The 144,179-nt window shown below is 42.8% G+C and overlaps 4 protein-coding genes and 4 long non-coding RNA genes across 11 annotated transcripts; 5 read left to right on the top strand and 3 right to left on the bottom strand.

The window, feature by feature from the left end:
- Positions 1-40,112: 40,112 nt before the first annotated feature.
- Positions 40,113-43,370, bottom strand: LOC144270313 (uncharacterized). Of its 2 annotated transcripts, none has more exons than XR_013347140.1 (2): positions 41,059-43,370; positions 40,113-40,567 (listed from the first exon to the last, which is right to left on the bottom strand). It is a non-coding gene; the product is annotated as an uncharacterized LOC144270313 (long non-coding RNA). The 2 variants fall into 2 exon arrangements; XR_013347141.1 differs by having other exon boundaries at positions 41,710-43,370.
- Positions 43,371-44,271: 901 nt separating this feature from the next.
- Positions 44,272-48,609, top strand: BRS3 (bombesin receptor subtype 3). Its single transcript, XM_077826742.1, has 3 exons — positions 44,272-44,705; positions 47,203-47,554; positions 48,214-48,609. Exons 1-3 carry the CDS (start codon positions 44,272-44,274, stop codon positions 48,607-48,609), a joined length of 1,182 nt encoding a protein of 393 aa, XP_077682868.1.
- Positions 48,610-54,724: 6,115 nt separating this feature from the next.
- On the bottom strand, positions 54,725-60,542 carry LOC144270310 (uncharacterized). 2 transcript variants are annotated; one of them, XR_013347138.1, is made up of 4 exons: positions 60,449-60,542; positions 59,197-59,444; positions 57,344-57,599; positions 54,725-56,700 (listed from the first exon to the last, which is right to left on the bottom strand). It is a non-coding gene; the product is annotated as an uncharacterized LOC144270310 (long non-coding RNA). The 2 variants fall into 2 exon arrangements; XR_013347137.1 differs by having other exon boundaries at positions 55,581-56,700; positions 59,197-60,455.
- A 1-nt stretch (position 60,543) lies between these two features.
- On the top strand, positions 60,544-79,756 carry HTATSF1 (HIV-1 Tat specific factor 1). Its single transcript, XM_077826687.1, has 9 exons — positions 60,544-60,865; positions 64,244-64,442; positions 64,788-64,835; positions 66,473-66,627; positions 67,703-67,866; positions 69,626-69,725; positions 76,527-76,616; positions 77,247-77,384; positions 77,867-79,756. The coding sequence occupies exons 1-9, from the start codon at positions 60,695-60,697 to the stop codon at positions 78,146-78,148; spliced, it is 1,347 nt and encodes a 448-aa protein (XP_077682813.1). The 5' UTR covers positions 60,544-60,694; the 3' UTR covers positions 78,149-79,756.
- Positions 79,757-79,976: 220 nt separating this feature from the next.
- VGLL1 (vestigial like family member 1) lies at positions 79,977-95,245 on the top strand. Of its 2 annotated transcripts, none has more exons than XM_077826688.1 (5): positions 79,977-83,909; positions 88,705-88,934; positions 89,698-90,114; positions 93,840-93,899; positions 95,003-95,245. In XM_077826688.1, the coding sequence occupies exons 2-5, from the start codon at positions 88,724-88,726 to the stop codon at positions 95,041-95,043; spliced, it is 729 nt and encodes a 242-aa protein (XP_077682814.1). In that variant the 5' UTR covers positions 79,977-83,909; positions 88,705-88,723; the 3' UTR covers positions 95,044-95,245. The 2 variants fall into 2 exon arrangements, with proteins under 2 accessions (XP_077682814.1, XP_077682815.1); XM_077826689.1 differs by having other exon boundaries at positions 79,977-86,010.
- A 4,179-nt stretch (positions 95,246-99,424) lies between these two features.
- Positions 99,425-106,814, bottom strand: LOC144270309 (uncharacterized). Its single transcript, XR_013347136.1, has 3 exons — positions 106,701-106,814; positions 100,635-101,224; positions 99,425-100,075 (listed from the first exon to the last, which is right to left on the bottom strand). It is a non-coding gene; the product is annotated as an uncharacterized LOC144270309 (long non-coding RNA).
- On the top strand, positions 103,806-113,939 carry LOC144270312 (uncharacterized). Its single transcript, XR_013347139.1, has 3 exons — positions 103,806-104,058; positions 112,060-112,246; positions 113,817-113,939. It is a non-coding gene; the product is annotated as an uncharacterized LOC144270312 (long non-coding RNA).
- Positions 113,940-120,894: 6,955 nt separating this feature from the next.
- On the top strand, positions 120,895-126,649 carry LOC144270349 (melanopsin-like). Its single transcript, XM_077826750.1, has 2 exons — positions 120,895-121,307; positions 124,567-126,649. Exons 1-2 carry the CDS (start codon positions 120,926-120,928, stop codon positions 124,899-124,901), a joined length of 717 nt encoding a protein of 238 aa, XP_077682876.1. The 5' UTR covers positions 120,895-120,925; the 3' UTR covers positions 124,902-126,649.
- The last annotated feature ends 17,530 nt before the right edge of the window (positions 126,650-144,179 follow it).

The following is a 144,179-nucleotide window of genomic DNA, read 5'->3' as shown; positions in this document are numbered from 1 at the left end:
TGCAGACTGTTCTGTTACTTTTTGGAATTTTGTTGCACTCCAGATACTATAAAGATGGGTACACTAGAAAGCCTGGATATTATTTCAATTTATATTATGGTAGCACTCAGTGTACAAAGTGTTGCTTCTGCACATACAAGAAGGCATTGTCTCTGGCTTGAAGGGTTCTCAATCTTTTGGGCTTCATGCCTAACATTTTAAGTGATATGCCACAGACTACCTTGTTGTAGGGAAATGGTTGTGAAACTCTTCTGGTCCAGTCAATATGGTTGCAGCTATGTTTCACTTTAGCTAATTAGAAGAGAGTTTGTCTCTGAATTTCCCACTAACTACATTTCCTAAATAAATAGCGGGAATCTGAATTAAATCAGGTATTCCCAGGTGTCCTCTCATTGATTCTAATAAACACAGTTTTCAAACAAATCAGACAGCAAACAGTTGGAATCCTAGTAGCCTGAATAACCTGAACTCTTATTTTCTGTACATTTCCATTACAGGATAGCAGTCGCAGGAATGAAGTGTTGAACACCGATGTTGTGAGTGCCAGCATTGAAAATGTATCAATTCACAACCTCAGTGAGCCAGTGAATATTCTTCTACAGCATATAAAACCAAATAAAGTATAGCATTTTTATTTAATCACAAGCCTTTTCAATTAAATTCAATTTAATCTCTGTTCATCCTTAAAATAGGATTTCCTGTCTTGTTGTCCACTTGAAACATTCCTCCTACTGAACTAATCTTTGCATGCTGCAGGGAAACAGCAAGATGAACAGTTCAAATGGATTTCAGGCGGTCTGTCTAATTCACACAAGTTACCTAAGCATGCATTCCCTTACCAAATCTCTAGCTGGCAGTAAGGGGCACTCACTCTTTTCCCTTGATCTCAGGGAAACCAACACAAGTTGATTTCTCCCCCCCGCCTATTAATTAAGATTAAGAAACTATAATTCAGCACTTAGTGCAAAGAGACAGCAACATAAACACAAAAATGCTACACCCAGTCTGGGTGCTGGCATGCAGAAATATGACTTGATCTGCAGAAGTGGCCCACGGTATACTGACTGCACTTTTCAATCAGTAGGCCCTTGGCTAAAATTTAGTTGTGTCCTTTTGTTACAAAGAGTACATGAAAACATACAGAGTTTCAGAGAGGAGCCTGCTTTTTATTGCAGATCGTATTAATCAGAAACAACTTTTTGGAGTATTGTAAGGGCAGAAAGGCAGAGGAAAGCACTTTGTTTCTTCTTACAGCCTTCAGGTGCTACCTAGAAATACTGCATATTAACATTTAGGGTGAAATTCACCCCCTCCTCCTGCACAAAGCTTTGGTAATATTATGTAATACTTATATTGCGCTTTCCATTCATACCTCTCCATGGACTTCCCTAGGGTGGGTGGGTATCATCCTCCTCACTTGACAGATGGGAAGCTGAGACACAGAATAGCTAGGTGACTTGCCTAAAAGGTTTCACAGCAAATGTGTGACCAAGATGGTCTACTGGTCCAGGTGCTGTTGTGCCGCTGTAAGGTCCATAGTGTAGACATAGCCCAACTCTTACGGAATAAGATAAACATACTGATAGGAGGTTGGGATGATCTAGGAAAGTGGTAATGGGAAAACCACTGATCTCTAGGATGCCCCTTCTAATCTAGCCCAGGTAGGCAGTAAAAGTTGTTACCACCTGAGAGCTTTTTGATGGCACATGTGAGATTGCTGGTATTCTTAAGTCCAGCTCTCAGTGGACAGGAGTGCACATCCCAAAAACCACCAGCACATTTGGGAACCTTGCTTATGGTCTCAGCAGAGACCCAGGTGTGAATGAGAACAGACTGAACTCCACTTTTATTTTTAGATGGGCTACTTAGGTCAGACTTGAGACACATTGAGAGGGCAACATGGCGGAAGCTTGTACTCCAACTGGCCATGTAGCTGTTTTTGAACCAAACAACCTCTGCAGAAGTCTTTGCCAAACCCAGTTTTTGCCCCTCAGAGTGGAAAACAAATTAGGATTGATCACTTCTCATACAGTCAGAGTTAAAGAGCAGACATTAAAGGGAGTGTGCAGCAATGTCACAGCACTCACTTTCCTTTCTTTCAGAACAATGCTACAATGCACTGTGTGTTTTGGGACTTTACAAAGAACAGTAAGTACTATTTACAAGGTTGCCATATTTTAGCCTTCACCATCCTGATGATGCCCTTGGCTACCTAATGTGCCGTTACAAACACTGATGTCTGTAGTTCAGGTCAAGTGCATCCAGGATAGGTGCTTCTTACTGAAGTCTACACCAGTGTGCACATGCCATCCCAAGTCTCCCCCGCACGGCCTGGGGTGGCCCACAGGCACCCTGCCTCAGTTTCTCTGAGTGCCCCAAGAATAATTCAGTCACAGCCAAGCTCTTTGAAACAATAGTTCCTCCTCTTCTAGGGTCTAACTTATTCAGTATAATTTAGCATCCACAAACATTCATTTCTGCTCACCCCTCAGGGTGAGGGTTGCACAGTCCACCTTCCTGGGACTGTGGCTTTATGTTCGGGGCCTCCCCAATCCATAACTCACCACTCAAATCTAGGATGTCACAGTCCTTCTTCCTGGGACTGTGGCTCATAGACTTCTTTTCCCCAGCAGCTTCTTTCAGTAACTCCCTTCCCTAGGGACTGTGACAGGCATCTGCCTTTTCTGGACTCTTTTTATTCAATCCTCTCCTTTATCAGTTACCAATTTTCTGCACCTGGGGAGGCAGGTTATGCTTGTCACAGATGGGCTGGGTTCCATCTTTCCTCAAAGGGCCAGCCATTCTATGACAAACAATATAGTCAGTGTTATTTCTGAGGGATGGTCATCTAGCAGTACTTGTAATGAGGCATCAACACAAAGGTGAAGAGTAAAACTAAGCTAAAAGCAGAGTAAAAGTAAATCTAAAACTGAATTTACTTAAGAGTAACACTGATTTGATTAATTTAAGTTTCAACTGTTTAATAAGTAGGTCTGATTAGCAGATATGAATAATAAACCCCCTATAATAAACCCCCTATGGGCAGGCTAGGCACAAGATTGGGAGTCAGGATATAGATATGATAGTAATCACTGTATTATAAATGCATAAGACCAACAGACCTGGGTTTTCTGTTCCTGATTCTGACACTCATCCACTTGTAAATGGAGATAACAATTTCCTCCCTCACAGTGGTGTTGTGAGACAGTATTTATTAATGGTTGTTAAGGAGCAATAAGATATTCGGCTAGAAAGTGCTTTAGACACACAGAGTATTATTATAATCATCTTCACCTGGATATGCAACTGAACAGGACTAATTCAGTGGAGTATGGTTAGCATAAGGAGGTGCTGTTCATATCTCTAGCTCATTAACAGGAATGGGGTTGGACAAGTTATCCTTATTGAAAATGCTACCTGAAGGTTGCTGAGTATGCAGGTTGGGGCTAATTCTGCACTCGTTTACACTGGTGCAAATCAGTAGTAACTCCATTGACTGCAACGTAGCTACACAGGTATAGTACTAGGGTCAGTGGAGAATCAGAGCTGGGGTGGGCTCAAATTTGGATTGGGATTCTGAATTTGCAGGAGTGTCTGGATCCAAGGTTTTGGTTTGGCCCATTATAAATAAAGGGGCCAGTCATTGAATTTGGATCAGGATTCAAATCTGAAAGTTCTCAGAATTTATGGGTGACAGGATCCAGGAATTGGGGTTGGCCCATCTCATTTGTGTTCTGCTTTTAATGTGGACTAGCAGAATAACTAACACTTTCTGGTAAGATAAAACAGTTCCCAGTAACAAAAGTACTTCCCTCCCCAAAACAATGAAATGCTCACAGGAAGGGCTAGCTGATCTCCTGGTTAGAAATGGCAGAAAATCACTGTCAATGCTCTTAAATCTACTGAGTGTGTAGGATGGATTTAACAAAAAATTAGAGTTAGGCTATGTCTAGGGTGACCAGCTGTCCCATTTTTAAAGAGACAGTTCCATTTTTGCAGACTTTCTTATATAAGCACCTTTTACCCCCCCCACCCCTGTCCCGTTTTTTCACAGTTGCTATCTGGTCACCCTAGGTACGTCAACACTACGGACCTGTGCCACTGTAAGGTCTCTTACGTAGCTGGCTATGCCGGCAGGAGAGAACTTTCCTCCCAACGAGTGGCTGTAGGTGCTCTCCCTCCGTTGTTCACACTGGCCCTTTTGTCAGTGAATATTTTGTCAGTCAGGGGGTGGGTTTTTTTCACACCCCTGGCCAACAAAAGTTACCAACAAAAGTGCTAGTGTAGATATAACGTTGGACTACAAACAATACTAAAAGAGCTCCAAAACGCTTCAGAAGGGGGAGGGGTTGCTTTATGTCAGTTCTCCAGTGAGCCCCTTTAGCCATTCATCTCTATCTGGAAGGGTAGGCTGGTCCAAAATAAAGCCTTTGAAGGGGGGCGGGGAAATAAAGCGGAGATTGGGAGTTCCTGGGAGATCACTTCTTTCTCCCTAAAATACATGATTCAAGCTTTACATATCATGGTTTTGCAATGAAAGATTAACATTCTTCTCAGAGTTACTCCATTAAGTTAATGGTGTCATTCTAGTGTAGCTGAGCGTGGAATTTGGCCCAAACTTTCTGCAGATTCAGGAAGACAACAGTGTACTAATTTACAATCAGCTCACGTTTGGAAGGTTTTCTGTGCACTCACCAATGATAGAAATTTCTTCTTCTTTTAACTGAGAGTTTAGATTCTGCAGAATCTGAATATGTGATACCAGCCACATAAATAGGTTATAAATAAGTCACACCAGGAGAGATCTGGTCTCCAAGCAGAATGTTTGACTCCCCTGACCTAAACTGTTCCTCCCCACCTTTCAAATATTTACCATGTCCCCACCTCCTTAGATGTAATCTAGCCAACCTCTCTCTCTCTATATATATAAATATGTAGTACTAGAAATATTTCTTCATTCCCCAAGTTTCATCTGTACAAGTTTAGAGATTCTAATCTCTGACAGTAATTCAAAACGTGTTCTTGTGTGAAATCTCACCCATGTGAGCTGTTAGCTGACCCTGCTATCTGTACTACCTTGAGCTCATAATCACACCTCTTTCATTTTTCAGAGCTATAAATTACTGGATATGACTAACTGGTTAAAAATTCCTTTCTGTATTGTACAGATGGACTCGGTGGTTGGAATACATCAGGGTGTGAAGTGAAACACAGAGATATGAATTACACAATCTGTTATTGTAACCATCTTACCCATTTTGGAGTGTTGCTGGTAAGTACTCCATGAATCATCTCCAGAAGACATTGACGGCACTACACCAAGTCATCACTGGACTTGTGGGAGACCTCTTAGTTCCAAATTAGCTTTTAGAGAGCAAATTGTATTTTGCTGGAAGTCATACTAATAAAGAAAGCAAATAAAAGTAAGTTTTAAGTTAAAAAAGAAACTGAAGTCCAACTGCACACTCAGTACAAATTCATTTTACAGCAATTGTCATTGCCTCTTAGCTTTCATTGCATCTTTACAATTCTCCCTAATGAATATTACTGCATTAGCTGTTGTATTGGGTTGTATGGTAATGTTAGTTACCTGCCAACAGCAACTAATGTTGTTCAATTTCCCTGAAAGTGTCACTAATTAAACTCTCTTAATCTAAAAATGTACCAGCATTATCATCTATTATTTACATAACACCAAAAGTGTGTTAAGTACTTTAACAAAGTTCCTGGCCCAAAAACCTTTATCAAAACAGACAGTGTACAAATGAAGGATTGAAAATGGTTGCAACAAAAAGCAAAGTGATTGGGGAATTCTGAATAAACTATGTAGCAGACACTAGCAGAATTTCCTCACCCTGCCATAGGAGAACCTGCCTGGGGGAAACACGTGGTCCATTTCCCTTTGGTATGTGCAATATAAACACAAATACACACCTGGATTAAACTAACTGGTCCCTAGAGGTCATCATTACTCACCTCAAATATAGATGCAAGAGCCCTCCCTGGTAGTAAAAATGTTACTTCTATAAGAAGGAAATTTGGATGTTGTAGATTTCATGCAGCTTGTCCTATTTCTAAATAAAACAAGTCAGACTGAACCAAATTGTAAACTCACTATTCTCCATTGCCATTCCGGTTACATACACTGTAGGAACTGTTTTGACTGCATGATGTCTACAATTCTCAGTACAAAAGGAAACAAATTACTCTTGCTTGGTTCAAAAGTCACATATAAAGCATATAGCAGCAGGTTATGGCAGGCAACAAGATTCATGTCATGAACGTCATTGGGAAGGAATCTATGGGAGTGAGGCCCATTTCACGGAGTGTTTTTCACAGCCTGGCTCTTGAAAGTACTTTTGACTTGGTGAATCCTCCCACACTTTGAAGCATCTGGCATGTGTCTCCATCCCCCACTTTCAGCAACTCCCATTTTAACAAATGAGAGTTTCTTCTACAAAATGAATGTCCATTCAATATTTTTGCTGTATTACTTTAAAAGCCGCATGGAAGTCTGAAGTGCAATGAGAATGATGCTTTTGCAACTTCTTGGCAATTAAATACTGGATATTTTCACTGTCTCTGGTATTTCACTACATTCTAAAATGAGTGGTTTGTAAAAATAATACGAACATTTAGAAAAAAAAAAAGGACTAGAAACTGCTCTTTCCCTAATGTGAAAATGTAGGAAGCAATTGGATTTTTTCTGCATGACATAGGCCAGTTATGAGTAATGACCAGAACTCTTTATATTTTGACCTAGGACTTAACCCGGACAGTGATAGATGGTGTGACTCATCGCATATTAACTCTGATAACCTATGCAGGATGTGGTGCCTCTGCCCTTTGCTTGGGGGTAGTGCTGGTGATGCACCTAACTCTTGAGTAAGTTGAATCCTTTCTTTTATTTTTTCCCCCATGAAAAAGCAATAAATGACCCCTGCAGTCACTGCAGGAGTTTTCAGTAACATTGATGCTACATCAGACACAAGATGATGATGGAAGGATGATCTGAATATAATACAGTGGAATAGTGGTGATATAACACTTCATGCTTCAGGGCATAAGACAACCTCCAACTAATGGAGATTAGGAAGTGATTTCCCCTGTGAACATGTTATTCCAAAACTGCCTACTGCAGTGTTTCTTTCACCTTGCTCTGGAACATCTGGTACTGGCCACTCTTGGAGATATGGTATGGGCTGTATTCAACCACTGGTTTGAACCAGTTTGGCAGCTCTTGTGTTCCTGATATGGTGTCATGGCAAGAGGATGGAATATCCTGTACGTTCAATGGTTTGGGTCCCAATCTCTATATGCAGTGTTAAAGGAGGCAGAAAATAAAAGATTGTTCCTATTAAACACAGCCTTGAAATGTAGATCTCCTCTGGAAAGTGACAGGAAAAATGACACCTGTTATTTAGAGTCATATCTTCTTACTTGAGTGACAAAACATAAGTTTTTCCTACTTGTAACCCTTGTTTGCACTGTAACGCCAATACAAATAAAAGAGAGTAAGTGGGTTGTTCTTCACTTTGTGAAATATCCACAGAATTGTTTGCTAAATTCTAGTCACGGGTGACTCTACCAATTTTGCTGCCCCAAGCAGTTGCCGCCGAATTGCCGCCGGGGGACATGGACTGCTGCCCCATTCTGAATGTTGCCCCAAGCACCTGCTTGCAAAGCTGGTGCCTGGAGCTGGCCCTGATTCCAGTGAGTTGCTCAGATTTTACAGATGGCATAATCTGAAGACAACAGGGTTGCATAGATTAACCAAGGATCTAATTTGGCCTGCTGGTTATGGTGCATGACATGGAAAAAATATAGCATTTGCCAGAATCCAGAAGAGTTTGCAGGGCTTGCAGCTAGAAAAGCCTCTTTTTTTATTTTTAAACTAAACACATATCCAGTATTTGGAAATCACTGAGATACAATAATCATGGAATCCTACAACGATATTTTTAGAGACACTTTTCAGAGTAGAAGCTCACATTTACTCCCAAGTAAGATAGAAATCCACTTCTTTTTGTAGTAAGCACCTACAGCCCGACATAGGCACTGACAAATCTGAATAAAAGAAATAATTTTGCTTGATCAATATAGATTTTTAAGTGTATGGGAAAAGTCTCCAATAATATCGGGCCTTATGTTATCCTGAAAAAGTGGTAAGCACAGATTATGAGAACATAAGAATGGCTATACTGGGTCAGACAATGGTCCATTTAGCACTGTATCTGGTCTTCCGACAGTGGCCAGTGCCAGATGCTTCAAAAGGAATTAACAAAACAGGGCAATCATCAAGTGATCCATCCGCTGTCTTCCAATCCCAGCATCTGGCAGTCAGAGGCCTAAGGAAATCCAGAGCATGGGGTTCCATGCCTGATCATCTTGGTAATAGCCACTGATGAACCTATCCTCTATGAGGTGTCTGAGAGATTTACTATGAGACCTTATTCTCAAAGGGCAATATAAAAGGCTCTTAGTGTAAATGTGCATCAGGTCTACCAGGAAGGTGGATCACTCTGCCATTGATGTGTCTTAGAGTGCTGAAAAGATATTCAATGTGGTGGAATAGAAATACTCATTACATGTTTTGTGTATTTTGATGAACTAATATACCAACTGAATGATGATGAAGCAAAGTTATGGAGAACTATAGGCGGATCTTTTGGAAAGAAGTGTTTGTCTACATGAGGACTTACAGGGAAGTTACTGTGAAATAGCTTCTGTGTAACTTTAAAGCATAATAGCTATTCCCCACTAAAACTAGAGAGCTAGTGCAGAATAGCTCTTCAGCAATAGTTATTCCAGGCTCTTTCCACATGTAGAAAGCCACAAGAATTAATTTAGATTGAAGAGAAGCTCATAATTGTATAGTAGCATTGTAGATTTTAGACCTCTATTTCTTCTTGCTTTTTCATTATTTTTTATTTGCCTTTCTAAGTTAAAAGTCTGTTTGTCTGCAATCCTTTCAGTTTTAAGGAGTTCCTTTTCCATGTATGGATTTTTCTCTTCCCTATGTTTTTGCTGTTTTAGTCTCCTTGATGTACAAACAAAAGGTGAGCTGACACTTCTGGACTAGACACTATGGGCCAAATTACCAGAAAAGTGCACATGCAGTTGTAGTTACTATAACTACTTGCAAACTAGGTGGTTTTGTGCACAGAGGTACTCATTTAAGCATCTAAACAACTATCCTTTGCTTGGCATTTGCAAATATTCTTTTTGGTGTGCATAGTCACAGCAACAGAGCATGCATTTTTGTGGGCACTTTAATGTACAGACACACCTGAAAATCTGGTCTTAATGTCTTACCTGCTCACAGTTATAAGGAATAAAGTAGCATGCAATGCAGGACATACTTAATATTTGATGGATAGTAAGAGGTGGTAACGCCTCATAACCACCTAAATGGGTTCATTTTCTTTCCCCATAGAAAGATTTTTTATTTTCATTATTTAATTTAAATTAAATTTAAATTTGCAAAGAGGAAGGATGGTGTTGTGTTTAAGACACTGGAATAGGACTCAGGAGACCTGGACACAATAGGGAGCTCAGGGCAAGTCACTAAATCTCTCTGTGGCTTAGTTCCCCATCTGTACAATAGAGATATTTATACATTCCTTCTCCTATTCTTTGTCTGTCTTGTGTTTAGATTATAAATTCTTTGAGGCAAGGCATGTCTTTTACTCTGTGTTTCTATAGTGTCCAGTGCAATGTGGCTCTAATCTCAGGAGGGGTCTTTAGGTGCTGTCATAATACAAATAATATTGTATTAAGTAAAACATGGGCTATGGCTGTAAGACAATGAAGTTTTGTCTTTTCCACTCACTGCTGTCATGCCAATTCTAGAATGCTCCTCCGAACATGGATAATATCTACTCCTAGCCTTTGCAGCACGGAACCAGCAGGGAACTGAATTCTGTCTGTTATTTAAGAAGTTAGTGTGTAGGGTGTGCCCTGATGTTGGATACTAGGGGAGTGTTTTTAATTAAAAACAAGTTTTTATGAAGCTTAGTTTTAAGTCACTTAGGCTATTGAATACACATTTTTATTACCTCCTGCTAGAGAACAAATGTGATAACCTTTCATTAATTGGCAACAAGTGCAACTGCACAATGACAATATTGGAAACTCTCATTTCTTTTCACTTTTATTTTAGCAAGCTTCGCAGAGATTATCCTTCAAAAATCCTGGTAAATCTCTGCACTGCACTGCTGATGCTAAACCTGTTATTCCTGGTCAATCCCTGGCTGTCATCATTTAACAACCAGGGCCTGTATATCACAGTGGCTGTGTTCCTTCATTACTTCCTGCTTGTAGCCTTCTCATGGATGGGCCTGGAATCGGTTCACATGTACTTTGCTCTCAAAGTCTTCAGAATATACATTCCAAACTACATACTGAAATTCTGCATTGCTGGGTGGGGTAAGTAAGCAGCTTATCTCTCTTGATATCTGTGCTTGGTATACTGCTCTAATGTAGGCATTCCTCACATGAAAATGCACTTCACCACTACAAGTAGGATTCCTTAGCCCAGACAGGTCCTGCTGACAGCTACTCCTGGACATGGGAGTGTAGCAGATAGTCCTTGCTGCTCCTCTTCTGCACAGGAATACAGGCATGTGGATTGTACTGTGCCTGCAAGGAGTATCTATACTCAAAGGCTTCATGGGTCAGCATCACCCAGCCCCGCTCTGCTGGAGCAAGACTGTTATTGGCCCCTTCCATGGATATGCAAAGAGAGAGGGGACTTAATGAGCTTCTTTCCCAACCTCTCGTGCCCCTGCACAGGGATCAATCACAATCCTAGTGATCCTGTGCATACCAGCTGCCTGAATGAAGGCAGCATGGGGGAAGAACCATGGCCTGTCTCCATTCTGTGGCCATGTAGAGGGGGATCACGCCCTCCATTTCTAAGGACAGTGTCCTGTAGCTGCCACTCCAACATGCACTTCCAGGGAGCCCTCTGAGTGAACTCTGGCTCCAATCAGAATATTTTTGGGGGACTCCAGCAGTAGCATGGCCCCATCCACTCTCCCGCCAAACAACAGGGCACCAAAGGCATCATCTATCCATTAGCAGGGAAGACTGGCAAAAAGGGGCTAACAAGCAGGTTTGCATTAAAAAAGGGCAGAATTTGACGCAGTGATTATAGTTCTGTTGAGTTGCCTGGATAGTTGCTAAACTCAGTGACTATTTTTAAATTCCACACGTACATCACCATCTATGTCATTAGATTTTGCACACAACTATGCTGATTATTAGCCTTACAAGAACTCTGTTTAGGCACAGCTCTTAACAGTGATGATGTCTGTAACAATCATTCTGGCAAACAAAAACAGGAGCTGAAAGGAACATGGTAAACAGGAAAGGAGTGGCACTGAAGATTTGTGGACAAGTACTATTTGAAAAATGTCAACCTCATTAGATTGTTACACAGAGTGCTACTACCAATTTGTCTTTTGCCATTCTAAGATTTTTCTTATGATTAGTAGGGGTTGTGTTTGAGCTATTATTTTAGTAGAGTGGATCCCTTCTGAAGATGTTTGAGAACTCGAACATTTTGCAAATGAAGATATTTTATGCCTACTCATCTGCAGTTTACATAGACAATTCTGCTCTGATGCACGTGATTTCAGCAGAGCCTTCAGGCGTGTTACTGAGATGAGACCTTGACCTACACATCTGTATCACTGCTGTAATTATTAATCATGGACTGTCACATCCAGGAGACTAGATGTCTCCCACTTCCAGATTTCCTTTTTTTGTTTTTTGTTTAAAATCTCTCTTTTCTCCCATGCTATTAGGAATACCAGCTGTTGTAGTTGTTATTCTCCTCATTATAAATACAGACTTTTATGGCAATGGATCATTTTCTAAAAACCAGAACTCATTCATTTTTTTGTAAGTATATTTGAAGGAATTGGCCCAACATCTTGTCTCCTTTTATTTCTTCTAGTTCATGCTAATCTCCTTCTCTTTACTTTGCCACTTTGAGTGTCAATTCCTCTTTCTTTTTGAAGAATCTCTTTGCTTCTGGAACATATTAACATAATCTCATAGACTCTTAAGGTCAGAAAAGACCATTATGATCATGTAGTCTGACCTCCTGCACATTGCACGCTGAGGTCACAGAACCTCACCCACCCATTCCTGTAACAGAGGACACAACTTTTGGCTGAATTACCGAAGTCCTCAAAGCATGATTTAAAGACTTCAAGTTACAGACAATCCACCATTTACACTAGTTGAAATCTGGAAATTACCCTTGCCCCATGCTGCAGAGGAAGGCAAAATAACCCCATGATCTCTGCCAATCTGACCCAGAGAAAAATTCCTTCCCAACCCAAAATATGGCGATCAGTTGGATTTTGAATATGTTGGCATGACCCAACAGCCAGACACTTGGGAAAGAATTCTCTGTAGTAACTCAGAGTCCTCCCCATCTGGTGTCCCATCACCTGCCATTAGGGATCTTTGCTACTAGCAGTCGCAGATTGCCTGCAATGGCATGTAGGCAGTCTCATCATACCATCTCCTCTATAAAAACTTATCAAGATCAGTCTTGAAGCCAATTAGGTTTTTTGTCCCCACTTGTCCCCTTGGAAGGTTGATTGTAAATCAAGACAAACCTATTCCATGCGTTCAGTGGAGTCTCTATAAAAATAATTTGGTCCAGTGTTCCACATGCTTATGTTAATTCCCCAGGGTTTTTGAACTTCTCATTCCTGTATCTCCTTTGTCCTTATCAAATCTCTCGTAATCTTGAATTCTTCAGTTAGATCACATCAACCTTTCTTCTTTTCCAGTGAGACTAAGCTACTCCTTTATCCTTTCTTCTGAAATAATGTTTACGTCAGGAATACTCCAACTTGCTTTTTGCCATGCTCTAGCTAAGATGGTACTATGCCCGTAATAACAGATTGTGCATTTACAATCGGACTGGCCAGGGGGCAGAACATCGCTATGGCATCTCATGAGCAAAACAGGGAAGGAATTATGTATCAGAGGCACTATTACTGCCACACTGGAGCAAGGGGGGAAGCAGGAATCTGCTACTGAAACATCATCTGAGGAAATTCTAACCAATGCCCATCCATGTGCTGTATTGATAACAGAATAGCTCCCTAATTAGTTATTTTCAGCTTTCTATGTTCTTCCCCTTTCCTGTAGTTGCTGGATTCAAGATGATATTGTCTTTTACACCTCCATTGTGGCCTATTTCTGCGTAATATTTCTGATTAACATAGTGATGTTCATCAATGTTCTTCTTCAAATTCATATCATGAAATCAAAGCAGCAAATAAAATCCAAGAACTGGAAGCAGGACTTTCTCCATGATCTGCGAAGCATGGTCAGCCTGACATTCTTAATCGGCTTAACCTGGGGCTTTGCCCTTTTTGCCTGGGGATCAGCAAGGATTTTTTTCTTGTATGTCTTCACCATTTGTAACACACTGCAAGGTAACTTCTGTATGAGATGCTGATAGCAATATGGTGTATTTCTATCAGTTTATGGGTGTGATATATAAATACATCCAAAATGTCATCTTACCTACCCAAATTGGGGTGGTTGAGTAGCTTTGTTTGTATCATTTGGAAGTTTGGATAGTTTAATAATAAAAATCCTTTTGAGTAAGTGAGATGATATCCTGAACTTTATACGGTATTTCACTGTCACAATTCAATACTAGTATGTAAGGACTTGCAGTAATGCCTTTGAAATTCAGGTCCCAATCTATGCCCTTTTCAGGGACACAGACACAATCCATTTCATCTGGGCATAGAAATGCATGCTTGGATTTTGCAGTGACTAGCAGACTGCCAAGAATGTCTGCCCTAATATCAAATCTGCAGAGGACTCTTTTAGTCATCTGTTAACTCATGTGCATTAAGGAAGAGAAGAATAGCCCTCAGAGTTCTGTGCTAATATAATATAGGCTGTGGATCTGCCTCTCTCAGAGACTCAGACTTTAAGGCCAGAAGGGACCATCATGATCATCTAGTCTGACCTGCAAATTGCAGGCCAGAGAACCTCACACATCCACTTCTGCAATAGGCCCATAACCTCTGGCTGACTTATTAAGTCCTCAAATCTTGATTTAAAAACTTCAAGTTACAGAGAATCCACCATTTACTCTAGTTCAAACTAGCAAGTGCCTCATGCTGCAGAGGGTCTCTGCCAGTCTGACTGGGGGGAAAATTCCTTCCTGACCCCAAATATGGAGATCAGTTAGACCTTGAACATGTAGGTAAGACCCACCAGTCAAATACTGAGCTGTATGATATGTCTGTGATTGAAGAGAACATGAAAGCTTCAGAAATGAGGCAGGAAGCTAGGGAATCAATATGAAAAATACTGATTTTGTCTTCCTTCTTCCTTTAGGGCTCTTTATCTTTGTATATCATTGCCTAATGAAAGAGACGGTGAGGAAGCAGTGCCGAGTGCACTTTTGCTGGGGGAGGTTTCGGCTCAGTAATTATTCTGGTAAGACACTTAAGTTTATTGTTTTGCTTGACTCATTTTTAAGCTATTAATGGCATAAGAATTAAAATGGAAATGCTTTTGTGTCACAAAAGTACTGCTCCTATTCTGGCATTTAAGATTGAGTAAGTTACAGTGAAGGATCAATTGCAGTATATTTTTATCTAATAACTTTTTTCCTAAAATATCTGAATTGACTTGAATATGGAAGTGCTTAGTGTTGCTCTCTTTATATACTGCACTTCTGTGGCACTTGCAATCCAAGGTTCTCAAAATGCTTTACAAATCCACCCCTTACAAGGCCTGCCACTGATGTCACATCCATTCTTCACCAGAAAGGTGGGGTGTCCCAATGTACAGGTTTTCCACAGTTCCCCCACTACAGTGGAAAAATGTTAGGTCTTAACGTTCCTCCATGAATTCTTCATAGATTAGCTATTGAATCTATTAATCAAGGTCCAATGTGGTAAGGGGGTAACAGCATATAGATACAGGACAGATTTTCAAAACAGCTTCAGCCTCACCTCTAAAACTGCAGCTGTAATAGTTTATTGCATGTACAGATGGTATTTTTATACAGAATTCCAATCATTATAGCAAATACAGTTTGCTTATACAAATCTGAAATTCTGAGCACGCAAAAATCTTGGGCATAATTTTAGAGACTGTGTAATGGGGTCAGCACCCACCTCTCACAAGTGCCCCCCTGGTCAAGTGCGTGAGCTTGCAGTTTCTCGGTTTGTGATAATGGGCTGGTACCCACCTCTCGCAAGTTCTCCCCTTAGTTGATGGTTTCTTTGGCAGGTCTTCAAGTGTCTCAGCCTTCCAGAGAAGTCACACACACTGTCTGTAAGTGGAACAGAACAAACCTCTTCCAGGGGCACTGTTTTCCTGCAGCCCTCTCTGGGCTCCATCCCAGCAGCCAACCAGGAGCTCCTTCTTAGTTCTCCTGGACCCTGCCCAGACTGAACTGTCTGTGGTACTACTGCTCTTTCAGCCAGCCAGGAATCCCGGTCTCTCTCTTCCAGCTCCAGGCAGCAACTGACTGATTCTGTCGCTGCTGCTCCTTTTTACATGGCCCTCCTGGCCACTCCTGCAGCCACTCTAAGCCGCTGGGAGGACTTCTCTCTGCTTCTCTCCGGGACGGGGTGTGGTGAGACCCGGAGGCCTCCAGCAGGGGGCCTCTGGGCCTAGTCCATCCTGACACAAGCTGTTAAAAAATTTGGAATAAAATTAATAAAGTGTGGAACCCCTGGTTACTTCAGTAGCTCTTCTGATTTGACAGCTCAAGAAAGAGCAATCCATGCACTGCCATATAAATATTAATGTGTGTATATAATATATAATAAAATAATACTATATGTAATCCATATACTATGCATCAGATTGTGCTTTTAAGGTGCAGGCCTGTGTTGTGGGTGGTGCAGCTCTCCACCACCCCAAGTGATCACAGGGGAAATGTACCACCTCTAAAATGTGTGTAGCACTGTGGCAGGGTCCTGCTGGAGAAGCCCTTAATCAGCTCCTGCCATTCCAGCCCCAATCAGGGAGAATGGATTGGGGCTGGGTGAATCGCCCTATGTTTGCCTAGTAACTGACCACACCTGCCAGCCTCATTAGCAGGCGCTATAAGGCTGGAAGGAAGTGGGAGGAAGAGTGTGTGTGAGTGTGGAGACTAAGAGCAGGAGGTCAGGCTCAGAGGGAATAGGAACCCCCTAGTCTGTTGCGGGCCAAGTCTGTGGTAGGCCAAGCAGTTGTAATGCCTGTATATAGTTGGAAATTGGTGGTGGGAAACTGATCATGAATAAAGAACATGGGTATTGCACCAGTCTGAAGTGTCCCTGATTCATGGAAGAGAGGGGCCAAGGGGCCGAATCCAGAGGGGTGCTGTGGGTACCCCATTACAAGCATGTTCTCTCCTGAACATCTGGCCAACCCAACTGGCTGGTTATAGAGAGTGGGAGGCTATGACCCTACCTCCTTTCCATCCATCCCATCAACTTTGGAATGGCTAGCTAGGAAAGACAACAATTGTACTTAGTTCCTTTTGTGGGGAGGCAGAGGCTCCTTGTATCCATCACCTCTTGCACAGGCATGTTAGAGCTAATATAAGAATTGCCAGCATGGATTAGAACCAAGGTCCATCTAGTTCAGTATTCTGTCACCAGCACCAGATGCTTCAGAGGAAGGTGCAAGAACTCCACAGAGGGCAGATGTGCTTTCCCTGCCCTAAGTCTCATCCTGGTCTCTAATAGTTGGAGATTGGCATGAGCCCTGAAACAAAGTTTAATATCCTTCCAAACTCTTTGTCATTAATTATGATAACTCTGGGTATTTTTGTTATCCCTATAAATGTCCAGTTCCATTCTGAAACCTGTTAAGTTCTTGGCCTTAGTGACTTCATATGGCAATGAGTTCCACAGTTTAAGCACATTTTGTGAAAAAAAGTATTTCCTTTTACTGCTTTGAATTTCCCACCTTTTAATTGCATTAACTGTATCTTTGTTCTTGTATTATGAGTCGCGGAGAAGGGAAGCTCCCAATCTCCCTTCCCTAGAGCACTCAGTATTTTATAAACTTTTATCATGCCCCCTCTTATTCATTTCATTAGGTAAACTATCTCCGTCTTTTCAATATCACATCACATGAGATTTTTTCCCAGGCCCTTAATCATTCTCATTACCCTTCTCTGAACCCTCACCAGTTCTGCAATATCCTTTTTGAGATGGAGTGACAGTATAGGACAGTATAACCAGTATATCCAGATAAGGCTGCACCACTGATATATATATAATATTCTGCATATTGTTCTCGGTCTCATTCCTTATGCATCCTACCATCTTGTTAGCTTTTCTGACTAGAGCTGCTCATTGAGCAGAGGATTTCATTGATCTGTCCACAATGACAACATACCAGAGTTGATACAGTTAATTTAGAACCTTGTAAGGCATATCAGTAGTTTGAATTAAATCCAATGCTTAAATTATTGATTAAAGGATTAGAAAATGTACCTTATAATGATAGACTCAAGGAGTTCAATCTATTCAGTTTAACAAATAGAAGGTTAAGAGGTGGCTTGATTAGTCTGTAAGTACCAATGTGGGGAACAAGTATTTAAAAATGGGCTTTTCAATTTAGCAGAGTAAGGTATAACACGATCCAGTGGCTGAAAGTTGACACTAGAAAATTCAGATTTGATATAAAGCAGAATTTTTTAACAGTGAGAGAGTAATTAACCATTGGAACAATTTACCAAATGTCATTGTGGATTCTTCATCACAGACAATTTTTAAATCAAGATTGGCTGTTTTTTCTAAAAGGATCTGTTCCAGGAAGTATTTTGGGAAAGTTCTCTGGCCTGTTATACAGGAGGTCAGACTAGATGAGCACAATGGTTCCTTCTGATCTTTCAATCTATGAAATTTTATTTCTCATTTTACTGAAACCTCCCTTTCTAAAGATTAATGTCACTGTGTCTTTTTTTTTTTTTTTTGGTTTGGCTAGACACAATGTAGCCTTGGGTGTGTGATTATATATTAACACTCAGAACATAGACAGATGCAATAGACATATTTGCAGATTTACAACAGGAGGGCTAACACACCGAAAGGAATAAAGGCAGAAGAGAAAAGTGTGTTGCAAATGTTCTCACATGCATCATAGTATATTATAAATAGTGATTAAAAAGAACACAGAGAGGGACTTTTATTTTATAGTTATGCAAATAATTCACCAAAGAGACAGTCTATGGAGGAGCTTCTAATGAAATAAACCTAGAAGAACACGAGAAAGCAATGGGACAATTACATCTTTTGAGTTGCTTACACTTCAAAATCTGGTTTATCAAAGCAAGATCATTTCCATCTGCAATAAACGCCAACAAAGCTCCAGCCCAGAATGACCAAACTGTAATATATGTCTCCACCAGAGACCCACGCAGGAGAATTAGTATATATGTTATATAGTACTGGAAACATTTCCCCAATGTACAGGATTGATTCCTGTCTAGTGTAGTTGTGAGTGTATTACACAGTACCTATTTCCAAACTCTGCTACCTCAGGAAACCACTCAGAGTGCCATGGAGTAATCAGCTGCATCTCATGATATAGTGACCTAACTAACTGCACCCAAAATATTACCTCTTATATGTCCTTTTATTCCCAAACTCACCACTCTATAATTTCAGATTGGAGCAGGGCAGAAACATCTGTTGGATATAGACCAAGGAATTTGGAGCATAAACTATCATTTTGAAATCAACGAAGTCTCTGAAGTCTAATGCAACAAGCTCAACTTCCAATGGTTCAGACTCCTTACCGGAAACTTCTTTGGATATAGACTTGAGAGCAGGTAAAAGGAAAGTAAAGTGCACTGATTTTTATAAATTCAGAATGTAACAAACCAACACCTGTGGCATAGGTGCCGACCCCGTGGGTGCTCCAAGACTGGAGCACCCACAGGGAAAAATTGCACCCACCGGCAGCCAAGCTCCCCACCCAACCCCATCTCACCTCCGCCTCCTTCCCTGAGCACATCACGTCCCCACTTCTCCTCCCAGCGCTTGACGCCACAAAACAGCTGTTTCATGTCGTAACAAGCTCTGTGAGGGAGGGGGGAGGAGCAGGAACACAGCGCGCTCAGGGGAGGAGGCGGGGCCAAGGTGGGGATCTGGGGAAGGGGTTGGAATAGGGGCAGGGAGGGGGCGGAGTTGGGGCAGGGACTTTGGGGAAGGGTTGGAATGGGGGCATGGCAGGGGCGGGACCAGAGGCAGAGGGGGGTCAAGCACCCACCGGTGCCAGCAGAAGTCGGCACCTATGACCTGTGGTAGTCAAAGCCCAAGCTGTAGAAATAGAAAAAAAATTGCTACCATGTCTATGTCAGACCCAGACTTCAGGCTAGGGTTTCTGTTACAGCCAGCATCTGCTAGGCACAGCAGAAATGGAAGGTTACCAAGGAGCTGGCTCTGGCTACCTGATTCTCTGCTCAGACTTACCGCTAAGTACAGATGGGGGCTACTCTAATTTATGCCATCTGACAAGAGTCGTCAAGGAACTGCTGAAGTGCATTCTACTCTGGGTTTGCCCCCTTCCATTCCCAACATGTTACATACCTGGGGGTTGCACAGGAGTGGCACAGGAGTCAGCTTTGCCAGCTCTATGCCAATTAGGGGCATCTTCACCCCCAAAAGAATCCCAGCAGGAGAGTTACACCTTAAAAGGGGTCTGATTTTCAGAAAGTGCTGAGCACTCACACTCCGAAAAAGGAGTCTGAAGCTTAGCATGCAAAATCGTTCATCATTTTTGAAACACGCCTACTTTCTTTCTCTCCCAAGGAAGTTAAAGCATAGTGATATTCTGTTCTCCCTCTTATTTGGAAAGATTTGTTGTAATGAGAACATTACATAGAAATCTGTATTTCTAAACATGTAAACAAGGGAATCAAACCATGCTTACTGAAAACGATCCTTCATTCATTTTGCCTAGCTGAGGTGCAGTACACCCTGGGCTCTGTAACTCCATCTGCTTAACAGGGAAAACATCCTCGGGCAAGAAGAATATCACCTGTGGATATATAACTGCACAGTACGCAGAAAACTAAGTTTGTGCAGTGATACCCAACCTGTTTTTTTTCTGCTTAGCTGAAGACTGTCCTATTTTGTGGCCTGTACAAATAAATGTTTATCCAAGTATTTATTCATTTATTTTTAATTATAAAATAAGCATTCTGAAGATTGTTATAGGGCTAAAGTCCTGCTCATGCAACCCTTTTGGCTTCACTGGAGTTGCATTGCTGCACATGTGGGGAGAATTTGGCCCTCGTGTGTGTGGTGGTTGCAGTAGCAGGCCCCTGATGTTAAGTCTTGACTTGATAATGGAATGCTGCTGAATGATGACGTATGTGATACAAAGATCCATTAATTATTTTTGTAACTGTCTGATTTAATTGTTAATTAGCATCAGCATATCAAACCATGTTCAGATCCAAAAGCTACACTTAACTTACAATTAATAAAATGTAAAACTGGTAAAAAACAGGCTTGGAGTTTCCCAGTCAGAAAAACATGAAACAATAACTCTGGATGTGTAAAAATGTCTCATTTTTTAGGGAGTGGCAAACTTTATGGATTGTGAGGCTATGTCTACACTATACACTTTGGTCAACGTAAGTTACATCAATGTAAAGCCGCTGCAGTTAGTATATTGCTCATGCGCATGCATGGCTGGCTGCTTGCATCGGTGCTGCACATATTCACCAGGAGTGTTTGTGCTGATACACAGTGCAGTGCACCATGCATAGGTAATCCAGTGTGCCACTTGCTACCACCTCGTGCACCATCTTTTGGGAAATTTTCACAATATATTGTGAGACAGAAATGAGTTGTGCAGGGGTGACTAGGAGCAAGGGGTCAAGTTCCATCATGCAAATTTCTCATCCCATAATGCCATCCATAGCCTATACTTGTGCGTCATCTTTTTAAAAAATACCACAAACTTGTGGCACTTTTTGCTATCCACTATCTCTGACAGAAGCATGGAGGCTGCAGAGCTCTGCACTATTGTCATTAACATTGCAAACATAGGATGAACAATCCTCTGATATGTGCAAAGCTGCAGGAAGTACCACAACGATGGGGGACATGACAGTTTCTTCAAGGATGGATTGCTGAGGGGGACAGCCAAATCCAATTCAATGTTGTTGGTGGCATTCATGGAACAGCTGAAGATAGTGGAGAGCTGCTTCTGGGCCTGAGAAAAAAGTACTGACTGGTGAGATTACATTGTAATGTAGGTTTGGAACACTGAGCTGAAGAACTTTCAGCTACAAAAAACGAAATGCATGGATCTCTCTGCCAAGTTTGTCCCAGCTCTCCAGCACAGGGACACCAAAATGAGAGCTGCCCTGATAACCGAGACGCAAGTGGCAACTGCACTCTGGAAGCTTGCAATGCCAGTTTGCTGCCGGTCAGTGGAAAATCATTTTGGAATTGGAAAATCCATTGAGGGCTGTTGCCATGCAAGTGTGCAGGGCCATTAATCATTTCCTGTTATGCAGAAATGTCTTGGCAATATCCATGGATGGACTTGGAGCTATGGGGTTTCTGACAACCAGCACGCACATCCCTATTTTGGCACCAGTCCACGTTGCCGTAGCGTACATCAACAGAAAGGGCTATTTTGATAATAGTTATGCGAGTGATAGTGGATCATGGGAGATGCTTCACTGATATCACGTGGGCTGTTAAGGGAAGGTGTATGACACTCGCATCTTTAAGACCACAGGACTGTGCAGAAGCTTGCAAGCAGGGACATTCTTTCCTGAACGATGGATTACTGTTGGCAATGGTGAAATGCGAGTAGTGATTCTGGCTGGACCCAGCTTACCCCTTACTCATGAAAATGTACACCAGCAACCTTGACAGAATCAAGAAAAGATTCAACTACGGCTCTGCAGGTGCAGAATGAAAGCTGAACGTGCTTTTGGTAGGTTGTAGGGATGCTTGCATTGTTTACTCACAAGACTGGATCTCAGAGAAAAAAAATATCCCAATAGTTACAGCTGCCTTCTGTGTCCTGCATAATATCTGTGGGACAAAGGTAGAAAAGTTTCTGCTGGGGTGAAGGTGGAGCAGCTGTTTGGTGAGTTTGAACAGCCAGACACAGTGGACATTATGCGGCTGAGGGTGGCCTAGAGAAGCACCTTAACCAGCAGCCACAGTAATGTGGTATGGTAGAGTGTGCTCTGCCTGGCCCTGCAGTTTTGAGGGTGGTTAGGAACAGTGGAGTGCTTGGTGTACATGTAAGAGTACCACACTATCTTTTAATGCACCTATGAATTCTGTGGTGCTTGCTGTACATTATAATTATTACACTGTGTTTTTCACTGAACCTATGAATTCTGTGGTCCTGTACAATTACAAGGAGTAGGTGCTTTGAGTAGCACTAGGCACAGTGAAGTAATAAAGATAAATTAATTTCCCCAAAATAGACATGTATTGTGTACCAAAAACAGTGTAAAAGAAGAACGTGCAATTAAAACACAAACTTCTAAAATAAATTAACGGAACTTTAAAATGGGAAAGGTAGAAAACTTTCCTCTCCATTTCAGTCCATTTTGGCCTCACATACCCTATGAGAGCCACTGTAGGTGTATGAGATGCTGTTCTTACTGTCCTCTGGTGTGAAGAGGTAGGGGTTTAGGGATGTAACCCCTGATACCACATGGAATGTTGAGAGAGGGGTGTAGGGAGGTGCTAAAATGGAGTTCTTCATGGATTTCAAAGAGAAGTGAGTCTATGATTGTTGGACCTGTAGGTCAAAAAGAATCTGCAGCATTTGTGTTTTCTGCCTGAGAAGCCTCATTATAACCTGGTGCAGCTCCCTCTCCTTTTCCTGCTGGGATTTGCTCCAGCCTGCTCTTTCCTCCTCCAGGCTGTCTGCCATATTCACCCTCCAGGCCCCCTGTTCCAATGCACCACTGGCTTGCAAGATCTCACTGAACATATCCTCCCTAGTTCTATTCTTTCTCAACATCAGTGTCAGGTGTTCTGTGGGTGTGGAGGGGGCACCTCTCAAGACCACAACGGCAACAGCCACAGATAAAACAGAAAAATGTATCATAATATTTATGGTCACAATGAAAAGCAAAAGATAAGTTTCAGAATGCCTTTCCCTTATCCATATAAAAGTTTAAAATACGACACGTTTATTGACAGGTTTCAGAGTAACAGCCGTGTTAGTCTGTATTCGCAAATGCTCAAATAAATTGGTTCGTCTCTAAGGTGCCACAAGCCCTCCTGTTCTTCCTGACACATTTATTGACACTTCTACTTTGGAGTGCCTGCACAGCACGGCTCTCCAATCCCAGCCATGGTGAGTGTGGCCTCCCAAGAGCAGGAGGCCTGGGAGAGGGAATGGGGAGGGAATTTTCAGTTACATGACACAATAAAATTTCAGCCCGTTTCCATGAGTACAAGTACAGGGCACTTACGGCAGCCAGAGACAAATCTGAATGTATACACATGAGCAAATAGGTCAACACAAGGCAACTTATGTCAAACAAACTTTGTAACACAGACCAAGCTTCGAGTTTTATGGGCTCAGCAAACTATTGTTTTGCTTCAAAGTGTAAGCAATATACTACATAGCACCTATCTCTATACATTTAAACCCTTCTTTAAAAAGTTTCTCTATTTAAAGGGAAGCCTATGCTAACTTTTAGGGACTGTAGAACACCCCTAAAAGTAAGGCTGAGACTAGAAAGTGGACTCTATATAGCATATCATATATATTTTTCATTGGGAATGTTCTTTTCACCATCCTCTCTTTTTGTGTTCTATTTTGCCTGCCCTCTGTTCCATTTTTCACCCAATGAGTTTGACAGAAATTTTTTTTCAGTCTTTCCTACGAGGAACATGTACACAACAATGTTCAGTTTGCAGCCAAACTTTTGAGCCACTTGGCCAATGTTTTTAAAGATGGGCATCTAGTGTTGAGCATTTAAGTCAGTATTTATGCTCCTACATCAGTGTCCTTTCTGAGAGCTTTGAGTGTTCCTTGCTTCAGGAAATCAGGAGCCTTTGATTTAGGAATCTAAATACAGATTGTGAGGACCCACTCGAGACACCCATGTTTGAAAATGTTCTCCAGCGTATTCACGTGAAATTTGAAATCACGCAACACTAAGTTTGCCCATCCCTACTAGTCATCTACTGTATAATGAACATCCAAGTACATGGCATGGGCTTGAGTGATAAATGAGTTTTGTTTTTTACTGTAAAAATAAACTATTTTAATTTCTACCATTTCTAGAGCTGCCAAATCTTCTCTCTGGAGAAACATTTTGCTTTGAATTCATTAGGGGCTGAATGCCATCTTTTATTTAAGAAGATCATAGAATGTCAGCACCAATGGCTGGAATAATATTGCTTGGCAAGTACTTCCTGATACATCAGTCAACTTCCTTGTGTTGTTCGTGGCCTAATTCAGCTCCCCTAGAAGTAAACAGGAGTCTTTCCAGTGGGGGCTATGAGGAATGGATTTTGATGTTATGGTAAAAAATATTACTCCAAATAAAGAAACCATCCAGAGGAATGGTAGATACAGCCTTGCTCTTTTACTCAAGGATTTTTCAGCATGATATGGTTAAATCAGTGGCATGCATGCCAAACTGAATAATAGCTGCACTTTTGAATGCCTTCCTCCATATTGTTCCAGCTCATTATCAAACTTACGATGTTTGATAATTGCTCTCTTAAACAGTAAAAAACTAACCTTTACCAGAGATGAAGAAGTGAAGTAATATAATGGAATGATGTTTTAGAGTCTGTATATGAAATAGGAAATATAAAAGGTTCTTTTATTCAGTGAATAACTCCCACACAGCAATTAGTGGGGAAGATGAATATTTCAATGAACAGTAGCAACAGCAAGCCTTCTTGAAATTAGATAGATAACCTTCAGGTGCATGGTTTTATGGGGGAAAAGGTTAGCATATGAAAGCAAGCAAACAAACAAAAAGCCCCACCTAGTAATTACCCTTCTGTATCTTGAAATGCTGTTAATGGGGAAGGAATATAACTGTCAGAGATATGCTTGCATTGTCTTCCACTGCATGAGTAAGCCCAAGGCTACCTATTGTATTTTCAACAGTGCTGTGAATATTATCTCTATGTTTCACATCTACTGCTTTAATACTGCTTATGGTGAAATATTTAAGCATGCCTGCTTTCTGCAGACTGAATACCACAGCAAAATGAAGTGCAGCACCTCCCAGTTCTGGGCTATGCTGCAGGCTGGAGAGGACACAAAGTCCTGGGGTTCTATACAAGTTATGGCAGCCTCCCCAGGTTGTCTGATGGGTTACAGGGATGCCTGGAATCTCCACAGGGTTTCATTGCATGCTGCAGCCTCCAACCCCATATTTGATGCCCCTAACCCTCAGCCCCACCAGCACACCTTATGGGTCCTCAGGAGGCAGCCTTATGGCTGTCTTTACAGTGTCTGCACTGGGGGAATACACTAACAGCAAGAACCAGAGCTTTTAGGGTCACGTTTACAGCACCCCAGTCCTTTTACATAGCATAAGGGGCACAGAGCAGGGGTACCAGACTTTCTTCCTTAGCTTCTGTGGTTTCAGCCCTCATTGTCCCCTTATTTTTCTGATGTTGAATCTCTTTGTATATACATGTTCACTAAATCATAGCATTAAAAATGAATTACAGTAAAGTAAAATAAGTCAATGAGTCATAATGGCCCCAACTCTCCAGCACAATGGGCCTCCTTTCTATCACTCTAGTGACACAATGCAGCCACAGACAGTGCACCCTGACATTTTAGAGAAGAGAAATTTTGAGTGGCACAAAATCACTATAGCAGATTCTGTGCCACATCCGCCCCGCAGCCCATGCAAAGGAAAGGGGATGTGACTGGGCTGTCTAAGCTGATTTCAGCTACTATAGGTTTCAGAGTAACAGCCGTGTTAGTCTGTATTCGCAAAAAGAAAAGGAGTACTTAGCTGTAGCTCACGAAAGCTCATGCTCAAATAAATTGGTTAGTCTCTAAGGTGCCACAAGTACTCCTTTTCTTTCAGCTACTATAATGATCCTAGCAAAAAGAAAAGGAGTACTTGTGGCACCTTAGAGACTAACCAATTTATTTGAGCATGAGCTTTCATGAGCTACAGCTCACTTCATCGGATGCATACCATGGAAACTGCAGAAGATATTATATACACACAGAGACCATGAAACAATACCCCCTCCCACCCCACTGTCCTGCTGGTAATAGCTTATCTAAATTGATCATCAAGTTGGGCCATTTCCAGCACAAATCCAGGTTTTCTCACCCTCCGTCCCCCCCGCCACAAACTCACTCTCCTGCTGGTAATAGCCCATCCAAAGTGACCACTCTCTTCACAATGTGTATGATAATCAAGGTGGGCCATTTCCTGCACAAATCCAGGTTCTCTCACCCCCTCACCCTCCAAAAACCACACACACAAACTCACTCTCCTGCTGGTAATAGCTCATCCAAAGTGACCACTCTCCCTACAATGTGCATGGTAATCAAGGTGGGTCATTTCCAGCATAAATCCAGGTTTTCTCACCCCCCCACCCCCATACACACACAAACTCACTCTCCTGCTGGTAATAGCTCATCCAAAGTGACCATTCTCCCTACAATGTGCATGGTAATCAAGGTGGGTCATTTCCAGCACAGATCCAGGCTTTCTCACCCCCCCCCCCGGGGGGGAACACACACACACACACAAACTCATTCTCCTGCTGGCAATAGCTCATCCAAACTGACCACTCTCCAAGTTTAAATCCAAGTTTAACCAGAACGTCTGGGGGGGGTGGGGTAGGAAAAAGCAAGGGGAAATAGGCTACCTTGCATAATGACTTAGCCACTCCCAGTCTCTATTTAAGCCTAAATTAATAGTTTCCAATTTGCAAATGAATTCCAATTCAGCAGTTTCTCGCTGGAGTCTGGATTTGAAGTTTTTTTGTTGTAAGATAGTGACCTTCATGTCGGTGACTGCGTGACCAGAGAGACTGAAGTGTTCTCCGACTGGTTTATGAATGTTATAATTCTTGACATCTGATTTGTGTCCATTTATTCTTTTACGTAGACACTGTCCAGTTTGACCAATGTAAATGGCAGAGGGGCATTGCTGGCACATGATGGCATATATCACATTGGTGGATGTGCAGGTGAACGAGCCTCTGATAGTGTGGCTGATGTTATTAGGCCCTGTGATAGTGTCCCCTGAATAGATATGTGGGCACAGTTGGCAACGGGCTTTGTTGCAAGGATAGGTTCCTGGGCTAGTGGTTCTGTTGTGTGGTATGTGGTTGTTGGTGAGTATTTGCTTCAGGTTGGGGGGCTGTCTGTAGGCAAGGACTGGCCTGTCTCCCAAGATTTGTGAGAGTGTTGGGTCATCCTTCAGGATAGGTTGTAGATCCTTAATAATGCGTTGGAGGGGTTTTAGTTGGGGGCTGAAGGTGACGGCTAGTGGCGTTCTGTTATTTTCTTTGTTAGGCCTGTCCTGTAGTAGGTGACTTCTGGGAACTCTTCTGGCTGTATCAATCTGTTTCTTCACTTCCGCAGGTGGGTATTGTAGTTGTAAGAAAGCTTGATAGAGATCTTGTAGGTGTTTGTCTCTGTCTGAGGGGTTGGAGCAAATGTGGTTGTATCGCAGAGCTTGGATGTAGACGATGGATCGTGTGGTGTGGTCAGGGTGAAAGCTGGAGGCATGTAGGTAGGAATAGCGGTCAGTAGGTTTCCGGTATAGGGTGGTGTTTATGTGACCATTGTTTATTAGCACTGTAGTGTCCAGGAAGTGGATCTCTTGTGTGGACTGGACCAGGCTGAGGTTGATGGTGGGATGGAAATTGTTGAAATCATGGTGGAATTCCTCAAGGGCTTCTTTTCCATGGGTCCAGATGATGAAGATGTCATCAATATAGCGCAAGTAGAGTAGGGGCTTTAGGGGACGAGAGCTGAGGAAGCGTTGTTCTAAATCAGCCATAAAAATGTTGGCATACTGTGGGGCCATGCGGGTACCCATAGCAGTGCCGCTGATCTGAAGGTATACATTGTCCCCAAATGTAAAATAGTTATGGGTAAGGACAAAGTCACAAAGTTCAGCCACCAGGTTAGCCGTGACATTATCAGGGATAGTGTTCTTGATGGCTTGTAGTCCATCTTTGTGTGGAATGTTGGTGTAGAGGGCTTCTACATCCATAGTGGCCAGGATGGTGTTATCAGGAAGATCGCCGATGGATTGAAGTTTCCTCAGGAAGTCAGTGGTGTCTCGAAGGTAGCTGGGAGTGCTGGTAGCGTAGGGCCTGAGGAGGGAGTCTACATAGCCAGACAATCCTGCTGTCAGGGTGCCAATGCCTGAGATGATGGGGCGCCCAGGATTTCCAGGTTTATGGATCTTGGGTAGTAGATAGAATATCCCAGGTCAGGGTTCCAGGGGTGTGTCTGTGCGGATTTGATCTTGTGCTTTTTCAGGAAGTTTCTTGAGCAAATGCTGTAGTTGCTTTTGGTAACTCTCAGTGGGATCATAGGGTAATGGCTTGTAGAAAGTGGTGTTGGAGAGCTGCCGAGCAGCCTCTTGTTCATATTCTGACCTATTCATGATGACAACAGCACCTCCTTTGTCAGCCTTTTTGATTATGATGTCAGAGTTGTTTCTGAGGCTGTGGATGGCATTGTGGTTATGGGGCAAATGATGCTGCTTTTCCACAATTTCAGCCCGTGCACGTTGGCGGAAGCACTCTATGTAGAAGTCCAGTCTGCTGTTTCGACCTTCAGGAGGAGTCCACCTAGAATCCTTTGTTGGCAGCTTGCACGAGATAGGGTAGCCAAAAGGATATTCTAACGTGTACTGGGGATTTGGCTGGCACACGGATGCTCCAGGACTGGGGCAATGCAAAAGTTACTTAAAGCTAACTTTGCCCCTTCCCACAGCTGGTCCTGAGAATCTGGCCCAATATGTTGTTTACACTCTGTTTTCCAAATCTCTTCGCTGAATTGTGTGTGTATTCAGTTAGTGCCTAGAATGGTTTGTAATCTGGTCATGAAGAAACAAAGACTGTATAGATTTTTTTGAGGACTGGTGGTTCAAAAAATAATTTATTTTGATAAAGGTGGGATTAGTGAAAGAGAAAGTGAATCCAAATTTTAATATATGCAGCTATATGTATTGTACTCTTCACTTCTCCAATGGCTGGAGGAGCAGTGCAAGGCTGATCCTAACTGATAAGTATATCCTGATAAAGAAGCCAGGCTATCTGAGCCTAAAGGAAAACGCTCTCTCTTTCCAACCTGCTACATTACTTACAATGAGTTAATAGAAAGGTGACCTAATGGGGCATAATTGATTTTCTAAAAACTTTTGATAAGGAGTCTTACAAGAAACTCAAAGGAAATAAATGACCACAAGGAGAGGGATAAAAGAGCTAGATTAGAAACTGGGCAAGCAGTAAGAAGCAACGATGTTGGAGTGTTGACTGCTACTCAGCCAGGTCAGAAATAACTGGGAGTCCTGCCTGAGTAAGGAGGGCAGGAGCCATCTATCTTCCTCATGTTAGAGGTATAATAGTGGGAAGGTCAACAAGCATACTGCAGGCGATGCGGATATTTTAGTCCTCAGTAGTCTATTTTTTTTTTCATTTTGAAGAGCAAAATCTGGAAGTAAACTTAAAAATACATCAACTTGCTTATGCAAAAAGCACAGCACCATTTGTTCTAGGAAGATGGTTAGCTTGCTTCCATTTTCCATCATGTGTCTAATGACTTTTCCAGCTAAACAGTGTATCATTTATGTTTCAAATGCAGCATTGTTTAGGTTGTCAGCAAGAGTGAAGATGTATAATTTTCTTTGGGCTTGAATAATATCTTCTGCACAGGCCCCATTACATTTGCTCTCCTTTAGCATATCTCCACTGACATTCTGTCATAGAATTGTGCAGTGATATTATTCACAGGAATAGGAGACGCACAAAGACAAATGTAATTAAAAATTGTTATGCTCTCATGATTCACACCTTAATCATTTTTAGTGACTGGAATAGCTTCTGATGCTGCAGTTCCGGTTTAGCATCTAAAATGAAGGCTCGAGGTTTGTTACAAAAACAAATTATTTTCCACACTGGGTTTTTAGTTGCATCTGCTGAATGTGTTCACTCTTGGGATATGCTCATCTGAAGCTCTTTTGATTTCTGAATTGTTCTTAGTTATCCTTAAATTGCTTGTTTACAGCTGGTACATACACCAGAAAAACATGTTCTGCTTTAAACTGGCTCACATAGGGATTTTTTTAAAATGCATCAAGATTTTATGTCAAATCACAGCGGGTTATTAACACTAGGCTAGCCTATGCCTTTAGACCCAACACTGAACAAGGGGGTGATGGGTAAGCTGCACTACCCCAGCAGTAGTCCTGGGAGGCATAGTGTCTCAGAGATATATCTAGGAAACAAAGTTCCCTCTCTTCTCTCTTGGTTTGGGCAAGTTAGATGTAGTAATTTGTTGCTGATAGAGTTTAGGCCCAGAAGGGTCCATCATGATCATATAGTCTGACCTCCAGCACACTGGAGGCCACAGAATCTCATCCACTCACTTCTGTAATAGACTCTAACCTTTGGCAGAGTTAATGAAGTCCTCAAATCATAGTTTAAAGACTTCAAGTTATAGAGAATCCACCATTTACACTAGTTCAAACCTGTAAGTGACCCATGACCCATGCTGCAGAGGAAGGCAAAAAACCCTCAGGGTCTCTGCCAATCTGACTCAGGTTAAAATTCCTTCCCAACCGCGAATATGGCGATCAGTTGGACCCTGAGCATTTCAGCAGGACCCAACAGGCAGACACCAGGAAATAATTCTCTATAGTAACTCACAGCCCTCCATAGCTAGTGTCTCATCATTAGCCATTGGGGATATTTGCTACTAGTAGTCACAGGTCGGCTACATGCCATTGTAGGCAGTCTCATCATACCATCCTCTCCATAAACTTATCAAGCTCAGTCTTGAAGCTAGTTAGGTTTTTTGCCCCCATTGCTCCCCTCGGAAGGCTGTTCCGGGACTTCACTCCTCTGATGGTTAGAAACCATCATCTAATTTCAAGCCTAAACTTGTTGATGGCCAGTTTATATCCATTTGTTCCTGTGTCAACACTGGTACTTAACTTAAATAACTCCTCTCCCTCCCTGGTATATATACCCTGATGTATTTATAGAGAGCAATCATATCTTCCCTCAGCCTCCGTTTGGTTAGGCTAAACAAGCCAAGCTCTTTGAATCTCCTCTAGTAAGATAGATTTTCCATTCTTCTGATCTTCCTAGTAGCCCTTCTCTGCACCTGCTCCAGTTTGAATTCATCTTTCTTAAACATGGGAGACCAGAATTGCACACAGTAGGCCAGATGAGGTCTCACCAGTGCCTTGTATAATGGTACTACTACTTCTCTAGCTCCACTGGAGATATGGAGCCCCATGGATATTTTGGCGGGGTTGGGGACAGTGGACACAACCCAAGGACGAAGCTGTGGACTAGTGGGTCAAGTTGGAGGATGATGTGGAGCACACGGCAGGTTCGTCTGGTGGTGCGGCGAGTCAGGACCTCTCCTCCACTCCGGAGAGGTCTAGCCAGTCCCAGCAGTCCATCTCTGGCATGCATGATGCAGGAGAGGAGAGCCCTGGTAAGTGATCTTTTTGAGTTGATTCTGCTTGGTTACATGAGGTAGAGCTGTTCTTTGCTCTTTATATTCTAGAAGTGGGTGAAGCGATAGAAATGTACAAGACTACCTGTGTTTGCATGTGCTCCACGTTCCCTTGTGCAGCTAAGCAGTGCAGTGGAAGAGTGTGTTAATGCACACTGAGATTTCAAGGGAATCCTCCAGAGAGGTCTCTATGAAACTTTCCTGGAGGTACTCATCAATCCTCGACCGAAGGTTCCTTCACAGAGCTGCTTTGTTTCTTCCCCCATTGTAGGAAACTTACCCATGCCAATCGGCAATCACTTGTGCAGGGAACAGGTGAGAATCATAGAATATCAGGGTTGGAAGGGACCTCAGGAGGTCATCTAGTCCAACCCCCTGCTCAGGACCAATCCCCAATTTTTGCCCCAGATCCCTAAATGGCCCCCTCAAGGATTGAACTCACAACCTTGGGTTTAGCAGGCCAATGCTCAAACCACTGAGCTATCCCTCCCCCCAAAGGACAGCGTAGGGACTGGGTCAGAAGCCGCATGCGTGCAGGGAGATACACCCTTGTATCCTTGCTTACCCTCAGGATTGAGATATTGGCTTCAGTGACCCCGGCCTGTGGAAAATAATGGCAGAATTTACAACATTGTTGCTAGTCACCTGCAGTGATCCCCTTAAGAAATCACTTAGATCCTCTGCCCCATCTTGACCGTGTTTGCTGAGATGTGTGCTTGCCAAGGGACAGTGAGAAAGTGATTCATATGAAAAAAGTGTTTACTATTACAATTCAATGCTGTGCGTGAATTAACAATCATGCTTCTGTTTATTGTTTCTTATGCTTCTGCAGATGTGACCTTCAGGGGAACCCCCTACACACCAGCAGAGAGCCTCCGCCAGATAAGGAAGTGACCAAGGTGGAGCAAGGAGGACATGTTCTGAGAGGTGCAGTACTCCTCAGAGGCTGAAAAAAGAGAATGCAGGGAGTGGAGAGAGACACTGAATGAAAAATTTAAAATAGAACAGAAATGAGAGTGACGAGCAGGGCCTGGAGCAGATGATAAAAGTGATGGAAGAGCAAACAGAGATGTTGGAAGTCTCTAATTATGCTTCAGGCAGAAAACATGCATGCTCGTTCCCCCTGCAGTTGATACACAACTGCTTTCCAGGCCCTCCCCAAATTCCTCCCACACATTCCTTGCAACTTCCCAGAATGTCTCAGTACCCCATTCACTCCACCCCTTCGGACAGCTTCCAAAATGATAGCTGGACTTACCCGCAACTATGAGAGCCTACACTGCCCTGCATTCTTATCTCCCTTCCCACCTAGCCTTTTGTGTGTGTTGGTAATTGGTATTTAATAAAAACAAACTCACAGAAAAACTCCTCACAATTACCACAAACTGGCACTTGTTTAGGCAACATAATCAGAGATTGAATGTACATGGAGAGTAAATGCTTTTTTCAGAGACAGAGCATAGTTATAGCACAGGACTGGCAGTCAGAGTTCTGGGTTCTATTCTCAGCTCCATCTCTGTCTTTCTGTGTGATCTTGGCAGAATCACTTAACTGCTCTGAGACTGTGTTTGTTCCTCTTTCAAATGTGGATAACAATATTTCTCATCTCTTGGGGTGCTGTGAAACAATTATTAATCTTCCTGATTATCTTTGCAGTTCAGGATAACAAAAGAATTCTGTTTCTAGGACTGTCAATCTGATGTTATTCACCACTGAAAAATAAAAGGATGCAAACCTGTCTTCACACCTTTCATTTTAATCATTTCTACTTTTACTATTGGCCCATCTCTCTTGAGTGTTCATAGTCTCCATCAATAGGGCACAAAACATATTCTGAGCCATCAAAATGGGTGACCAGTGTTAAGGAAGCTCTAGCAATCATTTTCTTGGCACTGCATGATTCTGAGCAGCATCTGGTCACTAGTAATTATTCAAGACAACCTTTTTATGAGAGAAATACATTTAATTAGTGTTGGAAATGCTACAGTATCCAGTGGTTAGAGCTCCATTCTAAATCACATGTGTTGTAAAAAGGGCACATGGGCCTGAGCAGACTTTTTGCGAGTGAAATACAAGACCTCATGGTAACATCTGATCAGAAATGAGCCTTTAGATTTGGAAGTAAACACAATTCTACTTTCAAATAGTAAAAGGTTTATCTGCGTCTCTAGAGGTAGAAATAACACCATCCCACTACTTCTGTCTTTCAAGAGGTAGGTTGGAAGGCCAGCTCTGATGAGCTGTCAGAATCATTGCTTAGCGATGCAGCACCGAAAATGATAGTTTATTGGTTAAAGCCTGAGAGAATGGCTTCCAAACTTGCTAGAAGATGTAAACCCAGAGTGTCTAGTAGAGGAGCTGGTGGAATTTAATTTTCTTTGTGATATTTGACAGGTGGTGAAAGGCATTTACCAGTCATTAGCTTGAAACTCCTACTGTTCTCCACCACTGATACATCACATCCTCCCAACCTTCTTGACAGCTTCTAAGAATCCCTGAATCCTAGTTTCGATATACGAATGGTCAGAATCTGTTTTCATATTGGTTTATTAAAGGGATTTATTTGGAAAATGAGAATAAGAAATCTCTTAATTTCTGTGAGCAGATGAATGCTCTGAAAATGAAATAACTCATTTGGAGTAATTCTTGTGGGCATCTTTAAAGCTTTAATTATGCATTTAATTTGGATCCAGGAGCTTTCTATTATATGCTAAATACTCTCTGATGCTTAAAAGCATTCAGTATTGTATATTAAGATTGAACTATACTATGCAACAGATAATTATCCTATACAGTATTTTGATTTTTAACCTGCAAGTAGGTTTCCCTTAATGATTTGCCTTTCATTTAGCAAATAACAGTCTTCTAATATCTAAAGAGAGACTGAACATCTAGGAATATCCCAGACATCTAACTGTAAACATTATTGAATCTTCAGTGGATATCAAAGGATAATTTACACAATATGTAATGATTTAACAATCATGCAGTAATGCATGTGTCTATTGCACAGGTTGTTAATATGCCTTAAATACGTTGGGCTAGAATGTGACTTGGACTACATGCCCATGCAGAGGAGTGAGAAACACCCATACGCTACAGTATGAGCTACATGGAACTTGGGCCTGAATGCTGAGGAGTAAGCAGATGCTGGACGCCCATTGTGTCTCCTTTGAGGAAGGTGGGTGGGAACAGGTGAGGAACTGGTGGAGTCTTGGCGCCATCTCTCCTAGTGCCCCGCTCTGTGTACTTAAGCTGGCTTGGCAGTGTTGTAACTTTGTGCTGATCCAGATCTGTGCGAATGACACAAAATTGAGAGGTATTGCCAATACTTAGGAGGAACAGAATATCATAAAAAAGGGTCTGGATAACCTTGAAAACTGGAGTAATAGAAATGGGATGAAATTTAATTGTGCAAAGTGCATGGTCATGCACTTAGGGACTAACAACAAGAATTTTTGCTATAAGCTGGGGACTTAGTTGGAAGCAACAGAGGAGAAGAAAGACTTGGGTGTACTGGCTGATCACAGGATGACTATGAGCTGCCAATGTGATACGGCTGTGAAGAAAGCTACTGCAATCCTGGGATCAACCCCATCTCCACCACCATGGGGCTCTTGGTGGTGGAGATGGGGTTGCCACCAAGGATGGCATCTAGCTCCTTACTGAAGTGGCAGGTCTTTGGCACAGCACCAGAGCGAAGGTTTGCCTCCCTTGCCTTCTGGTATGCCTGCCTCAGCTCCTTTTTCTTCGCATGTCACTGATGCATGATCTGTTTGTAGCCCTTTTCCAACAGCCAGAAGAAGTCTGACATAGATATCAAAGTTCCTATGGCTGGAGTAGGGCTGGGACTGGGCAGCCTCCTCTCCCCACAATACCAGCAGATCCAACAACTCAGGTGTGCTCCAAGCCAGAGAGAGTTTACTGCGTGCCAGGGTCAGCTGGGAAGATGCAACGTGAACGTTCAACACAGAGCAAACAGGAAGTGGAATTTCAAAAATTCTCGGGCCTTTAAAAGAGGAGGGGCGAATGTCTGTGTACATGGGTGCAGGACAGCAGAGTCTGAACTGCTGACTAGAGCAGTCAGGATGGGCATTGTGGGACACCTCCTGGAGGCCATCTGAGCAACATAATCAAGCACGGGGTCTACACTAACACTTTGTCGATATAAATTTGCCACAAAAAGCTCTACGCATCTTGTCGAGGTGGGTTTATTTTGTTGGCAGAAGGAGCATTGCAGTGTGTACACCATCACTGTTTTGTCAACGAAACCTGACTTTTGTCAACAAAACTGTGTAGCGGAGAGAAGACCTAAGACACAGCTAAGTATTTCTAGGCACAGACAATACAATTACTACCTAGCAAGCCGAGTTAAAATAATCCTAAAGAGCACAGGGTGGTTACACCAAATGGCATTTCCCTGTCTAAAAATTCTCTATACCTGCCAGTTTAGTTGTGAATCTTTTTCATGTATTTCAGATAAACAACAATCAACCCTGCCTGTCCAATAAAATGATAAAAATAAAATACAAATATACTGCACAGAATAATTACATATTAGACAAGTTAGTCCTTTAATAGGAATTATGACCTTGATTGTTCTCTTCATGCTTGGTTTGCTACAGTGCAAATGGCTCTGGTAGGTATTTTTTCTAAGTGGGTATTACTGCACAGTTCATAGAAATTACTTAAAAGACAGCATGCATTCTGCATTAAAACAGAACATTTTCATTCAGAGAAACAATTAAATGAAGCACTCTGAAGTGGTTTATTTCTATGATCTTGGAGCAGGTGAGTTTAAAAGGAACATTCATTTTCTGTAAAATGCTATACTTTAAGAATGAAAGTCAGAATTACCCAAAGTGATTTTCTCTTAACACCTCAGGATACAGTTTAAAAATACCCTGCTCTTGCTGCTTACTGTTTCGGGTAATGATGTCATTCCCCTCTTCCTTTTCCCATTTGGATTTTCACAAAGGAAATCCATCGGAATCTCCTTTAATTTTTTAAAATCTGTTTTGCTTAAATTCAGACTGGAAAACAAACTATTCTCCTTGAAGCTGAATATCTACCATATGAGGTCTGATTGGTAGAGATCCATAATCATGAACAGTATGCACATTTTGTGGCTTTTCACATATTTTGCTGGATTCCCTAAAATCCAGGGGAGTTTAGTTTTTTCAAAGTGAAATTTCCATCTACTAGAACTTTGGCTGTGAAAATATTCTCTGCTCTATAAATCAGTGCCTGGATGCCTTGTAAATCTGCAGCCAGGACCCTTTCCAATTCAAACAATACCTCCATCAGAAATTCAAACAGCTTCCAATCCTCCCTGCGAACAATCAGTTGTATTGCAGAAGGAGAGTAATCAATTCCAGTGAGATTAGTGTAACCACATTTTGCCAATTCAACACGTAAAACACCATTTCCAGTTCCAATGTCAAGCACAGAGCTGTCTAGAGGGATCTTTTGTTTTTCCATCCATCTGAATAAACGAATCATGCTTTCGTCTCCAAACTAAATTTCCCCAGCATCTCCACTCTCCTGAAAAATCTGTAATTCACTTTCATATGCAGCATCCCAGTGCTCTTTGGTCCCCAGGGAAGAGGGGCCGAAGTCGGGCCCCAGCCCCGGGAAGTGAGGGGCAGGCAAGCCTCTCCTTGACAGCTCTCACTGAGGATGTACGAAGCTGGTAAATATCTAAACTGTGTATAGAAAGAGCAGACCTAAGCAGAAAAACTACTGCTCAAATTTGGCATACTCATGTAAACTGGGGAGGAAAGCTGTACTATGCAACTACCATACATTAGAGATAAATAAAGGCAAGCTAAATGTGTCCCCATATTCCCAGGTAACATTGGTTTTTAAATTGTAAATATTATGGAATTGACCTGATCCAAAACTCTGCATCAGAACCACTCCCCCCTCACCAAATTGTGACAGCTGGATTTAGATCCAGAGTCCAGATCCTTGGCTTTGGCTGAGGAGCACACAGTACAATTTGGGAGTGTGTGAAAAGAGGTCTTTATACCCTCCTTGTGCTCCCTCTTCCGGCATTGCTTTAATTTGTGCCAGCTGTTAGCAGTCCCGAGGGGTCAATATAGCAGCTGAGGACTGCCAGAGTGCAGGGAAACCAATCATATACCTCCTTTTCACTGAACATGCCCCCTATGCTAGCTGCTGGAAGAGGTGGTAGTTTAGGAATCTCAAAGCCACCAGAGGATCCCTTACGCTGAAGTGATCTTCCCAGGGTCACCTCCATCTGCTTAGGTTCAACATCCTCCAATAATGTGATGCCGAGTGGTCAAACTGCAGAGGAAAATCTGGGCCTTAGGGTACGTCTACAGTACAAAATTATTTCGAAATTATTCTATTCGAATTTTTGGAAGCGATTTTATATATTCGGTCTTGTGTGTCCCCACTAAAGCGCTTGAATTCGGCGGGGTGCGTCCACAGTACCGAGGCTAGCATCGAATGTAGGAGTGGTGCACTGTGGGAAGCTATCCCACAGTTCCCGCAGTCCCCACCGCCCATTGGAATATTGGGTTAAGCTCCCAGTGCATGACGGGGCAAAAACATTCTCGCGGGTGTTTTTGGGTGTGTGTTGTCAGTCGCTCCTCCCTCCGTGAAAGCTATGGCAGACATTGTTTCGCACCTTTTTGGCGTGCAGATGCCATACTGCTTTCAGCAGACGGTGCAGTACGGTGCGCCGCTTCTCTCCTGGTACTATGAATCCACCTCACATTTCCTCTCATCTTTCTATGTAATCTCTGTAAGTATCAACTCTTTGTCTTCCTCATCAACCGCTTCCGCTGCCAACTCTGCTCAGCCATCGTGAACTGAGCAGCACAGCTTTCGCTGCCAACTGTGCTCTCCCACTCTTGCTGCGCTACCGAGCTTCTCCACGTTGTCTGTCCTGGGCTCCCACCTCCGTGAAAGCTACAGAAGACAACCATTTCCCTTCGGCTATCGTAAACCGAACAGCACTTCTTCCGCTGCCACTCTGCTCTCCTACGTTTCACGCCCTTTTTCCAGGATTACCCGGGCAGGTGCCATTGCTACGGAGCCCGCTCAGATCTCCGCTGCAGTTTTGACCATTGTAAATACCTCGCGCATTATCCAGCAATATGTGCAGTACCTGCAAAATTGGGCAAGGAAGTGACAACAGCGCGATTACTATACTGATTAGGACATGGACACAGACGTTCCTAGAAGCATGGCATGTGGCAATTGGGAGATCACGGTGGCGCTGGGCCAGGTTCATACCATGGAATGCTGATTCTGGGCCCGGGAAACAAGCACAGACTGGTGGGACTGCCTAGTGTTGCAGATGTGGGATGATTCCCAGTGGCTGCAAAACTTTCATATGCATAGGGCCACTTTCATTGAACTTTGTGACCTGCTGTCCCCTGCCCTGAAGTGCAAAGACACCAAAATGAAAGCAGCCCTCACAGTTGAGAAGTGAGTGGCCATAGCCCTGTGGAAGCTTGCAACGCCTGACAGCTACTGGTCAGTCAGGAATCAGTTTGGAGTGGGCAAATCTACTGTGGGGGCTGCTGTGCTGCAAGTGGCCAACGCAATCATTGACCAGCTGCTATCAAGGGTAGCGACTTTGGGAAATGTGCAGACCATTGTGGATGGCTTTAATGCGCTGGGGTTCCCTAACTGCGGTGGGGCGATAGACGGAATGCATATCCCTATGTTGGCCGGGGCGGCCAGTACGTAAACTGCAAGGGATACTTTTCCATGGTGCTGCAAGCACTGGTGGATCACAAGGGACGTTTCATCAACATCAATGTGGGATGACCAGGAAAGGTGCCTGACGCTTGCATCTTCAGGAACTCTGGTCTGTTTGAACAGCTGCAGGAAGAGACTTACTTCCCAGACCAGAAAATTACTGTTGGGGATGTTGAAATGCCTATAGTTATCCTCGGGGATCCAGCCTACCCCTTAATGCCAGGGCTCATGAAGCCGTACACAGGCACCTTGGAGAGTAGTAAGGAGCAGTTCAACTATAGGCTGAGCAAGTGCAGAATGGTGGTAGCATGTGCTTTTGGACATTTGAAAGCGCGCTGGCACAGTTTACTGACTCGGTTAGATCTCAGCACAACCAATATTCCAATTGTAATTGCTGCTTGTTGTATGCTTCACAAGATCTGTGAGAGTAAGGGGGAGACATTTATGGTGGGGTGGGAGGTTGAGGCAACTCGCCTGGTGGCCAATTTCGCACAGCCAGACAACAGGGCGATTAGAAGAGCACAGCAGGGCATGCTGCGCATCAGAGAAGCTTTGAAAGCCAGTTTCATGACTGGCCAGGATACAGTGTGACAGTTGTGTCTGTTTCTCTTGAAGTTACCTGCCCCCTATATATATGAAAGGAAATAACGTCACAATTGTTTAAAAACCTTTCTTTATTATTTGTTGCACAACACATTGAGAGAAATCAGAAGGTAGACCAGGGGGGAGTAGGGCGGGAGGAGAAGAGAAGGACAAGTCCAGAAACCAAATCAAAATTTCGGATATGCCAGCTTTCTGCTGCTTGTGCAATCCTCTGGGGTTGAGTGTGTGGGTCCCTGTAGCCTCCCTCCGCCCCGTGTTCTTGGGTGAGGAGGCTATGGAACTTGGGAAGGAGGGAGGGCAGTTATACAGGGGCTGCAGCAGCAGTCTGTGGTCTTGCTGCCTTTCCCGCATTAGATCCACCATACAGCAGAGCATGTCAGTTCGCTCCCCCATGAGCTTGACCATAGCATCCTGCCCGCTCTCATCGCACACGTACCTCCTCTCTTCGTGTTCATTTAACGCTTTACAGGACTCCACAATTGTTTGCCTCCACACATTCAGCTGGGCCCTATCAGGAGGAGAAAAAGGGAGAAAAGGATACATTTTAGAGAACAAAGGGGGCACTCTTTCTCAGTGAAACAGGCAATTCATAGTATACAGTACACGTTCTTTCTGTACAAGTACAAGGTCGCATTTTGCCTCTTATACTGAAGTGCCTGCCACTCTGGTGTGAGTAAGCCATCACACACAGCTGGGCAACAGAATTAAACTTGCAGGCAGCCATGGTAAGCCCTAGGGGCACGCGGGGTTCTGCTTCTTCCGCGTTCATTTCAATGCTTTCAAACTGCCGGTTCTCCTTTCCCATAGCAAGCAATGCCTGGTGGGTTTGCCATATAAAAGGAGGGCCTGCAGTCTCTCTGGGATGATCGCTTCATACATCACCCACCACGTGGCTCCAATGAGGCTCTGAGCAGGGATGAGCCCTTTAAACTAAACGCGAACAGCCCAGCACAGCTGGGTTTCCCCCCACCGCATGGCTCTGATCAAGCTCTCACTCACCAGAAGTGCCTTCTCCAGGGTCATGGTCCGGGAGCCCACCTTGGGAGTGTGGGGAGGCTGTTGGCTCCAGCGTTAAGACTAGTTCCTGGCTGGGGGGGGGGGGGGGGAACGGATTCCCCACTTGCTGCCCGTGCACTGTCCTCCTCCTCTTCGTCCTCCAATAACTCATCCTCCTCGCTCCGTGCAACTCCCCCCTTGTAGGTGTCTACGGACAGTGGTGGCGTCACCCCCCAAAAATGCATGCAGCTCATGGTAGAAGTGGCATGTATGGGGCTGTGACCCAGAGCACCCGTTTGCCTCCCTGGCTTTTCTGTATGCTTGCCTGAGCTCCTTGATTTTTGTACGACACTGTGTCCCTGGAGTAGCCTCTTTATGTCATGGCCCTGGAGACTTTAGCGTACGTATTTGCATTTCTTTTTTTGGAATGTAGTTCTGCTATAACAGATTCACCTCCTCAACATGCGATGAGATCCAGTACCTCCTGTTCAGACCACGCTGGAGTTTGTCTGCGAATCCGGGACTGCGTAGTCTCTTGTGACGGTGGACTCTGCATGGTCAACTGTGATGGTGGACTGTGCTGATGGTCACCTGTGCTGATGGTGACCAAACAGGAAATGAAATTCAAAAATTCCCAGGACTTTTACTGCCTACCTGGCTAGTGGATCAGAGTTGAGAGTGTTTTCCAGAGCGGTCACAAGGGAGCATTCTGGGATAGCTCCCGGAGGCCAATAACATCGAATTGCGTCCACAGTACCTGTAACCCGGAACTTTGATCTCGATTTTAGCGCTACTGAGGTGGAGTACAGAAATCGGATTAAAGAGCCCTTTAAATCGAAAAAAATGGTTTGGTCGTCTGGACAGAATCAGTTTTATTTCGAATTAACTCGGCTAATTCCAAAATAACCGCGTACTGTAGACCAAGCCTCAGATTTTATTTTGTCTGCTCCAATCTCTCTAGTGGGTCTGAATATCGTGAGACTTTGGGGAAGTTCATGTCTGGATTTATACCTTAACGCTGCATCGTGGGCCAATCTTGAATATAATCCCAATGTGAGTTACAAGTTTATCTCAGCTAAATCCCAGTTTTAGGTACACACATCTGGTTTCATTCTCTGTGCTATTCTAGTAGATGTTCAACAGTTTGTGGATTGTATTTGTCCCCCAGTGAATAAAAATAATGAAAGCAATTAGTTCCTAGTGTTTGGAGATACATACTCCTCCTTTACAGGGAATCTAAACATTTTACATAACTATGTGACATTAAGCTGTCACAATGTGCTACAGTTGCAGCACTCCATATTAAGCATAATGTGCACAACTATGCCGGTGTGGGTGGACAATATAATCAGGCCATCTTCAATGGCACCTAAATTTGTGAGCAGCCTACACACTGTACCCATACAATGGGACTCATGAGGGATGATTGTGATAAGAACTTATTTACTAAAAAGAACCCAATAAAGGGTCCTAATTTGAATTTTTGACTTACATACTTTTTATGTATCCAGGACCTGTTTTTCTATACAGACTCGACCTGTGTGTATCCTGCATGCCCCTCTAATCTTTGAATGTCAAATATGGCATAGTGGTGAGTGCAGATATTTTGGCTCTCACACAGAAAAATCAGGAGTTTCCTGTATGGTTTTAGGATCTGATTTTTTTTATTACTTTACATGGAACAAGCTCAATTTATGCTAATTGGATTTTGTACTGAGATCCAGCAAATGCCCTCTATCAAAAATTCATATTGTATATATATTAGTGGAGAGAAATAGACAGTGATTCAAAATATGGATGCTGTAAGGCTGCGAATGAAGGAAATGTCCTATTGTCTAACAGCTAAATAAGGGAATGTGGAGAAAAAAACTCCAGAAACAGATCTTTGCCCTTAATCATCCCTCCCTTTCCCAAGCTGAGGAAAAAGAGAGTTTTGCCTGCTTATATTAAGGGTATATTTGACCCAGTGGGTCCAATTCCCAATATCTTGGGGATGCAAGTCAATGAGGTCATCTCAGAGCAGAATTTGGTCCATAAATAAAATTTGACTGTTAACTGCCTAATCCGGGATACTAAGAACCACAGCACCAATAACTTTGAAGTAGTGTAACATAAAGAAAGCTAATAAGTTACTGTTCTATCAAATTATCTGTTATCAGTTCTACCATCTACATGCTCAAACAGTTTGTAGATTGTATTTGTTAACCAGTGAATTAAAAATAATTAAAGAAATTAGTTACTAATATTTGGAGATACAGACTCCTCCTGTATAGGGAATCAAAACATTTTCCATAACTATCTGGCTAAAGATCTGTATTATCAGTCCTACCAGTCATATCTGACAGGTATATGTGTGATCACAAAATAACAGGCCTCAATTCTGCAACCCCTTATATATCTGCTTAACTTTAACCATGAGTCGTTCTAATGAAGTCAATGGGATTGCTCAGGTCAGTAAAATTAAGCACGTGTGTAAGCATTAGCAGCAATAGAGCCATAGTTTGCTGCCCTAAATTGTCTTTTGGCAGCCCACGGGATTACTGTGCTATACCTGAATTTGTCCACATTTCTGTAGGGCACTGATCTAAACAATAGTAAAAATCAACACAGCTTCATAACTCTATATCTTTTCCTACAGATGTTCATTATCTGTGTTTCAATACATTTTTATTAAATATTAACACATGCTGCGGAGCACTATGTTGATTAGCAGACTTTACACTTACCTATAATCTCTTGAAAACTGGAAAGGTTTCCTATATAAGTAGTACAGGGTACATTTCTTTTGTAAAAATATTTTAACAAAGCCTTAAGGAATATTTACTAGGTAATATGCAAAAATACCTGTTTTAATAATAATAAAAAAGCATCTATTCACAAGTACCTCAATGAAAAAAAAAAATGACTGCAGAACATACCTTTAAGAACCCATTTTCCTCTCTTTTCCTCCTCCCTCCCCACCTTCAGTGGCTGAAAAGCCAATCAAAGAATTCTCCACCTCCCACCCAGTTCAGTACTGGATCTGGGTGCATTATCACAATCATACTTTGGGACTTTCGAGTGGTGAAAGAAATTAGTTAACGCACTAAGGAATCTTAATTTCAAACATAATTCTATACCTTTTAAATGGTCTTTCTTGCCGACATGCTACAGGTTGAGAATTAAACATTTCTCATCAGTTTCAACTCAGCCTGGATAGAAGACACATTTAAAGAGATGTCTCTAGCACACTGGCATTCAGCTAATCAGACTTCACATGCATCGGTCAATATTACAGAACAACTGAGATCTATCACTGACAATGATATTGTAGATCAAGGATGGACTGAAGACTCCTTTCCAGGATTAGAAATACTGTGCACAATTTATGTTACATATGCTGTAATCATTTCAGTGGGTGTCCTTGGAAATGCTATACTCATCAAAGTCTTTTTCAAGATTAAATCAATGCAGACGGTTCCAAACATTTTCATAACCAGCTTGGCTTTTGGAGACCTGCTTCTTTTGTTAACCTGTGTGCCAGTAGATGCAACACGCTATATTGTGGATACGTGGCTCTTTGGAAGAATTGGCTGCAAGCTGTTATCTTTTATCCAGCTAACTTCAGTTGGAGTATCAGTGTTCACTTTAACTGTTCTCAGTGCTGACAGGTAGGTCTGTAGCAATTTGGTTTGTCAGGAAGTACTTGTGCATTAAGACAGAAATGAATAAAAAGGGAAGAAGCTAACACTTTGCATTAATTTGTAATACTTAGTCCTTGGATAGATAAATATGATGTTAAATGTTCCCATTAAAAGCTAGATGATTTTTTCCAGTAATCAGTAAAAATCAACTCCAATTTGTTTAAGTTAAGAGATCAATATTCTCTGAAAGTGTAAAAGAATTCTTTTTAATGAAGTGAATTTTAAAATAATTTTAAAAAATAAATCTGACCTTTTATTAGTTTTAAGTGATGTAAGAAAGACATTTTTCCCTCTACTGAATCAAGAAAGATAAAAGGCTTACAGCAGGGAAAAGATAGTTTGTATATTGGTGCTACCTAGTGGTGTACAGAAGTAGTCAATGAGGATGAACAACACATCCTCATGTGAAAATGACTAAGGACAATGGGAATCCTTCCATTCACTTCAACGGGCTTTGGATCAGGCCTTAAAACTCTAACTAAATTGACTGCCACTTAGAGGTAAAAGTGTCTACATATTATTTTAAATCTTGCTCTGTATACATGTGTAACTGTCCTGTATGAGTGTGACCTGGCGTGTGATCACAAGAACACAGTGGGAAACAGATATTACACTGATTTTCCACTGAATGCATCCGATGAAGTGAGCTGTAGCTCACGAAAGCTTATGCTCAAATAAATTTGTTAGTCTCTAAGGTGCCACAAGTACTCCTTTTCTTTTTGCGAATACAGACTAACACGGCTGCTACTCTGAAACCAGATATTACACTGTAGCCTATCATTTTAAGTTCTATGCACTTCTGTACAGATTGTTTTGCACAAGGAATCAGTGCCAAAGTTTTCTTTTGCCTGGTCCAAAAACATGAACAAACCAGCAGCAATCAAGGAATGGCTTGAAAATGGCAGGAAAATAAACATCCCTGAACTTATAAAGCCCCTTGCGAGCAGACTAGCCCATCTGGAGTAGCAAAATGGTCAGTTTCCCATTCCCCCCTCATTCCAAGTCTGAGAGCTTCTTGGTCCTTCTCCTAGGCTGAACTAGACTGGAAGGAGCACTTCATCTTCCCTTCAGGTGCCTTCCTCTGCCTTTTGTTGCTATGTCTACCTCAACAAAACTTTAAACCCTTTCATGCTTACCTTTAATGTGGGGCATATGCAACTCCACACAAGGTCTTCATATTACATATCTTTGTAAATTCCTCATTTACCTCCCCTTGTGCACCCATAATACAGAATATACAACTCCACCCCCAGTCCCCCCAAATATTAACTTTCACACAAAACCCCTCCAAACACTAGATGGCACCTCTCCTCAGCATAATTTACAAAGCAAACTGAATTTGGAGTTTGCAGGCCAGTCTATTTTGGAAAAAGAAAAGGAGTACTTGTGGCACCTTAGAGACTAACCAATTTATTTGAGCATGAGCTTTCGTGAGCTACAGCTCACTTCATCGGATGCATACCGTGGAAACTGCAGCAGACTTTATATATACACAGAGAATATGAAACAATACCTCCTCCCACCCCACTGTCCTGCTGGTAATAGCTTATCTAAAGTGATCATCAGGTTGGGCCATTTCCAGCACAAATCCAGGTTTTCTCACCCTCCACCCCCCCACACAAATTCACTCTCCTGCTGGTGATAGCCCATCCGAAGTGACAACTCTTTACACAATGTGCATGATAACACTCTCCTGCTGGTGATAGCCCATCCGAAGTGACAACTCTTTACACAATGTGCATGATAATCAAGCTTGATTATCATGCACATTGTGTAAAGAGTTGTCACTTCGGATGGGCTATCACCAGCAGGAGAGTGAATTTGTGTGGGGGGGTGGAGGGTGAGAAAACCTGGATTTGTGCTGGAAATGGCCCAACCTGATGATCACTTTAGATAAGCTATTACCAGCAGGACAGTGGGGTGGGAGGAGGTATTGTTTCATATTCTCTGTGTATATATAAAGTCTGCTGCAGTTTCCACGGTATGCATCCGATGAAGTGAGCTGTAGCTCACGAAAGCTCATGCTCAAATAAATTGGTTAGTCTCTAAGGTGCCACAAGTACTCCTTTTCTTTTTGCGAATACAGACTAACACGGCTGTTACTCTGAAACCAGTCTATTTTGGAGATACTGTATGATCATTCTGGGAGAGGAAAGTTTCAAGACAATTAAAGTCAATAGGATATAAGTACATGCTTAAAGTTCATCCTTGAGCTTCTGCCTTCCTTATAGAGAGACTAGCATCACTTCAAAACACAGAAGAACAAATGCATAATTATGTATATATCTAGCATTTTAAAAACTAAAACGGACCAAATTCACCCCTTTAAATTCCCAAGACAATTATGTCAACCTCAGTGGAGATATATCAGGCATGAAGTTGTCCCCACAAATTTAAATTATTGGTGCTCAAGACTGATGTTACTGCATTTTTTCTAACACTATGATGTTGGTTGTGTTTCTAGGTACAGAGCTATTGTTAAGCCCTTGGAACTGCAAACATCAGATGCAGTTCTGAAGACCTGCTGTAAAGCTGGCTGTGTTTGGATTGTCTCCATGATATTAGCAATCCCAGAAGCTGTATTTTCGGATTTATATTCATTCAGCAATCCTGAAAAAAATGTATCTTTTGAAGCATGTGCCCCTTATCCTGTATCTGAGAAGATACTGCAAGAAGCTCACTCTCTAGTTTGCTTTTTGGTGTTCTATATTATACCGCTAGCTGTCATTTCTGTCTATTATTTTCTTATTGCCAAAACATTGTACAAAAGTACATTCAACATGCCAGCTGAAGAACATGGTCACGCCCGTAAACAGGTAAGGAAGGATCACAAACTAGGGTGCCAGCTTATAGAAGTCTAAGCATACTGGCTGAAATCCTAATTTAATTTGAGTGCGAACGTTTTACATATACAGTATACACAATAGACAAGTAACAAGCCTAGGTAAAGTGCAGCCTGTATACACAGGCAGCAATAGCCCTGATTCAGCAAGGCATTTAAGCATGTGCTTAAATACTATTGATTTAATTTTAAGTATGTGCTTAAATGCTTTGCTGAATAGCGATGAATTATGCTTTGCTGAATTAGGGCCACACTGCATTTAGGAGCTATGGCACCTTTCACTAAATTCTAAACACTGAGGGACGGAGCCTGCATTAGAATGCATTAGTTAACGTGTTAACATCACATCCTTAAATCCTTGTCTAGATGAGGCCTCAGTGGGTTCTATCAGACCAAAGGGTGGGAGAGGGAGTTTCATAGTCAGATGTTCCCAAGTGAAAATACCCTGTCCAAAGCCACAAAAATGTATGGGTGAAAATGAAAATGCTTTAGTTTCTGCTTTGTTTCCATGCTGACTTTCAATACTTATCGTATGTAGACTGATTTTTATTAAGGGTCTCAGAGCCCTCCAGGGAGTAGCATAATACATAAATATGTATTATTAATACTAGATATGCAATTATTTTTTCCTAGATTGAATCCCGAAAGAGAGTGGCAAAAACAGTGCTGGTGCTAGTCGGTTTGTTTGCCCTCTGCTGGCTGCCTAACCACATTCTCTATTTGTATCGATCTTTCACCTACCACTCTTCTGTAGATGCCTCTGCCTTTCATCTTATAGTCACTATTTTCTCCCGGGCTTTGGCCTTCAGCAATTCCTGTGTCAATCCCTTTGCTCTTTATTGGCTGAGTAAAAGTTTCCGGCAACATTTTAAAAAGCAAATCTTGTGTTGCAAGGCAAGGCTTCCTACACGGCCTCCCACCAACACACCTACCAGAGCTTTGTCAGCCACAGGCAGCACAAATGGCTCAGAAATCAGTGTTACTTTGCTAACAGATTATAGTGTCACAAAAGAAGAGGAGAGTGTTTAGTTCTTCGATCATGGAGAAGAACCAACATCATGCATTTCCCAAGATTCTAGTGCACCAGGACCCTGCTAGGAGCTGCAAGTAAACAAAAGAATGCATCCTTTATACAGTCTGTGAAAGCATCTTCAGCAGGACGTCTTAACATCTTCAATTATACAATGGAGAAATCACACCAGTATGTGTGAGGAAAAGAAGAAACACAACTGATGTAAGCTCAGTCAAGAGGATAGTGCCTATTCCCCGGGAATGCTATGCATCCTTTCCATATGCCTGAGGTTTCTGCACCAAGCTGACAAAGTTAAGCTCAGTTAAACAGTTAAACTCACTTGAGCTGCAGGACTATTTTTGTACTGGCTCTGTGTTCAGAGAATTAGAATTGCTGTTATACTCTTGGCCACAGAGTAGTGACAATGAGCGCTGCCTTTTGTTGAGTATTTATGTTGTCTTTGATGTTTTTTAAAATGGAAGCAGCTCTCCACAGAATGACAAACCAGAGAGGTTTCTTATTTTGTCACTTTCCTTGCACCAAATATTAATGCTCAAAACTTTGGAGTGAAAGTTTAGGGGGAGGTTATTATTTTTCATAAACTGAAATTAAACCATGCTGAAAGTTGTAGCACGATGCTGAGACAGCACTAAGCCGTGGTCTACACTACAAACAAATGTCAGTATAACTGCGTTGCTCAGGGGAGTGGAAAATCCACCCCCCTGAGTGACGCAGTTATACCAACCTAGCTCCAAGTATAGACAGTGCTATGTCAGCATGAGGGCTTCTCCTGTTGTCATAGCTACTGCCTCTCAGGGAGGCTGAGTCCCTATGCCAACTGCAGAAACTCCCGCATCGGCATAGGTAGCACTGTCACTACCGTGCCACAGTGGCACAGCTGCAGCACTGTAAGTGTAAACAAGCCCTAAGAATCAGAAGCTTTAGATCCTATTCCATAGTCTGCCACTCACTTGCTGTGTGACTCTGGAAAGTTGCTTACTGTATGGCCTGATTTTAAGAGGTCTGAGCTTCTACGCTCCTAACTAAGTCAGTGGGAGCAGCAGGCACTCACATCTGTTAAATGGGGATAATCACACTTACTCACCTTTGCAAAGTACTTTGAGATCTATAGATAAAAAAGTCCTATAAAAGGACTAAGTGTTATTATTTAGCATTATATTGATCAAGGGAGGAAAAATCAATCTACCCTATCAACTCAATAGTCAGAAAGAGCTAGAATAAGTGCTGGAAGTTAATTTACTTTATAGCAGTGGTTTTCAAACTTTTTTTCTGGCAACCCAGTTGAAGAAAATTGTTGATGCCCCTGACTCAACGGAGCTGGGGATGAGGGGTTTAGGGTGCGGGAGGGGCTCAGGGCGGGTGCAGAGGGTTGCGGTGCGGGAGGAGGTCAGGGCTCTTGGCTGGGAGTGCAGGCTCTGGGGTGGGGCCAGGGATGACAGGTTTGGGTGCAGGAAGGGGGTCCAGGTTTGGGAGAGGCTCAGGGCTGGGGCAGGGGATTGGGGCACAGGGTTGGGGGGCAGGCTTACCTTGGGTGGCTCCCAGTCAGCGACACAGCGGGGGTTCTAAGGCAGGCTTCCTGTCTGTCCTGGCACTGCAGCCATGCTGCACTGCGAAGCGGCCAGCAGCAGGTCCGGCTCCTAGGCAGAGGCACTCAAGCAGCTCCGTGTGGCTCTCGCCCATAGGCACTGCCCCCCACCAGCTCCCATTGGCCAGGAACCGGCCAATGGGAGTGTGGAGCTGGTGCTTGGGGTGGGGACAGCGCATGGAGCCCTGTGGCCCCCTGGGCCTAGGAGCCGGACCTGCTGCTGGCCGCTTCCGGGGCACAGCACGGTGTCAGAATAGGAAGGGACTTGTCTGCCTTAGCCAGGCAGCACCACCGACGAGACTGTCAATGGCCCGGTCGGCAGTGCTGACCAGAGCCACTGTGACCCAGTGCCTTACATTCCGTGACCCAGTACTGGGTCTCGATCCACAGTTTGAATACCACTGTTTTATAGTAAGTGTTAGATTTTTGTTTTCCAGGTTATTAGAATAAGTTTCTTTCATAATGGAAGGTCCCCTTGCTCTCAAGTCAGTTGACCTTCTAGATGAGAGACATACATGCCAGACAATAATGGCTGTAGACAAGCAGACTGTATAGCACTGAAAAGTTCAATATGACTATTGGCATGGGTCAGCTTCCCTGTCAGGGAATGCTGGGAAGCCAGCCTTCCTGGCTCCGAGAGTTACAAAAGTCCTGGAAGACAGACATTTTATGAAACTTCTGAGACCTGAACTAGAATTTTGCTTTACAGGAAATGAGTCAGGAAATCCCAATGGACCTTCCATTGTCCAAACTGAGGAAACAGAATTTCCATCTGAATAAGAAAGCTGGGGAGGAACTTATAGAAGAGAGACTATAGTGTAGGTGTTAGTTTGACAAAATTTGGTATGGGCAGGGTGGAGAAGTCATTTTATTTCCTAATTAGAAGGAAAATTAACTGTTGAAGATGCAACACGTTTGAGCGGCAATTACTTGTAGTGCCCCTAGCAATAGTGACTGGTACGTAGCAAAATGGAACACTGAATAAGGGGAACATAAAAGTGCCTTCAAGTCATGTTTACCCTCCCTTGCTAGTCCTGCGCCAAGCACAGCTTGGCTGGAGCAAAGAATCAGGGCCCATGTACCTTGAACGGCATTTAGATGCCTCCCTTCCCTTTGCCTCTAATAGGGCTATGGGATAGGCCTACAATTGATAAATAAACCACACAAATATGAACAAACTTTTAGCTTCATGGAGTTGAACATGGGGAACTTTAAACAAAAGAAAGCATTCTTTCCTCACCTAGAGTTTGCGTTTAAATTCCATACTTTCATACCCCCCATTTCTGAAGGGCCTCTGGAAAGTGAATTTGCCATGTGTTTCCAAATTTTAGACACTTTCTCTGCTGACGGCTAAACTTTAAAGTATGTAATCTTTGGGTATTCCTCATAACAGCCCCTAGAAATGTCAGCTTCTAAGATTCACTATTTTCTTGTTTTACATTAGTTACTTTTTGCCTTCTTTCAGACTAGTAGCCGTGTTAGTCTGTATCCGCAAAAAGAAAAGGAGTACTTGCATGCATTCGATGAAGTGAGCTTTAGCTCACGAAAGCTTATGCTCAAATAAATTTGTTAGTCTCTAAGGTGCCACAAATACTCCTTTTTTTTTTTGCCTTCCGTATCTATTGTTCTAAATGAGCTAACTTGTTGCTATTGTATGCTTTTATAAACGTATGTTTCCGCTGTACATTGTACATTTGACAGTTAGGAATCAACTATATTGCAGGCCATGACAGGACCTAACCATTCCATCTGTCAGTGAATGGGATGTAGGCAGTTGTGCATAGTGCTTGAAGCAGGAGTTAGGCCTACTGGTTAGAGCAGGAGTCAATAGCCAGGGTCAGAACCATACGCTGAGGCCAGATGCCAGAGCCAAAGGTCAAAGCCAAAGTCAGAAATTGGTGCCAAATGTCAGAACCAGGTTACCTGGAGGCAAGGCAGGAGCAGGATTGGGTCTGAGGCACGTGCTATCATAGCGATGGGCAAATGCTCTGAGCAGCCGCCAAATTGCTGGGCGTAAGAGCTGGTCTGTGGACTCTTCCCAATAATCAGGCAGTCTACTACAGGCCAGCTGCACTCATTAGGTTGCCCAGAGACTGGCTCTGCTGCAGGCCCAGATTCTTGACACCATCATGTAACACACTATATGGTTTTATCGTTCTACCTTTTTTCAACAATAGTTATATTTGCACTCTCATGATACATCACTCTGATACAATGTATTGGTTAACATTTACTTTATCTGAACAATCTGATGTTACTACTCAGTCTATCCACCTAACAATCCATATGTAATGAATAATATCTCTCTAGGCTACCAACATTAGACATAGGGAAAAGGGGTTAAGGCTTCGTTGGCAATCTTTTCCTAATGTTTCTTTCTAGAAAACAGATTATGAGTGAAATTCAGCCCTGGGTAATGCGGATCTAAATCTACTCAAATTAAGGCTGTGATGCCCACTTACACCAGCACTGAATGTGATTTAGAAAAGAACTGTAACATGATGGAGTCTGGATTTATAATGCAAATTCATATTGAGATAGAGAATATGCAAAATATGTAAAAACAAAAAATAATTGAAAACTAGGGGCTCAATCTTGCAAAGCCTTACTTGAGTAAGTGCTACTAATGTAACATGAAGGCTTGCAGGATGGGACCATATATTATTTTATGAATGAGATATATCCCCAGGTTGCTTTCTTTTGCATGTATGTAAGATATAATTTAATCTAATGATGTTTTAATTTGCTTGGGCACATTTTGTGCACATTTAATAGCCTCGTTAACTATAAAGGCCCCAATTCAGCATAGGACTTATTAGGATTTAAGAAAGTGCTTAGATGCTTTGCTAAATCAGGGCCAAAGGATTTCTTCAGGCTGAAAAGTATTATTCAGCTGAACTTAAAACAGTCTAGCCTCCAGTAAAATAATTCCAGTGTCTCTTCACTTATCAAGGGGTTCCTTAGTTAAACGACCCTTGGCTCCAAATCCTGACTTTCAGTTTTGTGGAACTTGCTTGTTGCATTTGCATTATTTAGTAATTTTGACATAATATTTTAAAAATATATTTATATGTTTAAACCAAAAAGTTTTTTAAAATGACAGTCACTACAATATTACTGCTCTTTAGGTGTTGTAAAAATTACCCGCTTGAATGAGTAAAAGTGTAGACATGGTTAAAAGAACTGTTGCTAACATGAATATTATCAGTATTTCAATTTGTGTTTATCATAATGTAAGATACTGGCTTAGGACTGAAATCACCTTTCAATCAGAAAAGCAAACCAAATCATATCAAAGCATGCATGTATTGTAAGAAGCTGAATCTCTGGCAAATAGAAATGCTAAAGTTATTTCATAAAAATCACCAATTTTTAATTCTTTTTCTTTTACGCTTCTCAGAAAAGAGTCTTATTTTACTGTAAGTAGTTTAACATGGGCTGCCTGCTGACAGTAATGTATTTCTGCTAAGCATATTACAACTAAAGAATAAACTAAAGTTGCACACAGCTAAAGTGTTTGTACATTTCAATCAGTGGTACTTATTCAAAAGAATACAGGCTCGATGCAATGGATGATTTTTGGCTCTGCAGCAGATGCTCTATTCAGCAGAAAGGTAAACTATTTCATGGAAGTCATTTTCTTTGTGAATATGGAGAATATTGGCCTGAATTTTTAACATACTGGGCTGATACTGTCATTTTTATGCAACTTAGATGGCCATTGAATGTAATTGGAATCTTATGTGCATAAGGACTACAAGGTCAGCCCTAGTGTAAGGCACAACCAAGCGTAACCTCTCTGCAAACTCAAGAATGGCCATTTAGATTTGCCCAAAGGCATTTTCCTTTAAAAAATATTCTGAATTCTCTGTCTGATTACTAAAGGGTGAAATCCTGTGGCCCCATTGAACTAAATGACAAAATTCCCATTCACTTCACTGGAGCCAGAATTTCACACTGTATTTTTACTAACTGTCACATTCAGAGCACTAATAATCAACTCTGAAGAGCTGGGAACCCCCTTTTATCAATGAACGGAGTCACAGCCAGCCACCAAATAATCATGGTGCAACATCTTAACATTGTTTTGTAATATTTCTCTCATGATGCTGGTTTGAGATGACACACCTCATCACACATTGATGCAAAGCACTGATGCAAACGTTGTAAGATATGTGACTCTCTGAAACTCCCTTCAATAAAACATAAAAATCTCCTCTCTCTTCACTGCACCTTTGGCTGCTGTCAACTAACCAGGAGATTGAAATGCAAAAGTTAGCACACAAAGACATCTGATCTCTTCTGGGGAGCTTTAGGTAAATAAACTAATCAATGTATTATACTATATATTTCACATTTAACACACGTATACTTGATGTATACTTGAATGTGTGGTGTTTTGTAAAAGTTTTATCTGAATGAGTTTGGGATGGCTGAAGTACTTACGAATCAATTGTACAGGTCATCCAAAAATCAAACCTTATATCACAATATATTCTCATGCATATTGTTTAATAGCACAGATTTTAAAGAGAAATTATTTTAGAGAGTTTTAAAAACAATTTATTGATACTATTCTAATATGTTTCTGCTTGTAAAATGAAACACCATTAGTACAATAAATCCAACAGCAGTCTATGAGAAGGAAAACGTATTTATAACAGATTTCTGAAACCTCTAAAATAGCTTTTCTATATATAATAATGTAGCAATTTGCAATCTGCTATCTCATGAGCTAGCAAAAGTACTGTGTTCCATTGTAAACTATCCTTGATGATTCAGGATATTGGATTTTAAACCCATCATTGCTCTAAAACTTAATACTGTGTGTTCTGTGTCTTAGGCCAGGACAGGGGAAATCCATGTTTGGGGAAAGAAAAAAACATTTTTAAGTGGTATCTCTTTGAATTTGCTGTGCGGTTGGAAGTGGTAGTAGTAATCTCAGTTGAGACAGATTGGGCTGCTTAAACTGTCAGCCAATTTATCACATGGTTCTGCAGTTTATCATCACTGGACATTATTACCACATATAGTAAGCCAGTGGATGTTTTACAGCTGTAACATATATGATACGGATAATGTCCTGCATTCAATAAGTAATTACTTACTAATAAATTACAAATTGTTTCATTTTATTCAACTCTTTTAGAATATATCTGAGAACAGACAACTGCATGGAAATTAATGAGACGAAATACAAAAAGGAACATCACAATTTTCTGAAGCAGCATGTGACAGCTGAAAAACCAGTTGTGTTTTGGCTTTCATTTCCTTGAAAAGCATGCTACACATCATACAATGTTGTAATCCTAACAGCAAAATACTGTAATACATATCAGTCAGGTGGTCAATGCTAGGCTCTATTTAATTTTTTAAAACAGAATAGTCATATATGATTAAAAATGGGGACAAACAAGTATATGTTTCCTACGTATACCTCCTGTATGTTGGCAGGTTGCAATTTCAGCAGAAGATATGCTCTTTGTTTTGTCCAATTAAAAACAGCTAGGAAGCCTGTGCTGGCCAGCCAGAAGGAGTGCAAGATAAACTAAAAAAATAAATGAATAGAAGTTTGTTCCGAGTCATAAATGAAGAGGAATTTAAAATTTCACATGTAATGCTCATAAAAAATGTACTGTTAGGTCTAGATACTGAAGTCCTTTAATTATTCATTGACCGATTACATCAGAGAGAGCAGGGAAAGCATTCCTCACACTGCCCTGCCAGCAGGCCTAAGCCTCAACCTGGAGGAATCATGTTTATGTGTGAGAGGATAGTTTATTTTCCACACTTATTTAATGCTTGGTCTCTATACTGAAATTGACAACAGTGGTGCTAATTAATGTAAGATGTGGGGTGGTACTCTGATGTGGACATTTATCGACTGGAAACTGAACTGACACTACTGAACAGGCCATCCAACAGGCACATGATGGTAACTTTTGGACATGTACTGCCTGACTTTAAGAAATGCTGAGCACTGGCAACGTATATTGCTCAGCACTTCTGAGAATCAGACTCTTAATGATTTGGGATGGTCTCCTACTCTGCCCTGAGGTGGAAAGCTCTATTAACCCATTACCACTTCCCAAGTCATCCAGTCCTCCATAAATATGAGTTAAATACTTACTGTATTTGCCAAAGGTACTGATATGGGAAACTCTGTTACACACAGATCTGATAAAACAACCAAAGCAGTATAAAATGTAAGCTGTATTCTCTTCACAGCATTCAGAGACATTACTTTGTATTGATGTTGTTTCCCCTCTGCCTCCAAACAAACATCAGAATCAGTTTTTGTAAATGCTGACAATAATCTGATCTCAGTTACTCTTCATTTTCACCATTTTAACTGAAGTCAGAATCTGGATCAGCAGATGTCAAATTCCCTTAACCGGATCATTGTAGTTCTTCCTTCAACACTCTAATTTAGGCTGTGCTGAGCATTCTGGATTAAAACAACACTTCATGGAAACAGCTTTTCCTGGCATGTGTGCTGATGCTTTTATTCAAAGATATGAAAATAAAATTTAGGTTAATGAAAAAATTGATGTTAATTTTGCGAGCTTTGAAACAAAAGTAACTCAAATGCCTCTCTAGCTGTCAGTTTGTAACTGATTGTAAAACAGTCTTTGGACCACTATCATCATAGCTCTGCCAAAAGAAAATTCTTGAAAGATGTCACTAACTACACATTGGATGTTCTTTGTATACCAGCCAGGGATTACTGAAAGTCTATATTTATAGCTGTAGCAATCTTATATGACAGTCTGTTGACTGGCAAATTAACTGATCTCTGTCTCTCCTCAGAGCTTTACTCTGATTTTACTACCATTCCAGTGTATATGACAGTAAAGATATATTTGCTCCTAGAATATTGATTTCCAAAAAGCTTCTAGACTGCATACCCTTCCCATTATAGGGTAAAAAGTTTGTTTTGCAACTGCAGCAATCAACAGTTGCCAAGCCGTAAGGATTTGTTCAACTATGTTTTTATTTAGAAGAAGAGTTAAAATAAGTTATATAAATACTTCAATTTTGTAGTCCTAAGCCAAAATTAATGTAACAAAAGTCAACAGAATATGCTTTCTTTATAATGCACATAAAAACGTTTTCTAGTCATATTCTTTTGCAAATAAACATACTTGCAACTCAAAAAGTCTCCCGATCACCTTCTGAAAAATCACTAGATGATTTGGTCACAGTTTAGGGCAACTGCACCTGCATTCCCCTTCCATGGTCCAGCAACGACACCCATTTTTAGACTTCTGGCTCCCAGCTGTCATCTCTCTTGGGTAGAGACCTATGTCTCTTTCCCTTCTGATCGGGGGCTGCACACTTCCCTGTGTTATTGCCAGCAAGTCAGACTGCCTAAACACGCTAGCGTCTGTGCTATTGCCTCTGAAGAGAGAGCAAAAACAGCATAATTGCCCTCAATTAGAAGTTACCACACAGCTCTTTCTAAGCAAGCACATTTATTTTCAAGGTTGAAAGCATTACAGAAAAAAAACCACATTAAAAACAACAAAAGAATGTACCCACATGCTAATAAGCTTACCAAAAATCAACAACTCCAGAAGAGTGTGTGGTAGCAGTCAGTTCTTCAAACCCCACAAAGGATGGGTTTTTTTGGTGGTTATAAGTTCATAACAGCTTTACTTCATAACAAGCATGCTCATGCATAGTATTTCTGTGGTGCATTAAGAACTTTATCATTAAATGTTGTGCTTTATTAACCAAGTAGATGACTATTACTCTACAACAATAATTATAATAATACTGATACAGCATCCCCATCTTCTCCACAAATGCACTGAGAACATGACAAATGGAATTAAAATACAATAGACACTGATGAAGAATTAACTAATTTCCCACTTGAGTCAGTCTCTGGTACTGTCATTAAGAAAGCAATCTTCACCCATTAAAAACCAATTTAAAATTCAGAGTACAAATTTAGTAATTTGCACAGCACCAGTATAGCTTTTTGAACAGTGAGCCAAAATACATTCTCTAGAAGCTGTAAATACGAATAACTTATACTATTCTTTGATTTCTAAAAAGCAGATATTTGGGAGACAGTAAAAGTATTTTAGAAGTTTCAGCAGGGGACACTTCTGGAAGAGGGGAGATTTGGTCATGTCCTCTGCTCCAACACCTGAGGCAACACAACATTTTGAAGCAATACCAGTGTATAGTCTTATCTTTTTTTGTTTAGTCCTGCCAATAAAACATTATGAAAATGGGCTTTCTATCAAATGGAAGATGGCTGCCTGCTCACAGAAAAACAGTGCAACACCAGAAGTAGGAATTATTGTTCAATTCTAGTATATTTTGATATTCTTGAATGATCAATGGCTATTACATCCATCATTGACTATTAGCCAAAATGGTCAGAAACGTAACTCCATGCTCCGCGTATCCCTAAACCTCTGAGTGCCAGAAGCTGGGACTGGACAACCAGGGATGGATCACTCAATAATTGCCCTGTTCTGTTCATTCCTTCTGAAGCACCTGGCACTGGTCATTGTCGGAAGACAGGATACTGGGCAAGATGGACCACTGGTGTGACCAAGTATGGCCATTCTTATGTTCTTAATGATACACTGAAACACTAAAGAGCAAATTTATAAAGGCGTGTCTGGAAAGTTAGCTGCTCAATTCCAATGAAAGTAAATGAAATGGAGCTTGAAATGTCTGAGAGAAATCAGCACTAGACACAAGATCCACAACTTAGGCACACTATAAAGCAAATAGGAAGCATCTTTTTGTACCAAGTTGTAGGAACTTAAATCCAACTTCCACTGCCAATGTTCACTGTGTTCCTGAATAAGTTTTAAATCTTTTGCTGATGCTGCCTACCATATATACTGATGAACTAACCAGGATGCATTGATATTTTCTGCATAAATGTGACAGTATACACAAAACACATTTCCATATTGAGAGTATAAATGTAGACTGATAAGATAAAATAATATGAAACTGTATTTCTTACCTTAGTGAGCATTAAGATGGCCTCCACTATCCTTTGAAATGAACATCAGGCAGGTGTGAATGAGAGACACGTGAAGGCCAGTCTTGATTTCGATGGGACTATCGGGCATCCTTTGAGCTAAACCAGCTGCACAAGTCTACTGCCCATCAGCGTATGCTTCTACTGCATGAGTGGAGAGATTCCTGCGGAGGAATCACTAACACGGCAGTGTGCTGCTGCTATCATTCAGAAAAACTTTGCGAGTCATGCTGCCAAAGTGCACAGTGGACAAGATAAACAGTTAGCATCATGGCACAAGAGCAATGGCAGCAGCATGACGGCATCTCAAGAACACCAGGATATCACCACTGGGCATGCCTGAGGGGGCCATATGTGACACACAGCCAGGCTAAAATGATGGCCCACAAGGGATTAGGACATAAACTGCAGCAATGGGGCCCAAGAGTGGCAAAGGAGATGGCCTGTGCTGAAAGACCCTGTGGCAGGGCAGACCCTAGTGAGTAGACCCCACGCAGAACAAAGAGGACCAGGACAGACTGTGGAGAGGGGGAGAGGAAGGGCTTGCCTGCCCGGAGCAGGTACCAGGGTCCCTTTCCCAAAGCTGAATGGAGCAGGACACAAGGTCAGTGGTTCCCCCATCTTTCACTAAGGCAACCCACCAGCTGCACTTTGCCTTCTTTCACGCCCCACCATTACACATTCACACTTCTCTGCCCTGCTCCCGCCCAACAGTGAAGCCCTGGGAAGCGAGGGGGCTGGACAGCTCTTTCCCCCCACATTCGCCCCACAGCGGCAGCCTGTCCCGCAGGGCTGGGCCCGGCTCCCTGCCTCGCCGTCCAGTGCAGGTCACCGTGCTGCTGGGGTTCGGCCTGGCCGCCCTCCCTCATGACCCAAGCAGCACCACAACATCCTGCACTGGGTCAGGCCTAGGGGGGTGGTGGGGAAAGGGGCACTGCTATGGGATGGGATAGGATGGGCTCCCCAAGAAACGATGTTTGCCTAGGGTAGGAGCCAGTTAATCCAGCCCTCAACTGGTCTGGGACCCATCTAGAACCTTCCCAGGCCCCGCCCTTGAGGAAATACTGCGCTAGGCCACGCCCCAGGCGGGAAAAGAAGCCACGGGCTGCCTGCTCCCAGGAAGGGGCCTATCGCTCTCTCTGTGCCTCCCATTGGCCCGCAGCTGACCACGTGCTGGCCCAGCCCTTGCCCGTTGGCTCCGTTGAGCACGACCATTCCTTCCACCCATACCCACCTACACTCGCTCAGAATGGTTCCTCCCCTCCCCTCCCTTCCGGGGGTGGGGCCGGCGGGAGGCAGAGAAGTCACTTCCGCTCTTGCGCACTGAGACCCGGGCCGGGCGGCAAATAAACAGGACTCGGGGGGTAGCGGCTGCCTCCCTGAGGGGAGGCAGGGGCGCGTTGCTCGCGAGGCGGCGGAGCTGCGGGCGGGAGGCGCGTTCCCCGGGCCCGCGGAGGCGGCGCCGCGCCCGGCGTGTACGATGAGCGGCGGCTCGGACGGGAACGAGGAGTTCTACCAGCAGCTGCGGCTCCAGCAGCTGTACGAGGCCCGCCGCAGCGGCGAGGGCGAGCCCGACCCCTTCACCTACGTGGACCCGGCGGATGGGACGGCTTACGAGTGGGACCGAGACAAGAAGGCCTGGTTCCCTAAGGTGAGGCGGGCCAGGGGGCGGCTGCGGCGGCGGCGGCTCGCACTGCCCAGGGCCTCCCCGGGGGCGGGGCGCCCGGGCAGGGGGCGTGAGGGCCGCGGCCGCTTCAGGTTCCCCTCGGTGTGGTGGAGCCTTTCCCGTTGGCTGGTGCGGGGCTCAGGGCCGAGCGCGACACCGAGTCCGGCGGCAGGCGCGCCAGAGCCCCAGAGAGGCTGGCGTGTCACGGCGGAGGGGGCCGATGCCTTTGCAGCACAAGAAAGCCTTGGCTCTCTGTAGCTGCTGCATCTTATTGCAAACTCATGTGTAATTTACGGTCTTCCCTCGCCTCTAGGTGTCCCCGCATTACTGTGTCCCGGCTTTCTCTTTCCCGCGGTACTTTCTTGTATAACACGCAGGGAGCTTTGGTATCTGGGTGGTAACTAAAAGGGGGGGGGGCGGGGAGAAGGCTCTGATAGTTCTCAGGGCTTCCTTCAAGTCTGCCTTTGCAGAAGATTTTTGTCTTGGCATCTGCAGCAGTGTTTCAGAAATTCCTGGAGGAATACATTTTTGTTACATACTGTGGGATAAGTCTTCCCAAAGAGGGGTAGGAAGATAGCATTAAGAGCTAATTAAATGCAGGAGGAGTTAATCCCTGGGCAACCCAGTTATGAGAGTAGCTCAGGTGACTGGCTCAATTCACACTCCATCAGAATTTCTGCTGCTGTACTGGTTTCAGAGTAACAGCCGTGTTAGTCTGTCTTTGCAAAAAGAAAAGGAGGACTTGTGGCACCTTAGAGACTAACCAATTTATTTGAGCATGAGCTTTCGTGAGCTACGATGCAGACATTAGGGAAAGGGAATTGTATGGTGGGTCTGTAATTTGCAAGCCACTTCACACCCTTTTATAGAGCACTGCATATGGGGCTTTCTCCTTAGCCGTGATGTAACTGTAGGTCCATGTCGGGAGTCTGTATGCTTTCCCATTTTGTGTGTGTGTGGATCATACCTAATCATTTTAAGTTTTTTGATTTCTTAAGCCATAAGTATTTCTTCCAGTATTCTTTTGCTCATGGTTTGTGCTTCCCCTTAAGTGAACTTGATGATTAAATGTGCATTGAAATGATAATGATCTCTTAAAGTTTGTTCCACCAGAACAGGATTCAGAGTAGCACCCGTCTTAGTCTGTATCCGTAAAAAGAAAAGGAGTACTTGTGGCACCTTAGAGACTAACAAATTTATTAGAGCATAATTTTCTTTTTACAGAACAGGATTGAGGGCCATTGGTCAGCAATTGTGAGAGTTTACACTTGCCTGTGTGGGGAGGAGAGGGCTTAGGTTCCAGTCAAAGCATTAAAAACCGTTCACAGTTATAAAAATTCATTTTTAAAAAGTACAGTAGCTGATATTATGTTCATGGCTGGTATTATAATAAAGTTGTCTGCTTAATATTCCAGAAGATCAGTCCCAGCAACAGTTGTTTTCCCTTTATCTTCCTGGTTTGGAATAATAGGTCTCAGCTGGCCTTGGGTAAATGGAATACCAATATATTAATATTCCATTGAGGGCTTTTTATTAATAACCCCTTTAACAAAAATTGTTTTGCACTAGCAACCAGTCTAGTTTCAAGAAATAAAACAAAGTTGGAAATGTAGTCTGAAGTAATTTTAAATTCATTTTGTTGGAACATTTTTCTTCCCACTCAAATCTAAAAATAATGCTGCTGCAGGACAACTAGTTAGATGTATTGATTCACTGATTTATTAAGTTATTTGATAAACAAAACTATTAACTATTCACTGAAAAAAATTCAAAACAATTTTTAAAAACCCTTTAAAATAAAATTCAGCTCCCATGAAAGTAATGAGCTGTTTGGATTGGCTGGAGCCAAATATAGTGCAGATTACATAGTGTAAGGGGGTAGAAGTGGGATTTTTACCCATGAAATCTTATGCCCAATTAAATCTGTTAGTCTTTAAGGTGCCACTGGACTCGTTCATAATGTAAGATTCTTCAAAGGTCAGTGCATCCCTCCTAAATTAGGCCTGGGCCTTTTGAGATGGACAGACTTTCTATTGCGTAACCAAACTCTTACACTTACATCGTGATATACTAGCGATTTATAAACACTGGAATTTAGTGTTATATGGTTCTGCAATAATTTGGCAAATCACTAAACTCCAAAAGCTTTGTATTAAGTTTAATTTTGTGTAGGAGAGAAATGACTGTCATTGACAATTCTGCATCTCTTTCTTTGCCATGGGTATGTACTTGTTAAGGTATGAAACATTTATGTTGAGACCCAAATAATCTATATAAAAGTTCAAGGAGGCTGTAGTGATTTAATTAGTTACCAGTTATCATGCAAGCATGGAGTTATTCAGAATCCCTACTCTCTCACTCTGGAATTTTTGAACACAGATTAAACTCTTAGTATATGAGTTAGTTCAGGAAAACCTAACCTTTTCTTACAACGCTGAGTTCTCATCTTTGAAAAGGTTGTCTGAAAACTTGACCATATTGACAGTGGAAAAGTTGGTTTAAACAATAAGCGGTTGTAACCATTTTGTGATACTAAAATGTCAAACTAAACTTAACTAGTATATTTTCTTGTCCTGTTACAACTATACAGTACTGCAAATAGTTTGTAAAAACCTTAGTAGTAAAACGTATCTAACAACAAATAAGGTGTTGTAATTTTTGCATCTAATCTAATATAGTATATTTTTGGGGTGAGAGACCAATTTAGACACTGCTCATACACTCATTCTCCACAGGGAGGTTTGGTTGGGAGGGAAATAGCTAACATGTTCAGGTAATACTCTGAGCCAAAAATATATGATCTTTGACTTAATCATGTATTAGTGTGTATTGCCTATACTAAGATTTACACTATATTAACACCAGTCAATCTTCTCTGCAAACCTTTTTTCAAGAAGACAGGCCCACAAGTTGCAGTCAATTTAATAATCAGTGTTTTGGTTTTTGGCTGCCTGTCAATGTCACTTCTTCTCCTTGCTCATGGTCGAGAGCAATTGAGTTCTGTTCTTAGTATTCCATTTTGGGTTTCTTTCTGCCTCAGACAAATGTAACTCAGTAAGCGAAAGTATTAAGTTTTACCTTGGAAAGGGGGGCACTAATGAATGTGTGTGTTTGTCTGCAATATAGAAAAAAGTTCCTGAGTAGTGTGTGCCGACTTCTCAGTATGGCTTTACTAATACCTGACATTTCTAAGTTTTCAACTGCAGTGTCCATTTGAGCGTTTATATTTTCCTCTGTAAGTGAAGACATCTGGATTACTGTTTTAGTAGTTATCTTCAGAAATTCACCACCAGTAAACTTGTAATTTACTGGGGTTTATCTTTGAACTCTATTATAGATTAATATTTAACATTCCTTTTCTAGGTGACTGAAGACTTCCTGGCAACATATCATGCTAACTATGGCTTCCCTACAGATAGTTTAGACAGTTCCTCTGCTTCAAAGACTGAAAGTAAGCCAGCTGTGGATTCTGGGACAGCAGGAGCACAGCAGTCGGCAAATAAAAAAGCACCCCAACAAACAGATTCTAAACAAAAAGGAGAAAAAAGAAAACTCGACGCAGGTAAGGGTCTTCATTTTGCATAAGCTGGAAAATATACAATATTTAAGAAAAAATGAGCAAATGTAATTGTGCATTAGTATTATGCACAGTAGAGATGCTCAGGCATCTGTTCTGAAAATTCTTGAAACACTTCTGAAATTGCATAGCACTTATTAGGTTATAAAAACCTATATTTCTAATGTGAAATATAATCAAGCTACTAATAGTGTTCTGAGTTCCCTAGGGTGAAGTGGAAGCTTCTTGGAAATTTAGTTAGTGAAACTGATAAATGAGAGCTTAATGTTAAAATCCTGTTCTATTTCTAGGGGTTTAGCACAACTTATACAATTATGATTCTGTTTTTAGGATGGTTTCATGTTGAAGAAGACAAAAACACAAATGTGTATGTGACGGGTAAGTCATCACTTTTTTTTTTTTAATATAGCGCCAAAGGTGTGTTAGGCAATTTATATAAATAATCTGCTCCAGAGCACTTAATAGTGTGGATCACATTTTAGGACATTGTCTCATTGATTGGCTCCCTCTTCACACCTTCATAATTGCACAGCCTACTTACGCTCACATTTGTGATCGTATAACATCCCTGTGACAACTACAGCAGTTGCTGAGATGGAAAAGTAATACTAGGAAAGTGTTGAATAAATTTACCTGTTTAAATACAATTTAGTTGGCTGAAACACGGGGAGAGAGCCCAGTGTGGCCAGCCAGTACTCCAAGAGCCACCAGCAAGTGCTCTATAGATTGCAGTGGTACATTGACACAACTCATGAATCATTGGTCTAGACCAGGGGGCCTGCCAGTTAGGGTTAGCATTAGACTCACTGGGGTCCTCAGCAGAAAGCCAAAGTCCCACTGCATGGGGCTAAAGCCTGGGGCCCTGGCCCTGCCACCTGGGGCTGAAGCCAAAGCCTGAGCAATGTGGCTTCGCAAGGGCTCCTGTGGCAAGGGGCCCCAGGCAATTGCCCTGCTTGCTGACCCCTAACACTGGCCCTGGCTTTTATATACAGAAAAAGTTATTGTGGCACAGCTGGGCTGTGGAGTTTTTATAGCATGTGGGGGGGGGGGGGAGGGGTGACTTCAGAAAGAAAAAGGTTGGGAACCCCCCTGTCTAGACTAGGTCAAGATATAGTAAATGGAGGCAAAAGACAGAATAAATAGGGGAAGGGAAGACAGTTTTACAGCAGTATAATGTAGCTTTACGAATGTTAAATCTTTTGCACCTTCTCATGCTTGTTCTTAGCCCAAAGATGAATTTGTTTGAAAAGGTAATACAACTGGCTGTTTTTTGAGTTACATGAGCACAAGAAAAACATGCACCTGAAGCAGCATATCTTAAGAACTCTCCTTTCTCTAGGCTTGGCTAACTCAGGAATTCTTCATAATTTAAAAATATTTCAAATGCTGTTTTTCTTCTGCTCAAATAACTCATTTGTTTAAAAATTTTAAACTTCAGTATGTGCAAAGTCTTAAATGAAGGCATGTTGTACTAAATTAAGAAAAAATGATAAGAATGATAATTGTACTGGCTCTGCAGTGTCTTAACTTTTTATCCCAGTTAAAGGGAAGATACCTAAACATGTGCACCATGAAAAACTGTGCATTGGTTAATATATTTATTTGCACATAGGTTAATGTGTTTGCTATGTCATTGTTTTGGGATATGAAGGAAACTTAAGTCCAAAAACACTTAATGCAACACAGACTTTACATCTACAGATCAGAAAACTAAGAAGTTAATGGTTACCATAGAAACCATCACATTTCCACAATTCACTTGCTTAAAAAGCAGAAAGATTACCAAACATTCAATTAACGAGAAATAAAACATGCTCAAAACTAAATTAGTGCACAAAAATTTATTTTTGTGCATGTAAAATCTCACCCATAACATTGCACTGACACATTTTTCATTTAAGAACTGATTCATTCTTGTTTCCTTTTTAAAATGGGCTTAGTGGTGCTGAAAAACTGGATTTGGAATTCACTATATAAATACATTCTAGATTTATATGGTTGAATTTACTTTGCAGGTTTGCCTCCAGACATTACAAAGGATGAGTTTATACAGGTTATGTCAAAGTGTGGTATCATTATGCGAGATCCTCAGACAGAAGAACATAAAATTAAACTTTATAAAGACAAGCAAGGAAATCTTAAAGGAGATGGCCTCTGTTGTTATCTCAAGGTCAGTGGTGTACTCAGTGTAATATTACTTTTTTTTTTTGTTGGCTCTGCTTCATGACAAAGTAGTTCTTTATTATCAAATATGAAAGGCTGCAACTTTTCTCCGACGAGGAGAGCTCTCTGTAGCTCAAAAGCTTGTCGTCTTTCACCAACAGAAGTTGGTCCAATAAAAGATATTACCTCACTCACCTTGTCTCTCTAATATCCTGGGACCAGCATGGCTACAACACTGCATGCAACTTTTCCTGACACTTACCAACCACTGTTAGTTTTTATTAGATGTTGCTGATAGGGCGCTCTGAATGGGCATTCTGATGCCTTAAGATGACCACTGATTATAGTGGTGTTCACAGTCTTTACCTTGTGCTCCCACAGTCCATTGTATGCACCTGTTTTCACTCATTTTACTTAATTGCAAGCTTCTGGGAGCTCTTTGGGTTAGAGACCATCTTTTGTTACGTTTGTACAGTGTCTTCCACAGTGGGACCCTATGCACTACAAATATTAAATAATTAATACAGGGGCAGAATTCAGAAAAGCTGCATCACAACATTATGGCCATAGTATTGTCATGATAGTTTTTCTGAATTCTGTTAACTATTTGTATTTTCAGAATGCAGGCTGCAAAATACTGACTGAGGTATTTAACTAATGAGGATCTTTCCAATTGACTTTCAAGAAGGCTTAAGCTCCTGAGTCTGTCACTTTTGAAAGTGGGACTTAAGTCCTTTTGAAAATTTTATCTTAATCTTTTTTAATTCTTCCCTATAATTATAGTAGCTTACTAGAATGGTCATAGTTCATTTTTTAGAAATGATTGGAATGAAGAGAAGTGGTGACTTGGTGAAGTTCAGTTGGGGGTGGGTGAGTGAGTCTGTTAAGTACACTGGTGAAATGTGTTTTTGGGCCAGAGTCGAGCAACACTAAAAGTAGCCCCTTTTTAACATTAATTTTTGTAAACAGGTTCAAGCTTTGTTTGGGCGTAGAGGAACTCATTTTTAATTTTTTTAATCAAAACCTTCTCATTGATTATGCTTGTTTTAAGGCTTACTATAATTTGATTTATCTTCAAATAGCGAGAATCAGTTGAGCTTGCATTAAGACTTCTGGATGAGGATGAGATTAGAGGCTACAAATTGCATGTTGAAGTAGCAAAGTTTCAACTAAAGGGGGAGTATGATGCAAGCAAAAAGAAGAAGAAATGCAAAGACTACAAGAAGAGGCTGTCTCAACAACAAAAGTTTGTAACTTTTTTCAGTAAAATGTTTTTTCTAAATGTCTTAGCTAAAACAGTTTTTTATATTCATTTATTCAATGTTATACCAATAATTAAAGATCAAAGATTAGGTTTAGAGTTACTTCATTGGGGTGGGGTGAGGAATATGAGTTAAATGCTGGCATCTTGAAAGTCCCTTGGATTGTCATGTTTGGTTGGAGTCCATAGAGATCCAAAGACTTCCATTACTTTCTTCTGAATGGAGTGTTACAGCTGAGAGGCAGGAATTGTTGGTATGTTTCTTGGGTTTTTTTAAATGTGATGGAAGTTTCTCTTCCTACGTTAGTGAATCTGCAGAACCCTGTAGAGTCACTTTTATCTCTTGTGATTAACATTGCTCCTATAAGGAGACAACACTGTTTAGCTTCCTGCATGTTACAGTTAGTTAAATTTAATAATTGCATTACACTTTCAAAAATTCTAGAGCAGTTAGCATGAGGTTCCAATTAGTATATGAACAAGTACACTGCTTTCTATTTTTGCCTATTTATACACAGACATCTGCCTTTAGCATTCAAATGTTTTTATTTAAAATTTTTCTTATGTAGAGGTGAGTTACATGTGATCTTAAAGAATCAAGCAAATTCTTACTGTTGGAAGAAAGAAAATTCCATATAAAATTTGATTTTGAAATACTGCACATTCCAATGCAAAGCATTTTAAAATTCCCTGGACTGCTGTTTTTCTTCAAGGAATAAATAGTGATGCTAATTTTATTATAATTAAAAGGAAGAGTTTAACTTGAAACTACTTAACATTGTTTTTTAAAAGTTGACTAGATTTCAATTATTATACCTGCCTCTGGGCTTCCATGCCCATTTATTATTTTTACAATGTTTCTCTGTCCCTAGGAGAAACTGACTAGGCATGGGAAATAGTGAAACTATGAAGGAGGTTCTGTCAAGTGCACAAAGAAAACAATGTATTTTCACCTCTGATCTTAGATATTACTTTAAAAAAAAAATTAATACTTTCATACGCTGACTTTTAAATAGCTTGTGTTCCTTAATCAACTTGCAGCGTAACCTTCATAGAAATCCAAGAATGCTTCACCAGAAGCAGCAGGAATAAGCAATTTTACTAAATCAGACTTTTCTCTAAGATTGAGATCATAAATCTTAATGGAATCAAGCCCAGTTTCAGCTAAAGAATAGTACAGTAGGTACAATTCCTACAAGCCCCAACCATAGTCAAAATGAGAATTCACAGAACAGATAAATTAGCAACAAAATTCAGGGTGTGGCAAAGGGTGTGCATTATGGCACTATATTTTTATGAGATAATGTACTATAAAGAACATGAAGACCTTGAAATGCAAGCAGTAAACGTTTACTGTAAGACCGTGTGAGCTTATAAGAGAATACAAATAAAATCATGTCAGAACAATTTTCAAAGACCTTTTTGGGAATCTTTAGATGTTTGTTGTACTTTAAAGCTGGATGTTCAGTAGACTACACTGACCACTGACGTTAAATTTGGCTTGTCTACATGACATTCTTGTGCATGTTTATGGTATTCGAAGCTGCTTTGTAAGAGGAACAGTGATTAACTTACTGATCACCTTTCCATTCCATTTTGTAGAAGATTTAAATAATTCTTTAGAACCAAAATAGCTATCACTACTGAAATCTGTATGTCAAATTAATGATTTTTTTCAACAAATACTTGTAGAAACTGAAGAAAGGTGCAACAATGTCTTCTTACTATTGCTTCATTTCATTAGACAATTGGATTGGAGGCCTGAGAAGAAAGATGCCACAGCTCGAAAGCGACATGAGCGTGTTGTTATCATCAGGAACATGTTCCACCCAAAGGATTTTGAGGTAGGAAGAACTAAATACTAGGTGAAGCTGGTAGTGCTGGCAATAGTCAACATTGCCCATCATTTACCATTATAAGACCCTGTTTTCAGTTGCTTATAACATTGACAAATATTAACTGTTCAGGCAAAAATCTTCAGCTAACATGGTTCATCTACTTCCAAGAACAAAGCTAGGGAAAAATATTGCCTTGCCCATGTTTTTAAAAAAAAAAATCTTAACTACTTCCTTGAGAAGCTCTAATGCCTCCATGGTTTGGAGCAGGGGCTTAAAATTTGGCTGTGTGTGTGTGTCACACTGCTGTCATAGATGCCATTTGCCATTCCTATGGAAATTGACCCAAATATGGCCCAGTTAAAATCTGAAAAATTATACTTTGCACATGCTCAATAGAAACTTGTTATTTTGGTAGCAAATACTCTGAAGCTACCATTTGCGCTGAGCATGCTCCATCCCAGGGCTGCTCTTGCCCTGCAATTGTTGCCCCTGGTTGCTGGAGGTTGTTGTGGCACCAGCAAATGAGAACAGAGACTGTTCTGTGTTCTGCACCCAGGCAGCTAGGGGGAAATTTAGGAAGCAGCCATATTGGAATGCAGTGGGAGGGGAGAACAGAATCATACAGTTGCCAGGATTGAAATGGTGCTTCAGCTTTATCTGACTTTTCATACTTCAGCTGAGACTACCTGAAAATACTATTCCTATGGAACTTATTTTTTTTAATGACAGTGGAGAATATGGATGACTATGCTTATTTTCACTAAGCACTGACACACTAGCTGAGCTTTCGTAGTTTATTCCTCCTCCCCAACAGTTAAGGGATTTTTGATTAGCTCATTATAATGGAATCATGATGTTTATTGTAACTGGAATAATATCTGGCTCTTACAGTGCTTTTTATCAATAAATCTTAAAGCACTTTACAAAGGAGGTCAGTGTCAATGTACATTTTCAGAGCAAATTATATTACTCAAAAACAGTTTAGTTAATTGTTTTTGCCTGTTGTCATTTTGTTTACTTTATGATTTGTGTAAAATAAGTCAAAATTAAACCTACAAAAGGGAGGAAATTCACTGTTAATCACCACCTACTTCTTTGCACTTCACAGTGGCCCAGCTGCTGTATTCTATAGTGGTGGCCCCTGTGCTGGGGGTTTATTAAAACTAACAATGAAGACTTGCAAGCTTTAAAATTCTGATACATATCTTGGACAAAAGATTTGAAAAAGTCAGCAAGGAGTCAGTAGAGTACAACCTGTTTCTCACTGTCAGCTTAACCTAGTATCATTACACTTCATTGTGAATACCATGACAACCTGTCATGTTTAAGTAATCCCAGGTCTGTAGTTCTCCATTTGTTGGGACTCCTTCGTTGAAGAAGTGCAAATTGTATTTTTCTGCGAAATAGCAAAAATTGTTTAATCTTAAAATGTTGAAGTTTAAACATTAAAAATTTGAATTTCATCTCTAACCTATTCTATGCAGTTGTGAATTCTCAAAAATCTGCATCTCATGGAGAAGGTAGAGGAAAGAATAGTGAATGTCAGGTGCTAGGAAAAGGCAAATGTAGGGGATGGAGAAAAATCAGAACTCGATTTTAAAGTACACAGCCACATTCCCAAAAAAGCCACGTTTCAGTTGACCGTGTCACTTTTCATAGAATTTCCAACTCAGCTCTCTAGAGATCATAATTTAAATCTTCTAATTAAACTGAATTTATAAATGTAGCATTCTGTTTAAAAACATGAAGTATGTATGGGCATGCTCAAAGCTATTACCTCAACCTGCAGACATAGCTGAAGTTGATTGTGTTTTAATTGATTATATGGGGTTCATAAGAACATACATAAGAATGGCCCTACTGTGTCAGATCACAGATCCATCTAGCCCAGTATCCAGTCTTCCGACAGTGGCCAGTCCCAGGTGCCCCAGAGGGAATGAACAGAATAGGTAATCATCAAGTGATCCATCCCCTGTTACTCAGTCCCAGCTTCTGGCAAACAGAGGCTAGGGACACCATTCCTGCCCATTTTGGCTAATAGCCATCGATTGGACGATCCTCCATGAATTTATCTAGTTCTTTTTTTAAACCCTGTTATGGTCTTGGCCTTCACAATATCCTCTGGCAAGGAGTTCCACAGGTTGACTGTGTGTTGTGTGAAGAAATACTTGCTGTTTGTTTTTTTAAACCTGCTGCCTATTAATTTCATTTGGTGACCCCTAGTTCTTGTGTTATGAGAAGTAGTAAACAACACTTCCATATCTACATTCTCTACAACAGTCATGATTTTATAGTCCTCAATCATTCTCCCCTTAGCCGACACTTTTCCAAGCTGAAAAGTCCCAGTCTTCAAGGTGTGGGCGTACCATGGATTTATATAGAGGCAATATGATATTTACTGTCCTATTATCTATCCCTTTCTTAATTATTCCCAGCATTCTTTTCACTTTTTTGACTGCCGGTGCACATTGAGTGGATGTTTTCAGAGAACTATCCACAATGACTGCAAGATCACTTTCTTGAGTGGTAACAACTAATTTAGACCCCATCATTTTATATGTATAGTTGGGATTATGCTTTCCAATGTGCATTACTTTTAATGTTGATAAATGCAATTTCATCTGCCATTTTGTTGCTCAGTCACCCAGTTTTGAGAGATCCTTTTGTAGCTCTTCCCAGTCTGCCTGGGTCTTAACTATCTTAAGTCATTTTGTATCGCTAAGCTATGTGGCAGTCTCATCTCAAATATACATTTATATGAGTTGCAAAGTTTCACTAAAGTGCTCTTGCTCTATAAACTGGGACAAATATATTTCAAAATAATTTCAGGTCCATTCTTTGTATTAAAAAAAAAAAAATCTGGACAGTGAGTTGCTGACATTGCTAAAAGTTCAGTCCTGCAACATGTGGTGCATTGTGACCTGATCCATCAAAACACTTAAGCACATGCTTAAATTTAAGCATGAGTGGTCCATTAGAGTCAATGATCCTACTCATATGCTTAAAGTTGAGTGTGTCATTAAGTTCTTAGATGGACTGGGCCAGAATGCCCAGCATCTTGCAGGATCAAACCCTGAATGACCACAAATAACTTAGGCCTTGTCTACGCTAGAGTTTTGTCGACTCAAGTTACACTGAGATACCGCCACCGCCATAGTATGTCCACACTATGCTCCCTGTGTCGGTGGAGTGCATCCACACTTGCAGCTCTTGCATTGACACACAGCAGTGCAGTGTGGGTAACTATCCCACTGTGCAACTGGCCGCTGGGTACTTTGGGGAGGGTTTGCAATGCCTCATGGGGCAGGCACAGCGTTACATGATGGTTTCTCAATCGGCATCCTACTAGATTGCCAGCTGCTTTTCAGCTCGTGAACTGGGGGGCAGAGGGGAAGGGGGAGACATGAGTGTGTCTGCACCATTTCTTTAAGTTCAGACAGCAGATGGAAGCAACCAGTCCTGAGGCAGAAGCTGGTGTACAATCAGCTGGTGTTCCCCTCACCCCAGCTCATTGAAGACCTGTACACCAGCAGGGGACATGGGACACCCCGACATCAGCCCCTGCCTCCCTCCCTGGCTCTGCACAGCAGTGTGTCCCGCCCCAAGCAGCAGCTTGCCCTGCCTGCCTGCTGCTGTGGTCCTAGTGCTGGGGTGAGCAGGATTCCACATGAATGTTTTGATTCTGTGATTCCCTCAGAGTACTCCCACAGTCTCCTCTCCCCACAGACCGAGGAGATCCATTCCCTCCCCTGTAGTCCAGACAGTGTGTTTGCTGCCAGGAGCTGGCCTGCTTAGCTGAGCAGTAGCTGTGTGAGCTCTCCACACTGAGCAGTTTCAGAACTTCCTGGAATTTTGAAAGGGGAAGGGCACATGCCTGTGCAGCTGGATGCAGGGCACCAGAGTTCAAAACAGCGAGCAGGGCAGTCACAGTGGGAACGGTGGGATACATCCTAGAGGCAACATAATGAACGCCGTGTCTGCACTGATGTTTTGTCAATCTGACTTTGCTGCAAAAAGCCCTGCACCTCTTCTTGAGGTGGTTTTATTTTGTTGGCAAAGCAGGAGAGTTTTGTCAGCAGGAGGAGCATTGTAGCATGTACCCCTCCACTGTTTTCTTGACAAAAGCTGCCTTTTGCTGACCAAACTAGCATGTAGAAAAGGCCTTAGTTCAAGCCCACATTCATGAGAAATAACTTTTGTCCATTTTCTTCACTTTATTTCTTTTCCACAAGCTATGCTATCTGTGAATTTGTGGTATGAAAACACACAAATTTATACCCTCTGATAAATTCTCTCAACCTTCAGGCTTAGGCAGGATTAGTCTAATAGTAGTAATTGCTCTCTAAAACAAATGCTGTAGGAACATTGGAGAAAGGTGAGAATATTTTAATTCAGAAATTGTCTCCTGAAATGCCAAATAAAAAATTTGGCTATTTTTTCAGTGAATTCTGAAAAGCTAGAGGTATGTGCTCCAGCTTTCAAAATACATTTTGTCCACTACTACAGTACTTTATATCCCTTTAATGAGGATGTATTTAGGACCGTGTATTTGAGACCTGTATTTTAAAAATCTCACAGAACTAGACTAATTTTAGTTTAGTATTCAAAATTAAATTTGTTTACATGCCAAATTCCAAAACTATCCCTGTGTACCATGGAGAGCCCATTCCATAAATACTGTAGTGGTATTACATTTCCTCTAGTAGTTTGAGATAAAAAATAATTAAAACTAAACTGTGGCATTGGACTGGAAGCAGTCTTAACTCTCAGCTGGTGTAATCTTAACAGCATGCAGTTTTTTTGGTTGCCATTGGCAATTGAATGGGAGGCAGAAGGAAAGTGGGTTTTCCCTTTTCCCCAGTAAAATAGAGAAAATTACACCTGCAAAAAAAAAGTTGCCCAAAAGAACACACACCAATAATGTTGATTTGGCAGCTAGCATGAATCCCTTAAAATACTGAGGATATTAAGTTCTAAAACATAATTTTACTTGATTCAGTGGATAAGGGAAATAGGGAGATTTAATGTTTGCATTTTAGTAAACTTTGGTAGATTCTTATACTCTTAAATCAAAATGGCTTGGTTGAAAAACCATCATGTGGGTTCAGAACTGGCTGAGGCCCTGTCTTCACTGTTAGGTGGTGCTTTTTTAGCCTCTCAGTAACTAACATTTGTGGTAAACTAGGTAAGGTCAGTACTCCACCATTGCTTCATGTTGACCTCCCCTAGTTTACCTTGCAGTAAAACTAAAGTGCATGGTCATCACTGAGAACTAACATTTGCAAGTTACTTGTGGTAAAAATCTCACCTTCTTAGCTGTGAAGACAAGGCCTGAAAGACCATACACCGAGACAGTGATAAACAGCAGTGCATCTTGATGGAAAGATCTAATGGAATGTCAAAGGGATTGGTGGCAAATGTAATCTAATTAAACATCTTGATTTGGAAGAGGGAGTGAACAATATTAATGAAACTCAAAAATGATACTAAAGTAGGAGATGTTGCAAATACTAGTAGAAAACACTGAGTGTAGGAAAGAACAGAAAATTAGAAAGTGCAATTTAATTTGGAAAAAAGCAGTCCAGAATTTGAGAAATAATATGAAAAGGAATGCTGCAAGTGCACAAATTAGGTCTGAGTTTGCCATGTGATCCGTTTAGATCTGTTTAGTTCATAGTGGCTGGTGTAGTTTTGTTTGCGCTTGTGTTGTAGCTATATTGGTCCCTGTGTAAGCTCAAAAGCTTGGCTGTAGCTGTAGGTCTGTGTAAGCTCAAAAGCTCGTCTCTTTTGCCAACAGAAGTTGACCCAATATTACCTCACCCACCTTGTCTTTCTAATAGTTTTGGGCATATGCAGAGACATTGCACTATACATTAGGAAGGTAATACATATTCTTCATATTGCTGGAGTGTGGCCACAATAGGATGTGTACTCTGCATTTGGGGATAGTTTGACATGGTCTCTTAAGAATAGGAGGCTGCCTGATGAGTAGTTTCTTGAATAATTTCACTATTTTCTAGAAAATTTTTAGAAATTTAAGTTGCTTTAGATGTTCCAATCAATGAGGCTTTTATCGTGTCCTATTTCAATCAAGAAGTTTCCCTGATACTAATACTAAATTTGCCTTTATTCCAAGCTATTATCCCATTTCACAATACTAAATCTTGTTCATTCCTCAGAGGGTTTCTTCTAAGTGCCTGTAGATTTATGCTTCCACCACACATTTTAGTCTCAGCTGAGCAGTAACTGAGAGGCAGGACCTGACATTTTTAAAGCACATACCGTAGTACACTGGGAATGGAAAAGGACAGTCAGAAATCCTTTGGATTGAGATGTCATCCCAATTTCAATAAAACCAGAGACTTGTAGACTGGCTCTTTAAAACCAAAATAATTTCAAAAATCAATATGTCTGGTCACATTAAACCTTCAGCTCCTCCCTGGTCACTTTTGTTCTCTGAACTTCCTCTATTTCATAAAGCTTTCTGGGGAGGTGGTGTCTGGAAAAGAATGCAGTATTTGATTCCTAGAGGTAGACTTCTGTTAGTACTTAAACTGGTTTCCTATTTGTTTGGAACAAAGCTTCATGCTTATTTCTTAATATTTTCGATTGTCATTATTTTGCAACATACTATATAAGGGAAAGTACTAGTGGTTTTCCTGTATAATACATGGCTACTATTATTCCTTTAAACTGTAGGACCTTAGAGTGTGAATTCCAGTTTGCAGTTTACACACATTTAAGGGAATTTTCAGTTGTTGTTGTTTTTTTTTAAACAAATCCATATATTTATGTATTTCTATACAGGAAGATCCTTTAGTACTGAATGAGATCAGGGAAGACCTACGGACGGAATGTGAAAAGTTTGGAGAAGTAAAGAAAGTTCTCTTATTTGATGTAGGTATTTTCTATTATGTTGAATGGTCATAATTATTGTAACCTTTTCAAATCAAATATACATGATGTTCATGCTCCTTAAATTATGAATAAGATTTCTGGTTCTCTGAAATTTGTTTTTCATGCAATCTTAATTTCATTTTTCAAATTTTCAGTGCTAGAACTTAGTTCAGAATTTTTTTCCATTTTAACAAAGGTGAAGTTAAAAACTGCACATCTGCATATTCTAGCTCCCCCTATGTCTAGATGCAATATTCAGCTTCTCAAACAGATTTGGGGACATATGCATTAGAAGTTGAAAAGCATGCACCCACGAAATTGCAAGTAGCTAAATTCAGCTTTTTTTTTTTTTAAACACTGGACTGTATACAAAAAGATTTGAAGTAGCTTTGTTTAAAATCTAAAGCTGAAAACCCTAATTGTGAAGTACTAAAGATCATGCTGCTTCAAAATCTGAAAAGAATGGAAGGATATGTATTTCAAAGGTATATGCACATGAACGGGCTTGTGCATATGTCTGCATACAAAACTGTACCTGATCTCTTACAAGGGCAGAGTAAAGATCTTTGGAACGAAATTTAATTCCCGTTTTAGAGATTTAAACGATAGGGTTTTGTCTTTTTCTTACAGCGACACCCAGATGGTGTGGCCTCTGTTTCATTTAAAGAGCCAGAGGAAGCTGATCTGTGCATACAAGCTCTCAATGGAAGGTGGTTTGGTGGTCGTCAGCTAAGTGCTGAAACATGGGATGGTACAACAGATTATCAGGTAATCCTTAATTTTGGGGTGGTTTTTTTTATCAAATTGTAATTTCTAAAAATTCTTAACTGTTAATCTATTTAATTTTAAAAATAGAGGAAACAAAATTTAAAATTTAAGTAAAATCAGGAATTTAAATGTTCTTTTCAAAGGGACAAATATTAAGCCTGGCTTACCCACAGATGCCAATTAGTTGGGGTCCTACCAGGCCTATTTTTTGTTCTATTAAAAATCCAATTTTCAAAGGCCCCAGTTATCTTAATTGTACACTGAAGGTAAACTCTTCAGTTATTCCTTGCTGTACAAACAGATCGTTAACAACTAGCACAATGGGCCCTGACCCAAGTGAAACCTCATGGTGTTAATGCAGTCAATGTTGATTATAATAAAGTAGCTGTGGCATAGTTTTACTAAGTGTAAACTACTAATTTTTTTTTTTTATACCAAGTGAAAAAATTGCTCCAACCTAATTAAGGTTTATTTATACACAGGTGGAGGAGACCTCAAGAGAAAGAGAGGAAAGGCTCAAGCTGTGGGGGTCATTTTTAGGAGAGTCTGATGCAGAAAAGCAGAAAATTGCAGCTGCTTCAAATTCTACAGCTAGTGGTGTGAAACTGCCTGAAGATCAGCCTTCAAAAGATAATGGCACATCTAAAGGTGATGTGAATGATGAAGCTCATAAGAGAGAGAATAATGGTGAAGGCATTAATGAAGATGGCACTCCATCAACAGACAGCAGCCTTGCAGGCAGTGATGATGAAACAGATACATAACATCTCTAATATTTTATGAAAGCATGCTTTTTAGGGTGATGTTTGGATTTCTCTTATCCTGTGCTTCAGGGTGACTACAGACAGTGTTCATGTGTTTATATGCATATTTGATGTCATCAGCTTGTGCTTTGAAATTTTCATTAAAAGCAGTAGTTAATGAAGATCTAAAAAAAGTTCATATTAATTGGCTGCTGTTCAAGAGCACAGCAGAACTGACCAGGCTTCTTATGTCATATACTTGCTTGTCAGTGTTTAAATTATATAAATGTGAAGTGTATGTGAACTCCAGAGTTTGAACAATTACACAGAATCTAAAACATTTTAGTAATATACAAAGATATTAAAATCAATATTAATGTTTGCTTTAGTTCCTTACACTTTTGGAACTTGGTATCTTCCTTCTGACAGTTTTACAGAACAGTTGTTGCAGTAAGGCCCAATACATTCACCCTGTACATGCATTGCCATATTAGGCATTTTAAATAGCAGATCATGGAGCATGAAATTGTCGTTCAGTCTACAAAACTGAAAATTCTTGCCATAGCCTACACTGAGCCACAGATACGTGAGATGTTTTAAAATCAGAATGTTCAGTATAGAGGGGTGTCATCTCCTTCTTGAATCTTCCATTGATGTAAACAAGTTGTGAGTATTTTGAGATTAGACCTGTAAGCACTTCAACACTGGAACACTATGTAAATAAAACTGACCTAATCTTCAGTTTAAATTCGGATGGTAGAACGAGTATTTCCATGTGCTGAAAGCATGTAAAAATTATACATTGAACATGTGGCTTTGGGGTTCTTTTGCCTTAAATCTAAGAAGTGCTTTTTCAGACTTTGGTAGGGTGTGGGGTCAATATGTACCATATTCTTTTTGAGATAGATGCTTTTGGTTTAGTTCACAGCCTGAGGGGCCTCTTCCCCCAAAGACTTAATAAAATTTAAAAGATTTTAACCTTAAATCCCAAGGTTGTCACACAGTGTATGAATATCAGGGAACATGTTTTTCAAAGATTAGTTGCCCTTTTATATTTTCTTGTTTTACTAGCCATTAAATTGACAAACATTTTTGTTCAATTAGGCAAAGAATTTCAAAACAATGCCTAAAGGTTAGCCACCTTAATTAGATGTGTAAAGTGGTCTGAAGTTCAAAAGTGATTTCAATAGATCAGCTTGGATGCTGAGCGCTTTTGAACATTACTTTAGGCACCCTGTTTAAAAATGTTGGCCCTAGTTCCTGAACATATCTGTTAATATTTGGAACTGGCTCTGGATTATTTGAAAAAAGTAGAGTGGGTTGTGAGAGATTATGGGTGTTAGTGCTCATGTTTCCCATTTGAAGCACTCAATTTTGATAGAAGACCTTGGTTGTCTTTAATTTATACTGTACTTATCTTTGATTTTTTGAATTTGTCTGGACAATTACATTGTAGTAAAGTTTTTTTGATAATCAGTGTGTTTATGTAGGTTATGGCAATAAGTTTGTATAAATTAATACTTGCCGTTGTGGTTACATCTTATTTCCTTATGAGCAACCTAGATAAGAGAATAGTAGTTATTATCAGACTTGTAACCCCTGATTGTATTAAATTGATGGATACTTTAATTTATTATAAACTAGTGTGACAATTTTTTAATTTTTAAATAAAATACCCTTTGCGGATTTTTAAAAGTTGATTATGCCATTGAGAGGAAACCATTTAATTCTCACTATCCCAGTAGATTCTTTTCCCATCTTTGAGCACATCATGAATTATAAACCTTAGCAAAATAAGTGCTTCTGATTTGTTTAGGGATTCTATATTGGTTAGCATATAATTATGCATAGTGTCAAATTCAAATTACTTCTAGCCCATATAGTTCTAAACCTAAAATGTTTCCGCTGGTACAGTATGTACTTAACCATTGTCATGACCACAAACATGTGAATGCTTAAAGCTTCTGTGTGTAACATGCAGCTTAATACCATGGGCATTGTTTTCAGTGCTTCTCTGTTCTAGCTCCCAAACTCTAGGCTTTGGACCTGTCAAGCTAGCATGCTGTTAGCTTTCTAGAGGGCCTAATTAATTATAAAAAATATTCTGGGCAGTTCAACATAGCAATTAAAAAGGGAATCAAAATTGCTATAGAGAATGCTTGAGAAATTAATGTTTTACAGTACTATGCCTTATCAGTTACTGTCAAATCAGATAATTTGGTATTGACTATTTAACAGTATGCTTAAAAACCCATGTAAAACTAAGGAATTGGTGTATGTACAGTAACTTCCCCCTCAGTTGATTTAAAATTTGATTGCCCTGCCCAGCTACTGAAATTTAATGAGTGGGGTAAGTTTTTTAAATTCTCCTTATTTCAGACTGGAAACAGCACCAACAAAAACTAAAAAACAAAACCAAACCACTTTACTGGCGTTTTGAAATAATTTCTAAGAATATAAATTGTTTTCATGACTGCCTGAAATTCTGAACCATTTGTTTCCACTTCTAGCCAAACAGTCTAAATTGAGACATTATATTGAAGTTGGTACACCTCTCTTCACCTACCTTTTATACTTGGACAGGAAAGTAGGGAAAATATTTTTTTAAAGCTAGCAACTTATTCATGAACTATACAAGAATGGTGATAATGTATAGAAAACAAATAGTGAGACACATGACCGTTTCCAGTGGGGTGTTTATGTAAATAGTGGTTTTAAGTTAGAGTACTTTCCCTTTTTATTATATACAGTAATTATGAAAGTTTTCATAATTCATTAGCTTATACGGGAAATTACAGTTTGCCATATGGTTATAGAGAATCATGTGATCACAAAAATGAATTTGAACCACATGATCATGAATCTAATATTTTAGTACAATAAGTTAGTGGATATGTCGAATTCTTAACTCTGATCTGCAGACAAGCAGAACCTGTAAATGTGTTATTGTTCAATGATTTTTTTTGACCTCTAGTAAGTGGTTTTTATGCCAAGTGACTATGTAGTAATAAACTTCTAAAATACAATACCTACCCCCAAAATAGTTTGTTACATGGTTACAATCCAAAAGTAGCAGAAAACCTGAGTCTTGTCACGTGGCCTGAGACTCACAAAACTCACATAACCAGTCCCACTGAAGAAGACTACACTTGTGAGTACAGTTTTATAGGATTGAGTCCATGATCCCCTCAATTCAGTAAAGATGGCAAGATCAGGATTCAATATGGGTTTCTAGTTTTCCTTATGTTTCATTCCAAAGTGCTGTCAATATACTGCTTTCTTTCAGACCCTACCTTAAACCTTAGCTTTTGAAAGCTGTTTTCCTAATCTGATGTGTGCTGTTTCTGCCTGAATACCTTTATGAAGTTGTTACAGTTAGCAGAGAAAACAGGTCTTGTCAGAAGTGAACATTTCAAGAAGTTATCCCCCCTTTTTTTAAAAAATATTATAGTGTCTTATGAAAAGGCCAACTGTTTCTGGTCTAGCAGTAAATTGAAATGATTTGCCAGTAATCAATGTAGCTCTAATTCAAAGGGTTGCTTTCTGAAGATCCTGCTCGTAGATTTAGATAGTGGTAAAGCACTGAGTGTATTTAAAATAATTTAAATACAAAGGGGTGAAATATTAAATAGTTTTCACTTATATAAAGTGTAGATAATATTGCCAAGTTCTAACCTATTCCTTATTTTGTATTGAAGGGCCAAATTATACTGATCTGTCATTTAATAATTGAATAATAATATAATGATTCATAGATGCTTATGTGCATAAGAGGTGGTAATACTGTACTAAACCAATTACCGGTAAGTACAATGCAAAGATTAGACTGGAAACGGGGGGGGAAGCCCCAAAGGAGCAGATTTAAGTGTTTTTCACATTTGCATGTACATGTCTGAAGAGAGGAGGTGTAGGGATAGTTTAGTTTCATTTTGCATCAAAATGTTTGTTGCTCCTGCTGACTTTCACTTTTAAAATATAGCTGGATATGCTGAACTCTTAACTGAATTTCAATCCTTAATATACGTTTTATTTTGTTCAGGGATTGCAATTTGCTTAAAATCATTAAGGTATTAAATGCAGTGCATTTTGACCTAAAAACTTGTCCCAGATTTCATTCACAAGGCTAAACTATTTAATTTTTTTGAATATTTAATCCCAATTCACTAAAGTGTACAGGTGTTAGGTGCTTCATAAAACTACACTGACCTTTGAATTCTACAGTGAATTAGTATCCACATCTTAAACTCTATATTACAACCAGACTAAATTCCTTCTAAGACATCACACTGCTTTAGATTTTTCATTAGACTCAACATCAGTTTTATTTTTTTCTGAAATTGAGAAAATATGCTGTAGTATGACAAATTAAATTTTGTATATTAAGGAAGTCGTTAAATTGATGTGTGAGTGTGCTGGATTATGCAGGGCTTGAAGTTTTTGGTATTAAGGTATTCTGAAAGTGCTATCAAATATAGTTATAGAAATACAAAATGGCTTTCATGGCTAGTGTTACATTTTTTGCACTGACCCATTATGTAATACTACTGTAGTAATATTGTAAGATTGTCTTTCAATAAATTAACTGAGTTGTTCTAATTGGCTTTCCCTTAAAGCTAAATTGAATTTGCCATTTAAAATTCTCTCATTCTGAAACGTAAATTTTTTAAATATTCCTTCATACTTATAATTTCTAGCCCTGTGACAGAATCAAAGAAGCTCTTGATTTGTCTTGAATTTTTTTTGTTTCTTAAAGGGGTTGTGTTTTATACTACCTTTTTAATAAACAAACTTATAAACAAGCCAGTCTTTGCTTCTCTGATCAGTGTTTGAAAGAATGTATTTAGGCTAATTTCTCATTCCATTTGTTATGTAAGCTTTTTGTTGATAAGACAGCATGAATGAATATTTATAACTTGTGGTTGCACAGTAATTTTAATGCATGTATACATATATACTGATATTTTAGAGCCAGACTTTGTATCTCTGGTAAGGTTACTTTACAATACTATATATTTTTTTCTCTCAGTACTATAAAAGATTCTGAAGATGGATGGGCAGACTGAAACCAAACTTCATTCCACCCTGTCATATTGCAGTTTCTGCTGGATAACTCGCATCAAGATGACAGGGTAGAAAGTGTTTAGGACAGAGAAAGTTAAGCAAGCAACTTAACTATTGTATTCTGTTGAACAGATGCTTTTTGTTGTACCCACACACATGGCTATAGCCATCACTTCAGTAGGACCAGAAAACAGAGGGATGTAAGGTCAGATAGGAGAAAGGGAAAATGGAAAATAGGGCATCTTAGGTGCCACTCCCAGCAACCTTTCCTCTTCAATGTTGAATACAATCTATGTAAATGACTTCAAGTATGTCTGACCTTTTGTAGGAAGGTAACATTTTTGACTCTGGTCATGTACCCAGTGGTTCTTTGCCACGTTTCTTTTTACTAGGAACTATTCTTCAATGCAGATATTGTCTCCTTGATTGTGTACACATTGTGAACAAAATCCTATTTTTAAAAGCCTATTTTCCTCATTCCTGAAACCTCCTAACCCGGTTGACTTGTTGGAGTGCATTTCATGCATTCTTAGTAACAAGGTTGAAGGAAACGCCTAGTTCAGTCACAGCTAGGGAGTTCATGCACACTCCCTGCATTCTGCTGCAAAGTGCACTACGTCCATGCTGGGAAAGGATCACAGACTTCACTGAATGTCACAGCATGACTGTTCAGAGTGTTGATAGTCTCCCAGTGTGGATCAATTGAAGGCAGTAAAATAAGGTAAGAGAATCCTGTCATGGTACCAATCCTCTTACATTATCTTCTCCACATTTATTTGGTAAAGGGTGAGGCTTTTTCACTGAACTGTTTGCATGCTGCTTGGAAAAACAGTGAGAAAAAGGAGAATTTTTTTCCAGGCAGTTCTGAGTCTCTGGGCAGCAGGGAACAGAGGACAAAGTTGCTCTGTGAGATGCTGTCTGTTTGAGAACCAGCGCAGAACTTTGTCATCTGCAGCAACTCTGACCATTCGGGTTCATAGGGACTTGCTAGCTACACACCTTTGCTCTCCAAGAGCAAATGAACTTTATACAACCAGAAGGTGGGAATGGACGACAGGAGACGGATCACTTGATGATTACCTGTTCATTCCCTCTGGGGCACCTCCACTGTCAGAAGACAGGATACTGAGCTAGATGGACCTTTGGTCTGACCCAGTATGGCAGTTTTTATGTTCTTACCTGCACCAAGTCTCACCATAGTTGGGGGAGACTCTCTTTGGGGACCCAATTTAACACAATAAGTCTCTTCTTGTATTTCAATAAGAGATTGTTTTTTTTAAAAAAAAAAAAAAATCTTAAATCCTACCCTGTTTGTACTCTTCCACACTGAACCAATACATTCCTCTTAAATACATTTTGACAGTTGTTTGTGGTAGGTAAGCAAACTAGTGGCTTCCAGCTCTGTGATCATTTGCCCTGAAAGCAATGTATACTACCTCTTTGCAGTCTTCCTGCTGGAGATGGAGGAGTGGGAAGTTAAGGCTGGGGTAGTTAACATACTGTACAGTGCTCCCAAATCTTGTACTGTCAACCTCCCTATCACCCAAACCTTGTCCAAACAGTTCGTTCTAGGGGATGGGTAGATAGAGAGAGAAATTATATTGCCCATGATTCTGTTGCCATAAGTTGGCTTCAAAAAAATGTCATGGTTTTAGGTGCTCAGATACCATGGGTATGAGCATGGTATGAAAAACTAGATAGATACTAATTATCTTCTAGTAGTACTTTGTTGCCATCTTGTCTAGTGCTGTAACTACGCAGCCCTTTTCACTAAGTGAGAGGAGTTGAAGATGTTCAGCAACTCATACTGGAAAAAAAAGCCTGCCTGAGGATGCAATTTAAAGTCATGAATAGATTGAGGATGGTTAACTAGGGTGACCTAGGGACATTATCAGTGATTTGTAATGAAAGAAGTAATCCTTTGGCCTGGAAACTGAATGCTTGCAAACTTAATGAACTTTTAACATGTGTAAGCACAAATAATGGAGGCAATCGTCTTGGAACAGGTGTTTTCAAAAGAGCATTCATTAGGGGGGAGTCCAATGACAGTGTGCTTGCCATCCCTCTAAAAGGGAGGCATGGAATAGATTTGACCCCTGCAAGTGCTCTGGCAGCAAGTGACCCTGAGCATGATCCCTTCCACTAGACTGAAAAAAAATCAGCTGTGGACTCAGATGGAGAGAGACCCACTTAATGATTCATACTAGAATTTACATGATGCAGCTGCCCGTGGGCCTGGGATTTCCCAAATCAAGGCAAAGTAAAAGCCACTTTTCTTCACTAAGGTAAATCAGCTGTGCTGTTTGGGGCAGAGTATGAACAATGACAGTGGAAAATCAAGTAGGAATAGTGTGCTTTTCTGGTGTTATTGGAGTCCAAGCTCTTTGAGGCATGAGCCTTCCCATTTATTAATTTTTGTGATTGCATCTAGAGGCCTCAATCATGAAGCAGGACCTCTTTGTGCTAGGAAATGTGTATAAACATAAGGTGGTCTCAAAATTTTTAATTGCACCTAATTTTTAGTCTGAATATGTCCAGCTTTAACTTCCAGCCATTTGATTTCATTATGTCTTTCTGCTAGAGTCAGATCAGAAATTTAATTCCCACATAGGTATGTAAAGACTGATCAAGTCACCTCTTTATCTTTCTCTGGATAAGATAAATACTGAGCTGCTGTAGTCTCACAGTAAGGCAGGTTTTCCAGACCTCATTATTGTATCTTTTCTAAACCTTTTCCAGTTTGTCAATGTCCTTTTTAAAGTGTGGACACCAGAATTGGACACACTATTCCACCAAAGGTTGCACCTATGCTGTATAGAGAGGTAATACCATCTCCCTACTGCCACTTGATATTCCTCTGGTTATGTATGCATCCATAGATCTTTTAGCTTTCTTAACTGCAGCACCATACTGGGAGCTCAAGTTGAGTTGGTTATCCACCAGCCTCCAAGTCTCTTCAGTATCACTTTCCAAAATACAGTCCCTTTGCTAATGATACACACTGAAACCAATGGCAAATTTAATCAGTGCTTACACCTATCCAGTAAAAGATTTTTTTTAAAATGAGGGAAATGCTGGTCTCAGTTTGCCTAGTATGAATAAATATACTCCTATCAGTGCCTTGGAATGTCCACTATATGGTAATCAAAGGATTTCTCATATGGCAATTTATAAATAGTTAAAATATCCTGCCTCTAATAGGGAAAAGCTTATATAGATAGGGGCATTCATTTGTGTGTGGCAAGATGTAATTTAATCCTGAGTCAGGATTTGAAAGTCTTTGGGAATGCCCTGATTTGGAATATCTGAGCTGGGCCAAGGCTTGTTTCCTCCCCCAAATGAAATAAATATAGCATCATCAGTTTGTGTTTGGTTTGTCACTTGATAGTCTAATATGAACGTGTAAGGAACTACGTTTCTAAGCTCCACTGAAGTAAGTGTCATAAGAGAACATAGTGTAGGGTTTTCCTTTCCCTCTCTGAGATAACATTCGGATGGTAGCAAGACAATGGAGCCAGAGCCATTCTTTGAGATCTGTTCCTTAAAGGATCTCAAAGCATTTCCCAGACATTAGTGAATCAACTGTAATACCTCAGAGCAGAGTTGGTCAAAAAATTCAACACCACTTCCATTGCACAATGCTGTTCATCAGCCTCAAGGTGTTTTGTGAGAATGTGTTAACTTTGACAACATTTGAGGGAAAAATTCAAAGTGGAGTATTTAATTTAGACATTTCATTTTGACTTTAAAAAATTAACTTTATAAAATGAAGTTTAAAAAGTTTCAACCTTGTTGGCTAAAGTGTTTTGACAAGGTCATTTTAGAATTTTTGTGGAATATTTCAAGATTTGGCTTTGTCCTGATTTTGGAGGAAAATAAATTTCAGCATGTCTGAATATCCTGGGGAACAGAAATTCCATTTTCTGACCTTCTCTGTGAGCTAGGAGAAGGTGATCTGCCATTTTATTAATGGAATAAGTGAAGCAACTTGCTTGAAGGTCACACAGTAAGTCAGTATTGCCAACCCTTGTGATTTCAGCTGTGACTAGAAGTTGTCTTGCCATGACTATGAGAAGCTTCAGCCCTGCCTGTAGGGAAAACCTCTTCTGATTAGTTGCCTTCCATACCTGCCCACCTTCTGGGGAAGAGTAGCCAGTCAGGACTGGTACAGGAATTAAGACAAAAAAAATTAAGTCTCACAATTTGGTGGCCAAATTATGAGGTTGGTGGGGTTTGTTTTTTTAAAGTCTGACATTTCTGAATTTGACATAGTCAGGGCTGAAGTTCCAGACAGCACAGAGCTTTTGAGCTCACTTATTGCATCCATGCCATTTCCATTGACCTCTATGGGAATTGTGTGCCTGCAACAGACAATAAGGGGACCCCCATAGTTCTAATTTCCAGGTTCCCATGCTAAACACTAGACCATGCCATCTCCTGCAGAGGTTGCAAAGAATAGCTCCTGTACTACAGTCTGTCCAGAGGAACAATAACTGATGCCAAGCAGGCACTCGCCAGCACTGATTTTAAATGATAGAAAATGAGTAGAGTGTGCCAAGCAAACAAATTTAACTTGCAGCTGTTCAGAAAATATAGACACGTGGTCATAAATCTAGAGCTTTTGCAAATACTTCTGACGCTAGTATGGCATAGCTATTACCTTGTATCCATCTATTTGCTTGTGTGCAAGCAATATTTTTACTGTATAAGCTTGAAAGTGCTATTTTAAACAAACGTTGGAGTGTGTTGAGGATCCTTCAAGTGCACTCTTTGATCCTCAGGCTAAATATTAATTTAACAACATGAAGGGTAACGGTCAAGTAGCTTCTGTAATGGTTCTGTGGCACCCCCATGAGACAGCACAGAGTGCCTGAGAGACAGGCACAGTGGTTGCTGGCTAAGACCATCTTAATACTATTTTTGCTAGCTTGGCCAGGTGGACACCATTCCTTCCTAGAGCTGATGCCAATGGACCACCAGGCTCCCTTTTTGTGACTTGGATAATATTGTGCAGGACACATGGAGTCTAGGCACAGTGCCTTCCAAAAGAGGACTGCTGAGTGAGTGAACAGCTCATGTCACTGGTTCCCTCCCACCTCACCCTTTCTTTCTGCCTTATTTGGGAGCTCCAGCCATTGATCCTACACATGCATAGAAACTATATAGCAGAGATAAATGTATCCATCCCCATACCAGCCTTTGCACCTATGGATTATAAAAAACTTACTGCAAGGACCAACCTGGCCAGTTGGCATCATTAAGCTCTTTTAATCCCTGTACAGATACCCATGTGCACCCATCAAATTTGAGCTAGCAACTATACACACAGGATTTGTAGGTCCTTGTGCAAATTGGTGGGAAAAGGGTGAGTGTAGCAAACAGGAGCCCAGATACAGGATCTGACCCTGCTTCTACTGAAAGCGGTCCTTCAAATTCTACTAGCTTCAGCGGGAAGACAATCAAACCCAACACTGGCAATACAATTTTGGTTCAGAAGTCCTTGTTTTTGTTCATAGGCACGGCTAGTTACTGAAGATGGAAGCAGAAAGGAAAAACTCGCCAACACTGAGTAAAAGCAAACAGCCTGTGAAAACAGAATGGGGGTCTCAGAGTGTTGTATTTACTTACTTTCAAGGGGACCTTAACAGTGTGATAGATGAACACTTTTCTAGAGCATTAAGCAATGCCAAGAACCCACAAGATCTGAGCACAAAGCACAAGAGTGAGGATGTTATCCTGAAGAATGGTGAGCAGTTCTCCATGAGTGTGTTTTTCAATGCAATGCTGCTGTTTAACTCACTAGAGAGCTATGCTGGGACATTTAGATTCAGAGGACCAAATTATCACATTTAATTCTGATCAAGAGTGAAATCATTCTTTCAAAGCCCTGATCTTGTACCTAGGATTTCATGGGTAAGCCATTGGGTCCAACTGCGTGGATCCCCAGTAAATCTCTGCATGGGCCCAAGTGCAGGATCGGGGCCCTACCTTATGAAGAAGGTCTCCAATGTATTACATCATTTCATATATATATATTTTTTAATTAAACTGGAGAGCGTTTGTCTTGCCATGACACAAGAAGCTCCAGCCCTCCACCCAAATTTCAGCCCTGTCTGCAGGGAAACCTCCTCTGATTGGCTACTCTTCCCCAGAAGGTGGGCAGGTAGGGAAGGTAGTTAATCAGGGCTGCTGCAGGATTTAAGACAAAAAATTTCAGACATTGAGGAACCCGATGCCACCCACCCCTCAGGAAAAATGCCTGAGATGTTTCATATTCACAGTTAGAGATGGTCGTGACTTTCTAGGTTAGTCTATTTTAGTGTAGATTTGTTTTTTAAAACTAGTATTGTAGTAAATAAGCCAATTATTGTAAGTTTCCTTTCATGTAATCTGGATGAAATTTTGCAGCCCTTACTTAGATAGAATTTCTATAAAAGTCCATTGGAATTTGTCTCGGAAAAGTAAATAAAGACTTCAATAACGCTTCAAACACTTTTCTTTAAAACTAGATAGCCACATGCCTCCCCATCAGTGGAATTTCTCTTCTCATTGGACCAAGTCATATCAATCATCTCCTGCTACAAACCTATCAAATTCTGATCTGAATTTGTTGGCTGCTGCTACAGACCACCATCAGGCATCAGTTCTGCGGAATCCTCCTATTCAGCCTGCAGATTTGTGGCACTTCCCTTCGATAGCTAATCCAAGTCTTACTGATACAGGATATCCTCGCTCCTTGCCTGACCCTCCTATGGTGCAGGGACCAATGTCTGATGGGAAATATGGTTCTCTTCTTGATTTTCTGCAACAGGAAAGGTGCCCAGCATCTAGCCAGGAATCTACCGTGAAGCAAAGCTCTAGCTCAGCCTGTATTACTGGATCAGCTAGGTTACAAAATATGAGTCAAAGTTTAACTCCCGGGGGAGGTAAGAAAATATTTACTATTCCTTTTACTGTGATTTGCCCTTGTAAATGAAAAATAAAAATCTATGCCTGAAGGTGGTAAAAGCAGACTCATTCAGTCTAGCTCAGGGGTGGGCAAGCTTTTTGGGCCGAGGGCCACATCTGGGTGGGGAAATTGTATGCAGGGCCGGGGCAGGGGGTTGGGGTGTGGTGTGCAGGAACGGGCTCAGGGCAAGGGATTGGGGCAGAGGAGGGCTGTGGGGTGTATGAGGGGGCTCAGAAGGGGTGCAGGATGACGCAGGGGGCTCAGGGCAGGGAGTTGGGGGGCGGGATGCAGGAGGGGTTTGGGTTTGGCTCCGGCCCGGCCCCACTTACCTAAAGCGGCTCACACCAGGACCAGGGCAGGCTCCCTGCATGCCTGCCTTGGCCCCAAGCTGTGCCACTCCAGGAAGCAGCTGGCACCACGTCCCTGTGCGGCCCCTGGGGGAGAGGGGGCACAGGGCTCCATGCACTGCCCTTGCTATGCCTGCAGGTACCACCCCTGAAGCTCCCATTGGCTGGGAACGGGGAACCGCGGCCAATGGGAGCTGCGGGGGGCAGTAGAATCATAGAATATCAGGGTTGGAAGAGACCTCAGGAGGTCATCTAGTCCAACCCCCTGCTCAAAGCAGGACCATTCCCCAACTCCCTAGATCCCTAAATGGCCCCCTCAAGGACTGAAGTCACAACCTGGGTTTAGCAGGCCAGTGCTCAAACCCCTGAGCTATCCCAGTACCTGGAGGCAAGGGCAATGCACGGAGCCCTCTGCCCCCCTCCACCCGGGGTCCCAGGGATGTGGTGCTGGTGTGGGGCCTGTGGCACCATAGGGGGCAGTCCCACAGGCCAGATCCAAAGCCCTGAGAGGCCGGATCCAGCCCACGGGCGTTCATTTGCCCACCCCTGGTCTAGCTTCCTTTTAATCCAGTTCATTCTGTAGCCTGATCAAATAACGAAACTATAAACCTTTCACCTTTGTCTATTAATAATCACATACTTACTTATTGATTTTCACAGGTTCTTTCAAAAAAGCGGGCTATATGGAAGTTTCTCTCACAAAATTTCTCTCTTATTACAGGGCTGACTTGATTTGCAAGAGAGAGATATGTATTCAGTTGACCCTTTACATAGAAACTACATGTGTTTAGCACAATAAGCAATACACATTAATCAATATCACACCCCAATAATGTCCCTTTTATAGCAAACTAAAATGATACAAGAGACAAGGTCATAAGTTAACAATTCAAAGCCCGTGGCTGGAAGTATTTTTAACGGAGCATCAATGAAATGTACTGTAGTACTTGGGAATTGTGTATTTGCTGCATAGTGTAGCACCATAATTGTTTGTTTCCTCGAAAGTTTCTTGCACAGCTCTTTCCCCTCTGTTATGTTGAGGAGATACCAAATATGTAAGTAAGCTATAATATATTCAGAACACACACAAATGATTGCGCGCCCCTACCTCTTACATATCACTTTTCACCAGTAGACCTCAAAGTGGGTAACAAACAGCTGGGTGTGTGCTGGGTGCTCAGAGTCTGGCTATAAATGGAGTGGAATGTTTAGATATTATTTGAGCAATCTGACACTTGTGATTTCAGTTACTGTATATGGGGTATAATTAATGCTTATACAGCACCCATTAAAAAAATGTCCATGTGCCTAACTTTTTTCCCTTCCCCAGTTTCTGCTTGTTACAACAATTGGGGTAAAAGGCTGGTTCTTGAGCCATGCTTGTCTCCCAGCCAGACCCAGGAAATGGCACTAATATTCACTTCAAACACTACTGAATAAATATTTAACATGATGTTCAGTACACTCTATAGACAGGGTGTAATTCACACTATGGCTATAACCGTTCCTTGCTGAAAGGGGTTAAGGTAGTCCAGGGGTTAAGACACTAGGATTTAGAAGACCTGGGTTCAAGTCCCTGCTCTGTCACAGCCTTCCTGTGACACCTTGAACAAGTCACTTAGTCTCTCTGTTCCTATCTGTAAAATGGGGTTGATAGCACTGCTATGCTCCCAGAGCGGACATGAGGATAAATACATGAAAGACTGTGAGGCACTCCAATGCTATGGTGATGGGGGCCAGAGACGTACGACAGAACAGCTTCAGACAAACTCAGCCAACAGAGAAATCTGGTAGTTAGTTATTTGTAACATGGTTGCAACCATAGGTGATCCCATTCAGATAGGCACCAGTCACTGAACAAAAAGATGATCCCTGCCCTAAGGAGCTTAGTGACTAAAATTTACACCATTCAGGGACCCATGAGAGATGAGTTTAGTCCATTTCCCTGGCGCCCACATCGCAAGATCAGCCACTGCAGTTGGGACTAATTGGCACCATTATTAGTCTGTCCCACCTAGGACTGAACAGACATGGACCCTAAAGTTCTCCCCTTAATGTCCCTCCGGGCTAGGTTGGACACACTGGTGGGGATGCTAGCACTGCTGCTACCTATGCCATCCCTGTTCTCTGGGTTAATACAGGACTCCTCTAGCCAGGGCTGTCAACCTGGCCCTTTCTCCCCATTAATTTCACAAGAAAATGGTTTTTAAAACTCCTTAAAAGAGACACTGTGGAACATGTAGCACATCTAGTATGGGCCGGACAGCTGAATGTCCATAGTTGGAAGGGGCAATGATATATCAACATAGCAATTTAGAGTAGAAGGTGTTTTTAAAAATACCCAGCCATGAATATAAACAGGTGAACACTCCGCCTCCCATTTGCCTGGACAGGCTGCCATCCCAGCTCTGCTAAGGGTTCCAGCATTGCTAAAGTTAGTGGAGCTGAAAAGGAGAAAGAGATTCTCAAGTCAGACTGCAGAGAGTCTTTGTTCTCAGACCGCAGATGGAACACGCAATGTGGGTTTTTGCAACTGAGATTTTTTGCTTTAGGTCCATTAATAGACGGATTTAGCTTTGTGTTTACATTGCACGTGTCTTTCCTAGATTTCTCCTTGCAGGGTGTAATGTTTGCCATTGTTAATATTTGCAAATACGAAGTGATGTTCTTACTACATTAAAGATGTGCTCTGGATCTATGGAATTCTAATTAAGGCCTGGCAGTGTGGGTCTGGATATTAAAGCCTATGGAACTCACTCTTGCACTAACAGGAAGCATTTCATGAAGTCTGGGTGAGCAAGCATAGGACCAGGACAGAGAAGCAATACTGCTAACACCAGAGCTGGTTGAAACTTTAAAAATCAAAAGGTCAGGGGAAAAACTGTTGGGGCGGGGGGAAAAGGTTGCCATTTTCCAACTACTGCCTTCCCTTTGACGATCTCACAAGGCTTTAATATGTTTGAAAAGCTCTAACAGCCCTGTGAAGTACACCACTGTGCAGATGGGCAATCTGCAGCACAGAAAAATGAAGTTACTTGCTCAAGTTCACACAGTGAGTCATTACAGCTCTGGGATGTGTGCAGCTCCTCCCCTGGCAGTCTATAATCAGGCCACAAGAATTCTTACTTCTAGTTCTTGGATCTAACTGAGAAAGGATACTTCTCAATGCACTAGGGATGTTTTTCTAGAACTGCTAATGTTTACATTTATAAAAGCACATAATGCCATGCAATGGTCCTGCAACACCTGTGCCAAAAGCTGGGTTGCAAAAGCACAATGTTTCGTGTACGCACTACTGCCTGTGTGTTGTGTTGTGTCACTCCAGCTTATGACATTTTTTCCCCTTAAAATTAAGAAAGGAAAGCCAGCTCCTATCAAAGCCAAGGAAACCCCAGCATCAGTCTTGCCAGTTCAGGTAGGTAATGGAACCAGCAGTTCTTGCATGAATAAAACTTGACTCAAAAATATATTTGTCTTGACTTCTCACAAAGTTAAAGCTTCATTTCCTCTCTTGGTTTTGGACTTCGTTTTAGAATTATTTTTTTTTAAACGAATACACAATGCTCTGCTACACTTACATTCGTGGGGGGGGGAGGAGAAGGCATGGGGAGAACATGTAAATGATGGAGCCTTTTACATCTTTGTTTATTGGCAAGTCTCCCCTCCCCTCCAACCGAGTTTCTATAATAGTGTCCCCTGCTAATTACCTGTAAGTGTTCATCTAGTGTACTGACCACATTTCATACTCTCAGAAGGATACAAAAGATGAGACCCTGGGCCTGATTCTGATCTCTCTTACCCTGGTATAAGTTGAGCATAGGTGCTAGAACTAGGGGTGCTACCACGCCCCCTGGCTTGAAGAAGTTTCTACCATATCCAGGGTTTACAGTTTGGTTCAATGGCTCTCAGCCCCCCCCCACTATACAAATTGTTCCAGCACCCCTGAAATCAAGTGCAATCCCACTGAAGTCAGTGGAGTTACCCCACTGTAAATGAACTTAGAATGAGCCCCTGTAATCTTCAACAAGGTATAGTTCCAGGTGTTACATGCTTCTAAGAATAGTCATGTTTCTTTGCGGAGATGGTGGTTTTGCTATGCTAGTCGGGACACCTCATATCTGTGTTTCTCAACTGTCTACCTCTTGGGCAGATTTACTCTCATCCTACACAACTCTAGTGCTAGCTCATTTCTTTAGCAGAGATATTAGAAACACCATACCCTACAGCAGCGGTGACAGACAATGCTAGTGCTAGCAGAGCAATAATCCCCAGATCCTTCAGGCTTCCATTATTGTTGCCTGTGTCTCACCTTAGCTCTTTGTCCCACATCTGGGAGGTTGTTCTGGTCACATGGCTTCTTTATACTTTCAGTGATGTGATTTATCTCGGAACTAAAATAGTCCCAATGAAATGACCGCCAGGTGCCAAAAAATAAAATTTCTTTAAAACATTGTAAGGATTCATGTATGTTCATGCTGTACAAGACACTGACTACTTTTATATTGCTGTATTTTTCAGGTGACCAGTCTCACGATAGAAGACGAGACTTATACTTTTAGCCAATGGACATTTCTGCTTTATGCCTGGAGAGTTCTTTTCATGAACTTTTATAATTTGCAGTTGTGAATCAGGAGGAAATAGACCACAGCTATTCTGTGTTTTTTTCACCAGCCAGTTGCATGTCTACACATGCTAATATGCTATTTTGTAAATGAGAGTGATTTACATCTAAGTAAATAACTTCCAGCCTATGTGATTCTACCATAGTAATTTGCCTTGTATAAATGAAATATATTTGACTAGAGAAGAGTTCCCCTTGGGCCCTCTAAGGACTCCTAGCACTTTAAAATCCCCCTACACCCATTTGTTTACCATCATTTGGAAAGAATAACCATCTATTGGCATTATGGAGGGATGCATTCAATGCCACAAGCTTTCATGTCCTCACACTGGCAAGTTCCCTGACTTGGCAGCTGGATTTGAACTTGTTTAAAATAGCTCAAGTGAGTCTGCTTACAAGGGGACTGAAAATAAGAAACAAGTCAACATAACCAAGTTCATTTCTTCCCATTCCCCCCTTTGTCTTCAGAGATTTGGAAAAATTAGGGACCCAGTACTTGGATTCATACTTTCAATTCCCATTGGCATCCATTGGAGACTCAAGGCAATGCAGGGTCAGTGGGTTATGTAGGGTCACATGCCCCCCAAAATTTACTGCTTAGTTGTTACTGAGCATGCTCAGCAACACTGCTGAAGCCAGCTGCCCTCACTGTACCTCCCTCCCCCCCATCAGCAAGGATGGGTCATTTCTGAGGCTATATATGTCCCTTAGGGACCAATTCGCTCCTTGGATATACGTGTGCAGCTCCTTTGGGCTTCAGTGAAGTAGCATTAGCGGATCTGGTAGGAAATTTGGGTTTTTATTGGGCAAGATGAAAGTGTTCCACAGCGGTAGAAGTTAGAGCTGGGGAGGACCTATTAAGTCATTGGCCTAGTCTTCTTGTTGATATTGACTTGTATCCTCCAGCACTTTATGTGGTTTAATTTTAAAGCAACTTAAGTAATTAATTATTGCTGGGCAGGTGGCAGCACATGGAAATCCTCTGACTCTTTTCACAAGCATGTCCTGTCCATTAATTCTCCCCCTCCCACTCTCCTGTGCTGCCTGCCCAGAAGACATACACATCTGCTACAATTACTGCATGGAAAAATCTCACTGGAGCAGTGTTCAAGTTCATATGTGTGACTACTGCAGTATCTCATGGCAGAAATACTGTGCAGGAGCTCTTTCTACCCTCACTAATGTAGGGCAACGGGTAGTGCTTTCTGAAAGTATTCAGAAAGTAAAGATCCTGAGTATCTTCTAATGTGTGTATTTTCCTAATTAGAGTCACACCACTAATTTCTCTCATTCAAAAGGTAACTATCTTGAGCTGAATAAGATCAGAGGACAAGGGATTAAAGGATTCAAAAGTTAGGTTGGCAAAGAGACATGACCCAATACACAAGGCTCCTTGAACACTCCCATTGGTGAGTGGTTCTCCTCATCAATAATTCCTATTTGCTTCAATGGGGCTACTTGTGAGCAACTACTCAGTAGCAGGAATAGGGAGGTCCTTTGCTCTGGCCCACTATAGTTAATGATTTACCATTCAGCAGTTTAACTGAGACTGAGGGGCTTCTTAACTTATAAATTTTGGGCATTTCCCCCCACCCCTTCTCCCATATCTATTCTCTGCATTGAAAGATAACCCATTTAATACACCAGAGGGATACTTCTTTCATGTGCCATCTCTACATAACCTATAAGGAAGTTTTACACTTAGAAATCTAGAGTTTGCAACTGATAGGTCAGATCCTCAGCTAGTATAAATATGCCTAACTCCATTTACACTCTATGACAATCTGGGCCAAGGTCTTTAAGGCCTGGTCTACACACAGTCATACCTATTTAACTAAGGGTATGTCTACACTATGAAATTAGGTCAAATTTATAGAAGTCTGTTTTGTAGAAAGCGTTTTTATACAGTCGATTGTGTGTGTCCCCACACAAATGCTCTAAGTGCATGTAGTCGGCGGAGTGTGTCCACAGTACCGAGGCAACCGTCGACTTCCAGAGCGTTGCACTGTGGGTAGCTATCCCACAGTTCCTGCAGTCTCTGCCGCCCATTTGAATTCTGGGTAGAAATCCCAGTGCCTGATGGGGCTAAAACATTGTCGCGAGTGGTTCTGGGTACATATCGTCAGGCCCCCCCTTCCCGCCCTCCCTCCGTGAAAGCAATGGCAGACAATTGTTTTATGCCTTTTTTCTTGAGTTACCTGTGCAGACGCCATACCATGGCAAGCATGGAGCCCGCTCAGCTAACCGTCACCGTATGTCTCCTGGGTGCTGGCAGACACGGTACTGCATTGCTACACAGCAACAGTTTATTGCCTTTTGGCAGCAGACAGTGCAGTATGACTGGTAGCCGTCACTGACGTAGTCCAGGGTGCTCTTTTAACCGACCTTGCTGAGGTCAGGAGCACGTGGGCAAACATGGGAGTGATTTAGCCAAGTCATTTCCCTTTTAAGTTTTGTCTCATGGCGATTCAGTCCTAGCGGCAGTGCACTGTCTTTTCATCTGCAGCCAGGAGAAGATGATGGCTAGCAGTCATACTGCACCGTCTTCTGCCCAGCACCCAGGAGATGACAATGGCTAGCAGTCATACTGCACAGTCTGCTGCCAGCAAGATGTATAAAGATAGATGAAGTGGATCAAAACAAAAAATAGACCAGATTTGTTTTGTATTCATTTTCTCCTCTCTCCCTCTGTGAAATCAACAGCCTGCTAAACCCAGTTTTGAGTTCTATCCTTGAGATTTTGAGTTCTATCCTTGAGGGGGCCCTTCTGTTTCTCACAAAGCCACCCCCTTTATTGATTTTAATTCCCTGTAAGCCATGTCATCAGTCGCTCCTCCCTCCGTCAGAGCAACGGCAGACAATCGTTCCGCACCTTTTTTCTGTGCAGACACCATACCATGGCAAGCACGGAGCCCACTCAGATCACTTTGGCAATTAAGAGCACATTAAAGACCACACGCATAATCCAGCAGTATATGCAGCACCAGAACCTGGCAAAGTGAAACCAGGCGAGTAGATGACGTCAGCATGGTGACGAGAGTGATGAGGACATGGACACAGACTTCTCACAAAGTACGGGCCCCTGCAATGTGCACATCATGGTGTCAGTTGGGCAGGTTCATGCCATGGAACACCGATTCCGGGCCCAGGAAACAAGCACAGACTGGTGGGACCGCATAGTGTTGCGGGTCTGGGATGATTCCCAGTGGCTGCAAAACTTTCACATGAGTAAGGGCACTTTCATGGAACTTTGTGACTTGCTTTCCCCTGCCCTGAAGCGCAAGAATACCAAGAGGAGAGCAGCCCTCACAGTTGAGAAGCGAGTGGCGATAGCCCTGTGAAAGCTTGCAACGCCAGACAGCTACTGGTCAGTCGGGAATCAGTTTGGAGTAGGCAAATTGACTGTGGGGGCTGCTGTGATGCAAGTAGCCAAACGCTATCACTGAGCTGCTAATATCAAGGGTAGTGAGTCTGGGAAATGCGCAGGTCCTAGTGGATGGCTTTGCTGCAATAGGATTCCCTAACTGTGGTGGGGCCATACACGGAACCCATATCCCTATCTTGGGACCGGAGCACCAAGCCAGCGAGTACATAAACGGAAACGGATACGTTTCAGTGGTGCTGCAAGCACTGGTGGATCACAAGGGACATTTCACCAACATCAATGTGGGATGGCCAGGAAAGGTACATGACCCTTGCATCTTCAGGAACTCTGCTCTGTTTCAACAGCTGTAGCAAGGGACTTACTTTCCAGACCAGAAAACCGTTGGGGATGTTGAAATGCCTATAGTTATCCTTGGGGACACAGCCTACCCCTTAATGCCATGGCTCATGAAACCTTACACAGGCAGCCTGGACAGTTGTCAGGAGCTGTTCAACTATAGGCTGAGCAAGTGCAGAATGGTGGTAGAATGTGCATTTGGACGTTTAAAAGCGTGCTGGCGCAGTTTACTGACTCGCTTAGACCTCAGCGAAACCAATATTCCCACTGTTATTACTGCTTGCTGGGTGCTCCACAATATCTGTGAGAGTGAGGGGGAGACTTTTATAGCAGGGTGGGAGGTTGAGGCAAATCGCCTGGCTGCTGGTTACGGACAGCCAGACACCAGGGTGGTTAGAAGAGCACAGGAGGGTGCGGTGCGCACCAGAGAAGCTTTGAAAGCCAGTTTCATGACTGGCCAGGCTATGGTGTGAAAGTTCTGTTTGTTTCTCCTTGATGAAACCCCCCCACCCCGCCCCTCGGTTCACTCTACTTCCCTGTAAGCTAACCACCCTCCTCTCCTCCCTTCGATCACCGCTTGCAGAGGCAATAAAGTCATTGTTGCTTCACATTCATGCATTCTTTATTCATTCATCACACAAATTGGGGGATAACTACCAAGGTAGCCCAGGAGGGGTGGTAGAGGACAGAAGCACCAGTAGGGGTGGTGGAGGAAGGAAGGACAAGGCCACACAGCACTTTAAAACTTATTGAAAGCCAGACTTCTGTTGCTTGGGCAATCCTCTGGGGTGGAGTGGCTGGATGCCCCCCCACCATGTTCTTGGGCATCTGGGTGAGAAGGCTATGGAACATAGGGAGGAGGGCGGTTGGTTACACAGGGGCTGTAGTGGCAGTCTGTGCTCCAGCTGCCTTTCCTGCAACTCAACCATAGGCTGGAGCATATTAGTTTGATCCTCCATCAGCCTCAGCATTGAATCCTGCCTCCTCTCATCATGCTGCCGCCACCTTCAGCTTCAGCCCTGTCTTCAGCCTGCCACTTACTCTCTTCAGCCCACCACCTCTCCTCCCGGTCATTTTGCACTTTCCTGCACTCTGACATTGTCTGCCTCCATGCATTTGTCTGTGCTCTGACAGTGCAGGAGGACAGCATGAGCTCAGAACATTTCATCGCGAGTGTGTTTTTTTCGCCTTCTAATCTTCGCTAGCCTCTGGGAAGGAGAAGATCCTGTGATCCTTGAAACACATGCAGCTGGTGGAGAAAAAAAAAAAAAAAAGGACAGTGGTATTTAAAAAGACATTTTATAGAACAATGAGTACACTCTTTCACGGTAAACCTTGCTGTTAACATTACATACACAGCAAATGTGCTTTCGTTCCAAAGTCACATTTTGCCTCTCCCCAGCGCGTGGCTAACAGCGGGGAACATTTCTGTTCAACTACAGGCAAACAGTGTAGCAGGAATGGGCACCTCTGAATGTCCCCTTCAGAAAAGCACCCTATTTCAACCAGGTAACCATGAATGATATCACTCTCCTGAGGATAACACAGAGAGATAAAGAACGGATGATGTTTGAACGCCAGCAAACATACACTGCAATGCTTTATTCTATAATGATTCCCGAGTATGTGCTACTGGCCTGGAGTGGTAAAGTGTCCTACTGTGGTGGACGGAATAAGGCTGCCCTCCCCAGAAACCTTTTGCAAAGGCTTTGGGAGTACATCCAGGAGAGCCATGAATGCCAGGGCAAATCAATCATTAAACATGCTTGCTTTTAAACCATGTATAGTATTTTAAAAGGTACACTCACCAGAGGTCCCTTCTCCTCCTGGCAGGTCTGGGAGGCAGCCTTGGGTGGGTTCGGGGGGTACTGGCTCCAGGTCCAGGGTGAGAAACAGTTCCTGGCTGTCGGGAAAACTGGTTTCTCTGCTTACTTGCTGTGAGTTATCATCATCATCATCATCTTCCTTGTCCCCAAAACCTGCTTCTGTGTTGCCTCCCTCTCCATTGAAGGAGTCAAACACGGCTGGGGTAGTGGTGGCTGAACCCCCTAAAATGGCATGCAGCCCATCATGGAAGCGGCATGTTTTGGGCTCTGACCCAGAGCGGCCGTTTGCCTCTCTGGTTTTCTGGTAGGCTTGCCTCAGCTCCTTAAGTTTCACGCAGCACTACTTCGGGTCCCTGTTATGGCCTCTGTCCTTCATGCCCTGGGAGATTTTGACAAATGTTTTGGCATTTTGAAAACTGCAACAGAGTTCTGATAGCACGGATTCCTCTCCCCATACAGCGATCAGATCCCGTACCTCCCGTTCGGTCCATGCTGGAGCTCTTTTGAGATTCTGGGACGCCATCATGGTCACCTCTGCTGATGAGCTCTGTGCTCACTTGCAGCTTGCCACGCTGGCCAAACAGGAAATTGAAATTCAAAAGTTCGCAGGTCTTTTCCTGTCTACCTGGCCAGTGCATCTGGGTTGAGAGTGCTGCCCAGAGCGGTCACAATGGAGCACTCTGGGATAGCTTCCAGAGGACAATACCATCTAATTGTGTCCACAGTACTCCAAATTTGACCCGGCAAGGCTGATTTCAGCACTAATCCCCTTGTCGGGGGTGGAGTAAGGAAATCAATTTTAAGAGCCCTTTAAGTAGAGAAAAAGGCTTTGTCGTGTGGACGGGTGCAGGGTTAAATTGACTTAATGCTGCTAAATTTGACCTCAACTCCTAGTGTAGACCAAGGCTAAAAAAGTGTTATTATATATTGATTTAGTTGAATGTAACACACACACACACACACACACGTTCACTGTTCAGTCCTGGGTTGTAGCTGATTAGCTTGCACTGCTAAGTTTACAGGTCTGAGCTAAAGATCAGTGACCAGTTTTAAACCTATAAGAATCTATACACAAAAGCTACACCAGCTTACCTGGATTTGTTATACCAATGCCACTGCTGTGCAAAGACAAAACACTGAAAATTAACACTTCATATTTAGTCAGAACGGTTTTTCTTCTCCTGATCCAGCATTAGGCATAGCTTTCCAGTAAGTTTCTTCTTTGATATTGCTACTCTGGCCACTCCAGCTCACATTGAATGAAAAGACTCATTGCATGTTTTAAGGCTATAATAAGCTACTCTGACTTCCTGTCTAACAGGCCATAAAATTCTATCCAGTAATTCCTGCAGCAAACCGGATAGCTTCTGGTAGTAACTTAGATGAAGTTACAACTTTGAAATTGCAAGTGTAATATCATCTTTTTTTGAAAGGAATAGTTAAAATGATTTTCCTTTAAAACACTGAAGATGTGAGATTACAAAATTGAATGTCAAGATTGAAAATTGTAGAAATATAAAAGGGTTATTTTGCCACTGTCCAGCTTTTTATTTGTCACCAAAATGACTTTTAAGGTGTATATCTTTTACTGGGATGACATGAGGCATACACCCCTTCTATTATACACACACACCCCCTTCCCCCCATATCATATACCCTCAACATGCCACTCAGTAAGGATATTTAAACATACTACTGAGCACAGCTACATTAGATGGATTTAGAAAGGGAAGTGAAGAGAGTACCAATAGCTATGTGAAAACAGAGGGATTTAAGCAGAAACCAAATTTCCAGGAAACTGGGATTTTATCTTTACTTGTATGTACAAGAATTCTGAGCACCTGTATTTATATCAGTAATGGGTAAGGACTGGTTCCTCTAGGACAGTGATCTCCAACCTTTTTAAGCACAAGATCACCTTTTGAATTTAAGTGCAACCCAGGATCTACCTCAAAGAAAATGTAGAAACAGTAATCACACAAACCCCCTTGCCCTGCCCACCCCTTCCCCCAGGGCCACAACCTTGGCCCGCCCCTTCTCTGAAGCCCCACACCACTCACTCCACCCCCCCTCCCTCCCTCCATTGCTCGCTTTCCCTCACCCTCACTCACTTTCGCTGGGCTGAGACAGGGTGTTGGGGTGTGGGGTCTGGGCTAGGGCTGAGGGTTTGGAGTGTGGGAGGGGCTCCAGGCTGAGCCTGGGGCAGATGTGTAGGAGGGGGCTCAGGGTGCAGCCTCTGGGAGGGAGCTCAGGGCTGGAGCAGGAGGTTGGGGTGTAGGATGGGGTGCTGGCTCCAGGAGGGGGCTCAGGCAGTGGGTTGGGGTGCAGGGTATGGGCTCTGGGAGGGGGTTTTGGTGCAGGTAGGGTGCAGACTCCAGCTGGGCGCCGCTTACCTGAGGTGGCAGCGGCACAGCGGGGCTAAGGCAGGCTTCCTTGCGTGCCCTGTCCCCATGCCACTCCCCGTTTGGCTGCAGAAGGGTTAGCAACCGTATCATGATTGACTGGCCGATCACGGAGCCTGTGAGAGTGGATCTCATTCTCAGTGATCTACCAGTAAGTGACCATTGCTCTAGGAGGAGGAATTTCTTCCTTTGGCCAGCAGGGAGTGGTCAATACTCCTCCAGATTTGCCCACATGTTAGCTGGGGGTAGCATGGCTAGTTTTACTTTTCCTCTAAACAATGTTAGAGGCACAAGATGGGTAAGACACTATTGTTTATTGGACCATCTTCTGTTGGTGAAAGAAGCTTTTGAGTTACACAGAGCACTTCCCCAGGTCTGGGAAAGGTACTCAGTGTCAGCTAAACACAAGGTTAAACAGATAGCTTAGCATAAGTAGTTACCACAGAGTATGGGAACCATTCAAAGTGAAGTGGCCCATTGAACACCCCTGTAGTCTGACAAACCGACAGAAGTTGGTCCAATAAAGGATATTACCTCCCACACCTTGCCACTCTAATATCTGGGACCCACATGGCTACAACATCTCTGCATTCCAACAATCTTGGTGGCTGAGCGCATTTTTTGCTGCTGCTTTTGACTTTCCATCCACAATTGTATTTCTGATTTTGCTGACGTACTATTCCCTCTGGAGAGGATGTCTTCATTCCCATGCTCTACATATTCTCTTCCTAACAAAAACTTGGCAAAATATTATATTGCATTCTGTAACTACCATCTGGTGCATCCCACATTTCTGTTCAGTTTCAGCTCCAAATGATTAATCACTATGGTGATGAGTACTGAGACATGTCCACTCCTATCTAATAATGGACATCAACCAATGACTTCTGATTTTCTTAAATACTAGTGCAACCTCTCTATTTCCTCTGCAGAAACTGTTCGGTGGGAGTGAGAAGGGGAAGAAGGGTCAGAAATGGAAATGCTCTCAGGCATTAAAGTCACAGGTAACATCTTGATCAGCACAATCTCAGTAGCAACCTCCCATTTACTGGGGAAGTGACTTTTCCAAGTCAGAATATGCACAAAAACACTGACCCAGTCAGCAAAGCATTATGGAAGACATGACATATTGTTAGAAAGACAAGGTGGTTGTCACATACCACTCCACATGAGGTATCATTAAAGTCTTGTCTACACTACAATGTTGCTCCTGCTAATGTAAGTTGCCCATTACACCGTCTTAACTCCACCACCATGAGAGGCATAGCGCTTAGGTCAATGTAGTTAGGTGGACACTGTGTTGCTTACAACAGACTGTCAGCCCCTGGCAACGGGGCTCTGGCTGTCGGTCCACCCCCCACACTGACAGATAAATCAGTGAAAGTTCTCCTGGGAGAGGGGGAGGATGTGCACTGCCAACAGAAGGAGCATAGTGTGGTCATGTAAAACCAATGCTGTGACAATACGTTGACATAATTTTGTAGTCAAGACCTGCCCTTTATAATTACAATTCATAATCAATGGGGATCATATCCTGAAAGATTTCTTTCATGAACCTCCACTTTTGGCCTTCAAACAACTCTCAATCTCTCCAAGCACCATCAGAAACAAGCTCCCCACAGACCAGGGCCCACCAATTCAAAGAGGCACGAGACCAGTGGTCTCCAACCTTTTTAGCCCCAGATCACTTTTTGAATCTAAGGGCAACGCAGGATCTACCCCACCCCTTCCCCAAAGCCCTGCTCCTTCTCCAAATCCCCGCCTCACTCACTCGATCCCCCCCCCCCATTGCTTGCTCTCCCCCACCCTCACTCATTTTCACCAGGCTGGGGCAGGGAGTCGGGGTTCGGGAGGGGGTGTGGGCTCTGGGCTGGGGCCAAGGGGTTTGCAGTGCAGAGGGGGCTCTGAGCTGAGCCTGGAGCAGGGGGTTGGGGAGGGGGTGAGGGGTGCAACATCTAGGAGGGAGTTTGGGTGCAGGAGGGGGCTCCAGACTGGGCACAGTGTTGGGGTGCAGGAGGGGGTACAGGGTGCTGACTCTGGGAGGGGATCAGGGCTGGGGGTGCAGGAGGGAGTTTGGGGTGCAAGAGGGGACAACATGCTCCTGCAGGCCCTGGGTGGGGAGCACGTGGCTCTGCACATTGCCCTTCTCTGGGAGCACCAATCCTGCAGCTCTCCTGGCTAATGGGAGCTGTGGGGGTGGTGCTTGCAGGCAGGAGCAGCATGCAGAGGGAGATACCTGCAGCCGGACCCCCCCCCCCCCCCCGCCATCTCCAGGGCCATGCTGGCTGCTTCTGGGAGTGACGTGGAGCTGGGGTAGGCAGGGAGTCTGCCTTAGCAGCAGCCACACTGCACCACCAGAGATCGTGATTGACTGGGAGAGCCTCTAGGATCGACCAGTTGGTGACCACTGCACTAGACCTTGCCATAACAGACGCAAAACCTGCAGACATATCTCCAGGGCTATGATGATCAATACACCTTTCTACCCTGCAACACACCTTTCAAGATCCATGGGTCCTACGCATGCCTATCATATGTGATGTACCTCATCCAGTGCATCAAATGCCCCGAAAATTATGTAGAAGAAATGAGAATCATTATGCTCCCGCATGAACCACTCACAGAAAAGTGATAAGACAAAATTACCGTATCACCCATGGGCAAACACTTTTTACAAGACAAATCACTCCATATCTGACCTCTGTCCTTGTCCTCAAAGAAACCTTCCAAAGATGATCCTAGGAGCTTTATTCATAACTTTGATAGACACTAAAAATCATTGACTTAGTAATGACACTGGATCAATGGCTCATTACAACAATTTGTAACCTGCCTTTGTCTTATGACTGCAGAGGTGTTAGCTGCCTACTTTACCTTGAATGGTCTCTTGCATTGCAACATGTGTTAACTCCTGGTGTCAGAGTAGCAGCTGTGTTAGTCTCTAATATGCCACAAGTACTCCTTTTCTTTTTGCGCATACAAACACATTTATTTGAGCATAAGCTTTTGTGAGCTACAGCTCACTTCATCGGATGTTAACTCCTGGTGGTTAACACTCTGTTTCACCTCGCATTTAGCTATGAGACCAAGTACCTTTCCCAGAGCTGAAGAACTTTGTGTGGCTCAAAAGCTTGTCTCTCTCACCACAGAAGTTAGTCCAATGAGAGATATTACCTCTGCCACCTTGTCTTTCTAATATCCTGGGATCAGTACAGATACAACTACACTGCAATCCACATCGTTAGGTTTTCAGGCTCCTGTGAACTATCCCAGAAAGAAAATCCCTACACTCAGTCTTTGGGGAAAGAAGGGAACTTGTAGTGATCTAAAATACCAGTTTACTGAGTATTTGTGTTTATCAATTTACAAACTCTACATGATGAGGATCAGTGAAGATCAGATGAAGGCTCTCCATATTTATAAATGCAAGAATTTATAACAAGTCCAAAGGCTCATGACAAAGTATTCCAGACAAGTCCTTACACACTGTGGCAAAGCTATCTGCTCTGCCAGCTCTATTAGAAGGCATCAAGTTGAAGAGTTATGTTAAATTAATCACACTTGTTTCATATGTAATCCTGGTGATTGCTGTATAAGAAGCTACAATGCACTCTTGCCAAATGATCAAATTAAAAGACTATATTACCAAAAAGTCTGAAATTCTCTTTTGCTTGTTTATATTTGTAGACAGGCAGGCAGACTTCTGACTCCTTCATGGGTGAGATGACTATGTTCCAACCTCTGCTGTTGTGATGTGATAATTTTCCTGGGTGGCTGGAAACTGGTTTGATACTCCACCCTGTCTTCTAATCACTTGTTAACAGTGTTAAAAATAGTCTCCTGCTGTAATTGCAGATAGAGATTCTCATTACTAGCAAAACAAGCTGAAAGCTTAAGGGGGAGGGGAATATGCTATTGGGTAAATGTGTCCCATTACAGCAAAAAGCAACCAACTTTGACAGTGGGCTGTATTGGCAAATTTATTGCCTCTTACCACCACATACTGCCTATTTTTTAAAATTAGGGCACAGTTAGTCCCATGCTGAAATTTAGGTTTCAATCATTTCTTTCGTATAGACTAGCATTTGTTTTAATTTTCGCTCCAAGCCTCTTATGCTGTGGAACACACTTGACAAAGTGAGCGCTCAAAGAATTATAGCCTGTTATACTGCTAATTCACTCATGCAGCAAGACACGGCCTAATTCTGCTCTTCCACCAGTGTAAATCAGGAGTAGTTCCACTGAAAGCAATGGAGGAACAGCAGTGTAAAACAGAGGCAAACAGATCAGAAGCAGCAGGAGCAACAAATAGCTTTCAGATCAGTGATGTCTAGAGGCACCACTAGATGGCACAGAAACCTAGCAAAGAGAGCGCGAGAGCTTTTGATCCCAGTTTTGCTAAAACCAATATGCATCTGCTTTGTTGACATGTTCTTAATGCGCTGAAGCCAACAAAAATAATGCAATTTTAAGAGGAACAAACGGGGTGCTTGTGAGTTCAGATACAGTGTACTTTGCCACAAATTCATCCGATGAAGTGAGCTGTAGCTCACGAAAGCTTATGCTCAAATAAATTTGTTAGTCTCTAAGATGCCACAAGTACTCCTTTTCTTTTTGCGAAATTCTAGGTCCATCCATCCAAGTACTTATGTTTCTCACCCTATCATAGCATCTGAGTGCCTCAATCTTTAGCTTAACCCCCTGTGAGGTACAGGAGTCCTATCATTCTGCTTTTGTGGATGGTGAATGGACCCCTCCCCAGCCCCCCATCTCCCAAGTCAAAGACTAGTGTTCTAACCACTGGACCAAAGAAAGTCTAGAACCAGGCCCCTTTGATAAAGTATCTCAAGCTGGGCACCCAAAGTCATTTGGTGCTTTGGAAACACTAAGGGTTTGATAGTCCAGATTAGCTATTGCACACAAACTCCCCACATGGACATTCATTGTACACTGACTGCCTTTATCCAGTTTGGCTTAATCCACTTCCGAATTGGATTACAGTAAACCACAGTGTGAAAAGAAATGACCACACGGGGAGTTAGTGCAGGATAGCTGCTACTCCTTAAAAACTCTCACACCCTTATTTCTCAATAGCTTCCCTGTGCAGACAAGGCCTTAGTCTGAGTGCCCAGCAGGTGGTTCCAGCGATGTCAAGTTGCACTCATTTACCGAACAGTTTTGCCTGCATTAGTTCCCAGCATCTCTTATTTCACTGTGCTGCTCTAACATACGTGGCACGGGATGCGGCTTGGAGTAAGGTTTGTTCCATCCTACACCCCTATGCAGGTCCAGGGACAAGTTAGCGCCTAGTAACAGATAGGCGTTACTGCTTTTCTCTCCTATTGAGATTGAGGAGTTGACCCAGCTACAGGTGAGGGTAAGACCCAGCTGGATCCTAGTCCTGCCCATCCATTACCAATGGAATCGTTAGCTAGGCTCCAAGAGCACAAACTTTATCTTGAGATGTACACCTTAGGTTGCACCCTATTTATAGGTATGAGATTTTTTTTTTTTTATTAGCTCATCACCTTAGCTATAGGACCCTAGGCTGAGCTTATGAGGCTGGCTGTTTAGAAATTCATCATTTACACAAGCCACTCAAGGCTTGGTCTACACTTAAAGCTTATATTGGCATAGCTATGTCAGTCAGGAGTGTGGTTTTAACAGTCCTGACTAACACCACTATGCTGACAACAGCCCCAGAGTCCTTGCAGCCATGCTGACAGAGAAGTGCTTTTGTCGGCATGAACATCATCATTCTGGTGGTGGTATTTCTTCACTGGTAGAAAAGCTCCTTCTGTCAGTGTAAACTGCATCTATGCCAGGGGATTGTGGTGATTTACCTATACCAACAGAGGCTGTGTAGCATAGACACAACCCAAATCTGCTTTAACATCAGAGTCAATAAAGATGGACACTCCTGACTAAAAGTTTAGTCACTTTTCAGAGTATAACGGTCAAAGTTATCCATAATAAATGACACATGGTGGGCGAGGTCATTTATTTTATTGTACTAACTTCTGTTGGTGAAACAGAGAAGCTTTTAAAGCACCAATAGAATTTGGTCCAATAAAAGATCTCACCCACCTTGTCTTGAATATTCTAGGATCAACATGGCTACACCACCAGTGCAAACCCATAATCAATGCCATAAATGACTGCACAGTGCTTTGAGAATAAGTGGTATATTATTGCTGAGTATTATTATTTCTAAGATTAACCCCTCCCCCCCAAGAATGCCTGCTTTTTTTTTAAATTAAAGAAAGTTAACTAAAAAGGAAGCTGTGGATTTACCATAGATTTTAAATAACTTTATGTAACCTGTTAAAGAGGCACATTCCCATTAACCTTTCCCTTATTTGAGTGTGGGGTATCAGATTTAAATGCGGATTACTACTCCTGTCATAAATATAAAGGGAAGGGTAAACACCTTTAAAATCCCTCTTGGGCAGAGGAAAAACCCTTTCACCTGTAAAGGGTTAAGAAGCTAGGATAACCTCGCTGGCACCTGACCAAAATGACCAATGAGGAGACAAGGTACTTTCAAAAGCTGGGGGGAGAGAAAAACAAAGCCCCTCTCTCTCTCTCTGTCTGGGTGATGCTTTTGCCAGGGACAGAACAGGAATGGAGTCTTAGAACTTAGTAAGTAATCTAGCTAGATATGCGTTAGATTCTGATTCCTTTAAATGGCTGAGAAAATTAAGCTGTGCTGAATGGAATGTAGATTCCTGTTTGTGTCTTTTTGTAACTTAAGGTTTTGCCTAGAGGGAGTCTCTAGGTTTTGAATCTGATTACCCTGTAAGGTATTTACCATCCTGATTTTACAGAGGTGATTCTTTTTACTTTTTCTTCTATTAAAATTTTTAAGAATCTGATTGCTTTTTTCATTGTTCTTAACATCCAAGGGCTTGGGTCTGTGTTCACCTATGCAAATTGGTGAGGATTTTTAATCAAACCTTCCCCAGGAAAGGGGTGTAAGATTTGGGAGGAAAGACATTTCCAAACAGGCTCTTTCCCAATTATATCCCTGTTAGACGTTTGGTGGTGGCAGCGAAAGTCCAAGGGCAAAAGGTAAAATAGTTTGTACCTTGGGGAAGTTTTAACCTGAGCTGGTAAAAATAAGCTTAGGGGGTTTTTATGCAGGTCCCCACATCTGTACCCTAGCATTCAAAGTGGGGAAGAAACCGTGACAACTCCCATTAGTTGTCAGGGTTGAACATGCAACCCACGAAGAACAGACAACTTTTAGCTAAAAAAGGAAATATTTTGTAAAGAGGGATTGTTTAAGCCAGGCAGTAGGCTTGGCCTAACTAAAAAAAAATCAGCTAGGAAACAAATGAAGTTATTCCTATAATGCTCCTCTGTTTAACAAAATTCAATGTTTTAAAAATGAACAGCCCCATTTTTATAAATACCCCATTTTTATGCACCAGTAATTTGAATATCCTTTATATCCGTCTGTAAATGACAGCTCATCCACACAGCTATTTTAAATAGAAATTTACAATGGCCCAGGCTCTTTACAAAGCCAGCTATTGGATACATGCAATCTGCAGATTCTACTATCCTTCAGAGTGAGGTAGTTCTTTACTTTGCAGGAAGTCCCACTGAGGAAGACGATCAGGCCTTGGAAATAGCCAGTACCGCATACCACCACTTCTATAGAGGTTTTTAATGGAGAATAAGATATGTGTCTAGCTCTCATGGTTGTGAGGAAAACCTCAAATGTGTGACCCGAGTATAAACAGATGCAGGGACATCTCAGAGTCTGCAGAGAGAAAAAAAAAAATCACTCTGAAAGGTGTAAATGGCCCTGTTCATTTCACTGAGGGCCTACCAGATGCCTACACTGCATAAGCCTGGGCTCTGACTCAGGTTTGAGCCCAAATCTCCCTTCTGTCCACACACAAATCAGGCTGACTCACATCAGCAAATGCTCAGGACATGGGTCCTAGGACCCTGCTAAGGGAAGGGTCAGAGCTCACGTCCCTCTGTGACTCAGGTCTCAGCCCTGTCATTTTGCAGCAGGGACACAGGTCAAGCAGCAGACTTGAGTCAGGTCTGTGTAGTGCAGCATGGATGACTAGCATGGCTGAGAGACACAGGTTTACATTGCCGTGTGGATGCTCAAGTGAGGGCTTGGAAACATCACATCCACAAGCCTAGGTCCCGTAGACCTTGGCTTAGTGTGCAGTGTAGACACCCTCATTGAGTAGGGGGTAATTTGAAATGTTAGCATTGTTAACTATTTCATTCCCTGGGATGGGTCTATACCTAAACTTAGGTCAACCTAATTACATAGCTCAGGGCTGTGAAAAATTTCACATCCCGTGTGATATAGGTTGAGCCAAACCCCACTGTAGATACAGCTGCTTGATGGAAGAAATCTATTGATTAGCTACCAACTCTCAAGCAGGTGGATTTACTACAACTATGGAAAAGCTAATTCTGTCACTGTACTAAGAGCCATGTACACCTTATACACAGTAGATTGCAGGTCAAGCTCTTGTACCAGATATGGACTACCAACAGAGCCTCTGTGTCAGACAGATACACTGGAGCCGTGTCTGCCAGGAGATCCTTTAACATACTGCTTGGAATGGCTGGCGTATGCAGTGTTGCTGCAGCCATGTCGGTCCCAGGACATTAGAAAGACAAGGTGGGAGAGGTAATAGTGGTTATGGGACCAACTTCTGTGGGGGGAGAGCTTAAGAAGATTTTGAGCTTAAGAGCAGCTCTGGGTGACTCAAAAGCTTCTCACCAAGAGAAGTTGGCCCAATAAGCAATAGCTCCTCCACTGTGCCTCTCTAGGAATAGCAGTTGTTAGATTAAGTTGAATAGGTAATGTATGGCACCACCTAGTGGTTGAACAGTAAATACAGTTTAGCAGAGTCTACACTCCAGCTGTGCCATTCTAGCACTTGTGCCTTAAATCCAGTCTCATTTTGTTAGAAGTGGGTGGCACTGGGGAGATATCACCACTTATTCCCTCCTTTCCCCCACAGGCATGATCATTCCTCACTGGAAATCTTAATGCAGGTTATATATGGTAAACGACATACACTCAGCTCAAAATAGCAGTAAGCCACACTGCCAAATGGAAAAATTGAATTGTTGGAGGGAAGCTGGATGTACTAAATGTCTAAAGTGCTGCAATGGGGAGTTGTGTTTGAAAACTCACAGCTAAGAAAGGTGAGTGCATGAGAGAAAAATCTTATGAATGGTTATTTCTGAGTTAAGGGGATATTGGGATCAGACTAAGCCAAGCTACTCAAGCCTATCTGCATTTTCAGTACATCATAATTTCTATCTGTGTAACCGGGTACCTATATGACCATCTGTCACTAGTATCTGGCCAGATGACAGGCAGTTTTGCCAAATATTTGATGAGGCCTTTGAACTGGATTGCCCCTTGATATAATGAGAGGGTACCTCTAACCTGCTCTAAAGCCCTATGGCTAGGGCCCTACCAAATTCACAGCCCATTATGGTCAATTTCACAGCCGTAGGATTTGGAAAAAAGAAAGTAAATTTCATACTTTCAGATGTTTAAATCTGAAATTTCATGGTGGTGTAACTGTGGGAGACCCCACACAACACAGGATTGTGGAGGCGGGGGTGTTGCTGAACTCAAGACAGCAACCATGAAGCTTCCTGTAGCCACAGGAGGTTCCCGGAGGTGGGTCTGAGCTCCTCCCCCCAAGAGCAGCTGTGCAGGAGATGGACAAGTCCTGTCCCTCCCCAGCCCAGTGGGAGCTAGGAGCCCCCTGGTAGCAGTGGGAGATAAGATTTCACAGGGAAGGGCTTATTTCACTGTCCATGATGTGATTTTTACATCTGTGAAATTGGTAGGGCCTTACCTAGGGCCTTCATTCTACAACTAGTGCCATGTGAACAGACCCCCAAAGCTGCCTGGATCTGACTGTGGCATCGGTATCTGGGGGCCTGTTTTTGTCAAGTGGTGCATAAATGTTTTATCACAAACACATAGTAAACTAGTCAACTTACTGTTTGATTGTTGTCAAGGGGGGAGGGCAGGATATGGATATTCTAGACCTGCCTAACTATAATAGCCCAAATGAGAGACAAACCTCAGCTGCATACCAAGGATAGAATACTAAGATGGGGTAGGTTTAACTCTGAATAACAGAGGGATCATTAACACATTGGTCTCTTCTTCTCACAAATACAACCTACCCAAAGTCAAGCACACTGTGCCGATATTTCGCCGGTCCAGCTGTATACATATTCAAATTGCTTCATTGAAAAATATGAATGCTAATTAAAAACAATTATTGTAGACAATTAGAGTTAGTCCCTCTCTGGACCTTTCAACTTTTTTTTTTTAAATGCATAAAGAGATTTTAATTAAGGTCTCTTGGCTTTAGTGCTACTACCAAAAAAACCAAAAAACCCTGATATTTCAGTAGTTCCACTTACCAGGCACTGTTTTATTGACACTGGATTACTGCCATGTTTTCAAAAAGCATTAGCATCAAAAGAGTCTTATTCCTCCCTAAGGTCTCAACTATTATTGCTGATTGTAATTATGCAGAGAGCTGTATGTCCCAACTTCACTTCTGAACTATAAAAGGTATTTTAAAACAATTCAGTAGAGGATTGCATTTTTTCCCATAGGTTTTTAGTATTTTGAGCCTCATTTGATATCAGCACTGTATTAATATAAAGCAATTTATTTGTGAGTAAATGACATATAGAGCCAGTCTTTGCAATCAGTTGAAATCTATTTTTGTCTATACAGGTTCTTATACCACTCTCTTCACTGAAGAATTAGAACACTTTCAAGTAGTGCTTTAAGTAAGGTGACTAACCTCTACCATGCGTTTCTCTTTGGGTTTGCCCAAATAAGGGATCAATCAGGATCAAGATTACATGTACATTATACAGAATTTGTTCTGTTTCCTGCAATAAAATGAGCATTTGGTAGCCCAAGATACAAAACTGGACACTAGCTTATGGATTTTAAGGGTACAAAAATGCAACACATGTACTATTTATGCAGGATTCCTATGCATATTGAAAAGAAATTGTTTGTAGGAAAAGCACAAAGTAGCCAGCAAGTTTTTTTTTGGTACAGCACCCGTGAGTCAGACTCATTTGAGTTTTAAGACTTAACAACTATAATCTAAGGTTAAGTTTAATGGCTCCGCTTACCCAGATTAGATCTAAAGAACATACTTCAGCTTCTTAGCCTAAGTACAGAGTGTTCCCTTTCTGAGAAAGGGCCTTCTTCCTATTGCTTGTTTAGGCAGAGCAGTAATCACAGACAAAGTGCGACTAATTCCTTAACACAATAACGTAATGCTAGTTTGAAGCCAGTGCAGTTACTCCAGAGATTAATTTGGTTTAGTGAAAAAGCTATTTTCTTGAACAAAAATGTTTTCCATTTGTCACTCAAGAGCTGATGATTTGAACTGCAGTAACACCCACAATACAATGCATGGGATAGATACCTTCCAAACACAGAATCAGCCTGTAAAGGAGTGGACTCACCGCTGATTCACCCCCTCATAGCTGGGCATAACATAACATCTTCATCTAGCACCCCCTGCTGGCAGTCACTCCAGCCCAGCAGTGGTCTGCTTCCTCTCGTGACTCAGCCCTCCAACCAGGTCTCAGGCTGTCCAGGGTCTTCACATCACCTTTTCCAGTGGCTGGTAGGGGAACCCAGGCCCTCTGTCTTCTCTGGGTTCCAGCCCAGCACCCCTGTAATAAACATACAAGGTCTGGCTATTCAGGCCCCCTGCATCCTCTTCTTATCTCAGCCTGTCTGTAGGTCTTTCACGCAGCCCCTCCCTGGGATCACAGAGTACGAGGGTTTATCTCACGCTCCTTGAAGCCTCAGGTTTCACCTTTCCTTCAGGGCTGTGGGTCACAGGATTCCTTCCTAGAGTTCTCCAACAAACCCCAAACCAACAGCATAACTACAAACTACTTCCATCCCTCCCAGTCTTGAATGCTAGTCCTCCCCACTATTCTGCTCCTCACCTGAACACCAGCACTCCAGGATTGCCTCCCTAGAGTCATGCCCTATAAGAGCACATTCTGCTTTCTCAGGCTTTTCTTAAGTCTCCTGACTTCTACCACCCCAGCCACAGCACATGCACACTGAGCTTTCCTGGGTCTCTGCTAACTGAGCTTTCCAGGTGGACCTGCTAACCAACTTGCTTAGTGCCAAAGTGCCAGCAGGTGGGTTGACTGAGCACTCAGGCACCTGTTAACTCTCTCAGTACCAGTGTGGGCTTTGCACCACACTGCACAGCCCTTGCGTATAGTCTCAAAGACAGACCAACAGACAGATAACATCTAAGCAAAATATCACAGATACAGTCTTCTCCACCCCATTCATATCCCCCTGTCCCTAACAACAGGTTGTGGGGCCTCTGCTGTTAGATCTCCATAACTGCAGTCCAAAATAAAGTAACCCAAAAGAGGAGGCTAAATAGACACCATCAGCTTGAACTCTAGCCAGTTTTGAAAACAAAGTTAGAAGTAGTTTAAATGCCTCCACCTGCCCCTGAGCCACCTAGCCATGTGAGGGGGTGACCTGTGATTTGAGGTTATGGTTATTAATAAAGCCCTGAACCTGCAGCTGACCGCTTGATGGCATGTGAGCACAGTTCATGGCAGGATCAACACCTAGATCACAACTTTCCTGATTTGATCAAAGGGCTCCAGATATATGATGGTTTTTCTCAAAGCTCCAGCTCTTGGAGTTAGATTATTATTAATTATTCGTATTGCAGTAACACCAAGGAGCCCTGGTCATTGGCCAGGACCCCATTGTGCTAGGCACTGCCCAAACACAGAACAAAAAAATAAAAATCCCTGCCCTTAAGAGCATAAGTTAGTATGGGGGAAAAAAAAATCTCTGCTTTTATTTTAAAAAAAGCTTTACTCTCCTTCACAGATAGGGAGAAGAGCTTGAATAGGTGAACTCTAGAAGGTATAAAGACCAGAAGGCAAATCATCCTAACCTAAGATGTATTATTTAAAGTCATGTAATGTTTAAGCCAATCTCATGGTTTTTAAACATATGGGGTTGAGCATAGACACAAACTATGTTTACAATCATTGCCACCAATTACAGATTACAAAGTCAGTTCAAATTTGAAGTGCAGGGACAGGGCTGGAGCAGGGAGCTGAGTGCAAGAGTGAATCAGGAGCTCCTGCTTCTGCAACGTAAGGTTTTACCCTGAACAATAGAAAGCAAATAGACCATCAGAACCCCCAAAGATGTGGAATGTGGCGTTTACACTCACATCATTGGATCTTCTTCAAACTGAGGGACACCACAAGGCAGCTGCACCTACCAGCCCTCAGCTGGAGGAGTTCTCTGTCCAAGCATCGCAGGAGCCAAGTAACTCCAAAGAAGATACTTTCTGCTGTGAAAACCATTCCATCTGTGACAAACACCACCAAAAAAAAAAATCTCTGCTAAATTTACTAACCTGAAGACCAGGGTGGAAAACAAAACACGGACAGCAACATCAAAATTGAATGCCAGGTCTCTGAACAGGGGCAGATTACTGGCCTAGTTGAGAGCAGGAAGACTGCACTAGGTCCCATAAAATAAGAACAAGAGCTGACATTGGTGTTTTGTAGATTGTGGGGATTGGCCAGGTTTGGGAGCGACTTTCTTGCAGAAGGCCACCTCCTCCCTCTCTACAAGTATAGCGTTGTGGAGATTCCCTTACATTGCTCTGTCAGTTTCTCTCCCAGACCGTCCTGTCCTGACAATGTTGGGCTACAGCAATGAAGTGACTTGCAAGTAACCCAGAAAGTCTGTAACAGAACCAGGAAGGAAATCTCTTCACTCCCAGCCACATACCTTATGCACAAGGCCAGCCTTTCTCCACCATCACTCATGAGCGTTATTTGTCCTTTCTCCCCTGCCAAATTGGTAATAGCTCTATTGAAGTGATCAGTGTCTAAATCAGCTCTGTCTAAACACATGTATCTCATTCTTCTTTTTTCCTCCTACTCTTCTCATCTGTTTTTTATATCATTGCGTTTTGTAATTAAAGCACCTGCAGCCAAGATCTGCACAGGTGTAACACAGCAAGATGTTCACCTGCTGCTCAGTACTTTTCTCCAGAGAAGATCTTCTTTGCTTTGAAGTAGCAGGTACAATTGGGTTACAGTAAGAATCGCTAAATGATCAAACACTGCTTTCAAAAGTATACCCATCAGACATCACCCAGAGGTCAGCTCCCAGACAGCGATCATCATTTTAATGATGGAGGGAAAGCATAGCCTTCTCAAAAAGAAAAGGAGTACTTGTGGCACCTTAGAGACTAACCAATTTATTTGAGCATAAGCTTTCGTGAGCTACAGCTCACTTCATCGGATGCATTCAGTGGAAAATATAGTGGGGAGATTTTATATACACAGAGAACATGAAACAATGGGTGTTACCATACACACTGTAACAAGAGTGATCAAGAAAGGAGAGCTATTACCAGCGGGGCAGAGGGGGAGAGAGAACCTTTTGTAGTGATAATCAAGGTGGGCCATTTCCATCATACACATTGTAAGGAGAGTGATCACTTTAGATAAGCTATTACCAGCAGGAGAGTGGGGGATGGGGGGACAGAAAACCTTTTGTAGTGATAAACACCCATTTTTTCATGGTCTGTGTGTATAACAACATCTTCTGTATTTTCCACAGCATGCATCCGATGAAGTGAGTTGTAGCTCACGAAAGCTTATGCTCAAATAAATTGGTTAGTCTCTAAGGTGCCACAAGTACTCTTTTTCTTTTTACACAAAGTAAAACTATTTCCCCTCGTTTATTTCCCCCCCTACTGTTCTTGTAAAGTGCTGGGAATGACCCACCTTGATTATCACTACAAAAGGTTCTCTTTCCCCCCACCCCCGCCGGTAATAGCTCACCTTTCTTGATCACTCTTGTTACAGTCTGTATGGTAACACCCATTGTTTCATGTTCTCTGTGTATATAAAATCTCCCTACTATATTTTCCACTGTATGCATCCAATGAAGTGAGCTGTAGCTCATGAAAGCTTATGCTCAAATAAATTGGTTTCAGAGTAACAGCCGTGTTAGTCTGTATTTGCAAAAAGAAAAGGAGTACTTGTGGCACCTTAGAGACTAACCAATTTATTTGAGCATAAGCTTTCGTGAGCTACAGCTCACTTCATCGGTTGCATACTGTGGATAGTCTCTGTCAAGGTTCCTCCCCCACTTTGAACTCTAGGGTACAGATGTGGGGACTTGCATGAAAACCTCCTAAGCTTACTTTTACCAGCTTAGGTTAAAACTTCCCCAAGGTACAAATTAATTTTATCCTTTGCCCTTGGAATTTCCACTGCCACCACCAAACTTTAACTGGGTTTACTGGGAAACGTAGTTTGGACACATCTTTCCCCCCAAAATCCTCCCAACCCTTGCACCCCACTTCCTGGGGAAGGTTTGGTAAAAATCCTCACCAATTTGCATAGGTGACCTGTCATAAATATAAAGGGAAGGGTAAACCCCTTTGAAATCCCTCCTGGCCAGGGGAAAGCTCCTCTCACCTGTAAAGGGTTAAGAAGCTAAAGGTAACCTTGCTGGCACCTGACCAAAATGACCAATGAGGAGACAAGATACTTTCAAAAGCTGGGAGGAGGGAGAGAAACAAAGGGTCTGTGTCTGTCTGTAGTCGTCTTGACCAGGGATAGACCAGGAATGGAGTCTTAGAACTTTTAGTAAGTAATCTAGCTAGGTATGTGTTAGATTATGATTTCTTTAAATGGCTGAGAAAAGAATTGTGCTGAATAGAATAACTATTTCTGTCTGTGTATCTTTTTTGTAACTTAAGGTTTTGCCTAGAGGGGTTCTCTATGTTTTTGAATCTAATTACCCTGTAAGATATCTACCATCCTGATTTTACAGGGGGGATTTCTTTATTTTATACTGTGTGCAAGGTGTAATAACCTTGCACACACGAGTAGCGCCCTGGGCTCAGTGTATGTAAAGTTGCTAAGCTCTTTCCCTCTGGCAGGGAAACTACTTCCTAGGGCCTCAAGTCCCACGGATCGCCTGCCTGCCTGCTCCTTGGGAGAGATCCCAAGGAACTCCAAATCCGCCAAGCTCCACTCGCTTCATACCAGGACCTGGCCGCGCAGCCTGGTGCCCGCATGTGTCGGAGCAGGCAGAATTGCTCCGGTGTTTGCGGCTCCTTTCATCGCTATTCTGCGTTGCCGACGTTTGAGCCGGGGAAGGCCGGAGACCGAGGGCCACCTGAGCTCAGGGTCCGGAGTGGTGGACGCTTGACGCAGGGAGGTGGGAGAAATCCCTCCAGATCCGCTGCTACGCCAGGGCAGCCAGGCAGGTCCCTGCTGCGAGACAGGAGAGTTCTCTGCGGGCGGGGTGCCCAGGGGGCCGGGGCTCTGCGCCTTCTCCTGGCCGGGGGCCGGGGCTCCCTTCCCGCGCTGAGGAGTTTCTCCGCCTGCTTCCATGGTACATCTTGGCAGCAGAGGGCACCCGCTAAGATATAAAGCAGCCAGCGCCTAGGACTCTCAGAGACAGCTCCAGCCACCGCTTCCAGCCGCCGCCGGGCAGCCCTGCGAGCTCCGGGCTGAGTCTCCTGCTATCTCAGCCCGGTGCTAGGTAAAAGCGCGCAGGGCGCAGCCGGGCAGCCCCTTCTTCCCTTGGGCGCAGGGGAGAAGTGCGCAGAGGTTTTGGACACCCACCTCCCCGTTCCCGGGGGTTGGGAGCAGAAGGAAGGGCTCAGCTATCTCGGCCCTGCAGGCGATAGCAGAGAGGAGCGCAAGGTGCAGAAGTCCAGTCCCCCGACCAGGAGCTGGAGGAGACGCGTGGCCGGGAGAACCTTTCGGGGGCGTAGGGCAGAAAAGGGCCTGGCGAAGCGCGCCGTCTGCCAAGGGAGAAGGGCGCAGCGGTGTCAGATGCCCAGCGCTGGGCAGAAGGGCGCAGGCTGCAGCAGTACCAGACTGCCTTGTAGGCTAGAGGGGGGAGGGTGGCGGGCTGCAGTCTTCCTTGGCGCAGCAACGAAGGGCGCAGCTGTAGCAGACTCCCGCGCAAGGGAGGAGGGCGCAGGGCGCTAGGGGAAGAAGGCGCAGCTGTAGCAGACCCCCGCGCAAGGGAGGAAGGCGCAGGGCGCTAGGGGAAGAAGGCGCAGCTGTAGCAGACCCCCGCGCAAGGGAGGAGGGCGCAGGGCGCTAAGGGAAGAAGGCGCAGCTGTAGCAGACCCCCGCGCAAGGGAGGAGGGCGCAGGGCGCTAAGGGAAGAAGGCGCAGCTGTAGCAGACCCCCGCGCAAGGGAGGAAGGCGCAGGGCGCTAGGGGAAGAAGGCGCAGCTGTAGCAGACCCCCGCGCAAGGGAGGAGGGCGCACGGCGCTGAGGGAAGAAGGCGCAGCTGTAGCAGACCCCCGCGCAAGGGAGGAAGGCGCAGGGCGCTAGGGGAAGAAGGCGCAGCTGTAGCAGACCCCCGCGCAAGGGAGGAGGGCGCACGGCGCTGAGGGAAGAAGGCGCAGCTGTAGCAGACCCCCGCGCAAGGGAGGAGGGCGCAGGGCGCTAGGGGAAGAAGGCGCAGCTGTAGCAGACCCCCGCGCAAGGGAGGAAGGCGCAGGGCGCTAGGGGAAGAAGGCGCAGCTGTAGCAGACCCCCGCGCAAGGGAGAAGGGCGCAGGGCGCTAAGGGAAGAAGGCGCAGCTGTAGCAGACCCCCGCGCAAGGGAGGAGGGCGCAGGGCGCTAAGGGAAGAAGGCGCAGCTGTAGCAGACCCCCGCGCAAGGGAGGAAGGCGCAGGGCGCTAAGGGAAGAAGGCGCAGCTGTAGCAGACCCTCGCGCAAGAGAGGAGGGCGCAGCGGGGAGCAGGCAGCGCCACGGTCATGAGGCTGGTCCTGGCGGAGCGGAGCTTCAACCGCACTAACCACAGCTGGGCTGGGGGTTCCGGCAACCTGAGCTGGAAGGAGGGGCGGCTGCGGGCCTGGGCGGCTGGGGGCCTGGGGCGCACGGGGCACAGCGCGGTGGCCGTGTCTCTGGGCATCATCCTGGTGTGGGGCTGCCTGAACCACCTGCTGGTCCTGCGGATCTTCCTGAAGTTCTTGTCCTTCCGGACCCCCATTCACCTGATCCTGCTGGACATCAGCCTCAGCGAGCTGCTGGTCTGCATCTCCGGGACCCCCTTCCGCCTGGCCGCCAGCGTGCGGGGCCGCCGGCTCCTCGCCTGTGCCGGCTGCAAGTGGTACGGCTTCGCCAACGCCCTCTTCGGTAGGTGCGGCTGCCCAGCTCCCGCTGGCACCTAGGGGAGGAAACAGCCCCGCCGCAGCCCCCAGGGGCAAGGGGCGCCGCACGGCAGTTCCCGGGGCCGAGTCGCGCTTCCTCTTCTAGGGCGCTGGCCGTGTAGTGCTGACGGGGACAGAGGCCCCGGGTTCCTTGGGGTAAGGATCCCCACCGTGCATGCAGCCACCTCCCGCGTGGAAGCAGAAAGATACAGACTGGCAGGGAAAGCGGTGCGTGCTTCCACCCACGGGAAAACCTGGCCCCAAAGACCTGTTAGGACAAGACAGTTAGGCCCTCCTGCTGGTTTATTCTGTCTTCTAGGCCAAGATTTTCAAACAGGAGTCTCTACATTTGGGCTCCTAAATCCATAACTAGGCACCTATATAAAAGCTGGGGCTGATCGTTCAGAGATGCCCAGCATGCACAACTCCTGTGAATTTCAGGACAGTCTGTAGTGCTCAGCACCTCTGGAAATCAAGCCTCTTTTACATATGGGTATAGGGGACTAACTGTAGGCACCTAACTGTGGATGTGTTGGCTCTAGTGTTTGGTGGAGTGTCTGATTAATAACAGAGAACAAACTGCCTTGGTTGCCTGTGGTTTGGGGATGAAGAAGGTGAAGTCAAAGGCAGGTGTTGCTGCCTGTGCCCTGTGTGTTGGTTTCCAGAGGAGAGTCTGGTTGCTATGGATTTTAGTAAGCCATCATTGTCTAAACGGTTCCTTTTAAATCCTTGCATGTTGGACCATAGTTCTGTGCACTTCTCCACAAAGGGAGCATTGTGTTCAGTGGCAGAGGTGTGAAACCCTACCTCCATCATCCTAACCCTCTCCCGGTTTCTTCTCATGTGTCATTTGTCCACTAGAAACAACGAGGACTCTGGTGGCACCTTAAAGACTAACAGATTTATTTGGGCATAACCTTCTGTGGGTAAAAAACCCACTTCTTCAGGTTTTTTACCCATGAAAGCTTATGTCTAAATAAATCTGTTAGTCTTTAAGGTGCCACTGGACTCCTCGTTGTTTGTGTGGATGCAGACTAACACGGCTATCCTTCTGATATTTTCCCAGTAGAGTTCCTTATGGGATGAAACTGCATATGCCTGGTCTTGCTCAAAGATGAGTTGTTTCTGGGAACTCTGAAGACCTGCATCTTTTGAACTTAAAACAAGCAGGAAGAATGCTCTTTGCTTTAACAAAAAATTCTACCATGTATCCCCCCCTTATCCTGGCAACGCTTTGCTAGACACATCATCTATAGACGTTCTAGTTTTAGGTGACCATGGAGTTTTAGGGCCGCCTTGACTAAATGTGTACAACCGGAGCCTATTCAGCCTGTCAGTTGATGTCAGTATGGATTATGGGCACAACTGAAGGGCTAAGCAGGCACCAGATTCTCCTGCCTGTAATTTACTGTTATCACTGGCTCACAGGCCAATCACACTTATTATTATTGATATTTATTTGTATTGCGTAAGTACGTACAGGGGAGACCAGCACATAGCTCTCACTCTCCTGTGCACCCCAGCCCCCCTTCCTCCAGGCAATCACACATTTACCCTTCTCGCTTCACCCAGACTCAAACACCTTTGACCTAATTCCCTGGTACTTCACATTCACTCCAGCTGCTGGAAGAGTGCTTCTCTGACACCTACCAAATATCAAAATCCTCTGTGAAACTGAATTGCGTTTCTCCACTGAGCTCTATTACTGAGGTCTGCATTTAAAGTGGCAGCATTTGCTAACAGCTACACCTAGTGGTAACAAAACTAGCAGGAAGAAAAGGAGTACTTGTGGCACCTTAGAGACTAACCAATTTATTTGAGCATGAGCTTTCGTGAGCTACAGCTCACTTCATCGATGAAGTGAGCTGTAGCTCACGAAAGCTCATGCTCAAATAAATTGGTTAGTCTCTAAGGTGCCACAAGTACTCCTTTTCTTTTTGCGAATACAGACTAACACGGCTGTTACTCTGAAAACTAGCAGGGTTTCCCCCTTTACTTAGGGTTTGTTTACATGGGGAGATAGACCAGAATGGCTGTTTTGTGGTAGCTCCCCAGGGGGATACTATATTATGGAATAAATCACTTTATTTCAGAAAAATTAGCATGCTTCCAAAGCAAAGCAATTATTCTGGAATAAAATGACTATTGTGGAATAGAGTATCCACATGGGGAGCTATCTGCAATAGCTATTTGGGTCAATTTCCTCATATAGATAAAATATAATAACTGTGACCACTAATGTAGCTATGAATTATGCAGATTTGGGATTTTATAGCTAAAACAAACACATGGGAACAATGCAGAGAACAAGCCTAGTGAGCATGGATGATGGTCTACAGCAGGGGTTCTCAAACTTCATTGCACCATGACCCCCTTCTGACAACAAAAATTACTACGGGACCCCAGGAGGGGGGACTGAAGCTTGGGCCTGTCCATGCCCCACCACCCTGGGTGTGGGCAGGGCAAAGTCAAAGCCCGACTGCCCCAGGCTGCGGGGCCAAAGCCCAAGGGCTCTTAGCTCTGCCGCCCAGGGCTGAAGCCGTCAGGCTTGGGCTTTGGCTTTGACTCGGGCTCTGGACCCCAGCAAGTCTAAGCTAGTGACCCACTTTGGGGTCCCAACCCGCAGTTTGAGAACCGCTGGTCTATAGTCAGTGGGAGTTTCACACTGACCTCTGTGGAGGCAGGATCAGCACCTTGGTCTGTCAACAGAAATAAACAAGTGATCAGAAGAAAGTGGTGCTGCCAGGAGCAGCTTGGAACCGATATTGTTATATCCAGATGTATTTTAATGCTGCCATCCTGATGGGTGTTTTTTTTTTTTTTTTGCAGTTGCAGCAGGATATTTGTTTGAAATTAAAAATCTCACATTTATTGCAGGACCATTTCAAATGCCTGATCCTGCAGCTGTTCCCTTCAGTAAGAAGGGAGTACTCACGAGAGGAAGGGCATTAGGATCGGGCACAAGGGGTTCAACTGGCTGCATGTTCAGAGACTTTGCACTTTCCATCTATCCCTACCCTGCGTGCTTGTTTCTCTCCCAGTGGGAGAATTCGGCAAAGCCAAATGTGCCTATATTGAGCAGCAGCTCTGACGGACTCATGGGGTGAATCCTGCAGGGCCAGAGTCAGCAAGAGTTGACATGTGCCTGCAGTGGGAGTCATGACTGAGTAAGGACTGCAGGACTTGGCTCCATGGGAATAACCCCCTTCATCTTTCTGACACCATGCCCATCTCTTTCCTTGCAGGAATTGTCTCTCTGATTTCCCTTTCCATCCTCTCGTACGAACGCTATGTCACAGTGCTCAGGAGGTGCATGAAAGTGAACGTGTCCAGCTACCAGAAATCCTGTCTCTTTATTGCAGGCTCTTGGTTCTGCTCCTTGTTTTGGACTTTGCCTCCTTTGTTTGGTTGGAGCAGCTACGGTCCCGAAGGCCCAGGCACCACCTGCTCAGTAGCATGGCACTCCAGGTCTCCTAACAAAGAGGCATATGATGTAAGAGATATTATCTTCTGCCTTATATTGCCTCTTCTGACAATGATCTATTGTTACGGGAAAATAATGAGAGCAATCAAAACGTAAGTGTCTTTTCTAGCTTCTCTAACATAGGGTGGTTGTAACTACATTCTTCTTTTCTCTTTACTGAATGGGGATATTCTTAGAGTTCTTCCTGTTGCAGGACACTTGATATTCATGTCTGCCTATCAGGAATGAAATCTGCCATAAAGCAATATGTGGGGAGCTATGATCCTGCTCCCACTGAAGTCAATGGGTGTTTTGACACTGACTGATGCCAAATGCTGAACTTATTGTGGTAGTTGTGGGAGGCTCCATCAGGGAATGGCATGCCCCTTTATGTAAATAAATGTAATAGAAAGGTGATCCCTGCGCCAAAGAGCTCATGGTCTGAGTCAGTTTCAATCTACTTTAGTTGTGGTTTGCAGCTATTGGTCTAGATTCTCTATCTGCTCCTAGACTCAACACAGCTGTAAATCCAGCTTAACTGGCTGGGGATATCTCTGGAGCAGAGGTTGGAGAGCTAGCAATAAAGACTGTATAAAATGAAATAAATATCTACCAGATTATGGAAAGTGAGGATAATGACTATTATTATATAGTCCACACATTTCTTGCTGCAGTATCCAGGTGCTCCTGTGTTCTCTGGGCGGCTCTGGTACTTTGCTGTTCACAGGACCTAGTGCACTGCATTGCTGCACGTCAAGCAGTGTTACTACGTGTGCAACAATCTACTATGACATGCTTTGGGCAATTCAAGGTTCTGGTCATAAGTAGCTGTAATTGGGTGAGCAGATGTACAGTGTGGAAAGTAGGGATTTTATTTTCACAAAGCTTTGAATGACTGTGTTCACTAGTGCAAGCTATATGTACTAGGGGCTTTCCAAAGTTAGTGGAGAGACACGGTCCCTGCCTTGAAGAGTACACAGCAAAAAGTGATCAGGAGAAAGTGGTGCCTCCAGGAGCAGCTTGGGACCGATATTGTTATATCCAGCTGTATTTTACTGCATTTGACTCTTTTGTTTCCCCCATCTTTAAAATGGGAATTCAATGTTGCCAACTCTCATGATAAAACTGCAATCTTGCAATATTTGATGGCTTGCTTAAAGCCTCAGCTCATGGAGTCATGTTATTACATGAGAATCTCAGCTTTCATTTTTTTAAAAGTAGGTTTCTACCACTCATGGTTTCAGAGAATATCTTGAAAACTTGAACCATAATGGCTCAAAAACCAGAAGACAAATAAAAAGAATCCCAAATGTTATATTTTTAACAATCTCATGATTTTTGGGAAGCCTGATTTATGATTTTTGAAGGCTTGGGATTGGCAATACTGATCCTTGGTAAAGTTCTTTGAGATCTACAGATGAGAGCACTGTGTAAAAGCCAAGTGCTGTTACGTGTGTGCATAGTTAATATTTTGTTAGCGCTGTATGTGCACACAAGCACATATGTCAATAAGAGACTTTAATGTCTTTTTGTCTCTAAGAACTTACACAATACTTGGTCCTGCCACAGCATAGGGGGCTGGACGTGATGGCCTCTTGAGGTCTTTTCCAGCCCTATATTTCTATGATGTAATGGCTCCAAAAGAGTGTACTCAGTTATCTGCATCTTTAAAAAGTCAATGAACTAAATTCTGCACTGATTTGAATAGAGTTGCATAGGGTGTAAGACAACACAGACCTGGGCCCCTAATCCTGGTGTATATTACATCATCTGTAATTAACAAGTCTGTCTAACATGGCAACTCCCAAACACTTTGACACAGCAATTTATTTAAACTTCCTTTAAGGAAGGAAATATACACACACAAATCTATGTTTAAGGCTATAACATAGGCCAACAAATGCCAGATGATATAGAGTTCAGGATGATAAACTATGTTTATCTCCTATGAAGCCTGATTTAAAACTCACTGAAGTCCATGGGAGAAGTTTCTTTTGGATCAGGCCCTAGTGTTGCTAGGTATTGTACTCTGCATAACATCGTCGGTGCACAGATACCATTGTAACAGGAGTATTATAACTATTTGCCATGTAGTGTAGCACCTACATGCATAGACTGACAGCCGTAGCTCTGGATCTACATCCAGTTTCTGGTTTGACTGACAGTATTTACTTCCCTGGACCAACATTTTTTGTTTGCTAAAAAGAGGATCTGGGCAAGGGCTACAATCAGGGCTACACTGAAGAGCTCGGTATAAAACGCGTTGCCAGAGTGCTACAATAAGAAGAATGCATTTTTTAAAATCAGATGTGTCTGTCAACCTCTTATTTCAAAAGTGTCATTTGCATATGACATGCTGCCTCATGTCTCTCCTCATGCAGCTCCTCCTGGCATTTAAACTAAAGCTGACTCTGTGAGGACATATCCTCAGTGCGGGACATGTGTCTGCATTGACTTCCAGGTGAACTGGACTAGGACCTAACACAGGACAGGTCAGATACACAGCAGTTTAGAAATGATGTTAGATAATCAGTCTATTCACAAATATATGTATTTTGGTTCCTCTGTTTTAGTCACGACCAAGAGCTGCTAGGCTGACTTTATTAATGCTTCAGGGATTTATTACTAAATTTATCAAGGTGTTAAACTGGCTTGTGAGAAACACAAGAACTCTTCAGTAATATTGGAAAATGCACAGTAAAGGATTATGCAACCTGGACAAAGTGTCTCACTACATATATAGAATCCTGGTCTCTTTCCTGAAGACACTTACCTCTGGTGTCATTTTATGAATGAATCATGGAGGTATTTTTAGCACCTTGAATTGTGGTATTGCTTTGAGTTCTAGTGGCAGACAGTTATGTAAGAAATCATTCCCCCCGGCTTTTAAAATGTGCAAAGAACTAGAGACGTGATATGAACACCAGTAGTTCACACATTCCTAGCCGAACACTCAAAAAGAGAACACAAATTCACAGAAATCCTGTAGGCTAACCTGCCTTTTATTTTATGCATGTTTAATTCACTGAAGATGAAGTGTATATATAGGCTGATGTGGATGAACAGCAGTGGGGTGGGAGACTCCACTGGGAAGTGCTGTCTAAAAATTGATGGTGTATGTGATGCTAAGGACAAAAAATGGGCTATAAGAATGCTTATTTGTGATATTTCTTTTTGTTTTTGAATGTGCTGGGCATAATAAACTATATTTTTGTTCATCTGTGTGATGAGGTCACCTATTTAACAGTTCTAAACTGTACTCTAGTAATGTTCATTAACTACTGTCATTGGACTGGCTCAGCCAATCACAACTCAGTTGTCTATAATTCACATGATGGCATCAGGGAGGCAGTGCAGTCTGTTTGAGTTCAGGAGGAGGCTCCAAGAGCTGCCAAGGCCTAATCCCAGCTCTGAAATGTACCTTGGTCAAATCTTAACCATTCTGTGTTCACCCATCTCTCGAGTGGGGATAATGGGGTATCAGAGTAACAGCCGTGTTAGTCTGTATTCGCAAAAAGAAAAGGAGTACTTGTGGCACCTTAGAGACTAACCAATTTATTTGAGCATAAGCTTTCGTGAGCTACAGCTCACTTCATCGGATGCAATCCACACATAGTCTCTAAGGTGCCACAAGTCCTCCTTTTCTTTTTGATAATGGGGTAGACATTCCAAGTCACAAATAGTACTGGGGTGTCTGAGTTCCACTGACTTTCAGTGAGAACTAGTTGCCTAAGTGCCACTTGTGCCTTTGACCTCCTCACCCTATTGTACTTTCTTGCCCACATCATAAGGATGCGTGGGGATTAAATGATATTTGCCCACTGCTTTGGAAATGTAAAGCACTATGTAAGTGTGAGCTATTGATTTATATATTAGTGTGCAATAAAATGGTGTACGCAGCTGCCTAGTTAGCGGTACATTTCCAAACTGATACCATAATCTAGTTGACAGCTGCTCTGTCCATCTGCAAGCCGGAATCAGCAGATCTACATAGTTTAAGCAAAGTTGAAGGTTGACCTAAGTGTAGAAAAAGAGGAAAACTGTGCATTTGACAATTACACAAGGGCAGTGGGCAGCTATCCAAGCCAGATCCACTGAGCTAAATCTATGCTTTAATAATCCTTCAGATCTGGCTAGTCCTTTCAAAACTAGCATCTTAATAAGCCTACCTGAAGGGGGAAAATGGAATAAGCTTTTAGCTCCAACACATTTTGGCGTACTGTCTACTTCACAAAGAGGCTCTGGCTGCTGCGTGTGGAAAAGCTCCCATTAGGCATAACACAGAAACATTTCCAGCTCCCACCAGTGCTGTTTTGTTTGGGCCTTGATGGTCGCACAACATCCCATTTGGATGGAAGGGTCCTGCCATTATTGATCTCATACAGAGTTGGAATAAAAAGGAAACACTAAACAAACACAATGGGCAGATCTTCAGCTGGTATAAATCATGTAGCTCTATTGAAGTCAATGGACCCAGTCTTGCAAACCCATGCTGATGTGAACAGTTCCTTTGAAGCCAAAGGGACTAATTCAATGAGTATGTTTTTTCAGGATAGGGCCTAGAGAGATGCGGAAATACACCTGTAATAAATGATATCTAAATTTGGCCCTTATCCATCCATATATAACCCTAATAGGATTTGCACTTAGAACCTGTACTGCCAAAGCAGGTTCCCTATCCATTTAGCCAAAGAGATAGTTCAGGTATTTAGAGCAAAATTGTTTCATCAAAACAGGCTCATCTTATTCCAGTAGAGGTCACTGTTTACATGTGTTCTGTGCTAAGTTTGGATGTGTGTGTTCTCAGCTTGTTACACCCTGCGATAAGGAAAAATGGCACAGATAAACGGACTTCTTTTATACAAAAGATTGCATGTTGCCCATATGAGTAGGAATATTAGTGAAAGAATAGCTGTGCCATTGCATACATCAGGATAGTTACGTGACAAAACCATTGGCATGTGTCACATAATCCTTCATCTTCTATCAACTTGTTGAATTTAGGACAGAAATAACCCCCACTCCTGAGTTTCGTAAAACAGTACTTTATTTTTGCAGGTTTCTAGGTGTAATATGACAACAGTTCAGAAGAGGGAATGCCACATACTTTTTATGGTGGTATCCATGGTTACCTGCTACCTCCTCTGTTGGATGCCATATGGGATAGTATCTTTGATTGTAACATTTGGCAAGCCAGGAATAATCACTCCAACAGTAAGCATTATCCCATCCATTTTGGCAAAGACTAGAACATTTGTTAATCCTGTTCTCTGTGTGCTCTTGAACAAACAGGTAAGAATTTCACTTTGTTTGTATTTACTCTGAAACACAATTGCTCCTTCATATTAGATTTGTGATCAGTAAGTGCTATTGTTAAAATATATGTAACAATTTTGTATGGGGACCTGTCTGAAATGAGCTGGGGTGTCTCAGTCCCTTTCTAATAGACTGTTGGAACACCCAGCCTCACAACGAGTTTCAGTTAAAATGACAAAGGTTTAGCCGAGTTGGCATGTAGTCTGTCTTTTCATTCCTCTGGAGGTGATCATTAGGAAGTAGGGCATAGTAGTGGGGTCACTATGGGGTAGCTTGCACTGCCACTGCCCATTCTGTGCGTGCTCTATTTCATAAGACATAATTGAGCTCTTGACTTGTTCTGGAGTCCCTTTGTCCCCTATTTGTGACATCACCCTTCTCTGGTGATGCATGCAGCGCAGTTACGCATTAACAATCTGTAATTAATACACTTTGTCCTGCATCACACACAGCAAATGTATTTTCTTACTGAACTGCACTGTGGTGTTAAAAAAAATAGTTCTTGTCAATAAAAGTAACCCAACAGAAGTCTAATATGTCCTTGTGTTGCTGACTTGCTCTCCCACTACAGATGGGGAGTAGCTTTCTGGCCTCATTTTAAGTTTTTTTTTTGGAGAGGGTCCATAGAATGGTCCCTCCCATTTCCGCTTTGTCTATAGCTCCCTAATCCTGATTCACAGTTACCCCGCAAGTTAGAAGTTGTGAGTTGCAATGGAGGCGATAAACCACATTTCTGGTTTCCTGATCCTTTGGCTTCTCAGCAGTTGGCTACTTTTCAGGCACAAGCGAGAGCAGCCTGAAAGCTGGCTGAACATACATTGACTGCCAATGACCCCAAGAGGCCAGTATGCCATCTGGGGATTATAAGGACACGTGGGGAGACCCAGCCAGGGAAGGGGAATGTTGTAGGACCTGCTACAGTGGCTCCCTACTCAGTTCAAAGATAATCCCTTTGTTGGGGCAGACCTCTGGTGGTCATCTGAGCCACTTTCAGGGCAAGTAGTTTCTGGCAGATCAGTACAAACCTGCCTAAATGTACTACAGGATATGGTCCTACATTCATTCTGAATAGACTATGCACAAATTAAAGCAGGGCAAAGGGCTGCAGAGATAAGCAGTGCACGGTGAATGCTGAGAGGTTGTCATTGCTTGCAGCATCATTCTCAGGCTTTCTTTGTCCAGACAAATCCTTCCCAGCAATGGCATGATCCTGAGGAGTGATGATGCATTGCATATAGCCTCCATCATGCTAAAAATTTGTGTTGCAAAGATATAAACAGAGCTGATTGTCTATGCAGCTGGATGGAGTGACTCAGATGAGCAGAAAAAGGAAAATGTTGCACAAACGGCAAGCAGAAGAAAGACTTAAAACACCGGAACTTAAAAGTGATAACACAGCACGCAACTGAGTGGGGGAATGATAAGCTGACTCCACTCTTCTGATCAGCACCACAGCTTTACTTAAATAGAAAATACACACATACACAAAGGCAACATTAGTCTTGGAAACTAGACAGGAGGAAATGTCCAGAAGCTCCTTTTGGTATCATTTCATTTACTGGCAAGTTAGTTTCACAGACATAGAACATGCTAGTGTGCACACACAGTAACGCTTCCAGCAGCACACAGCAATTTTGCTATTTATTGCAGTAGTGCCCGCAATGTGCTAGGCGCTGTCAAAACTTTTAGGAAAAGCCAGTCCATGCCTGAAGAGCTTAGCAGCTAAGGAAAGCTAATTTGCATTATTTTCCCTTGAGCTCCCAGTATTCCTACCTGGATATATATTGACAGCCTAGTTATAGTGAGTGGGGATGGAAGAATGCACTCTATTGAGTATTGTCCAGAGTAAATTAGAGGCTAAAACCAACAGGAAGATTCAAGTCTAGTTTCATGAGAGGAAGTGTCTCAGTGATCTGAGGAAAGAAAAGAATGGAAGAATCACAGAGAAGGGAATAGAGGGGTGGCTAACATGGGGATGAATGTAATGTGCTATAGGGGAACACCAAGAGGGAGAGGTAGAAGGGAGCGATTCCATGAGAATATTGAAAGCCATGAGTCTTTTACCAAATGTTCAGTTACCCTGAAAGTGATAAAAGTTAGCGGTGATAGAGTTGTAACTTGTGCTTCTCTGTAATGGTGACGTTTCCAGCCCTAGCTCTTCTTGTCCTTGCATGCATGTTCTCTTTCATACAGGGCTTTCTTTAGGCACCTTCTTTGATTACATTAACAATGTTCTGATCAAGGGTCAACCAAATTCTGAGCTGGCATCCCGACTTCTAGCCTAAATTCAGTGTTAGTGATGAGGTTCTATTTCCCTTGGCTGAATAGCAAGGCTCTGCCTACACTGGGGAAATGAGCTGCACTTAAAAAGACCATGGTTTGAATGCTTGTGTGGACAGGGATGACATATTTTGAAGAGTGTTAGCTGGTCCTGGGCAGCTGGAGGTGGCTCCCAGGGTCTCATATTAGTCTAGACAGGGCCTAAGGGTTCTCAGGTCACTCTGCTTGTGGAGAAGACCTCAGAATTTTACTCCCCACTTGTGACCTGCCCGTCTTTGCTGTGGTGATGAAGAGAAGCATATATGTTTTCAGTTTGAATATTGTGGGGAAGGGTGAAAAAGGAGCTGCCCTGTTTGACCTGAAACATTTCAACAGCCAGGAGTTTGGGAACAGATAGTTTCTCACAATCTAAAAAGAAGCTGTGGGTCACAATTCCTGCATTATTATTAAGGACTGTGGTTTAACATTTGGACCAGTACAGTAAATGTTTACCCATAAGGGTGAACTCACTGGCGGCTCTTGCCCAAAACAAAATCTAGGCCAATGTTTTTATAATTAAAAACTTTTCTAAGAGCAGCATTTTTGTTTCCAGCAGAAACAGGTGCTCAGAAGAATGAACTTGCTTGGCACTAGATGAAGAGGAGCATGTAATTGGCTGCCTTTATAATTCATAATAATTTTCAATGGGAGAGTGCTGTGTTGTGAATGCATTTTAAGTTCTATTGATAATTTCACCCTGCTATGTTTAGAAAAAAAACACACACAGTCCAGGCCCAAAGACACTGCAGACCCTTCAAACCTCTCCCCCATCCATGCTAGCACTCTGTCAATTCCCACGTCCTGGCTGGTGAAGGAGAAGGACCCTGGTGGTTTAGGAATCCCACAAAGTCCTTCCACACTTACCCATGGCTGCCATCTAGGAATCGTTGCATTCCACATGACCACACTAGAAACCTTTCATATCTTGTTTTAGTTAGGGAGATTTGAGCACTGCAGAAAATCAGTCTGAGTCCCTACGCTACTGGGAGATCCTGTGTCAAAGCACTGAGACTCAGCAGTGCAATGCATAGTTATCTGCTTCAGTGAACAGCAGCATTATTCCTGTGTTACAGATTAGAAAGTTGAGGTCAAGTAACTTACTCAAGGTGATGTGAGAAGACTGTGTCACAGACAGTAAGAAACCCCGCAAATGTCCTGGCTCCCAGTCCTGTTTGTTAATGATTTGGACCTTGTTTCTGCTCTAGGCACTGCAGTGATTCAGCCAAAAAACTGAACTCTGCCTGTAAATTAGTCGATACCTGCAGATTCAAAGGTACTTGTATGGGAGTCCCAGACATAAGAGGGCTAACACAGGTGTATTTACTCATACTTCCCGACTAGTATCCTGAACACAGACATCCCCCATTGACTGCAGTGGGTCAGGATTACAGTCTCTTGTTAGTGTAACCCTTCTGCCCGTCAGAGTTGGCAGCAACAAGGGCCGGGTTCAATATCTAGGGGATCCATTCCAATAACACAATGCAAACCGGCTCGAGCCCCCACCCAATGACCTGGGACAAATATATACCACCCCCGCTGGGCGCCTCCAAGAGGCAATACTTCCCCTCTCGCAAGCACATAGTCGGAGTGTAGCAAAAGCCTTTTAATAACAGAGAGAAACAATGTGGCATTATGTTGGGGAAACACCACCAACAGGATTCATAACACAACCCATGAGCAAAAAACACCCACCCCAAGCAAATTGGGGCATGCCCTTTTCCCTTTGGTTCTTGAGTCCAGCAACCCCAAATCACCCAAAGTCCCAAAAGTCCAATGCCCCAAAAAGTCTCTGTCCCTGGTCAGGGCAGCCCCAGAGTTCGAAAGTTTATCTGCGGAGCTTTACCTCCCAACCTGGGTGGAAATGGGACGGGGGTAAGAGGCACCTTACATGATCTGAAGCTGACCGCCCCATAGCGGCGCTCCGCTCTGCCAGCCGCCCCACGAACTCCTTCGCTCAGCTCCACGGCCCACAAGCAGCTCCTGCCATCCACAAACTGCTCCACGTCCAACTGCTTCACCAGCCGGTCCGCAAGGCACTCCAGCCGTCCTGCAAACTGCTCCACAATATATCTTCAGGATCCCCCACTACTTAACACAACACTCAGTGATTTCAGCTCTTAGGTAAATTCAGCTTGTAGTAGGGGAGCCCCAGTGCTGGTGCACTGTCAGCCCAAAGTGAGCTCAGCAGCCTATAACTAGACTTCTAATGAAATCAAAATTAGCTCTGATATTCCACAGTAGAGAGGAGGAAGTGCAATTAGCATGTAAGGCCCTCACCAAGTAGCCCATGCCACCAAGTATTAATACTTGTCCCCAGCCTCTCTCCCTTCACACAGTTTTGGAACCCATGACCCTTGCCTAGCGAGTGCTACTTAGTTGATGGTGAATCCCTCCATCATAACAAAAGGCCACGTACAGTTCCAAGCACAGTTCCCATAATCAGGGTAATAACAATTTATTCTTCCTGCCCCAATAACAGAGACACTGGGGATCCCACAGCAGCCAAAGTGACCATTTGGGCAGCTATGGTCTCATTCTAGGCGTGGTGGGTGTGCCTATGCAAATGAGATTGGCCCCTGAAGTTCTTTTCCACAACTTGCCACACCTCACCACCAGATGTCAGGGTGGAGCTCATCCTGACACTGCTTACATTAGATTGATGTGATGTGCTCTGTTTGAACTTATAAGGCTAGACTGTGACCATGCACTGGAGTGGGAGAGAGTATGTACGCCCCTTTATCCCCACACTCGCTGCCCAGACACTGAGTCCAATGCACAGGAGGAAGTGGGGCTGCACTCTTGCTAGCTCCCCTTTCCAGAGACAATGGCAGGAAGGGGTAGACACAGGCAAAGATTTGTCTCTGCCCTCTCCAATCAGCTGAGCGAGTCCACAGGGGCAGGAATTTCCTGTTGGTAGAAGCCAAGAGTCAGTTGCTACCTCCTGGGAGCAAAGAAGAATTGAGACGGTAGCCAACCAGGCCATTGGTGGTTAGACATAGTGGCTGAAATGAGAGCTCAGCCTACCAGCGACAGCTGGGCCCAGGGTGGTCAAAGTTCAGGAACAAGCTGATGGACAGTACCACAGCGACAAGCCAAATGCCAGAGGGCAAGCCTGAGTCACAGGCTAGAGGCAGAGCCAAGGACCAAAGTCAGCCAGAGGGGAGCAAAGCAAGAGCAGGCACAGGTAGCAGGCTGGAGCAGGGCTGGAACACAGCAGGAGCAAGGACAGGAAGCAGGGCAAGCACAGCTACAAGCACCAAACACCTTGAGCAGCAATTGAGCTGTTGTGGGAGCCAGGCTTATATCAGGGCTGCTAAACCAGCAATCAATCAGGTGCTGTCACTACTCTGTCAGTTCCAAGGCAGGGCAGCTGGGTTCGTTGGTTGCCTAGCAGTGAAGTTAGTCAGGGAGCAGGGGAGTCTGGCCCCCACAGATCACAATTCCTGGAAGTGCTACTCCTAGGGTGGTGCCTCAAGTCATAATCTAGCCTATAGTCAACAGGGACAGGCCTTTAAATGCCCTGAAAGCTCTCATCTCTCTCCTTGTTTGAGTAGCACATACATGGGAGTGCTTTCAGGATGCATTTAGCAAGTTACATTGCCATCTATTGACAGCTCTAAGAATCTTTAAACATAATCCTCAGACTGCTCGCAAGTTAAACTGGACCGAGAATCTGCTGAGGCTTAAAGGTGGCTTGGAGCTACCTTTCCTTACTCCTCCCCTCCCCCAATCAGGATTGAACCCAGGAATGATTGATGAAGGTTTGGATATTGAACACCCCAATGTTCAGATCTGGCCCTGAGAGTTGGTTTAGAGCCACTACTATTCTTCTGTATGGTTCTCCAAGGCACTAGCAGGGATGTTTCCTTTGGGTCTTAGTGCTTTAAAATATTTTTAAAACCATTTCTAGGAAATATTGGAAAAATCCCATCTGTATCCTGATACCTGCTAGCGCCCCAGGAAAGTGCATCTGTGTGCGGAGTGTTTGCCACCCTGGCTAAGTGTAGCTTTATTCTCAACACATTATTATACCTCATAATAAGGGTCACAAATTAGACTGCGCTGCTTTACTTGCCACCTGCCAAAATCCAGTCCCCTTCTTTCCTCTCAGTGCTAATAACCAAGGGAGGTTCAGAACAGAATGGACAGAGGCTCATTTGGTGAGGACAGGTGCTGTTTGTCTGCATGGCAGTCTTGCCTGCCCTACTGCTTTAGAGTTCTGTACCTGGCATCCGGCTGTCAGCTGCCACCCGCTACATCAGAGTAACCAGAAATAAACTGAGACTTGTCACAGTTCAATTCATCACCTATTGCAACGTGGCGGGGAAAAGGAAGCTGGGAGTAAGAGGGCAAAACTGAACGTGGTTTGGGCTGATTCTCCTCTTGCGTACACTATTTCGTTCCATTTACTACAATGCATTCGTTCCATTTACTCCTGACTTCCACTGTCATCATGTTGAGGACAATCAGCTGCTTTGTGGAGGATTTTTGCATGTCAGCACAACGATCATATCCAGTTTAAGCTCTTTCCTCTCCCAGAGTGACTATCCCCCAACTTGTTAAATACTAATGTAAACTGGCCTCTTTGGTTTTAGTTCGGTTTGGGTGGTTTTGTATGTGGGTTTCTTTTTCTTTAGCAAATGGTCTGTTCTTGTTGCTGTCATCTCTATCTGTGTCAAATATGTAATACTTCAACCAAAGCCAGCCACATTTCCTAGACCATGGGGATTGCTGTTAAAAGAGGGGTGAGGTTCTTTTGCATCAGAGTCAGAAGCCTAGTGAATGGGATGCATTAGGATCTGTTCAGTCCTATGTTTATGAAGAGTTCCTCTTGAAGGAAGTACATCCTAAAAACAAGCAACCTATATTCTCTCCTTGTACTTCATGTGGAACTGAGCTATAGCTTGATAGTGAAGTTTGAACAGAAGATCAATCAAAATAAAGGGAAATCCATCCTTAAAGCTGTATATCTATGAGCAAAGTTGAAAAATTCTAGCAGGGAGGGGTCTGCATTTGGTTTTCCATTGTGTGTAGTGGCGTATTGCTCCTGCACAGCGACTCTTCCTTCCCTTTTATAGCCAGCTAAGCTTCATTACCCCATCACTTCCTGAATCTTGAAGGGTGTTGCTTTTGAAACAGTCCACATTTTGTCAGCTCATTTGAGTAGCAAAGCTGTGTTTAAAAAGGGGATGGCCCTCATATTGGCTGACAGTAGGGATTAAACTGGGGATTCCCAGAGCTAAAATCATGGGGCTCTACATCTTGAGTTAAAAAGATAGGCTATGTAAGTGGGGGCTGTAACACAGTTGTGTTCTCTGAGGATAATGTATGGAGTGGGACCTGTAACACACACTGACAAGTGGGTTATATTAACAGGCTTCTTGGCCAGTTCCTCAGATTTATTATGCACAGGATGAAGTGCAGGGAGCTAGTAATAATATAAAGTTTATTCTTCCTCTCTCAAGTTTGTGTGATGTGATCCTTAAGGGGCTGCTCGAGACTATGTTTTTAGTGTACACTCTCCTAAATTTCAGTTTTTCAGTTTTTTTTTCTTCTTTAGTTCTACAGGTGTTTAATCACTTTAGTAAAATGTGGACTGTTCCCTCAGTGTACTAAAAACATTCTAAATTCAAAAGAGAGCCAAAACTTTGAGACAGCTGGCTGGGTAACAGAGATTCCCCTGTCTCAAATGCCGGTGGATGAAAGGCAAAGCAAAAATAACACTCAAAGCTCTTCAAAAAACCAAAAGACTCTTGTGGTTCATTACGAAGTCTAGATCAAAAAGCTGCTTTTACAACCTTCCATTCAACCTCTATGTTGGCCCAGCAATGAAAGAATGTCCCAATTCCCAATAGAAATGAACAGTAGGATGAACATAGAAGACATCACCGAGGTCCATAGGACTCTCACTACGCAACGCTGTTAGGTTTATGTCTGCCAAGAAGAATAAGATGCAATACAGATCACGCTTGGAGATTGTCAGCTAGCAGCCTTTCACACTTCAGCATGTATGCCCTAAATCTTACACATTTAAGAATACCACATGCAAGCTACTGGAATAGATTTCAGCTTTGCCAGTAATACAAACATTACTGGCAAAGAAACATTTCTACCTAGAAACATCAACAAAAATTTGTGACCCTCTTAATTCTGAAGTAATGGTTGCTCTGCAATGGTTTCTTCTATATCATTTCTGGAATGGTAGATGACCTGTTATTGCCATCAGAAGTGCTGATTCACTAGCACTGAAATCATCTTTCCTGGAAATACCTCTTCTGGGCCAGTAACACTGCAGCATGGTGAACTGAGAGAAATACCTGTGTTATCTACGCTACCTAGTCACAGGGTGAGAAACAGGCTCCTAACCTCCCTTTCTGTCTTTATTTCTTAGTGTTTTGGTCTCTGTTCACCTAGCAGCATTTTGTTCACGAACACGTACAAAAATGCTAGACCCCAAGGCTTGAAATCCTAACATGGGGAGCTGCATGAGCACTGACTTATCAGCCCCTCAAGTCACAATTCTTACTGTCAATGCAGAAATGCAAATTGTTTTTAAGCAAAATGACTGTGACTCCACTACACCAGTTGCTTAATTGAACCATCGAGCTTCAAAAGCTATCAGATGCTGTTTTGTTGGTTTAATATTTTTATCCTCCTTTGCCAGTCAAGAAATATGCTGATCTGAAGTCTGCCTGATATTGCCTGTGTTATGATAAGCTACTCTGATCTCTTCTGGCCTTAGAATCTAGGAAACAGTAAAGAATGGTTTGTCTGGCATTATTTTGCACAGCTTAATTGTCAAAATGCCAATGGTGTGCTTGGCCCCTGAACATACAGGACAGTACCTGCCCTAAGGAGCTAACCATCTCTGGCTCTCTAGGCTAGAGTTTTCTGCTAGCATTTCCTTCCATTGCTCCCAGCTGCACAATTCCACAGGTGGTAGCAACTGTGAGAGTGCTGGAGAAGACAGTGCAGCTTCTGGCATTTAAAGCATTGTGTCCGGTAGATCTGTGGCCACCTGGAGTCTGTATTAGGGCTGCAATGGCTGGAGCTGAACCGGCAGTCACTGTGGTGGGGAAATATGAGCAAAGGCTTGCCAATGTAGACACTCGCTAAATGCCAAGGCTGCTTGCACTGCCCTCCAGTCAAACCTGGTCCTGTATGTTTTTGGAGGTGGGTGCAGTAAAGGATGTTCCAACTCAGGAGTAGGGTGAACATCAGCAGAAAAGTTTCACTCTTTATTCCACATAAGCTTAAAATTGCCATTGTTTCCTTCCCATTTAGTTTTGTTTGGGAGAAGTGCTAAATAAATGACTGTCCCACTATTGTTCCCCCTCCAGCTGTGTGTGTGAGCTACTGTAGAGGGTCTGTTCCAGTTGATATCAAGGCTGCTGTTAGAACTGCAAAGGCTATATAAAGTCCCAGACGCTCACTATTCCAGTAAAAGATTTCCCCACTCCAAGTGTAACATTGTCCTTCTGTCTCCCCCATTCCTGTTTGTGAATAAGGTGCAATCTTGCCTAGATGAAGGAGAGTTCATCCAGCTGGACTGCTCGCCTCCTGCCCTCTGTTAGCACCTATGGTCCTCTCCACCCATCCCACTCTACTTTCCCTCCCTGTAGAACAGGGGTCAAGCCTGGTAGCCCAGAACACCAGCCATCTGTCCCCAGCACCAAGGATGGGCAGTCACGCCTCCAGCCAGCTAGACTGTACACCAGGACACAGCAGTGGGTGCCCCACCACTTTGTCTGCCCGAGCTATCTCGCCTTGTACAGACACACAGCCAGCATTGTCCTATTCCTGTTCCCAGTGTGGCTCCTAACCACGCTATAACCCAGACTGACCTTAGCACACCAAGCCCTGCAAGGGATATGATTTCTTACCCCTCAGGACAGTGCATAGGCACTGCACTTGCTAAAAGCAGGATGCTCATGGCTTTTCCCTGAGCCAGCTGCTGCAATTAATGCTTGTGCCATTTCTCTCATGATTTAGTACTAATTAAACAAGAAATTCTTGGCCCATGGAGGGCTATCAGGTTAGCTTTGGGACTGAAAGCACTCAAAGAAAATGCAGTCTTGTTGCTGCTCTCCACTAACAGGTTCTCAGAAAAGAGTATGGCAATCTTATTCCTGATGGCTGTGTCCCATTGCACACATTACTAAATTCCACATACGAAACATCCATCGTGGTGTGGATGTGTTATGTAAATAGTTTAGCATTGTGCTCTGGGCCTTCCGGGCATCTTTTGATGCTTTTTTAACACTCATTTTAAATTAATGGACTCAAAACTCTAAATGCTGTGGGTCAGACCTCTTTCCTGGCAACACACTCTTCTCTACCCCTCCCAGAAATTTTAGGCCAGTCGGGAAAAAAAAGAAGAAAATTACTGATAGATGGATATATTCAAAGGGTCATTCCTTTCACCCTTGTAATTTTGACCCAGGTGGAGCTGGGTGTTGTTAAGGAGGTTTCAGACCTTAAATAAAAACTGCATTTGTGGTACAGCCTATGCATAAAGAGACTAGTGCAGATAGGGCTGCTACCATGTCTTTAGCCTCCTTGTCATGTCCTCTGCTTTTAACCTGTACTGTTTCAGCACCCATTAGATCAGTAAATATACTTCCTGTCTGTTAGCAGAATCTTCCCTTGTTACTGGCGGTAAAGGAACTCCCACCAGATGTTAGTGTAGGGTCTGATCCTGCAGTCCTGACTCAGGCAAAATTCCCATTGACTACAGTAAGTCAGTCATATTTTAGATCAGCACAAAATGTGAGAATGTAGGTGACATGCGCGTCTCCTCAGAAAGAACCCAAGGACTAGAGGTTAACCTAATCCAGCTGCATGGGAGAGAACGACATCTTCATCCCCATGCCTGGTTGTTAGGAGGCTGCTTGCACAGCAAATCTGGGTACCCTGAGGAACTCAGTGCTTGTGTTTTGGCTTTTTCATCCATTCCCTGGCAGCAAATGGATGGGGAAGGGGTGGAGTCTTTGTTTAAGCCTTATATATTTGCTTCATATAATAGGGTTGAAATTCACCCACTGGCAGATGATATTCCCCATCCCCTCCCCAGCCCTCCACTAATGTGCCAGCTGGTAGAGATGGCTGGAAATAAGAGGGGAAATAGGTTAGACCAAACTTGACTTCCTTGTTCTGGCAAAATTCTACTGAGAATTGTGCAGGAGCAAGGAATTAAGCATGAGGTCCTGAGAGCTTGATCCTGCATTGCTTTGCTTCCAAGTCAGATCCCAACCACCGTATACATTTTAGGCCTTGAGTTTGGACTCTCTTCTCACTCTCATCTGGATCCATAAACCCATCCCTTTGGCCAGTTCTTGGTTAGAATAAGGAATAGATGTGTCTCTTAAAGCCCCTCACCTGCTGACTGGTGTTGATAGATATATAAACAGCAGCATGCTGAGATACTGAACCAGTAACAAGGCTGCCCTAGTACCTATCAGTTACATCTGTAGAGAAATCAGAGAGGCAAACCCTAGCTCTGAGGATTTAAATGGAATAAGGGTTATTCTGGTGGCAGTATGTGGACATGCAGTTCTCTTTTCTAGAAGTCCTCACCAAATCCTTTGCTACATTCAGGGTTGGAGTTTGGAGGAGCCAGCTATGACATTTACCACCTCATTAATGTAGTGTGTCAAAGAAAGACCAGAATAAAAAACCACCCCTAAGTTTAGAAACTCTTGGATTTTTACAGTGTGCACACGTAAAGAAGAAGAGGGGGAAAAAAGAACTGAGAAAAGGAATCCCTGTGTATATAACTGAGTGTGGATGTATATAGTATGTTTATTACACAGAGTTCATCAAACACGTTTTGAGTTAGGAAACACATATTTTTCTCATATTTGTAGTATCAAAGTCATTATAACAACTTCATGTAATTCCAAATATCTCCAGCCTGTTCCTTTCTTCGACACGTATGCCCTTTTGCTTTTGAATGTTGGAGGTGTGGAATGGATCTAGTGATGGATACTTAATTCTGGAGACGTCGTCCTCCCTGCAGTGGCAGGCTGGTTGTTATAGCACAAGGACTGAGAGCTTTTTTCTCTCTCTTTTATTTCCAATGCTGCAAATGCTGGTTGATTTTTTAATATTAATAAAAGTAAATCCAGTGTTAACCTCATCTTCTCCTTTGTATTTTATTATTTATAGACTAAGACTTATATTTGCTTCACATGATAGGGAGAACTTCAGCCACTGCCATTGGTTTTCTATGCTGTAGAGCTCCCCTCACAGTAACTATACATGGGAGGAGTGGTGGCACACTGGAATCTGTGCGAGCTGGGGTTTGTGTCACCTCTGAATATGCCTAATAAACGTTTTAGTGCCGGTGTAAAAGGATGTGGATTCAAGGGCCTGTCTTTGCCAATGCCTCTGTGTAAACCAGAGGGGTGTGACAAAATCCCATCCGCTAAAACTCTTGCCAATGTGTTAAATGATAATCCCATTGAAATCAATAAACTCTGGGCCAGGTCTGAGCCAATACACTGCTCATTACTCCCATTGGCTTCAGAGGAGGCAGGGCTGCCTCCAAAGTGTAGAATAGATACTTCCCCAGCTCCACATGGTTGAAGGCCTTCTCACCATCTAAAGAGCATGCTGCCACTGGGGCAAGATGTTCATTTGCTTTGCAACATTATTTATCCTGCAAGCAGGTGCTGTTGGGGCCACACCGGTTCTTAAGCAAAGAGAACTGTGGGGGTATGTGGCTGCTGTACCATCCTTGGAGAGGATGCTGTGTCAGCTCCACCATGAACATGAAGCCTGATACATAACCCCATGAAGTCAATAGCCCAATGATTTCAAGAGCTTTGGATCAAGCCCATGTCCAGTTCCACTAGTCAGTGCAGAGCAGAGTCATAGCCCTGCCCTCTACCTGTCCCCTTCGGACAAGGGAAGTAGCCTTTTGAATTCTTTGGCGCCCAGGGCTGCCATTGTGACCAAGTCCCACACTGTTGTGCAGAGAGGAGAGCTCCCCCCTACACTTTCTGCCTTGCTGCATTTACACCCATGTGTGGGCTGCACACAGTCTTGCCCAACTTGCTCCCAGGGAGATGACACTCACAGCAGACAATTGTGCAGATCTGTGACCCTCCAGCTTCTTTCCTCCAAGAGCAATTAAATAGCTAACAAGCTGCATTTAAATTATCCTCCTGGGCCCCTGAGTTAACCCTTCGCTGAGCTGACTGGAGCAGTTCACACCACTCAAAGCTATTGATCCAGGCCCTCTGCAGACTGAGGCCTCGTCTACACTTAAAATTTAGATCTACATAAAGTCAGATCAACATTAGATTCACACCCCTGAGCACTGTAACTATGCTGACCTAAACCCCAGTGTAGATGAAGCTAGGTTGACGGAAGAATACTTTAGTCAACCTAGCTAGAATATGGTTGACAGATATTGAACCTGGCTGAGTTTCCTTCCCCAAGGGACAGTGCTGCAGTCTGTCCAGATAATTCAGGAGGCTTATGGGAGGCAGCCAAGATTCTCACTTGTTGGTGCGAGGAGGGATCACAGGCCTCTTAGCTCCTTCTGGAGAGGGGAGTGCCCGGTGCTGCTCTCCTGCAGTTCCCTTTCCAACCTTCATCCCCTCCCACCACCAGCCTTTGGAATGGCACAGTCAGGGGCCGAAGGGCTCCATATGCTAATATGAGAGGCCAGTGGTTGCCTCAAGAGGCCTGTGAAGATGGCAGAGGGGAAGTTAAACAGGGGAAATGGTGGAATCCCTGCAAACCCTGTCTCAA

This window comes from Eretmochelys imbricata, chromosome 9, assembly GCF_965152235.1.
Source record: "Eretmochelys imbricata isolate rEreImb1 chromosome 9, rEreImb1.hap1, whole genome shotgun sequence".
NCBI classification, from domain to species: domain Eukaryota; kingdom Metazoa; phylum Chordata; order Testudines; family Cheloniidae; genus Eretmochelys; species Eretmochelys imbricata.
This window is presented reverse-complemented; position numbering and strand designations above follow the sequence as displayed.

Excerpts from the sequence above, each read along its gene's own strand:
- HTATSF1 (XM_077826687.1), top strand. The coding sequence starts at position 60,695 with ATGAGCGGCGGCTCGGACGGGAACGAGGAGTTCTACCAGCAGCTGCGG. Across the intron at positions 64,836-66,472 it reads CACAAATGTGTATGTGACGG|GTTTGCCTCCAGACATTACA; the intron begins GTAAGTCATCAC and ends TTTACTTTGCAG. Across the intron at positions 66,628-67,702 it reads GCCTCTGTTGTTATCTCAAG|CGAGAATCAGTTGAGCTTGC; the intron begins GTCAGTGGTGTA and ends ATCTTCAAATAG.
- LOC144270349 (XM_077826750.1), top strand. The coding sequence starts at position 120,926 with ATGAGGCTGGTCCTGGCGGAGCGGAGCTTCAACCGCACTAACCACAGC. Across the intron at positions 121,308-124,566 it reads CTTCGCCAACGCCCTCTTCG|GAATTGTCTCTCTGATTTCC; the intron begins GTAGGTGCGGCT and ends CTTTCCTTGCAG.
- BRS3 (XM_077826742.1), top strand. The coding sequence starts at position 44,272 with ATGTCTCTAGCACACTGGCATTCAGCTAATCAGACTTCACATGCATCG. Across the intron at positions 44,706-47,202 it reads ACTGTTCTCAGTGCTGACAG|GTACAGAGCTATTGTTAAGC; the intron begins GTAGGTCTGTAG and ends TTGTGTTTCTAG. Across the intron at positions 47,555-48,213 it reads ATGGTCACGCCCGTAAACAG|ATTGAATCCCGAAAGAGAGT; the intron begins GTAAGGAAGGAT and ends ATTTTTTCCTAG.
- VGLL1 (XM_077826688.1), top strand. The coding sequence starts at position 88,724 with ATGGAAGCAGAAAGGAAAAACTCGCCAACACTGAGTAAAAGCAAACAG. Across the intron at positions 88,935-89,697 it reads GGATGTTATCCTGAAGAATG|ATAGCCACATGCCTCCCCAT; the intron begins GTGAGCAGTTCT and ends CTTTAAAACTAG. Across the intron at positions 93,900-95,002 it reads CATCAGTCTTGCCAGTTCAG|GTGACCAGTCTCACGATAGA; the intron begins GTAGGTAATGGA and ends TGTATTTTTCAG.